At 38.4% G+C, this 144179-nt stretch overlaps 1 protein-coding gene across 1 annotated transcript; it reads right to left on the bottom strand.

Moving 5' to 3' along the window:
- Nucleotides 1-60323: 60323 nt before the first annotated feature.
- On the bottom strand, nt 60324-121008 carry LOC145986906 (uncharacterized). Its single transcript, XM_083121373.1, has 4 exons — nt 120967-121008; nt 104226-104357; nt 95979-96500; nt 60324-60417 (listed from the first exon to the last, which is right to left on the bottom strand). The coding sequence occupies exons 2-4, from the start codon at nt 104267-104269 to the stop codon at nt 60324-60326; spliced, it is 660 nt and encodes a 219-aa protein (XP_082977499.1). The 5' UTR covers nt 104270-104357; nt 120967-121008.
- Nucleotides 121009-144179: the final 23171 nt, after the last annotated feature.

Below are 144179 nucleotides of genomic sequence, written 5' to 3'. Positions count from 1 at the left end.
CAAATTTTAAATTTGTACACTTATTTGACAAAAAAATGTTATAACTCGTAGACTATTTGACCAATCTACTTGAGGTAACTTTTGTTTTGCAGCTAGAATATCAGGGCATGCAACCGTGCAGGAATCAAGACGCCAAAGGCAATAAGAGGGGTTGGGTGGGCCGCAGCCTCCAACTTTCTATGAAAAAATCATAAAAATGGGGAGTTTGCCCCCTCTTCCCACGCTATTTTTGGAAGGGAAGGCAAACTTTAGCCTTAATTTCAAAGAATGGTCCTTTCTCAACCGAATAAAAGTAATTTCATGTTCCTGGGTGCATTACATTATAGAATATGTGAAAAAACTCCCCATTTTTATGATTTTTTCTCATAGATAGTTGGGCCTGCAGCCCACCCAACCCCTCTTATTGGCTTTGGCGTTTTGATTTCTGCACGGTTGCATGCCCTGATGTTCTAGCTGAAAAACAAAAGTTACCCGAAGTAGATTGGTCAAATAGTCTACGAGTTATAACATTTTTTTGTCAAATAAGTGTACTAATTTGAAATTCACGCCAAAAGGCCTAGGTGAAACCAAAAAAATGTTATAACTCGTAGACAATTTGACCAAACTACTTCGGGTAACTTTTGCTTTGCAGCTAAAACATCAGGGCATGCAACCGTGCAGAAATTAAGATGCCAAAGGCAATAAGACGGGTTGGGTGGGCCGTGGCCCCCAACTTTCAATGAAAAAATCATAAAAATGGGGAGTTTGCTCCTCTTTCCCCGCTATTTTGAGAAGGGGGGAGGCAAACTTTATCCTTATTTTCAAATAATGGTCCTTCTCAACCGAATGAAAGTCATTTCATGTTCCTGCATTACATTATCAAATATGTGAAAAACTCCCCATTTTTATGATTTTTTTCATTGAAAGTTGGGGGCCGCGGCCCACCCAACCCCTCTTATTGGCTTTGGCGTTTTGATTCCTCTGTGGTTGCATGCCCTGATGTTTTATCTGCAAAACAAAAGTTACCCAAAGTAGATTGCTCAAATAGTCTCCGAGATATAACGTTTTTCTGAAATAAGTGTAAAATTTAAAAATCGTGCACAAGGGCAGCAGCCAGAGAGGCTACTTTCGAAAACCCGCTCGGCAGTCTAAAGGTTAATATCATCACTTATCTTTATCTTCACAATTAGCCAAAGTGGACTCCCCGATGATGCAGTGGTAGCGTCGTCGCCTCAAGGGATCCTGAGTTCAATACCCAGTGCAGGCACATATTGGTTCGGATCGCACTTTAAACTGTAGGTCCAATGCCGATTAGCCTTACTGTGAACAAAGTTGACCTAAAATGTCAAGCCGATTAGCCTTACTGTGCACAAAGTGGACCTAAAATGTCAAATCAATCAATTAGCCAAAAGTGGCATGTCTTTTGGTGGATGCACTTCATTCGGTGATGCTAACTCCCCACATATAATATACTTCTCTGTTTTTATAGATTTGACTGTCATGAAAGCAGACATTTCGACTGCAGTAACCAATAAACAGTACGTTCTTCCTGGATGTAAGGGGTAACTTTTCCTGAACACATGTAAATGTTAACCTCACTTCCCCATACTACACTCTGGAGACTTCAGACTTGCAGGCTAACGAGGCCTGGTGTCTGGACCTATGGCAAGTAAAATCCTCCGTAGGGCTGTGTTTTGTCCTTATATGTGCCGAGTGTCTCTATAGAGCCTCACTTTTTTTATCTGGTTATGGAGATTTTAGTCCTCATGCGATATGTTGATATTCTATCTATGGTAAGGGATTTGGCTCCCTATAATGTGATGGGTGCAAGTAGCCTAAATGCTGACATGCCCAAAATTTTAGTTTCAATCAATCAATCTCCCATAGACACTGCTAGCAAATAAACAAAATTCATTTTAATTACTACTACTACTACTAATAATAATAATAATAAATAAGTGCTAATTTTATTATTATTATATGTTATTACAGGTATCCAACAACAATATGTTGTTCAATAGTCAGTACCAGCCACAATATGTATGATTAAGTAGGACTAAAGGGGCATCCGGCTAGTAACATTTGCTGTACACTCTACATAATTAATTTATTTTATATGAATTCTAAGGTCAAAACCAACTAGTGGAATATGTCAAATTAAAGATAAGAGTCTATGCTACAATATTTGTTTCTAACACTTTCTTCTCAGATGCCTCGGTTATTAGTAATTTAATGGTAAACATAAAATTATTAGAAAAAAATATATTTTTTAACAATCTGTTATTTACCAATTAAAGGTTGCTAATATCGAAAAAACCTAAGATAACATGAAATAAAGAACACATCTTTGTTTATTTAGAAACAAAGAACAATGAAATCGGACCATTAGTTTTAGAGATATAGTCATTTTTTTGAAAGCCAACATCTGCCATCTTGGATTGGCCGCCATTTCTATTAGCTACAACTTTGAGATGGCAATCATGTTTTTGTGGTATCCTTAAACACCCATATAACTGTAGTATATTGCAAGAGACAGAGATATTAAGTCCAATGATCCAGAGCAAGATAATGTGCTTATGGTGGACGAAAGTGGTGTAGGAGTTGGGAGCTCAATCATGCAATAAAATAAATGGTGAACTGAAAAGAATTGCCTGCACTTCAGTGACACTAGGGCCTTCAGAAAGAAACTACAGTCAGTTTGAATGTGAAGCGTTAGCATTAGTAACTGGCATTAAGAAATTTCATAAATATCTTTATGGAAAGCATTTCAGTTTATAGCGATTCATTGCCTGTGAAATATATTTTCGGTGAGACAGTGGCTATTCCATCTTTAGCATGTTCACGTTTACAAAGATGAGCTTTGCTGTTGTCTCAGTACTCGTACACAATTGTTTACACGAAATGTGTAGAAGTAGCAGATTTCTTATCGAGATTGATTGTGAAGGAAGACACAGAAGATGTTGAAGAATCTTTAAATTATATTTACACCTCTGAAATAGAACCTATATTGTTAGATACAATAATTCAGAAAACAAAAGACGGCAACATTCTACAAAACGTTGTTCAATGGGTGGATGTTGGGTGGTCTAATTCGCTTCCGAAAAGAATATCATAATACTGTTATCTTGCATTATTACCGTAGGAGAAATAACAACAAATAAAGGATGTCTTATGTGGGGAAGACATACAATAATTCCAAAAGATAGCAGTGAAACAGTATTAAAGTTGTTACATGCAGAACATGTATGAATGACAAAAATGAAAATGATGGCTAGAGAGTTCTACTGGTGGCCTTTAATAGATGAAGATATTGACAGACTGGGAAACAAACTGGGTTGAATGTAACAGTTTTCAAAGAATTGCACCCAGAAATTAATATGTTGGATGGAAGCAAACAGATGTTCCATTTGAGTGAGTACACGTTGATTTTTTATACAGGATAGAAATTTTTAATTATTCATTGAAAGTTGCTCCAGATGGATGGAAATGTGGCAGATGCAACAGGAGAGGAAACTATGCAATCTTTGAATAAAAATTTCCAGATCTCTGGTTACTGTTCTGTTATAGTATCGCATAATGGACCAACATTCATTGAGAAGTCTTGCAAAAGTCATGGGATAAGATTGATACATTCACCACCTTGGAATCAAGAAAGCAACGAATTAGCAGAGAGATGGGTTCAAACAGTTAAAGAGTTTAATAAGGAAGAAATGTTTTTGAAATAGATATCATGAACAGAGTATCAACTGGCAGCAGATGATAGATAGTATCTTATACTACTTAAGATTTTCCAAGTGGTAACAATTAGGGATGTCTGCAGCAGAGAGAGTTTCGAGTTACCATCCTACATGCATATTAAACTTACCGACTTGTCAAATGGAAGAAAAGTCAGATAATGATAAATGGGAAGAAGAGACTTGGATGCCTAGACCCTGTGACTGAGAGTAGGTAAATAATTTTTCATCACTACCGCCAAAATGTATAATGGTTCAAGTGATCAAGACTTTTGAAAGTTAAGCTCAAAAGTGGAGTTATAAAAAGGGTACACAGGCATCAAGTGGGCAGAGTTAAAAGAGACTGGAAAGATCAGAATGGAGGCAAAGAGAAAGGAAGAGGAGTTGGATGATTTTTGGGCATTTGAAAGTTCTCGAGGTACTACAACACAAGTACCTAACAAACTAGAGACAGCTGGAACTTCACAGGCAAGGACCACAGAAAACCTGATAGACTGAAAGTTGCACATGCACAAAAAACTAAACTCTGGTAAGAAGACTTATCAATGCTTCTTTTTGTTAGAGGGGGAGAGTTGACAGGTTGAGAAGATGATAAAGAAAATATTAAGATAGATTGTGGATATTGCTATGTGGAGATAGATTATGTTTTGTCCAGTGGCATGGCGTGACTTTTTCAAAAGTGTTACCGCCCATCAATATGACAATTATGCCTGCTAGATGTAATCACCGCAGCACCCTCGAAAAAAAAAGTCTTCGATCTAGATTTTTGTTCATTTCGTTCTTTTTTTTTGCAATCCACACAGTGATTTAGCCACAAACACTCCTAGGAAGAATTACCACTCATGAGACATTCACTGCGAAAATCCAATGAATAGTGGTCGACCCTTGTCAATTCTTCATCTGCCTCTGTTTCTCTGCAATGAGGTGCAAAGAGGAAGAAGAAGAACCACACTTTTCTTGTGTCATTTTGACGTTTGTATGGTGAGCAGATGACAGAACTCCGCTCCTTTGTGGAAGGGAAGCCCAGCTGTACATACTACTGTTGCCAACCTAGTATTTTGGAGCAAGGTTTGTCCAAATCACAAATCACACCAAGGAACTATATTTTCGTCTATTACCTAACTGGTCTCAGTTGTAGTTCAATCCAGCCTTGGCTTTGCAGTCTACCTCTTTTGCTTCACAGAAATGGTATCCTCATTTTAGTCAGGATTTAGCTCTTTCCTGCCAATCCAATGTGACAACACTGGCTGATCCGGTAGGTCTGACCAGTATGAATAACCCCGTAGCACACTTTGCCCCAAAGTCCTTTCCTGCTCTTCCCTTGCATTGGCACCCTCTCCTCTTGTTACCTGTTCAGGCACACAAACCTGTATCCCAAATTGGAAGAGCTCTACCCAATTTCAAGATATACTTCGCTGGGGTCCTGGGTTCAAATCCAAAGAGAGAGAAAGAAAGAAGGCCTCCCCGATGGGGGGATGAAGAAAGGAGAACAGATCCCATACACCCCTAGTTGGTTGTTTCTTCTCTTTCTCCTGGTCTGCCCACCCTTTTCTGCGGAAAGAAGACCCCCCCTGAGTATGAGTGTGAAGGGGTAAAGAGAGAGAGAAGAAACACCTTCCACCTGTTCCTATCCCCCTCCACTGTCCCCTCTTGCCCCCCCCCGTGCACTCCCTACTCCCCTCTCCTCATAGAAGGGTGTGGGGAAAAGGAGGAGAAGTGATTATTAGGAGGGAGTACTAAAGAAAAGAGAGAAGCAGGAGAAGAAAGAAGAGTTCATCTTTCTCTTTCCCTCTATAACAGAGAAAGGAAAAAGGCATCAAAAAGGAAGAAAAGACATCTTTCTCATTCTCTCTCTCTTGTCACCCCCTTCCCACCCCTCACCCCTAGGAGTGCCAGGGGTGTCTTGCCCCCTCCACCGAAATCTCTTTCTTTCCCTTTCGTCTTCTCTTTCAGTGGGATGACCTCCAGTTCCGTGGCCCCTGTGGCACTGAGAGAGAGAGAGAGAGAGAGAGAGAGAGAGAGAGAGAGAGAGAGAGAGAGAGAGAGAGAGAGAGAGAGAGAAGGGTCCAACCTCTTTCTACAACCACTTTCTCCACTCACTCTGAAACAGGACGACGGGGTGATCTTTCTACCTTTCTTTCTCTCTCTCACACAGGAAAAGATGACAAAAGAAAGAAAGAAGAAAAGGGACAAAGCATAGGGGGCGATGGAGCAAGGAGGGGGAAGCGGAAGAAAAGAAGGTAAATTTCCGAGAGAGAACGTCTTTCTTTCTCTCTCATTGTGTGTGTGTGTGTGTGTCTCCTCTTCTTCTTTCCTCTGGCTCCCTACCTCCACCGTCGTCTTCTCTCTCTCTCCAATTGATACCTGCCCAGCTCTCTCTTTCTCTCTCTGTAGAAGAGGGAGACCCGGGAGGGTTGGGGGGAGAGGTTGGGTCCCAGGTGATGTAATGGAGTTCCCAGGTTTGATAACTGAACCCAGGACCCCCACCCTCCTTCCTTGACAATACTACTACCCATACTTGCATCCCCTAGTGTCTACAATGCTACATGGCAATGCCAAAACAGCTACATTGGCAGAATCATCCGCACTGTTCAAGAACGGTTTGATGAACATGTAAAAGATGCCAAAAGTACAACCCAGGGTCAGGTTTTTCTCAACACCTCCACTCTAGGGATGGCCAGATCCGGATCCTGGCAGATCCAAAATCTGGATCCGGTTGGTTCCGGATCCTAGGGATCCAGATCCTAAAATTTTTCGGATCCGGAAATTTCAGATCCGGATCCAGAACTTTCGGATCCGGATCCAGAATTTTCGGATCCGGATCCTAAACTTTCGGATCCGGATCCGGTATTTTAGGATCCGGATCCGTTTTGCCATCCCACATGCGTTTCTTTGGAAAGTAAGAATGTGCTTATAACATATTGTTACCTGCTAATATACATATATATATAATATACATACACACATATATATATATATATAGTGTGTGTGCGCGCGTGTGCGATTTGTAATTAATTAATACACATACAAGGGAGTTCTAAGTCTCCCCCTCTGATTTCCAGGAAACTTGGCAGGTGTATAGAGCCCCCCCCACCCTCAAATGTCAAGATGAGGAGAAACTGAAGTGGTGATCTGACTCCGAAACCACGTAAATATAGCATAGGAAGAAACAGGGGGCATAGGGCCTCTCTATACACCTGTCAAAAATCATGGGAATCGGAGGGGAACACAGGGGTCAGATGATCCCCACGTCAATTTGTCCTCATCTTGACATTTGAGGTGGGTTTTGCCCCTAAAACAGTTTTTTAGCTGAAACAAAAAAAAACAAAAAACACGCATTTCTTTCTTTGGGCCCCTCTATGCACCTGCGAAGTTTCATGAAAATCGGAGGGGGACACAGGGGTCAGATCCTTACTTCAATTTGTCCTCATCTTGACATTTGAGGGGATTTTGCCCCCTAAAACAGTTTTTAGCTTAAACAAAAAAAAACACGTATTTCTTAATTTGGGTCCGTTTATACACACACCTGCCAAGTTTCATGGAAATCGGAAGTAGTAGTCAATATGTACCTTTGACAACAACTTTGATTTCTTGACCCCACGACCGCCAAAACCTCAAAAACTCACTTTCTCTCCACATTCCACGCCTCATTTATTGCGCTGACGATGTTTCACGGCGCAAAAAAAGCCGTGATGAGTGAAAGATGAGCTCTCATCCTCTCATCCTCTCATCCTCTCATCCTCTCATCTTCTCATCCTTGAAGGATGAATGCATTTTATTGTAATTTTCCAAGTCCCGGTTAAATGTTTGTATATCGTGACCTTTGTAAACCTCTCTCTTTCGGGAACGATGTGCCGCCACACACACGCACACACACGCGTGCGTGTGTATCACTTTCTCCCCACGTTCCGCGCCTTATTTATTGCGCTGACGATGTTTCACGGCGCAGAAAAGCAGTGATGAGTGAAAGATGCACTCTCATCCTCTCATCCCCTCATCTTCTCATCCTCTCATCCTCTCATCCTCTCATTCTCTCATTCTCTCATCCTCTCATCCTCTCATCCTCTCATTCTTTGAAGGATGAATGCACCTTATCGTAATTTTCCAACCCCGGGGAACCAAAAATGTTTATATATCGTGACCTTTGTAAACCTCTCTCGGGGAACGATGTGCCACGCGCCTGCCTCTTATTATTTCCGTATTGTGACGCAAACAAACAAATAATAATTGTTGTTTTTTAGGATTCCTGGCCCCTATAACCTCGCCAGGGTGCGTGGTGCCCAACCAAAAAAAGTAAAAGGTTTTCTAACGGCTGCGGTTCTAGATAACCACACCTCTGTAGAGTTTCACGTGTTTTTTTTTCTCAAACTTCCATGAAACTCTACAGAGGACCTCCGTAATGCATGCAACGTGTACTAACGACTCTAGTGTTATTTTGATGTTGTAATATTTTTGGATATAGAGTTTTATTGTGAGATATAGATAAAAATAATTATGTTTATTATAATATTTTCTTGATGAAGATGGAGAATGTATGTGCGTGTGTTACAAAAAAAAGTTGCATGCTTTTTTTTCTAGTGTGTGTGTATGTGTTTTTGATGTTTCGGCAGCATCTGAAACGATAAAAAAAGAAAGAATTTTATTGTTAATTTTTTTGTGTAAAAACAACAACAAATTTTGTGCAAATTCTGATTGTCTTGTGCTATAGTGATGAAAAAAAAGATATTGTAACTGATAACTAATGAAATTGACATTTGTAACTGATCTGAACTAGTGAAATTCGTATTGTGCTAGTACAAAAAATTTCTTATTGTGCAAGAAAAGATGTTAAAAAACTTGTTAAAACTGTTCTGTGACCCTCTCGTTCTTCACGTCGTAGGCGAAGGACTTCTCTGCAATCAGGATGACACTGCATAGGGTATCCTCGGGCAAGGCATCGTGGAACTCGCAGACGATCTTGATGTTGGTTCGATCGTTGACCACCACCTGCTTTCTCTTCGTCGTGTTGATGACGGTCATGGGTCTGTGGGTTTTGAATTCGCTGGGCGTGTAGTACATGTCCACGCTTCCCTCGGTCACGCGTTTGTAAGCCGAGAACGCTTCGTAAAGTTTGAGGTAATCGTCTTTTGTCATGTCGAGGTTGTAATTCTCGCGCGGGAACACTTCGTTGCGTCCATTCTTGAGATAAACGTTCTTGATTTTGCAGTCGTCGAATTTGCTGGAATCTTTTTCCTGATTCTTATCGCGCCCGGTCTGAAAGAGCACTACGACGAAATCTGGCATGTCGAACTGTATGTTGTTGAACTGCGTCGTCACGTCGAATTCCATGTGACTTCCCGACGCCATCTTCTGTACGCACTGGTAACCGTGAAAGTGAATCGCCACCTGCGGACTTTTCAAGATCTCCGCTTTGTACTTGAGGGCGTAGTTCGTTTCGTATTCCACCACCGGCATTCTCAATTCCATGCTCCGGATGACGCATTTCGCCGCTTCGGGTAAAGTGTTGGCTATCGGCGTGCCGTCGGCGTTAAAGTTGGTGTATCGCATCAGTGCGTCGTTGTCGTTGGCCGCTCTTCGAAACGTGACCCTCAGTCCTCCCTTCCACATGATCTCCTTGTAGTCGGAGAAGAAACCGGGCAGCAGACGCATGGGAAAGAGCGCCGTGTGACTTCTCGTCGATATTTTGGTCCCCGCTTCGAACCCCCCCGCTTGATAGTATGCTGCGTCCGTTTTGGATAATTTCAATGTTCCCACTGCCGTCGACGTGATGCCTGGATAGTCTATTCTGTCTATGATGGTGTTGTGTTTCCTCACCTCCACCTGCGAGAACAGGTGAGGCACGAAGTTGTCCACGAGTATCAAATTTGCATTGGGCGGAAACGCGTCTCCGCTTTCTTTCTTCACCACGTCGAATTGAAGGTAGAGGTCCGCTCTGTGAGGATGAACAAACCCATCACCTACGTCCACGTCGTATTCGATCTCCCTGTTCGCCTCGTTGAGATTGGCGAACGTGCGACGGTTGGGAGGGAAAGATTGCAATTCGTAACTTTCGATTTGCTCCATTTTCACTATGCGTGTTATTTATTATACGTTAATCTCCACGATGGCCGTCGTCGTTGCACCTGCGAAATCCACCACCTCTTCTTTCTCGTTCGTCACCACCAACTCTATGTCGTCTATGCGGTTGCGACATACTGGAAAATAGATCGGCGAAGAGGGCGTGTAGATGATCGGTTCCATGAACTCGGAACTTGGTTTGAAAGTGGCTATGATTCCCGTCTGCTTGTGACTTCCTAATCCGTCCGAAGATTTCGTGATCATGCCTTCGGCCACGTTGCAGTGTACGTTCAGAGTCTCGATGGCCAAGAATTTAGGAATGTTGGTTGCTACGTGCTTGATGCCAGCTTCGAGTTTGGTGTCGTTCTCGAAACCTAAAAGTTCTCCCATGGTGCCCAGGTCCACGGTCTCCGTCGCGGATAGGATTTCCACTCTGTGAGTGACCGAATTTTGAGAAAGGTACGTGCCTTTGGGTAACTGAGCTTGCAAAGTGGAAAGATTGTATTGGCCTGGCGTGACGACGATGTGTTCGCTTCCGACGCTAATTTTGTTGTTGTGATGCGTGACGTTAGGTATGAGGTACATGCTGTAGAATGCACGCAGAGCCACGGATTTAGGATAGACGATGTCGTCGTGCAGCGTGAGTTTCAAGATTGAAGATTCGCTCGTGAGATGGAACACGCCCATCCTAGTGATGCTGTTTGAGGTTCCACAATGCTTTCTGGAAATCCTCGATCGTAGGGTTATTTATTTCAGAGAGAAACGCGAGCACGGAGAGGCAGAGATGACCGCAGTTCACGTCTCCGAAATTTTGAATGCGTTCGTCGTTGTAGTATATAGAGGTTTTGTTTGTTTTCAGATAATGAATTAAATTTGTAGCTGGAACACCTCCGAAAGAATCGAAAACAAATGCTTTATCATTATTTTTGTGGTAACATATCCAATGCGTGCCTGGATTTTCTTGACCGTCCAAGTTGACTACTCCGCATTCTCTTCTTTTAACGCTTGAAGGTAACGAGTCGGACATGAAAACTCCTCTGAAGTGTTTGATTTGTAACGGTCCGATCAGAGATTCAATGTCTCGGTTGGTGAGTGCTGTTGTTTCTTTTTTTTAAACTTTTTCATCACGCCCTTGCCCCCTTTCTTCTCCATGGCCAGGTTGTGACGTTTCTGTTCTTCCAATTCCGCTTTGTTCTTCTTCGAGTCGATGACGGTTTTCGCGATGGCGGCACTTCCGCCAGCCAAACTTCCAACGGCCCCCAATGCTGCCAGGATGGCCGGGATGCTGAATATGAAACCTCCGATTTTTTGCTGTTTCCGCGAACGCTGCAAGCGTCTCAATTGAGGTGTGCTGAGAAGTAATTTCATTCCGTGTCCTTTCGACAAGCAAGAACGTTTCTTCTCGCGTTGTTTCTTGGTGAGTAACCCATCGAGGGCACCTAGATTTTTTAGATTCGAATATGGTATCTGGTACACGACACCCTTGGGCTTCATGTTGATGCTCTATGTGTTATTTTTTCACGGTATGTTATTTATATATAAATGTTCTGAGATTTTCTTTCAATGGATGTTATTTTATATATACTCCGCGTAGCCCCGTTACACAAATTCTATTACATGCTTTGTTTTCTTACCAAGAAGTTCCTTTGTCCCCTTGTACACGATTCGAGTTTTGTTCTCGATTAAGATAGCTAGCTTCTCGTCGGATAACATGATAGCGTATCGATCTGGTAAAAATAGACTGTATTGTCCGTTGAGCAACAGACGCACCTTGGGACCATACTGGGTAGAAACGATTGAACCGGAAGTTATCGTGTAAGGTTTGTCGACTTCCAATTCCAGAATTTTTACATACTCGACTGATAAATTTAGCATTTGTTTTAATGCTTGGAGGTCACTCATTTTTTCACTCGTCATATCAAAAAAAAATTTTCAGGGTGTTAGAGAGAAATTTAATTTTTATTCACGATGTGTGTTATTTATATATATATTTTTTCACGAGATTTTTTTTTGTATCGAATATTTTTTTAACAGAGGAAGAAAGTTCGTGCTTCCGAAAACGCGATGATGTGCGTGATGATTTCTTCCGTCTCCTGCTTAGATTTTCTCCAATCATCGGTGTCCCGTCTTCTCCCCTGCCTCGCCTCGTGCAGTTCGTCGACAGAAGAGTGTCGAGATCACCGCACCTCATTCCACTGATCTCCCGAAGACGGTCCTTGAGAACTATTTCGCATCCCATGTGAAATGCCGGCGTCGTTTTAGCTATGATCACAAGTTTATTAACATATCCGTTAACTACCTTTTTGAATATTTTAGATAGTAGTTCGTGCGGCAAATCAGTTATGCAAGCCATGTTGTTTTTTACTGGATGTTATTTATATACCCCACCCCAATTTTTGTTTTGTGTTCATGGCGATGGTGGTACCCAGTGCGGCGACCCGTTCACCCAACGATGCGTCTCTGCTCACGAACCTTTCGAAAGCTGCATGCTCTAACTTTCTGTCTGCTTCGTGACGTGCATCCAGATCCGTCTGCGTGGTGTTGTAGGCGATGTCGTGATCTTTGCATGCGGCGTCCAACGGATTCACACCCTTGTCTCCTCTCTCCAATCTTTTCTCGAGTTTGGTACCCGGTCCGCAGTACTGGTAGCCAGGTAAATGCATCTCGAAAGGTAACTTGTTGATGATGTCGTTCACGAGTCCTTTTCCTTCGGCCACGTTCCAGAATCTCGGAGGCAGCGTGTTGATGATTTTGATCAGGTAACCTATGCCCTTGTCGTCGTTCACGATGAAGTTGGAAAGTTTCGTGCTGATCATGTCCACGATGCCAACCTTCTCGTTGTAGAAATTACGGTTGCCTGCATTCTCTTCGCCGGCTATCACCAACAATCGGTCCACGAGCTTCCTAACGTCGTCCACCCAAACGAATTCTTTGGGTAACGTGTTGTAGCGTTTGACGCCGCTGCCTGTTTTGACCTGGTTCCAAATCGGTTTGATGAGATTCCTGTACTTCTCGCCGCTGCTCGATTTCACCCTATTCTGCGAGGCATCGTTGTTTTGGTACAAGGCATCCGTCATGATCAAAATTTCCTTGTAACTCTGGTAATCTTCGTCGGTGTAATCTTTCGGCTGCTTTTTGGCAACAAGTTCCCACAGTCCCACCGTACCCGGATACCTGGTCCAACTATCCTTCTCGCCTAAATTAACTTTAATGTCGTTGCCTTCGAAGGTCACCTTCGATTTCCCAATCTTCCACAGCACACCACCGCCTTCGTTGGTTTCCATGCTGGGATACAATCCGAACACTTCATCCTTGTCGAATTTCCCCGTACTCAGGTAGTCTCGTGCCAAAGGTCCCAACTCGATTTTATCCGAAGACGACGACGTGCTACCAATGGCTCGACGTCGTGCCGGTGCATCCTTCAGTTCGAACGGTGTCGAAGGAATGCTCGAAATGGGCGTGGGTACAGCGTAACTTTTAGCTGCGAGCGGTACGAGTTCGTTGATCAAATTTTTATTTTGTTCCGTGACACTTTTAATTTCTTTACCTAGACCGCTGATGGCATCGATCACGGGTTGATCCTGACGTTTCTTCTCTTCGTAGAATCCGCGATTCTCGGATTTCCAACCTTTGAAGCGTTTCGCGAGGTAATCGCGAAGCTTGAGATTTTCGTCTTCGATTTTTCGTTTCGTCATAACGTTTATTTATACACGTCGTTTCTCACAACGTTGCAACGTTTAGAAAGTCGTTGATTTTGTTTCTGTATTTTCCGTCGATGGGTTTCCTCGTCATGTCGATCGTAGCGAATCCGAAATCGTCACCCTTCCAGCAAGTAGAGCAGCAGCGTTCAAAAAATTCATTGTAGTTCATGTCTCCGCCTACGTAGTCATCGTACGCATGCTTGAGGTTGGTGTAATCTTGACGAAACAAACATATAAAATTAGCGTTGTCGCGTACTAACTGTTTTGGAATTTTGGAAAACGTTTGAGCTAGGTAGAAGCAATCCATTCCTTTGTGACGGCCTTGCGTGAAAAAGTTGCGAATTTCATTTTGATTTTCCAGGATGACGTCGTCGAACACAACAACTGAATTTTCACGACAATCGTCGAGTGGTTTTATTTCCGAGGCGAACGTTGCAATGTCCAGACCATCGTACAGTTTCATCAGTTGCTGGTATTTGGATTGCTCCAAACTTTTCGAGAACACGTACAGGTGCCTGTTCTTCCAATCTAACCAATTCGGTGCGAGGAGAAAATTGTCCATGAGCAGTGTCGTTTTCCCACACCCCGAAGGACCTACGATCAGACAGCGGATGCTGTCGGGAAGCAACTCACCGTTCTTTTTTTTTCTCGTTTGACTTTCCGGATCCGGTAGACGCTTCACCACGTTCCACGTACTCACAAGATCACTTCGTTCGCGTCGATCCAACTCTTTTCCGGAAGTCCCAGCCATTTGACAAACAGTTTGTCACCTCTCTTGCGCAAAACTTTTTCGATGAGGTACTTGTCGGGGTGTTTCGTTTTAGAGAGTTCCTCTTCGTAAAATCTTCCTTTCAAAATCTCGCCGCTACTATCTTTTATTATATACGTGTGTCGGTTTCCGGCTAAAACTCGAACCACCGTAAAAAGTTCCGTGCTCCAATTTTTTGTGAATCCCTTCTCGAAGGTGCGTTTGAATTTGCTGATCCTCACCTGGTCTCCAATTTTGAATTCAGCTTTTTTTGTCGTGGGTGTGTACTTTGGACAGTAAACTGTAGAAATTAAACGCTGCTCGTCAGATTTCGTAACGTCGGCTGGCTTCATGCCTATCGTTCTGTGTACCGTATCATTATAGGTGTCGACGAGTTCGGGCAGGATGTCGACCCATTTGTAATTTCCCCGAAGCGTGAATCGTTTCCACATGTGAGTTTTCAAGGTTCGATTGAATCTTTCCACGATGCTGGCTTTGATGTGACTGAAGGTCGAATAATGTTGAATCTTGTGTTTTTGAATAAACTTTTGGAATACGGCGTTGTAAAATTCCTTCCCCCTTGTCCGTTTGCAGAAACCGTGGTCGTCTGCCGCCGCTTTCGCGAAAAATTAATTTGAATGCTTCCGTGACGCATGTTCCCGTTTTCGCCTTCAAAGGTAGAGCCCATGCGAATTTCGAAAATGTGTCTATGACGGTGAGGAGGTACTGGTTGCCCTTGTTCAATTTATGTACGTTTTTCAAATTGCCGCTACTCATCTCCACGAGGTCACTTTGCCAGAGGTCGTCGATGCCCTTGGTTACCACAGCCAAACGTTTGTAGTTACGGCGTGCAGGTTTATGCAATTCTTCGACGATGGCTTGCCTAGACATTTTTTTAGAGATTACGTTTCAAGAGAAGCACAAGCGTGATGGGATTCAAAGAGGGTGGTACCTCGCTCGTGTTTTGAATGATCAGCTTTTCGCCGGCACTCACGTCGAAAACGGTAAGATCTTCGTCTTCGTGTATTGCATATATGTTGCGCGTTTCGTTCCAACGTGCCAGAGGAATGTTTCCTGCTTTCTGGACACCACGATTCGATATCAAAGTCATGGTGGGAACGCTAGCTTTTCTACCGTGAGACCAGTACGAAAATTCGTTTATCTGAATCGTGCCATCGAGGAGAAACTTTTAGTACGGATGATAATGATGTAACATGTACAGTTTGTTACCTTCGACGAACGTGGAGATTCTCTGTTGATTGGGTACGCTGTTGATTTCGATGGCTTGCAGAGAATGCAGTTTAGCGAATTTAGTGTCGACGCCGAGCAGATTACTGTGAACGTGTCCGAGTTTATTTTCGATGGGCAGCAAATGCTCGACTATGGTATCCGTTACGGCAGACAACGACGGTTTGATTTTCACTTCCACGTTCAACTGCTTGTAGTTTTCGTTGAGTTCTTGCAACTTGGCACCGAAAGAGGCCAGCGTCGATTCCTGCGTGGATTCCAGCACTCCAACTTGATCTCTGATGTTGACGACAATGTTCTGAAGGTTCTCGACTTGATTCAATTTCGAGCTCTTCTCGGTAAGATCGTTCACGATGCTTCGCATCTCTGTAAACTGCGTGTGAAGGTCGGCGACGCTCTGCGAAGTGGGCAGCGTCGACACCAGCGAACTAATTTCGTCTCGAATCTGTTCCACGTTCGCCGTTTCCGTTTCTAGTCGTTTCAGCATTCGAGATATGTTTCTTTTCAAAGCGTGCAATTCTTTGGAGGTGGGGAGATTGGCCACCCTACTCTCGAGATCGCTCAAAGAAATTTTGATGTCGCTCGATTCGGATAGTGCCGTCACCGCCGTTTTCAATTTTTCCAAATCTTCGCTCGAAGGCACGCTCGTCCGTAACGATTCCAAGTCACCCTGTATGTTGTCCAGTACGTGATGAAAATGAGCAAGATTGGATTCGACGTTTAAATTTTCTAAATATTCGATTTTATGCTGAACCGTGCTCAACGTGTCTTGAATGCTCGTCAACGCTCTCGCTTCAGCGTGAATATTTTTAATTTCTTCGTTGATCAATTCCAAGGACGCCTGAAGCGTAGCGATGGTGGTTTGAATGTGTTCGAAATCTTGATAGGCCTCCAATTGAATTTTTATGTTCGCGACGCTTTTACCGATGACCTGCAGTTCGTCCGACGATGGTAGGTTCGTCATGGTATCTTCCAAAGTCTGTAACTTGGATTTAATTTCTTCCAACGTGCCGGTGAATTCTTCTTGTAATTTGGAAACGACGACGTGCAAGCGTTCTACATCAATATCGTTCACCACGGTTTGAAGTTCGGAGAAATTATTTTCGATTGCGGAAGTTCGTTCTTCGATTTCGAGTTTCAATTTTTCCAAATCTTCATTTTTCGATTGAAATTGCTGTAATTTGGCCAAATCATTTTGAAGCGAATCCACGCTCAACTGTATATTTTGAACGTTGTCGTAAGAAGGTACGTCGACATAATTTTTTATGAGCGTTTTCAGTTCGGAATCGATTTTCAGAATGGGGTCGAGACATTGCGTTTGGAGCGTAGCGATTTCCGACTCTAAACTTTTGTTTAAGGTCTCCTGCAAAGCGATCAAATCGGTCCTCAACTTCTTAACTCGAACGTCCAGCATGAGAATCTCTTCTGCGTGGTCCACACGCTTGGTGTTGCCGAAAATGTCGTTAGGCATTTTTGGTTAACGGTTATTTATAATAGGATAGACGATTCGTAATTCTACGAAGAGAGGAATGAGTTTGTCGTAATCTCCGAGGAGTTCCATGTAAAGATAATCTCCTGCAGACACATCGTACGTAATGTTAGAAAGCATCTTGTCGTGCTTGATTCGAAAAATGTTCTTGCCGGTAGAAATTTTGATTTCGCCTACGTTTTCCGGATTCACGGTGATCCGAAGTTTCCCGTCGATCGGAATTTCGTAAAAATGTAAATTGTTATTGAAGACGTAAAACATCTTGCCCACATCGTCGTCCAATTTCGTCCAAATACTGTTGAGGTGAACGATCAGTAGACCGTTGAGTTTGGATAACATGGAAGGTAAGAGGTTATTGGAATTTGGTGGTGCACTTTCCATGTTGATCTGTTTCCGGAAACCAAAAAGATTCATTGTCCTTGTTAGTTATTTAAATTTTCTATATGCTGTGCCCCTTTGTAGATCGAATAAAAAAAAGAGAAGATTTTATCTACGGCGATGCAATTCAAAAGACTCGAACGTGTAATTATGTCATTAGATCAGGATGAAGAAGAAAAAAGTAAGAGTTGAATTTAATGAGGCCTCGTTTAGAGCGAGCTTAACGACATAATAACAAATTCCAACTTTTCATCCCCCGAGGGCTCCTCTTTTCCTCCATATGTTTTTGAAGAATGGCAAAAGACACAGCGGACTTCATGGCTATGGGGTTACGGTTAACACACGTCACATTTATCGCTTCCATTACAGTGGCCCCACTCTCTCGTGTGGATTTGACAATCGAGAACACGTAACTTGTTGTCTCTGGCATCCAATGCGACCTTGGTTGCGCGCGTCGTGTACAGTTCGTGTAATTTATTCGCAATGCGATGATCTGTGCTGAGTTGTCTTTTACCTTGAAACAGGCATTCTTTGTAGTCTTTCATGCTAAATTTGCTGGTACTTATTTTTCCTACCCCTTTCGCTTTCTTGATCTCTTTTTCTTCTGCAATCTTGACGCAGTACATTTTGGCACGAAGCCCCGCAAATTCGCTGATGTAATTACCAGCCCCTTCATCTTTGAACTTTCCTATGGTCATTTTATTTTCTGTCGAATGCAAGTGATGGCCTGATGGTAAGTTGCTAAAATCAAAAAGATGCTTCATCGAACTCAGATCATGTTCGAGGCTTGGTGTTTGGATTAGAAAAATGAAGCTATCCGTATCAATGTAACATATTTGGATGTTATCTCCATAAAAGGGTTGAAACTGATCGTAGTACGATTGGTACATGTGCAATTTTGATAGTTCAAGGACGGTGGCACCTATGGCAATCGGCTTGTTGAGCATCACTTGCTTCTTGTTCTTCTCCACGAATACTAGATTCTCGTCGAAAATGGTGAAGTTTTTGAAGTAGGGGGACGCGACAATCTTCTCAAATTTCTTTTCGTCCGTGACCAACGTTGCGTCGATGTAATTACGCACGTTCTCCATCGTCTTGCCGTAGATGGCGTTATTGAACAGTTTGTACAGATCCTTGTCTGCAGGTGATGTCGATTGCGCTCTGCGTCGCGTGTTCTCGGCTATGTACGGTTCGAGCCACCTACTCTGTCGGAACTTCAATCCTCTATGTACTTTCTTCAGCTGCAAGCCGAGACTCACGTAAAATTGGAGGAGTCGGTAGTGCAGAACGTAATTCCGCTTGTTCTCCATGCTTAGTATTAGTTTTGGCTCCGATCCTCCAGGTGGCTTCTCTTTGGTGGGGGCCAGGGCCAATCCGTGATGTTTCTCGTGAAGCGTTTCGGGATAATCGAGATCCACTTCCAAGAAACAGCCCCATTCGTTATCTTCGCTCCAGTTGAGAAAATCCTCGCAGGAGAGTTCCTCTTCGGTCATCCACGCGTAGTCGCTGATGGGAAGACACTGGGACATGGAGTGGCCATACAAGTTGTTGACATCCCAGTAGACGATGTAGGTGTTGGTCTTCGATGCATCGTAACCAGGCGTATGAGGATTATTTGCCTCAGCATGGCGTCGAGGACATTGGACGATGCCACCGCGTATCGCACTCTCCATGAAGGCATACTGTTCCTTCTCTGCGATGAGTCCCAGTTCCACGTTGGTGTATTTCATCATCGATTCCCAAGTCAATTCCGGCGTCGTGAAGAAATACGCAGGATCCAACTTGTAGATCGAGATGCATCTCTTGCGAAACGATTCGAAAATGTCCATGAGAAGAGTCACGTCCAATTTGAGATAGAGATCGTGATAATCACGAAAAGTTTGGCAATTGAAGGCCGTCCACACACTACGAGCGTGTTCGTAGTCCTCTTCGGAACAGACGTCCTCCGTGAGATGAGAATAAAATGCCTCCCGGGGTGGAAGTTCCGCCTCGTCAAATTTGTCGAAATCGTTGACGTACTCGTAGGGGTAGACGCCCTTGCGACGCAACAGATTCAAATTCTCATCTCTCCCCGAAAAACATTTTTGCTTGGTGGCCACAAGATCTTCGTCGCCAAGTTGAGCTGCAAGAGTAGCGAGGCTGGAGGACAGGAAATTGTAAGAGTCCAGGATTCTAACTTCCACACTTCCTCCTTCGTCGAAGGGGATCCACACTCTCACTGTAATATACTTCTCGCTCGTTCTCGGAATGATGCTGATTCGAGTCGTTATGTTGTAGAGCTCTTTGACGAACAGATGCGTATCGTATTTTTCCGTGTAATGCAGAAACACGGCAACAAAATGCGACTCCTTAATTTTAAGATTGCACGAATTACAGATGGTGCTCAGGAATAATCCATTCTGGTGGTCATGGTGTACGACCTTGTGATTTTCGGGGGTGAAAGTCTGGTTACACTCCGCGCATCTTGTCGCCGTGTCATGTCTCCGCTGTTGTTCCGTCGTGAGAGCAGGTGGAGAAACGTAAGAGCCTTTCAGGCTGGGTGCAAGTTCTCTCGCGCATTCCGCTATCTTCTTAACAAAATGTTTTGCCGCATCGGGTCCGCAATACAAGATGACATCATTTAATTTTTCTCCGTAGATGGAGAAACTGCAAGGCTCGTGGTGAAAAATTTGGATTGTGCTTGAGGTAGAGGGATCAGGGTTGCAAGACGTCATGGGAACTTGGAAGCTTTCAAAGTCGGCATAAAAAACGACGGGATGGTGGAGAAGAGCCTGGTGTTTCTGAAATTTCATCTTGGTTCCGGGTTCCGGCATGACATCTTCGGGTTCTGCATTCACGGAACCAAAACACTTGTGCTGTTCTCTCATCTTCTTTCCCACGCGAAAAGTTCTCAAGCATCGATCGCAAATTTCGATCTTATCGTGATGCTTGCTGATCTGTCTTCCTACTAATCGTGAGAAATTCCGTATCAAACTGTAATGGCCATCTACAAGCAAGAGTCGAATTACATTATTCTGGCTTCTCGCAGGTCTTAACACACGAATGTTGTCGCAATCGTCAACCCCAAACACAAAAATATCGATATCTTCTTTTTTTTCCTCTCTATAGTTTTTTAAAAATTGATCGATCTCATTCACGGGCACAGGATAGGAAATTCCTCGCATGACATTCTTGTATTTCCTCTCGTATCGTCTGTAATTGGACAGGCGTTGGGGGTTAACATTATTAGCTGGGTGTAATGCGGCGATGACAGACCATAGGAAACTCTTCTCATCATTACTTTGTATGTTTAACACTGCATTTTGCTTTTTTTTGCTTGTTTTTTTGAGCGCTACGTAAGGGTTTGAAATTGCACACTCGAAGCTGTAACGTGTGGCTGCGACCGCAAATGGTCCATCCACTTCCTCTACCTTCAAACTCTTCTTGTTTTTGTGTCAGGTGCTCAAATAGCCGTGTCACTATCTCGTCCAGATCCTTGTGATTGCCCTCATGCAAGTCTTCGCACCCTACGTAAAAGCTGAAAGTGCTTGTCTTGGATGAGACAACTTTCTCATACATGAGGGTCAAGACGAGATGAATTTTAATTGAAACATTGACGAGGCAATCACGTAATTGATCAACTACCAGAGATTTCACATTGTCGAGGAAGGTGCTCGAGTCACATTTTTCGTCACCTCCGGATTTATACGTCATGATGCGTGCACTTTTATTCAAAGCACCGCCTTCATGCGCATCAATGCGAGATTTCTTTGCCGGGGGGGCGACATCATGTTCAGGTAGACGACATTTTTTCAAATGCCTGGCAATATTGGGTTTAGAAATTAATTTTCCACAGTTACGACATGCCACTTTCCCGCAAAAACCGGAGGGACCTGGTTGCGGTTCCATTTTTTTCTCTGTTATTTATATATACAGAGAAATTTTTGGGGGGGAGGGGTTGTGGTGGTGGTGGTAGGGGAAAGCGCACTGAAACAGAAGGAAAAAAAATAGATCAAAAAAGCTGAAAAGTGCTAGATATTTTTTCCTTACACAAAAATGCATATATATACGGTATTAGACGCGAACAGTGTGTGCACTGTTGTAGGAGGTGTGTGTCAATTTTTATGACTCCTCTCAATATGTGTGTGTGTGTGTGTGTCAGACGCAAAACAAAAGAAATATATATCGTGAAAACAAAATAAAACACACTTGAAAAAAAAACTTACCTTTCAAGAGAGATAGAGAGACTTCAAAAAACTTGTAGCTCACTAAAACTTCCACGATGATATATGTATACTGTCAGACAAACAATTAAGAATACTGAACTGCCACGATTGACGTTCACCTTTCAAGAAAGATAGAGAGACTTCAAAATAAAACTTGTAGCTCACTAAAACTTCCACGATGATATATATGTATACTATCAGACAAACAATTAAGAATACTGAACTGCCACGATTGACGTTCACTATGATAATGATGTACAAAAAGAGAAACCGGTGTGTTATATAGGAACGGGGAGTTTGTTGCCGTTTGTGGTTGCCGAGGGTGGAGTCGTCCACTGCGGAAGCGGATGGCAATAAACACCGTTGACAGTTCCACCTCATGCGTGTTTGTCATGGTATTCGATCATTTTTCCTCAACCAGATTCACTTCGGGCGGAAGCAGATGCGAGATGATTAGGTTCGGGGAGTTTGTTGCCGTTTGTGGTTGCCGAGGGTGGAGTCGTCCACTGCGGAAGCGGATGGCAATAAACACCGTTGACAGTTCCACCTCATGCGTGTTTGTCATGGTATTCGATCATTTTTCCTCAACCAGATTCACTTCGGGCGGAAGCAGATGCGAGATGATTAGGTTCGGGGAGTTTGTTGCTGTTTGTGGTTGCCGAGGGTGGAGTCGTCCACTGCGGAAGCGGATGGCAATAAACACCGTTGAGGCTTCGCATAGGATTATCGATTTATGTTTCATGGAATAATCTACGTAAGATTCCAGCATCGAGAACAAACAACGTTGATTGAATTTTTGGTAGTATTTGTAATACAAATCCAAACTCGTGACGATTTTCGCCGCCACGCACCCTGGCGAGGTTATAGGGGCCAGGAATCCTAAAAAAACAACAATTATTATTTGTTTGTTTGCGTCACAATACGGAAATAATAAGAGGCAGGCGCGCGCGTGTGGCACATCGTTCCCCCGAGAGAGGTTTACAAAGGTCACGATATATAAACATTTTTGGTTCCCCGGGGTTGGAAAATTACGATAAGGTGCATTCATCCTTCAAAGAATGAGAGGATGAGAGGATGAGAGAATGAGAGGATGAGAGGATGAGAGGATGAGAAGATGAGAAGATGAGGGGATGAGAGGATGAGAGTGCATCTTTCACTCATCACTGCTTTTCTGCGCCGTGAAACATCGTCAGCGCAATAAATAAGGCGCGGAACGTGGGGAGAAAGTGATACACACGCGCGCGTGTGTGTGCGTGTGTGTGGCACATCGTTCCCGAAAGAGAGAGGTTTACAAATGTCACGATATACAAACATTTAACCGGGACTTGGAAAATTACAATGAAATGCATTCATCCTTCAAGGATGAGAGGATGAGAGGATGAGAGGATGAGAGGATGAGAGCTCATCTTTCACTCATCACGGCTTTTTTTGCGCCGTGAAACATCGTCAGCGCAATAAATGAGGCGTGGAATGTGGAGAGAAAGTGAGTTTTTGAGGTTTTGGCGGTCGTGGGGTCAAGAAATCAAAGTTGTTGTCAAAGGTACATATTGACTACTACTATCGGACGAGGACACAGGGGTCAGATCCCCACTTCCATTTGTCCTCATCTTGACAATTGAGTGGGTTTTGCCCTGTAAAACCGTTTTTAGCTGAAACAAAAAAACACGTATTTCTTCCTTTGGGCCCCGCTATACACCTGCCAAGTTTCATGGATATCGGAGGGGGACACATAGGTCAAATGCCCACTTAAGTTTGTCCTCATATTGACATTTGAGGGGGGGTTGCCCCCCTAAAACAGTTTTTTAGCCGAAACAAAAAAACACGTATTTCTTCATTTGGGCCCATTTATACACACACCTGCCAAGTATCATGGAAATCGGAGGGGGATATAGGGGTCAGATCCTCACTTCAATTTGTCCTCATCTTGACATTTGAGGGGGTTTTGTCCCCTAAAACCGTTTTTTAGCTGAAACATAAAAACACGTATTTCTTCCTTTGGGCCTGTTTATACACAGACCTGCCAAGTATCATGGAAATCGGAGGGGGACACAGGGGTCAGATCCTCACTTCAATTTGTCCTCATCTTCACATTTGAGGGGGTTTTGTCCCCTAAAACAGTTTTTTAGTTGAAACAAAAAAACACGGAATTCTTCCTTTGGGCCCCACTACACGCCTGCCAAGTTTCATGGAAATCGGAGGGGGACACTTAGATAACCTCCCTTGTTAGTCTTACACTTTGTAATTATATAACACTGCATATATTATAACGTTTTATTTTAATTTGTAAAACTGTAACTCTAGAACAATTGTATAATTTTTGTATAACATTTCTATCTTGTTATATGTGTTAAAGGTTTCATCCTGGAATGGAATGTCTCACATTTATGTGTGTTTTCATTTCCAATACATTCGAATGAATACATATTCGTTTCAATGGCATTTACAAAATCACCTCTGACATTTTATGTTAAACAAGTAAGATTATTTTTGTGCACGAGTGTGTTAGCCGATGCGTAGCAAAGTATTTTACCGTAGGAACAACACTTGAAAAAAATTCTTGTAAGACTAACGAAAAATTTCTTTGTAATCGAAGATCATAATACCTTCTTAAGGTGTGGTAATATTATAATGGGATTGAGATACGAAACTTTCGGACCCGGATCCGGATCCGAATTTTTCGGATCCGGAACTCTCGGATCCGGATCCAGATCCGAAACTTTCAGACCCGGATCCGGATCTGCAGATCCGGAACTCTCGGATCCGGATCCATATCCAGAACTTTCGGATCCGGATTCAGATCCGGAACTTTCGGATCCAGATCCAGATCCGAAACTTTCAGACCCGGATCCGGATCCGGAATTTTCGGATCCGGATCCGTTTGGCCATCCCTACTCCACTCCACAAACCATAATATCTCTTCCACATCCATACTTCACCCAACCGGCTATGTCATAGAAAACACCATCAAAGAAACCCATGCCATCATCCAACAGAAACCAGCGCTGAACCTGGACAATGGATAGGCACACTCAACTTGGCACCCTGTCCTCCAAAAAATACCAGGCTACAAAAAGAAAAGAAACGATGCAGTGCAACTGCTCAACCCATCCAACCAAGTGAAGAACAGGAACTATGCCACACCAAGCAACACAATGCATGTGACGTAATTTTCCTACGGCAGTTATAAAATGCCTTTTAAGGGCGATTTTACGCTGCGAAAATATGCCACAGTTTTCGCATCACTTAATCACGCATTCCGCGTCATGAGTGTGTTTTGTTTGGTTAGTTGTGGAATTCTCTGCTAGAGTCGTTTTCACGTTCAGAAGACACAACGGCGCTTATGGAGAAACCGCACAGTGTTGCCAATACAGCGCTAGCTCATGTCGCCGGAAAATGATGACCTTCCTTCACAATGAAGGTGTTACATATTTTGTATATATAATGATAATTATATGTAATTATTAATATTAATATTATACTGTGAACGTTACAGTTATCCTTTTTACTATGATCCATTGCGATCACTACACACGCAAGTGTAATGCACGAATATGACACTTCAGAAATCACTTAAAAAAGTAAAAATCACTGAGCGATCACACAACTGAAAACACTTTTTCGAGAGAGGGAAAAAGTCTAAACATACCAAAGCAGATCTCTCACTCAAGTAAGGGGAACCTGGCACATGGGTTAGATTAAGTTGCAACCCAAACAAACAAATGAGTTATGGCCCACGTGAACTGATAAGACGTGAATGACTCAAGCAAGGCATGTCATATTTCTATCTTGAAGCCCCATATTTTGTCACGTGTTGGAAAGCCTTTCAAAGGTTAATATGGTGTCTACGAATTTATGTGTACGTTGGAAACTGAAAGGTGATCTTCATTTCAGTATTAATGTCGACATTAATGTAAACAAAAACAATGTGTATTTGCGACAGCACTAATGTTGCACAACAGCAGCATTGGAAATAATTGTCAATTATTAAATTTAAGTAATTTCAATTCTATTATAACAAACTGCATGAAGTTCATATTTTTAGTGAATGGAAATAAAATGACAACTCGAAAACTTGGTGGTGATTAGCTGGAATGCTGCGGCGAGCCAGCTCAAGATGGCCAGACAACGTATCCTTGCTTCGCGCGCGGTTCGGGTTAAAAAGAAACTCCAAATGCATGGAAGTAATATTTCTGGGAACCTTTGAGTGGTTATAAAAAATAATTTCATTATTTTCTCCACAACTTTGTCACTGGAAGTTTTTACTTGGAATTACAGAACAAGAAATGGCCAGCGACGACATTTTCTACTGCACGAATATAAAAAATCTCCACACTCTTTATTTGAATATTTTTTAATGCAAATATGCTTTAAAGTATTGAAAAATTCTGAGTACCACCATCACCTATGACAATTAAAAAACAGTGTCAATTTTTTTAATAATGAATGCTTCAATTTTACGGCATGTTTCAACGTTAGGAATGAAAACAATGTAAAAATTGTGTTTTCACAGAAAATTTGCATTTTTAATTTATTTAAAATTATGTAAGCAAGTTACCAGTTTTTTGTGTTCACCATCGTATTCTCTACAAAGTTTCCTGAAAAACTGCAGGAACCAATTTTACTTAAACTAAAATTGTAAATCCAGAAATTTCGCAACAGCGTAATCGTATTTCCCATAAGAAAAGCATTGCCCATAAGAGCCCATTGTGTCTTCTGAACGTGAAAACGACTCTAGAGGCGCCACACGCAGTCTCTCTACTGCAATGCTCGACAAGAAGGAAGTACAGTTCACGCACAGTTCTCACACAGTTCTCTCCCAGTTCATTGACAGACGTTCACGACTTTGCGTGTAGCATGGCTACAGTTCGCGCATAGACATGTACAGCATGTTGTAACCTCTCCCGATATGGTTGCCTGGAAGGACCGAATAAGTCATACATGTGGTCGACTTATATGTTTTCGTGAAATGTGCATAACACAAGGATTGTGAATTGTAGTATTGAGTACTTGATGGATTGCATGTAAGTATTTTCGAGGAAGTTGCGAGTGTCACAAATTCTTAACGAACGAAAAGAGTTTTTGACCATTGTCCCTTTCGACGAGTAAAAGTGGGCCAAAAGGAAATGTGCTCATAAGATAGTTATGGTGAAGATAAATATGCAATAGATTGTTGAATATTGTGAGTTATCATGTGGCACGTCAAGGACTGTTTTCAATAACGAGTATTCTAAAATGTGCGAACACAAACCAATGATAGAGAAATATGGCGTACGTGAAGAAATACCTAATGACGACGTGTTGAGATTTAACGAAGCTAACCGAGACTGGTCACCAGCAGGAACCAGCAGCAAAAGGAATAGTCGCGGTTGCCCTGGAATCACCATTCGATGACCCACTTGGAATTTGCAGTAGTTTGTCAACTCAAAGAGAGTTATGTCCCGTGATTGGACCGAGAGAAGGAAGCAAGCAACGTGATGTCATTCGGGACTATTGAATGAAGCATCCCTTTCTACCTTTTGGTCAGTTCGTGAGAATTTTGAACTAAGTTTCTTCAGGTACGTAAGTTACGAAAATGCAGTGTTAATTTGTGCAGTTGGTTATGTACGAAATGTTTGTTCAAACACGTCAATGAACAACGTGGACGAAAATAAATATTATTTGTCGGTGACGTCATTACTTCATTTTACGCAATCTTGCTTAAAGAGAGAATATAAGTACAAATGTGGTACCATTGAAAATTAACATTTCTGGGTGCACATAAGCGTAGACAAGTAGAGTTAAAGAGCAGGGACGGCGACAGGGGTGCCCACCCAATCAAATTCAATAAGTACATATACTCGGGGATATATATGAATGATTAAATATTTAAGTATAACCTGGTGTTCATAACATGTATATTTTACTTGTGAATATTATTTATGCTGGAAATGTTCACATATTATCAACCCATAAAAAGCCACTTTTGTCATTGTTGAAACAAAAACTGTGATCAAATGAATACTTCCATGTTTAAAAGCAGAGTAGGCTTAGGAGGCTCAAAATTATGCAGGGTATGATCAAGATCAAATCAGAATTGAGGACGAACTTGAGGACTGCAGCTCCGGGCCTCCACTACGTATATACGAGGGTCATCCAGAAAATAAAGACAGTTTGGTTATACAAAATGAAAAACACAATATTTATTGAAAATAGAGAATTCTGTTAGATACCTGAAGCTTCCTTCACTTCTCTACATAATCACCTCCTACATTTAAACATTTGTCGTATCTGGGCACGAGCTTCAGAATTCCCATGTTATACTCTTCTGCCGACAGTTCATTAAGCCAGTTTGTTTTTAAGCCCACTTTTATGTTCAGATAGGCTAATCGGGACTAAACCTACAGTTTAATGTGTAGTCCGAACCAGTGTGCAATGTGCTTCCACCAGAGGAGAGGGGGGTCAAACATAGGACCTCTTCATTATACGTAATGCGACAGCATTATGCCAATGGGGAACAATATACAGAAAGAACTCGCACCAAACGTGGCATTTTATCACCACAGAAGATGCGTCTATTTTAAGAGGGTGATTGCCTGAGACAAATATTTGAGACTTTCGGAAAACAACGTCATTGTTCACGGAATTAGCTGCCTTGATCCACTAATGAAACGCTGTGCGATTGAAATTACCACCTCAACTTTCTAAGAGGTATGAACTAATGAAACTCCATTTTTGGAAGAGAAAGTGTACCAAGAATTAAAAATAGGGAGGGGTCGTTTTAAGGGTTTAAATTTAGGTTATGTTAATTATTAGGCATGGATGTTTTTTTGTGTAAGAGGAATTTAAATGTACCAATTTAAATACGATATGGAATTATTTATTGTGTGAATGGTCCAAGAGATCGGCCGATGGAAAAGGACGATGAAATTTTTTGTATATTGGTTTTTATTTATTAGCCAAGTAGGGATTAGAAATTGGAAATTAGAATATTGGATATATGAAATTTGTTACGATATAATTTTTAATATATTATTGTAGAAATATTTACAATTTTGCTCGTCTACTGAAGCACTATTAAAAACAATATACGTATTTTCGCTGACCCGCGATGCACCGGGTCAAAACAAGTTAGCAGCGCAGACCGCTGATGGTCGGCGGTGTATGTAAATATTATATTTTAGCATTATTTTTTAATTAGTTAAGTTAAAGAAGTTTGAAATTACAAAGCTAGGAATTTAGATTTGGTCCAGAGAAGACAAAACAGTTTTTTTTTATCTACAAAGATGCTGAAATGAGACTTTCGATTTGAAAGTTTTAATTGTAAAAGAATGTTTTAAAACTGTTTTTTTAAAACTGTGAATACCGAACTGCTTTCTGCTAAGTTTTTATTTTGTTTTTTTTTTGTTCCCGGAAGAATTGTTTTTTATTTTATTGGTTGTTGAATTTTTAACTTCGTCTATATGTGGTTATTTTTGCATGTAAGGGCGAAAATTTGTATACACGAGGGGTGATAAGGATGATAATTGTGTAGTATAAAAATATAATGGCATTTTGTTTGAGAGCTAATCTCGAGAACGAAAAGTATTTTGTTTTAATTACTTTTTATTGCTTACAACTGGGACATTTTGTTTAAGTTATGTTTTTTTGGCTGCCAAAATTCCATTGAAGCGAAGAAATACGAAGAGAAATGTTTTGGCAGGGTTGGAATTCAAGATTTTGTGCAATTTATTTTTGTCAATTTTTTGTCATTGAGCCAGACGGGCTGGCGTTGATTGTGGAATTTATGCGTCTCGTCCAGGCCGCTATGTGTAGGGCAATTGTTTTGATTCCGAGCCTGGCCACCTGCAAACTTTTACGAGAACAGAGGGTTTTTGTTTAAAACAAGGGAGAAAGTTTTTTGGGGGGTTTTAAATTTTAAATGTTTGAAGTTCCAAGTGATTAGTTGTTTTTCGGTTTGAATTTATGTTGATGTGAGCCGAATTTGGACGGGACAGATATGGGAGTTTATTGCTAGATACACAGTTTTTTTTCATTTTGGAGTAGGGGCGGTGATATATGCGGGGCTTTATGGGAAAGAACGCTGGTTTTTTGAGAGCAGAAATTTGAGATTTTGGGGGAGAACGTGTAGAAAGATCGATGGGAATTGTAATTGGCATATCGGTTATAAAAGTTCTGGTTGATTTATTTTATTGTACGTCATTTTTCTGCTAATTTTAATAATGACGACGTTATAAGGTTCAATGGGGATTAGATGAAAGTAACGAAGGGGCGAAAACAAACACACGCTGACACTCAAAATACAAACCCTCATAAATTATTACTTTGACAGTGGTTCCAGGCGCCAGGGACTCATTGCCCTGAAAGAATAAAGTTTCCAGGGTATGCTGCACAGGATAGAGGTTGACATTCTAGAAATGTTCGAAATGGTCACGCCATACAACCCAATGAAAACTAGATGAAGTATTACTGGTATGATGATCAACTTCGATGAATTCCTTGTGTCCTAAATCATTTTGTTACTTCAAAAAATATGTTAATGTAACCATACGTGAATTTGCTTCTCCCGCATTAGTAATATGACAGTTCTTCAGAAAACGAATAGCAACTTAGCTAAATTCTGAACAGATTTCTCAATCTTACTTGTTTATTACTTATGACGAGTGATATTTTGTCATAATAGCCTTTCATTAGCCTAGGGATACTTAATGGACAATGAACAAATAATTTGTTTTCAGTGTGTGTTTTAAATCATTCCTAATAAGACGTTCATTTTAATCCAAACATTCAGTGGTGGCGATTAGGAGGAGCGGGAAGTGGGGGATGAAGTTCCCCAGCCACTTTTTGCCCCCGCACTATGGCCTCTTTATGCTAAGCCTTTTGTACCAAGAAAACGTATATTCAGGGGCGCCCACAGGGGGGATTATGGCGCAGGCTACGCCATCAAGATTCTTTGATGGTTTTTTTCCCTTCAAATAATGTAAAATTGAACATTTATATATTTTTCCAAAATACAGGTAAACATTTTACACCTTAAATTCACCATATTTAATCCATTAGATGAAGAAAAAAAAGTGTTTAAGGTCATTATTGAAGGTGCGGGGGGGGGGATAAATATCCAACTCTTATATATTAGGCCTTAATTGACACGTGGGTTCTGGGGGGAATTCTGAATTAAACGTTGGTGGGGACAGTATTCAACTCTAAGTCTTAGATTATGGCAGGTATTTTAGTTAGAGGGGCATTGAGCATTATGGTATCCAATTCTATTGTCTTAGAATGTTGCAGAAAGTCTGGTGTGGAGACTGAGAATTATTTTTTTGGAGGAGGCAATATCCAGTCTTCAATATCAACAGTAAGTCTCATCGTCGCTTTGTAATCAAGGGGTCCCGGGTTCGATACCCGGTGGAGGCACATAGTGGTTCGGATCCCACTTTAAACTGTAGGTCCAGTCCCGATTAGCCTTACTGCACATAAAGTGGACTTAAAACAACAAATCAATCAATCAATCAATCAATCAACAGTAAGTCTAAAATTGGCATGGACAATTTGTGGTAGGATTGAGTATTAAATTTAAAGGGGAGATAGGAAGCTCTTGATAAAGTGTTAAATCTAAGATTGTCAAGGGATTTCTGTAGTGAAGAGAGAGTTTGAACATAAAATTTTGGAGACTGTATTTAGCGATATGGTATCCACACGTTTTCGACCCCGAACGTGCCAAAACAGAAGTTGGAAAATACTAAATATCCCGGGATCCTAAGTTAGTACTGACACCCCGTTAAATTAATATTCTTGAAAGCCTGCAAAGAAATGGATGTAAAAATGTTCTTGCTTGCTTTGCTCGCAATGATGTGTTTGTTGCAACAATGCGTGTTTGGAACTTTACTGAGGTGGATGTGAATTTTTATGTTATAGCTGCATTACAAGGCATGAGCGATATTCTCCATATTCATGAGTAACATCACTTCTTAAAATATAGTGCTTAGTGTTGGTATACTGCTTATTTTAAAGCAGGTGCATCATTTGTAACAAAAAGCTAAGGAAAAAGTTACTTTCGGTGTAGGGATTATGATATAGTTTCAGGGTGCAAATGATATGATTTGGGGGGGGTGACATGGACATGATTTTTGTGGGCATGCGTCATTGGCCTTGGGGGGAGGGATGGGTACCCCTGCGTATATTGTCCTTGCCCCTCAAATGTTGGCACCCAATCGCTGCTACTACAAACATTCAGATAGATTTGTCAGTTGTACAAACCTTGTAAGCTAAGAAAAGTAACCCCAAGGAGTAAGAAAACTCTTTCAGTCAAAAACTTATACGATGAAAATACTATGCTCAGGAACATGCATTTAAATTACGAGAAACTTCACGATTGTCTACCATCGCACTTTCTATCATTGTCGCCGAATACATAAAATCAAGTATGTGCCTTATTTTTGCAACACAAGCTTAAACCTAATTCATATATATTTCACTGTATTAACATGCATGAAAGAATGTGATTAGAATGTATGGCTGCGCATGTGTAAACACTTCCTGGAAATAATTGTGTCCATCAGAGACAAAACGAAAGGAAATGGAACAAGATGCGAGAATAGATTAGAAAAGAATAAAGGGGAAAAGAAGTAAGAGGAAAATCGGGAGTGTAAGAGAGAGGGGGATACATACGTCTTACGTACACATACATGGTCTTACATTCATACTGCCCACCCTAATCTATCACTATGGAGCTTCTGCCCACCCGGTCGAAAATTTCTGGCGCCGCCCCTGTTAAAGAGGCAACTACAATTATTAGAAAACAAAGATACTCCCTTTCTATTCAATTTTGCATGTTAAAAGAGCATCAAGCGATTAAAATGGAGGGTTTAATCTTTGAACTTGATAAATTTAATTAATGTTGGTGTTCATTAATGATGACACAGAAACCTAAGCAGTACCTGAATCAAAAGATAAATGATAGTTGTCAATGATTTGATAGTTTGAAACCAAAGATTGCTTTATACTATATTTAAAGTTTGTTATGAACACCCTTTTTTTGAATCTGAATTGGTGACGCTGGTACGAGACAGTTATTATTATCGTTTGTAACAACCCGCATTTTTTTGACATGCATTAATTATATAATAAATTGTTACCTTAAATGAACAAGATGTTTTTGCTTACGTCATACGACAGATAACAATAGGCTAGGAAACATACTAATTGATTGGTTACTGAACAGTATCTATGTATACATATGCACCACTTAATGGATGAAATGTTTGAACTGAACACTCAGCGACTTAATGAAACGTTCCATACTCAAGATTGCGCATTGTTTGATGAATCTTCGCTTGGCAATTGTTCTTGAGCAATCTATTAGTTTGCCTTGGTTAAATTGGATGCACGTTATTGGACGGATATTTGTGATTGCAATTGGTTCTCTTACAAGACAGAAGCAATTAGTAACAACTAGTCATAGGCTTCTACCCATTGAGACTTGTAACATAGTAGGACAGGGGCATATTTAAAGATTCATGGCCTTATGGACAGCTCTACTTTGGATATTTATGCTTACCCACCTGGTACGTTACAAAGTTCCTGGTACCAGAGCATGCTTGTTTTCTAACCTTGACATTTTTTTCCCAGAACAACTTGGTTATTTTTACAAAATTTTTGAGAATTAGGATCAATTTGAGAATTTTTTTTTCAGCCTGTTGGATTTTGGATTTTTTTCCCCTTCCTCCTTTTGAATTGTTATATCAGTACTGTTGCTACAATATTGTTTCAAAGAGCACCCCCCTTTTTTTTTCTTTGGAGAGCCACAGCCACTTCTACAATTTTTTTCTTCCCTTTTTTTTGAGTAAATTATTGTTACAATTTTTTGTTTCAGCTTTAGAACAATTGAATTTGAAAGTAACTCAATGTTTTTCTTGAACTGTAATTTATTTACCTCGTTCCGGTTTAAGTTTTAAATTACCATTGTTAATATTATGAACTTAAGTTTGGCAATTTGGGTTTTGAATTTTCTAATGAATTTTGGGAATCTAGATGCGAATATGCCTGTCTCTAACCTTCAACAGAGATTGATTGGGTCATCCCCAATTTCCCCTTTACAACCTGTGGCTATTCAATCTACCCCCTTTTTTCATGTACCCCCTATACAAAGGTCAAATTATTATTTTTTTTTACCACGTGATCCCTCATTTACCACTAATCAAATGAGATATTCAGTGGCTCTAGATCCTTTAAAACATCTACCTAAAGCAGATGGATCAGAGCCTAAACAGTTTTTTTTTTATTTTATGTTGATCTTACATCGGACCTTTACCTTAAATCTTTTAGATTTGGAATCTTTATTGTTGATTGCCTTTTCATCAACTACAGGGCCCTTCCGCGACATCTGGTATGAGGCACTTCTTGCAAGATTTCCTTGGCCTATTTTTATTAGAGTCATTTGGCATCGTTTGGTTCCATTCTCAAAACTCCAGTCAATAATTGAGCAACACTTATTAAGACCGCAACATCCTAAAGAATTTTTGTCTGCATATTTACAAGATATGTACGATGCATTTCAAATCCTTCCTTCGGTTTTACAGGGATTGCATGATTCTACACGGTTGCATCTAATGGGTTTTAATAGACCTCTTTCAATGACAGAATTTATGCATCTAGCTAGGGAAATTTGGCCCATGGAATTATGCCATATGGAACAACAGTCCAGGGAACATACTATCTTAATAATGATCCCTCCGGTCATAATCACAATACTCCCTCGAATCCGTCCACTGCAGTTCAATGTAATGTACCTCCATCTGAGTTAGATTCTTCCCTTAATAGTATAATAGAACCTTTTGCATTTACAGGCGAGCATAATCCTTCCTCTAAAGATTCTTCCATGGCTAGCTTTCCTCCTGAACTTATAACATCTAAAGATCTTGATATTAATCCTCATATTGAAGATCCTATTGGTATAACAGAAAAAGCTGTTCCCATTTTTCATGCTTCTTTAAATGCAACTCTCAGTCTAATGTTATTAGATTCCGGAAGTTCTGTATCTTTGATCGCTAGAGGTTTTTTTGGCTACTTTACGTACAAAACCACATATTTTGCAGGATGTTACTCAGAAATTACAAACCGTTAATAGCCAGCCTCTTTGTTTAGATTCTCGCGTATCCTTTACTTTAAAGATACAAGCATTAACATGGAAATGGCATTCCTGGATTTCTGAGGCATTACCCTTCCTTCTAATTTTGGGATCTGATTTCCTTTCTCATTCAAAGGGTACTATTTCTTTTGAGAAGTTTACCCTGTCCTTTCCATTTTCTGATAGCCATATTTCTTTTGTTCCTAGACCTATCCCATTGGTTCAAACAAATAAGAAACTTCTTAGTGAGACTAATACTTCTCCTAATGCATCCTTACCAGCCAATATTCAGGAACTTTTGCATCAATTTGATGATGTAATTACCGAACGAGTAGGCGTTTGCACTCTTGAACCTGTATCGATCCCTATCATAACGGATGTTCCCTTCTGTTCTAAACCGTTCCAATTAAATCCAACCCACACAGCTATACTACGGGAACAAATCAAAGATTTGATGGAGCAGGATATTATAGCGCCTTGTGCTTCACCGTGTTGTGCGATGGAAACACATATGTTACCAAGATTAACTGCATTTATTACACAAACTCACAAACAACGTAATACTTTACATTACAACAAAACTACGTTCACCATTCCAGGTTCTGTTTGCACAGACTCTTGTCTAGCAACAGTAGCTTGTTTCTTCTTCCTCTAGGAGGCAGCACTACATTCCTCCCAGAGTTACAAAAAAATAATTAACAAGGGTACCCGTATCTGTCAGGGGGTACCTTAATCCTGGTCGATCTTCTAGACACATGAGGAGTGTATATTGGTTGCGGAGCAGCGTCAGCATCAGCGTCTTGGGGTTGATGGTCATCAACGTCTGGTTGAGGTGAGGTAATTTTGGAATCTGAATTTCGGTTCTCCGCCGCGCCTTGTGGTCCGGGTGGACTATCATTATCCCAGGATTCTGGATTGTTTTCTTTTCTGTGTGTCCTGCGACGAATCCAACGTGAATGTACCACTCTTTGAGATCCATCTGTAAAGCGCACTTTGTAAAGGTGAGTGCCACCCAACCTTTCTACAATATCTGCCTCGTTGAAGTTAGGTGACAAGTGCTTCGGTGATTGAACCCATACGGTTTCAGTAGGTGAAAATGTCCTGTATGGTTTGTTGTGGTTGATCCTAGGTTTCAAGAAAGGAGGACCTTCTGTCCTCTCGGCATCTCTATTATGATCACCACGTATACAGTTCCACCATGTTCTTGGAATGAAGGTGAGGACTGAGGCTGCAGGAAGACTACGTTCCTCTCCCAACCGGGAATTCCTCAAAAACAGCAGATACTCCGCTAACTTTGCATCGAACTGTAAAGAAGTCAGATGTGGATGTTCATGCAACACCTTCAACATGCCAGTCTTAACCGTGCGTACGTATCTCTCTGCAAGCTCGTTGCTAGGACTGTGGTACGGCGGTATTGTGATGTGTTCGATCCCGAACTGCTGGCAAAAAGAACGGAACGTAATGCTGCTGAAAGTTGAACCATTGTCGGAAACTATTGTCTGTGGAATTCCGAGAGTCGAGCATGACTGAAGAATCCAGCGTATGGTATCTGGTGTATCTAACGACGATACTGGCCACACATCTATCCAGTGACTGTAAGCATCCACAAGCAACAGGAACTTCCTCCCAGCCAAGAAGAAATGGTGTACGTGGAGTCTTTGTCCTACGTATCTAGCTTCCGGCCACCTATTACCTGAACTTTTCTTGACTTTCGGACTTGATGATTGACAAGTTTCCTCTTCAACTAATCCTTTCTTGTTAAAAGATAATCCACTATCCGATGTATGTGCAGCATCTTCACTTAACGGCACGTGTTTGGTGTTCGACATCGGCTTCATTACGTCTACACCAGTGTTAGAAGAAATGACTGGATCTGAATTCGACTGCAAGTGTTGAAGTTGCTCAATCTCTGTAGATATCCCTACCATAGAACTTGCCAACTCTGAGCGTAACAGTAGCGTTCTCCAGTCCGGAGTAACGATATCTAACCAGGTACGACCTATGAGTGGATAATTTAGATGTTCCTTGCACAAAATAACAGGAAGTGAGTAAGTCGATCCTGAGTGTGTAAGTTCCAGTTCAGCCTGTCCTTGCACTGAAAGAGCATGTTTCCCTACGCCATATATTTTTATAGAGGAATGGTTAATATCAGTCATTGGAAACCAGTTCCTGAATGAATCCGCTTGGAACAGAGTTACGGCAGATCCTGTATCGAGCTCACATTGAATAAACTTGCCGTTAATAAGTAAATCCTTTAGCATTGGATTCTTTGATAAAGGGTATCTGGACGTAGGTGACCCGGTGATGTGTGAGTCACAACTGTATGAAACGACACTAGGTAACCATGCTGTTTGCTCGCCACGTGAAGTATGAGAAGTTGACATCTTCAAATTTTCGATTTCAGTAGTTTGTCCTACGTTATTATTACTATTGGGCTTCTGTTTAAGCTTCTCTCTCTTCCTACACCGCTTTTGCCAGTGACCACGTTTCCTACAGAATGAACAAACAGAATCCTTGGCTGGACAGTTGTCTTTAGAATCATGTTTGTACGTACAGTTAGGACAGCTGTAATCAGTATATTTCATTCCGTGAATCGTTGGATTAGGTGAACTATAAGTATGTTGTCTTGTATGTTTGTCCCCTTGCACTGTTCTTCTTGGAAACTGGGTTGAGGTGCGTGAAACTGCTGACTCTTGCTTTACACTTTCTGATCATATTAACAATCGGGTTTCTTTCTCTAACATTTCATTTTGTAATGTCAGTTCCTGACATTGCTGAAAGGTTAATGACTGTACTGAAAGTAACTTTCTTCTAGTAACTTCAGATCGTATGCCCAATACTATTTGTTCAACTAAAGCTTCGTCCAGATAATTGCCGTAGTTACATTTTATGGCTTGTTGTTTCAGCCTTATGAAATAAGCAGAAACAGTTTCACCTTCCTCTTGCACACAACGTCGAAACTTATATCGTTCAACAAACTTATTAGTTACAGGTTTGTAGTGTGACAAAAGACTATCCTTTAGACGAGAATACGACAGATTCTGTACAAGGTCTGGTGCGACTACATTTTTCAAGACTTTAAATGCTCTTGCACCTATAAAGGCGATGAGTATAGGAACTCTCTGATCATCACTGAACTTTTGAATGATACACAACTGTTCGAAACGTAAGAGATAATCTTCAATGTCCTCTGAATCTTCGTCGAAAGCGTTAAATGTCAAGTTTGTGTACATATTTATGACTGTAAATCCAAACGTTTAACCTAACAACTTTGAAAACTGAGTTTTCACTTATAATTATACTTGATCTGCATCGGATCACAATGTATCTATGAACGTGACAAAGCCTTTGTACGTTTCATGATTATAACTTGGTTCTACGTTAGAAGGAATCTTGATATATATATTTACATCACACTATTTTTTTTTGTAAGACTTAAAGAATGTATACGGTAATCCTTATCGTGTTATGACAAATTGCGTCAAACCGACACGTTTATGATTGTTCCAACAGTTTGTTCTACGAATGAGGACAGTCAGTTCGAATAGAATAAACTTACGGAAATGTAAGGTTCTTGCAAGTCCTGCAATCCATGAAGAGTAAAGTTCTTTTATACCGACTGCGCCATAATGTTGTGCGATGGAAACACATATGTTACCAAGATTAACTGCATTTATTACACAAACTCACAAACAACGTAATACTTTACATTACAACAAAACTACGTTCACCATTCCAGGTTCTGTTTGCACAGACTCTTGTCTAGCAACAGTAGCTTGTTTCTTCTTCCTCTAGGAGGCAGCACTACACACCGTACGCAAACCCATGCTTTTTAGTTGATAAAAAAGATGGTGGACATTGTCTTGTGTGCTCTTACAAACAACTTAATTGCCTTATTGCCTACAACAACTTTCCACAGGCTCGCATTGGCCTTATCTTTCAGCATCTACAATCCGCTAAAGTGTTTTCATGTTTGGATCTGTGTAAAAGTTTCACCAGATCTGATTAGATGAACCAAGCAAAAATCTAACTGCCTTCGTTACTTCCTTTGGCCAATACAGGTATATGCAGGTCCCCTTTGGGATAAATCTGGGTATGCAACTTTTGACTCGTGCTTTAGATCAGATCTTAGGACAGTTCAAGTATCAATTTTCGTCAATTATGCAGACGATGTCTTAATTTTTAGCCCAGATGAAGAAACTCACCTAAAACATCTTCACCAGGTTCTTCAGGCATTAAGAGAGGCAGGACTAACTGTAAATCCTACAAAATCTAAGTGGATGCAGCGGGAAATCAAATATCTAGGTTCCATTTTACGTGAGGGCGAACTTATTCTTGACCCTGACCGTATTTCTGCGATTCAGGAAATCCTACCTCCCAAGAACCTTAAAGCAATACAGTACATCTTGGGTTTACTAGGGTATTATGCCAGGTTTATACCATCTTATTCTGAACTTACCACCTTCCTAACTGATAAAAAAATAGAAAGGTTTATCCTTCACATGGCTGGAAGACGATCAGAAACAATTTGATCACTTAAAACAAGTATTTCTTAAAAATACTGTTCTAGCCTTACCAGACTTTTCTAGAGAATTTGTGTTACAGTGTGATGCTTCAGGCTTGGCATTGGGGCTACCCTAATACCCTAAACCAACGTAACACTGATGGTTCCTAATGCCCAATAGCCTTTGCATTGCGTAAACGTATGGATTTAGAACGTCGACAGTCCATCTACGAAGCAGAGTGTTGTGTCATAGTGTTCGGTTTCAAGAAATTTGAGACATATTTAACAGAAAAACATTTCACCTTACAAACGGACAATCAGGTGCTCTCATGGCTTCTCCGTCACCCCGAACAATACGGTAAATTTGAACGTTGGCTCCTTTACTTATCCAGATTCTCTTACTCGGTAGAGCATATCCCTTCCCGACATAACCCAGTCGCTGATTGTTTGTCCCGAATGTATTCACCAGATGAATTTCAGATTTCTTCCTCTCCTATTACCTACCTTGTGTGTGCAGCAATCAAATTCCAAATTATTCCCTTCAGTAAATCTGACATTCTTGATCTCCATCAGAACGATTCTACCTTGTTACCAATTTTTCAACAACTATGTGCGGGTCAAACAAATAAGCATTATGCACTCTATCAAGATTTGCTTGTGTGGCACCTTCCACGTTCTGTGGTTTCATTAGTGGTTGTTCCTCAAACACTACAACATCTGATATGTAGGTACTACCATGACACACCATTGGGAGGATCACATCTTGGTATACAAAAATGTACAAAAAATGTTATGTCGTTATTTTGGTGGCCTCAATGTAGTCAAGATATCAAAACTTATGTCAAATCATGTGATCCTAGCCAAAAAGCAAAATTGGTAATACATAAGCCACCTGGGTTTTTGTCCTCAGAGGTTATCAAACACCCATGGAGACGTTTATAGATCTGGTAGGACCCTTAATTCACTCATCAAAAGATAACTCCTATATCTTGGTGGTAGTGGATGCCTTTTCCAAAGGGGTCTCCCTATATCCTCTCCGTGCTCCTACTTCCAACCAGATTATTGATAAGCTTCGCTCCTTGTTTCTCACCTTTGGAGCTCCTTGTGAACTGGTGTCCGATAATGCCTCTTACTTTTGTTCACGTATATTCAATCTTTAGTCTATGTTAGGAATTACGATTTTTAATGATAAGAAAGTACCTAATCAATTTTGGTAGTAGATTCTGAATTTTAGATTTTTCATTATTATGCACATTATTACACATTTTTTTTCCAAAATGTTAGTGCCTTTAACTATCTATTTTGATAGTTCTTAGTCTCGAAATCCGGATTCTGGACATTCACCATATCTGCTAACCTAATAAGAATTATTTTAAAGTCATGGTTTGTAGAAATATTTATTGAAATGTATTGTATAAGTACATTGACGCCGACTGACTACTGCAAGGTTCGGAAGAGAAATCGTGCCACAAGATTTGCCAAGTGAGCGGAATGTGCAAGGCCAGAATTCACACGAGGATTCATCCTCCTATTTCACGTTTCTTTGAAGCAAATACAGGTTTTTTATAACTACGTGCGGACAGTTTAAAAGAGTTGCAGAAAACACTTGCACAAAGTTCGCATTGAAAGTCTGCAAGTCGAGGTTGAACGTTTAGAAAGCACTATTGAAGTTTCTGTTTTTTCTCAGCAGGTTCCTCGCTATCGCTCTCATCCGTGCTTTCTTCAATCGAGTCTACTGATTCGTCGCTGTCCTCGTCTTCATCGGACTGACTCTCCTCAGCAGGTTCGGTATCGTTGTTCTGATCCATGCTTTCTTCAGTCGAGTCTTTTACCCTTGCATCTTCTTTCTCTGGTTCGCCACCCCCTTCTGCGTCGTCGCTGTCCTCGTCTTTATCTTCTTTTGGCTTTTCCTTCATCTTCTTGTCGTTCAAGCTCTGGTCGGCCTGACTCTCCAACCACATCTGCAGCAACTCGTCCAAGTCCTCTTCAGGCTCGTCTGCAGATCTCTCAGGCTCCTTCCCCTGCTTAGGAAACACGAACAGTTGGCTCAGCTTGTACAGTCCCTTTTCGGTCTTCACGAAGAACCCTTCGTCCATGCCCGTGTCCAAGGCTGCCTTCACGAGTGGTTGGATCTTCTTGTAGTCATCTGAGAAGTTGAGTTTGGTGGCCAAGGTTTTGGCTATCGCATCGTCTGATGCTCCTTCTGGCGCGTTCATGCCTTTCATCACTATCATCAGGACTTGCATCATCCTCTCGATCTCAGGCGACTTCTGACTCATTTTGCTTCTTTGTGTGGCTTTTCGCGGGATTCGGTTACAAACGGAACGGAAAATTTTGTACCGGCGTCGGAGATTCAGTCTAATTTGTTATGTATCTAGGTGACTGTAACTATATTATTTAAAACAGTATTGTTACTTTAACAGTACTGTTGAGTAACGATTGTTGATTGGTGAAATAGGAGGGTCAGTCAATAATTAACCGCGCTTTTGCTTTACTTTTCTTTAGGTTGGCCGTAGCATCAAAAGTGCTTAAGTTTAAGCGAATATTTCAACATCGTCGATCATTGTCGAAGTGAAGGTCACTGTAATTTTTGAATCTCTTTGCATTCAAAGTGCAACACCGAATCGTCTACTTCGTTGATTTGGTGTCAAATAGTGTATTTGTTGTTCTGCACCGTTTGCACTACGTTGCGGTGTACACTCACTTCAATTAGTACTACGGCAGTTTGTTACCTTATACAGCATATTTGCAGAAGATACAATTCAATCTACAGGTGTATCAATATACGCTGTATAAAACAAAACTTATTACTAACTTTGTTGACCCTGGTGTATGATCACATGATATGTGCTCATGGGCGTCGCCAGAAATTTGTGCAGGGTAGGTCGGGCAAATGATAAAAGTTGAATAGTAGATAAATAATATGTATTATTACCATGGTTATACATATTATTATACAATAATAAATATTATAAACTAACAAAAATAAATTTTATTCGAAATAATAATAATTATTATTATATAAATGTGGAGACTCGATCCACCAAACGCCGGACCCTGTGGCCGAGTGGTTAGCTCATCGCGCTGCAACGCTAGGGGTCCCTAATGAGAACCAATGTGAATACAGTGAAACTTGACGTGTGAAAGATTGTGAAAATGTGTGAATGACGGGGATACTGCCGAATAGGGGTATTACTTTTTTTTTAAAAAAAAAAAAAAAGTGGTTAGCACATCTCGCTGCGGCGCCAAGGGTCCCGGGTTCGAATCCCGCTCGGGATTGGCTGTTTGTGAATGTCCATTCATCAATTTCATCATTTCATCACTCATCCCCATCTTCGCAAATTTGCCAAGAGGCACAAAACGCGAAGTAAAATAAACTAAATCAATCAATCCATCCACCAAACAAGTGAATACCAGCACAACTACGTGTATTTTCTATTACCGAAATGCAATTTAATATTAACTTTTGCACGTCTCGTTCAAGAGAAGGCTTTAATTATCAGGGGGACTTTTTTTTTCATAACGTGTGTTGTGTGACCTCTCACCTACAACTGTAATTATTATAATTTTGAAAACTGTGGAATCATTTGTTCTTTGGATGAAATGGTAGTATATTACCTTGTTACTCATCTCGTCGCCTTCTACAGGAGCACCTTTTCTTTTGAGGGTTAGAGAAGTAACTAAATTACTTAAGGTTACAAGTACACAGCAGTGGTAGGAAGTAGCATGCTACTTGTAGCATCGCTACTGTAGCCAGCTACAAAATTTGTAGAAGTAGCTGTAGCTACATTGTGTGTGTGTGTGTGTGTGTGTGTGTGTTTTGTGTTTTTTTATATTGCGTAGTAGTTGTGGTGTGTGTATGTTTATATTGTGTTATAGTTGTGATGTGTTTGTGTGTGTCTTGTGTAGTAGTTATGCTGTCTGATGTGTTTGTGTTCGTCTTGTGTAGTAATTGTGCTGTCTAATGTGTTTGTGTTTGTCTTGTGTAGTAGTTCCTCCATTCATATTGGGGGTTAGGCGTAGAGCTGACAACTCTGCACTGTAGAAAGACATGTCAAGAAACAGAAATATAAGGCCATGGATGTTCCCAAGGTAAAATATTCCGGAGGTAAAATAGTCCCCCGTTCGGATCTCCGGGTGGGGACTACTTTGGGAGGTCCCTGGACTAAGGATAAGATCTTCATTAGGAATACGGATATTAAATTAGGCACCTGGAATGTTCTGAGCCTTTACCGGCCTGGGGCATTTCAGTGTACAGTTAATGAGATAGTGAAGTATAAATTAGATGTAGTAGCTGTCCAGGAAGTTAGGTGGCCAGGAGAAGGGAATTGTAAAACTAAAAATTATACTTTTTTCTATGGTGGTACTGAAAATCATAATTTTGGAACAGGCTTTTTCATAAATAATAGAATTATCTCGGCTCTTAAAACAGTAGAATTTATTAATGATAGGATTTTTTACAGGGTAGGTGGTGTAAAATTATTTTAATAAACATACATGCACCAACGGAAGATAAAGATGATAATAATAAAGATGATTTTTATACAGAGTTAGAACAGGTCTTTGATAAATTTTCTCAGTATGATATGAAAATTCTGTTAGGTGACTGTAATGCACAGATTGGCAAAGAAGAGACATTTAAACCCACGATTGGTAAAGAAAGTCTTCATGAATTAAGTAATGATAATGGTATAAGATTGATTACTTTTGCAACCTCAAAGAATTTAATTGTGAAAAGTACCACTTTTAAACATAAAGATATCCATAAATATACTTGGTCTTCTCCAGATGGTAAAACTCATAATCAGATAGATCATATTCTCATTGATAAGAGAAGGCATACTAGTATAATTGACGTTCGTACACATAGAGGTGCTGACTGTGCCAGTGACCATTATTTATTAATTGCTAAATTAAGATAAAGACTCTCAGTGATAAATCATAAGCAACAAAATCTAAAAGTTATAAAATTTGATACAGGAAAGTTTGTTGATGAAAGAATTAAGAAAGATTAACAAATTAAACTGTCAAATAGAATTGATGTTTTGCAGGATTTAAATGATGATGAAAATATAAATGAAACAGACGTAAATAAGAATTGGGAGCACATACATAATGCAATAGAATCAGCAGCTAAAGAAAGTATAGGATACCATAAACCAAGAAAAAGTAAGCCGTGGTTTGATAATGAATGTCATAATCTAATAGAAATAAGAAATCAGGCTAGATTTAGATGGTTAAATAACTCGGATGATACAAATCTAAGCAATTATAATAGAATAAAGCGAGAAGTTAACCGCATGTTTAGAAGTAAAAAAAGAGATTACTTGAAAAGCAAAATTGACGAAATTGAAACAAACAGCAAAAATAAAAATATCAGAGATTTATATAAAGGTGTAAATGAATTTAGAAAGGGGTGGCAACCTAAAGTAAACTTGATAAAAGATAAACACGGTGATTTTCTAGCTGACCCATGCAATATTCTAAATAGATGGAAGAACTACTTTAATGACCTTTTAAATGTCCATGTAGGAGATAAATCAGAAGTAAATGAAGTCCACACAGCAGAACCTTTAGTTCTAGAACCTAACTTGACGGAAGTTAAAGATGCTATTAAAAGGCTAAAGAATAACAAAGCACCTGGCATTGATTTAATACCAGCTGAGTTAATTAAATATGGTGGAAATTCATTAATATGTTAAATTCATAAATTAATTTGTTTAATATGGAATAAAGAAGAAATCCCTCAACAGTGGAAAGAATCCATAATTGTTCCTGTGTTTAAAAAAGGTGATAAAATGAACTGCAATAATTACCGTGGAATTTCTCTACTCTCAACAACATACAAAATATTGTCTAACATTATTTTAACAAGACTAACCCCATATGCTAATTAAATTATAGGTGATTATCAATGTGGATTTAAACGTAACAGATCAACTACAGATCAAATTTTTCACATCAGACAGACACTTGAAAAAAAGTGGGAATATAATCAAAATGTCCATCAGCTATTCATTGATTTCAAAAAAGCATATGATTCGGTCAAAAGAGATAAATTATATAATATATTAGTAGAGTTTGGAATACCTAAGAAGCTTGTTAGTATGATAAAAATATGCACCAGTGAAACAGAAAGTAAAATTCGTGTGGGTAATAATATGTCTGACAAATTTACAATTCATGATGGGTTAAAACAAGGAGATGCATTATCTCCATTGCTCTTTAATTTTGCCTTAGAATATGCTGTAAGGAAGGTAAAAGAAACTAAAGAAGGACTAAAATTAAATGGTATGACTCAGTTGTTAGCATATGCAGATGATGTAGACTTACTGGGGGATGATGTGAATACAATTAAGAATAATGCTAAAATATTTTTCAAAACTGCTAAAGAGATAGGTTTGGAAGTTAACAAAGAGAAAACTAAATATATGCTTACAGGCCGAAACCAAGTGTTAGGTAATAATCAAAATCTAATTATTGATAACAACTCGTTTGAACCAGTTTCCAAATTCAAATACTTAGGAGTAATATTAACAAATGAAAATTATATTAAAGAGGAAATAAAAAGTAGGCTTAATTCAGGAAATGCATGTTACTTCTCTCTTCATAAACTTTTGTCTTCTCGTTTAATATCTAAGAAACTAAAAGTTAAAATATACAAAACAGTAATTTTGCCTGTAGTATTATATGGGTGTGAATTTAGGTCCCTTACATTGAAAGAGGAACATAAATTGAGAGTATTTGAAAATAAAATCCTTAGGAAAATCTTTGGACCTAAAAGGGATGAGGAGACAGGTGAGTGGAGAAGGTTACATAATTTAGAACTACATAATTTGTACTCATGTCCAGATATTATTAGAATAATTAAATCAAGAAGACTTAGGTGGGCAGGACATGTGGCACGAATGGGAGAGGAAAGAGGAGTTTACAGGATTCTTATTGGGAAACCTGATGGTAAGAGACCTGTAGGAAGGCCAAGACGAAGATGGAGGGACAACGTTGAGATGGACCTAAAGGAAATCGGTAGGGATGGAAAAGAGTATATAGAACTTGCTCAAGATAGGAACAGATGGAAGGCCTGTGTTGCTGCAGCCATGAACCTTCGGGTTTAAGAAGGCTAGAGCGTTAGTTAGTTAGTTATATTCAACACCTTTCTTTTTGAGTCCCAGGTTAAACACACCTATACCAGTTCCTATTATCCAAATTCCTCTTTGGCAGAACGATTCATCCATAATCTACAAGCATCCTTGATCGCCTACTATTCGGAGGACCATACAAAGTGGGATATCCATCTTACTGCTATCCCCTTCGCTTTAACACAGCAGTACACGGCAGCATTCAAACTACGCCATCCCAAATATTATTTGGTAGAGGATATCAACGGCCCCATGAACTTCCATTGGGAACTTCAGTCAGATATGGAGTTGGGCGGTCCTCCTTCCGCTGAAGAGCTAAATGTTGGGCTCAAGCTTACCAACATTTACAATAGGCCTGGAATGCACGTAAGATTAGATATGATCCAAAAAGACAACCATCAAAATTTAAAGTGGGAGACTTGGTTCTTTACCAAACCTTTCCTCACTGTAATGCCCTTCAAAAGATTAGTGCAAAACTTCAGGAACGCTGGTCAGGTCCCGCCGAGATTTTCAAACTTTTGGGTCCAGTAATGGTCCTCTTGGTGGATCCAGAAACGCAGATGTTTCTGCGCAAGGTTCATGTCACACATATAAAACCATATTACATCAGAAAAGATCCTCCTTCCGAAGTAGAATTGTCAGACACTAATATTGCTTCCTTATTGCATCCTACTCAGCAACAATCTTCAGACACCGAGAGGAATAACTTTCAGACCAACAGTAGGTTTTGTAATGAAATGCAAACACATAGTCGTCCTCAACGAAAAGCTTCTTCCTTATTTTGTGATTTTTGCAGGATTAGAGGCCATACTTTACAATATTGCAGACGTAGATCGTCAAGCATGTGCAATGCTCACAATAATTAGGGTGGAGTATACATGTATTATGAATGCTATGTTCTTTAAAGTGTATAAACATGTATAGTTTGTGGTTATTTATTGGAAATGTGTGTATTGCAAACTGTGTAACATTTCAAGAATATTTCATATATTGGTCAAGTTATATGTGAAAAGACTTTCATTAATTGTTCAAATATATTTATTTCATTTTTGATTCACTATTGAAAAGTTTTGAAGTATTGAAAATTTCATATTTGCTTATCATCAACTTTTCATGTTTGCATTGAAATTCATAATAACCTTCATTTAATCAATTTGTAATGATGATCTTTGTCCTCCCTTGCTCCTTTACTACAATGTTTTCTCAACTCTTTCCTATGCTTCTTCTCTTTAATTTCGTGTTTTTCATTTGTTTTGCATGATTACAACGAGGAAACAATCTACTTGTACTTATGAAACAACAAGGAACTTTGGAGTGATGTGCATCACTATTTTCATCAGTGCATCATAATATAAGGAACATGGTTCATCTATATCACATAAGGAATATGGTTCATCTATATAACATAAGAAATATGGTTCATCTATATCACATAAGGAATATGGTTCATTAATCATTAGGGGGACAAATTTATGGTAAATAAAAACTGAGGAGAGCGGTAAATAAAATGTTAGATCAGCCGTATATACCAGCGGTGGAAAAAAAAGAAAATTGGCACACACTTTTTTATTATGAGAGGAAACAACATACAAAAGAGCTATAAATTGATAAACTACTTCATTTTTATATACAAGTACTTAGCTGTCCAACCAAAAAAGAAAACATCAACACTAAATCACTTCATTTCTAAATTGCATATCTCAAGTGATTTATTCATTGTATGTATTTAAAGGATATCCTTCCTGTCCAACAAATAAAATAATCACTACTCAACATACACAAACACATGTTGAAAATCACATGATGATAAACAAAATTCATTCATGACTGAACACAAATGACACCACTGTTTCCCTTGATGTGCGGGAACAGACTAATCTTATCGCTGCTACTGCTAGCAAGTTCAATTAAACTGTTAGTTGAGTAGACATTCGGGGGAAGAAAGGAATGCAGCTTGACAGGGAGCGAAGTTTTTGAACTGAGATTATGTGCATGGGAAATCCCAATTTTGCAGTGTCTTCCTGATGTGATCAAAGATAAAACGTTCTTCAGCTGTAAGTGGTAGGAAGCTTTAGGCAAATGTTTCGTTACAAATCGACAGTTTGCGCGCACAACCTCGATTGCCGGTTTTTGCATGTTTTCTATTTAATTTGATGATATTTCACGGTTATTTCACAAAAAAGCGTTCATTTCGTGGAAAAGCACATATTTCGCATAACTTCGCGAATGAAACTCATGCATATTTCATCATTGGGGGTGTAGTTACGTGCAGAATGTTCAAGATTTTCAAGATTGCATCTTTTTTTCACATTTCGCGATTTCGCACATCGCGAAAATTCAATGTCCCTATTAATCATCATTCATGGAAATTCTACTTTGGGATATTCAGCTTCAATGGAACAAATCATAAAGTTTCCAAAAAAGACAATTAAGTGTTGGTATCAAATACATAAAAAATTGTTGGGTTTTTCTATTTACAGGTGCTTATTTAAGCTGTGTTGTGTACATGATTTTGGTGTAATGTTCTTAGGTTGTTATTAATTATATACAAGGGTGTTCATCTTATATTTAGAAATTTAAAATCTTTTGTATGTTGTCATTTTATCATTAGTCCATTATCGTCAAGATTGCAATCTTTTATCTCATGATCATTTTAATCATTCATTATTTATTTACATATTTAATGATATATTTATTGATCTTAAAAACCAAAACAGAATCAGTTAAGAAATTCACTTTGGCTACTATCTATTTATGATGAATGTGGAGATTTTTCTTTGCTCTCTATATGAGAATTTGGTCTTTATATCTTAAATATATTATTAATCAGGTTTATGTGTCAATTAATCTTGATGCTCTTGGGTTGTTCCTTCATATGTAAGAGAACTTAAATGCCTTTAGTTGATTATAGCGAGTCTTATATCTTTTGTGTAAGGACAGAGAGTTTGTGATGTAATTTTCCTACGACAGTTATAAAATGCCTTTTAAGGGTGATTTTATAACGCGAAAATACGCCACAGTTTTCGCATCCTTTCTCTCGGCATGCATTCCGTGTCATGAGTGTGTTTAGTTTGGTTAGTTGTGGAATTCTCTGCTAGAGGCCCCACACGCAGTCTCCCTACTGCTACGCTCAGCAAGAAGGAAGTACAGTTCACGCACAGTTCTCACACAGTTCTCTCCCGGTTCATCGACAGACGTTCACGAGTTTTCGTGTAGCATGGCAACAGTTCACGCATAGACATGTACAGCATGTTGTAACCTCTCCCGATATGGTTGCCTGGAAGGACCGAACAAGTCATACGTGTGGTCGACTTATATGTTTTCGTGAAATGTGCATAACACAAGGATTGTGAATTGTAGTATTGAGTACTTGATGGATTGCATGTAAGTATTTTCGAGGAAGTTGCGAGTGTCACAAATTCTTAACGAACGAAAAGAGTTTTTGACCATTGTCCCTTTCGACGAGTAAAAGTGGGCCAAAAGGAAATGTGCTCATAAGATAGTTATGGTGAAGATAAATATGCAATAGATTGTTGAATATTGTGAGTTATCATGTGGCACGTCAAGGACTGTTTTCAATAACGAGTATTCTAAAATGTGCGAACACAAACCAATGATAGAGAAATATGGCGTACGTGAAGAAATACCTAATGACGACGTGTTGAGATTTAACGAAGCTAACCGAGACTGGTCACCAGCAGGAACCAGCAGCAAAAGGAATAGTCGCGGTTGCCCTGGAATCACCATTCGATGACCCACTTGGAATTTGCAGTACTTCGTCAACCTGAAGAGAGTTACGTCCCGTGATTGGACCGAGAGAAGGAAGCAAGCAACATGACGTCATTTGAGACTATTGAATGAATTGTCCCTTTCTACCTTTTGGTCAGTTCATGAGGATTTTGAACTAAGTTTCTTCAGGTATGTAAGTTACGAAAATGCAGTGTTAATTTGTGCAGTTGGTTACATACGAAATGTTCATTCAAACACATCAATGAAGAACATGGACGAAAATAAATATTATTTGACGGTGACATCATTATTTCATTTTACGCAATCTTGCTTAAAGAGAGAGGATATAAGTACAAGCACTGTACCATTGAAAATTGACCTTTGTGGGCGCACATAAGCGTAGACAAGTAGATTTAAAGGGGCAACTACGAGGCAATTATTAGAAAACAAAGATACTCCCTTTCTATTCAATCTTGCGTGTTAAAAGAGCATCAAGCGATTAAAATGGAGGGGTTAATCTTAGTGTGTTTGAACTTGATAAATTTAATTAATGTTGGTGTTCATTAATGATGACACAGAAACCTAAGCAGTACCTGAATCAAAAGATAAATGACAGTTGTCAATGATTTGATAGTTTGAATCCAAAGATTGCTTTATACTATATTTAAAGTTCGTTATGAACACCCTTCTTTTGGAATCTGAATTGGTGACGCTGGTACGTTACAGTTATTATTATCCTTTGTAGCAAGTTGCATTTTTTGACATGCATTAATTATATAATAAATTGTTACGTTAAATGAACAAGAAGTTGTTTTTGATTACGTCATACGACAGATAACAATAGGCTAGGAAACATACTAATTGATTGGTTACTGAACGGTATCTATGTATACATGTGCACCATTTTTTATAACACCATTAAGCCTTGTTTCCATGATATGAAAAACTCAATATGCTGACCAAGGCAGTAATTTATTTTATTATAAAACATAAACTAAACATAACATTTCAACCTTCTAGCAAGGTCTTCTTCAGACTCTGCACCAAGTACAAATGTAACAAGGTACAAAACAGGACGATATATATACAGAAAAAATACTCCCTTCCAGACTATTAGAAAGTTGTTCTGGAACATTCTAGCAGGTGGCTTTCCCTTGTCAACTGTACTTTCACCTGAAAGACTAAACATTTTCTTCCATATGGAATGTGGTTATTGCCACCAGAGAACTAACAAAGAAATGACATGCTACCATCTCCGCTCCAGATGCCACACCCTTAGTGAATGAAGGCAGTGAGCCTTCAAAATTAAATCAGAAATAACCATTAAACTATGCAACGTGGAAATACAAAATTTCACATAAGTAAATCTTAAACCATGTTTACCACATCCATCATGAATAAAGTTATAAGTTAATATAAATTATGTTTAAGGTACAGTTTTGCCTAATTAACATTCATTACAATATATTTGTAAATAGTCTGTAATTTAGTGTAACATTCTGCCAATCTGTTGTTATTCTTATATAATTTGAATATCATGTTTTTGTGAAGGAAATGTCTAAATACTATGGATGGCCTGATATGAAATTTTGGCAGATAAAGATAAAGTACCAGTATAAAATTTACTGATACCGATAATCTACCAACCCGATATAAAATTCCAAGTTGTTCATTGATTTCCTTAACAAATGCATGTTAGCAGATGAACCAAGCTTTTGCAATGCAAAAAGAGCTGCATATTTAGCAATTTACTTTTTAAAAAGTACAGAATTGGGATTACATGTTTATATTCATAAAAAAAATTATCAAAATGGCACAATATTGCACTAAATTGTAAGATATTTATAGATATATCAGATCAGTAAAACAATCGGTAATTATGCTAATAAACCGATATGCCTATAGTAGTCAATACAAATTAATCTGCCCCATCACTATGAAAGACATAGTTCTTTATTTAAGACTAAAGCCATTGAATAACTTCGTCACACATACTAATTAGGAATGTGAAATAACCATTTATGTTCTGCAAGAATCATTGTTACTGGACACATTGATTTTTGGTTATCTGAATTAGTACATTTTATATCAGTAATTTATCAGAACTGAAAAAAATCATATCAGTTCACTTTCTGATACTATAAGAATAACAAAACTAACTGAAGAATATAATGGCATCCCTGTGTGAATATAATTTAGGACTAAGGCTGCACATATTTGTTGCAGTTAACAATCTTTTCAAACTGTATTGCGACACACAAGAACACATTTCAAACTTACCTAACATGGAACAAATATTTTCATTCTATTTAGAAATAGAAGTTTACAAATGGACACAATAGTAGTTAATCTGTAATGCAAAATAAACATATACCCAAGAACTATATCTGCAAAGCAGGAAGGGTAAAGCAAATTATTAAAGTTGTAACTATTGGGTATCTATTGTAATTGTTATCATAAATAAGGAGTATATTGTAGTCCTTCAGATGTACTTCATTGGGAGTCATTGACCACTTAGATTATCCCTGAGATTTCCAGGTTCTCCAGGTGTGTGGGAACCCTGTATTGGTTGTGATAATGGATCTGAGCTAAGATACACTAAATGCTGCTGTCTTCAATGTCAGTGGAACAGCCGAGCAAGAACATTGCAAAAACATATCTGGAGGTTGTAGAAACACACTAAATTGTGCTACTGCCCCTACACATAAAACTCGGTCTGATGAAGAACTATGTCGAAGCAACTGACCACTCCGGTCTAGCTTTCAAGTAACTGAAGGACAAACTCTTAGTGAGAGTAGAATAAAAGAGGGTGTTTTTATTGGTCCTCAGATCTGAAACCTCTTTAATGATGAGATGTTTGACAGTGTACTTACTAAAGGGTGATGAGAGGAAAGTTTTGGACTAAACTTCCTCGGAAATGTCGGGGCAGAAAACTACAAACAACTGATTGAAAACGTGTTGCTTCTGTACAGAAACTTGAACATCATATGACCATAAAGATACACATGATCCATTCCAACTTAGATATCCTACCCGATATCTCTGGCATGGTTAGTGATGAGCACAGAGAACGTTTCCATCAGGCAATCACATCGATGGAGAAAAAGAGCCAGGGTAAGTGAATCACTTCCATGCTGGTAGGTTACTGTTGGACGATACCTAAAAGTAATCCTCAGCAGCTATACAAGTGACAGGCAAAGCAACACCAGTAGAAGCAGAAATACATATTGCTAAATTATAACAGCAACTACTGCCTATCCATCATAAATGGTAGCCAATTTTAAATTCTCATTGTCACTTTAGCATTCAGCAGCTTAAAATCTACAAGAATTAGTTGTTTACATTTCAGGGGCAAAAATTTTGTTTAAATTTGTTGCCCAAGAAAATCATTGAGGAACAGAATGTTATTCAATTTTATACTATGTTGAAAGAAAATGACACACAGTGTGTGAATATATGGATGTACCTTGCAAGAAAGGAAAGAAGAAGTGGTGGATTATTATGGTCTGGGTTTATTTAATTGAAATTAAACAAACAATAATATTAATTCTAAAGAAGTGAGTAAATTGATACTAAATTACATTTGACAACTAACAAATAGTTCTGTGCTGATATTAAATTGTATTTTAGACAAACAAAATTAAATATAACAAGAGATATATCTGTGACAACACTTCTTGTGACACTATTTTATGTCATTCTCATGATACAGTTTCCCTGTAGTCTCATATTAAATTTATAATACCAAGAAAATATATAACAGTTCTTAGAAATCTCCATCTTTCATTGAAAAGGAAATTATCTCTAATACAATTAACCTATTTATTTCTGTCTTGCCATAAAAATAGAAAAAAATGTCAATTATTTTTGTAGTGATATCCAGTAAAAACAATGTTCGATGCATTTTTCATTTATTCCACTGAAGATACACCTTCATGGATTCGTAAATGAAAAAACAAATTCTTTCTTGTTTTGAATGCTTTTTTGCAATGAGTACACACAAAATGCCAAATACTATCATGATTTTGTAAATGAGAGGCCAAGTCATGTTTCTGTGTGAAGGTTTTGTTGCAGTGAGCACACACAAATTTCAGATTATCATCATGAATTCGTAAATGAGAATTTAACTTAGTTTTCTGTGTGAAGGTTTTGCTGCAGTAATTACACATGAAAGACCGAACACCAGCATGATTTAGTAAATGAATGGTGAAACTATGTTTCTGTTGGAATTCTCTATTGCAGTGAGTACAGTAGACTCGTGATTAACCGAGGCTCCAGGTTAACCGAGGGAGTGGTTGGAAAACATCGCACTTCATAATGCACCCCCTGTTTACTAGTAAATTGGAGTCAAGTCACTGTCCACGCTGCACGTGTTCGTTACATTGTCGGTGTATCTGATTGTTAAGGTGGTGTTTAAATCTGTGTATAGGCCTATTCCAAGCCAGTAATGTAGTATGAGTGGCAAACGTAAAAGGTGTGTCCAAAAAACTATGAAAGACTTTTTGAAAAAGTAATCTTCTCATTTATGTTGCACTAGTAATAAGTAATTACTATACAGTTTTTAAGTATTGTTTCCTCATTTACGACCTATTAGCATATTATCTCCGTATTATCAGAGTTTTTCCGTATCCGAGGTAGTCTTGGTTTCAATTAGCTCGGATAATCGCGAGTCTACTGTACAAAAAAAGGTTGAATACCATCATGAGTTCTTAAATGAGAGGTCAAATGCCATTTGCATGTGAAGGTCTAGTTGCAGTGAGCACATTCTAAGGGTCGATTACCATCATGAATTCGTAAATGAGTGTTCAAGTGAGATTTCTGTTTGAAGGCTTTGTTACAGTGAGTACACACAAAAGGCCGAATACCATCATGAAATCGTAAATGAGAGGTCAAGTGAGTTTTCTGTGTGAAGGCTTTGTTACAGTGAGTACACACAAAAGGCCGAATACCATCATGAATTTGTAAATGAGTGTTCAAGTGAGCTTTCTGTGTGAAGGCTTTGTTACAGTGAGTACACACAAAAGGCCGAATACCATCATGAATTTGTAAATGAGTGTTCAAGTGAGCTTTCTGTGTGAAGGCTTTGTTACAGTGAGTACACACAAAAGGCTGAATACCATCATGAAATTGTAAATGAGAGGTCAAGTGAGTTTTCTGTGTGAAGGCTTTGTTACAATGAGTACACACAAAAGGCCAAATACTGTCATGAATTCGTAAATGAGATATCAAATGCCCTTTGCATGTGAATGCTTTGTTGCAGTGAGTACACACAAAAGGCCGAATACCATCATGAATTTGTAAATGAGAGGTCAAGTGAGCCTTCTGTGTGAAGGCTTTGTTGCAGTGAGTACACACAAAAGGCCGAACACTGTCATGAATTCGTACATGAGATGTCAAATGTTCTTTGCGTGTGAATGCTTTGTTGCAGTGAGTACACACAAAAGGCCGAATACCATCATGAATTCGTAAATGAGAGGTCAAGGAAGATTTCTGTGTGAAGGCTTTGCTACAGTGAGTACACACAAAAGGCCGAATACCATCATGAATTCGTAAATGAGATGTAAAATCCCATTTGCGTGTGAATGCTTTGTTGCAGTGAGTACATACAAAAGGCTGAATATCATTATGAATTTGTAAATGAGAGGTCAAGTGAGCTTTCTGTGTGAAGGCTTTGTTACAGTGAGTACACACAAAAGGGCAAATACCATTATGAATTCGTAAATGAGAGGTCAAATGAGATCTGTGTTGGAATGCTCTGGTGCAGTGAGTACACACAAAAGTTTGGATACCATTGGGAAATGGTAAGTAAGATGTTAACTGACTTTTGTTTGTAGATGCCTTACTGCAATGAGTACAAAGGGGAGATTTCTGATTGTTACTCTTCAAATCTCCTTTCATCTTGAATGCTCTGCCACATTGATTACATTCAAATAAATATTTACCTTCATGGATTTGTGCATTAGAGGTTAAATAACTTTTATGGGCGAACAATTTATTGGGCTGAGTAGTAACGAAAGGCCAAATATTATCATGAATTTTAACATTTGCATTCAAATTTACTTTCTGATTGACTGCCTCATTTGATGATTTAGATTTGAAATGACTAAGATCCTCATGAAGTCTAAAATGGTTGATCAAGAGATTTTTTTTAGTGAAGGTTCTGTTGTAATGATTACATTCAAATAAGCGAATACCATCATGAATTTTAGAATTGATATTAGAGTCTTTTGTCCATCTGAATGCCTTATTGAATTGGCAATCTTCGGATATTGAATCATCTATACATTTTCTCAAATGGGTAAAATTTATGATACTTTCCCTTGCATCCTTTGATTTATGTTGAATAACTTCCTCAGGTCCAGGGAAGATATCTACATCTCCCTCTCGAGTCCTCACGTCAAGAGGATCTACTGTAAAGTCCATTTCATCCAACTTGCTGGAATGAGAAAAATAAATATCTCTGGGAGTATTCACAGCATTAATGGCTATATAATGTAGTCAGCGGCAATAAATATGGGGCACCTAGATTTTGAAATACTCACTTCCGTTCTAGGCATTGTGTGTGTTGCCTAACTCTATGGTGGTTGTAGAAGTTTCCATTGAAAATTTGCTATTAAAATCCACTTGTCACTGCAGAGGTAGGCAACACACATAATGCCAAGAAGGCAAGAGAGCATTTCAGGATCAAGGTGTCCCATTTTTATTGCTAGTACTCTTTGTAACTTCTTAATTGACCACCCTACAACTATTCTAAGTCCCGGATTCATAAACATAACAACATTGCACTTCAGCTCAAGCTGCCAGTAGTCAATTTCGAGTTGGTCAAAGTTGATGAAAAATGCTGCAATGGAAGCTTTTCAATTTTGCACATTACATGAACTTAGAAACTATAAGCCATTAATATAATACACACACACACACACTCAAACAGAAATGATAAATTGGATTAAGAAGCTTGAAGAATCTTTACAATTCTGCTTGCTCGACTTGAAGTCAGAGACATTTGAAACCCTGAATAGGGTTTTTCTCCACCTGGAGGAAATCGCCATCAAGTTTGAGCAGAAAGAAGCAAATATATGAGGAATTTATGTGACATTTTAATTACAATACTCTGTATAATAATGAACATTTCTCGAAATATAATATTTTTCATGACTAGTGGAGAAAATGTGATTGGAAAACAGGAAGGTAGAAGTCTCCATGAACATTAATGTGTTTTTAAAGGCATACCGTTAGTAAGGTATTATAGAGCAGTTGGTTACATGCTGGTATCCTTAGTTTCCTTCAGGCATGAAAAGTACGGGTTCAAATACCTTTTTTCTTTATTTTTTTGTTGGCTGAACATAGGCCATTGATAGAACATTTCAAAAATAAATCTGATGCACACTCTGAGGAACACACTTTTGCACCTTGCACCCCCCCCCCCCCCAACCTTCCCAGAAGCTGTTGATTGTCAGGAATTAAGGTTAAAACTTTTTTCTTTTAACTATTCTCAGTTGTGTTAACACACACAATATGATGACTAATTTACTCCTGGAATCCGGAGCGAGTGTGGGACACCATATATAGGCCAAACAGGACACACCATTGAACGACGACGCAGCAAACATCAACGCAACATCAGATTATTCCAACCAGAAAAGTCAGGACTTGCAGAACACTAGTTACTGGGACTGACGAGTAAAAGAAGCCATAGCCATATCACGGGAAAGCACCAATCTTAACAGGGATGTGGGACTCCAGCTCAGTCACGCCTGGAACTCGCTCCTCCGTAAAAACAAAGCTCCAGCCAATAAGAACACCAGGATCCAGAGTGAGCCAATAAGAAGAAAGAGTCCAAACTCTGCCCCATAATAGTCATATATTTAACCCTACACTGGTCTTCATTTCTATATTCCCTGATGATGAGAGCAATGTATGCGCTCTGAACGTTGGAAGCCAACATAGACTCAACCTGGCTGGTAACCCCCAGAACACTTGTTCAAATCACGTTGCCAGGAAAGCTACAATTTCTATTTTCTAATTACTGTTTTCAATCCTATCACCTCCATCTTCCGATACTTCTAAAACTAATAGTAAATCGCCAATTAGCATAAGTAAATAGTTATTCCAATGGAATCCAATGTGATAAAAATAAACTACTGATAACTATTTACCTACGTATATAGTAAGTGACAACTAAAATATGGAAAACCTGAGAATGTCTGTAAATTCCCCACTGCTTTGCATCCAAAATACTTGTCTTATTTCAACAGAAAGTATTACATCTAACAAACTTTCCACTAATTCACAATATTCAAAACAACTGCCGCAGATGTAACTTGATTCTGCACATTCCACATGTCTGTTGTGCATTGCTGCACATCGAAATAACTTCCGGAAATGCTGGATCTCTTACATCTTCCTTTCACCTCATGAAATACAGAGACAAATGTTAATTTCCTAGAATGGTCGATAAAGTTTATGCCCAACGTGATACTCCTGGGAAAAAAAAAATCCTATGGCTGTGGAGAATCAAACCTACCACCACCCTTGTCAGGAACAAACACCCTACCTCTTCTCCAAGTAGCTCACATTAAAATTAGCTACCAGTTTGAAGAATCCAATGCACAACATGATGTTATGTCTATAATTTCCTCAAGGCGATTTTTAAGTGGAAATGTAATCAGCAAGAATTGAGAAACACTGAAAGGGTGATGAACAATTCTACTCGTGCCTCGTAACATTTTGTAAATGGCATGTAAATGCCGTATTTTGAACAAGTAATTGTTTAGTTACAAAGTTTTTTTCTTGTTTGTTGAAGAAGGAAGTTGAACCAAACCCTGGTTGCCAAGGAATTTCAAGCCTTTTCTGCAGACTAGAATTCAGGACTTTCAACTATTTTCCAAATTAAATATACTAATCACGCTGAAAGAAAATGGACAAAAATATGATCTGCTTTCCCAGAAGTAAGTAAAAAGGTTCTGGGCTTTAAGGATAGGAGGAAAAAAGATTGGATGACTGAGCAGACCTGGAAAAGGATTAAAGAGTGAAAAATAATTAAGGAGGCAATGAACTCCAAAGTATACAGAGAAGGATCGAGAAATAAAGAGTAGTGTTCATAGGGATCAAAGAAATTACGTAGACAATCTGTCCCAACAGGCGGAGGAAGCAGGAAAAAAGAGAAATATTAAAGAACTGTACAAGATCACAAAAGTTCTGTCAAGGAAACAGATGCAGAGAAATTGACCAGTGAGAAGTAAAGATGGTACCCTCCTTACGAACATTGAGGACTAACTGAAACATTGGAAGGAGCACTTCTCTGCAACCCTTAATCGCCCTGTGGATGCTCAGATAGACCAGGGGGAAGAGGAAAATGATAATGATGGTTATGTTGACCCCAGTGTAAGAATTAGGATGGCTGTTCCAACAGTAGGAGAAATTAAGCAAGTTCTGAAAGAGATACATAATGGTAAAGCAGCGGGTGTTGACAACATGCCACCGGAAGTGATGAAAAGTGACATAAACACCATGGCAAATGTTGCAGCCCTTATTTGAGAAGATATGGATAGAGGGAGAGATGCTTAAGGACTGGAGGAGTGGCCTGTTGGTGAAGCTACCAAAAAGAGGGATATATCAAAGCATGACAACTGGATAGGTATAGAACTTCTCTTCATTCCAAGTAAGGTCTTCACTAAAGTTAACCTAAACAGAATTAAGGAACATGTTAACTTGATACTTAGAAGAGAGCACGTAGGATTTTGACCAAATCGCTCTTGTATCAACGATAAAATTGTAACACCTTGCAGATAATTTTGGAACAATGTATCTCGTAGAATGGCCATCTCGTCTCTATACAGTTTTCGTTGACTTTGATATAGCATTTGACTCGGTCAACAGAAAGGCAATGTGGAAGGAAGTGAAACTGGAAAAAGGAATATGAAAGCAGCTTGGACCGACCCAAAAAGGCAGAATATGTGTTATTTATGCATAAACATATGATAGGCCATTAGAGCTACCCTGCCCATTGCACTTGATACATTAATCCTTAGGTTCAGGAAAATGTTATTTTCAGAAACGTGTGACTTGCTACATAATCTTAAAAAGGTTTATTGAACACATTTTTATTACAGATTATTCACATTATTTAATAATAGACTATATACTCCTCACTTTTCATGTGCATAGTTTGAGTCTGTTACTTCCTATTTTGCATTTATTCAGTTTTGAAATTCTGAAGTGATGAATTACCAATTACATATGGTAGCTATTACTGCAAGTCGCTGATCTTGGAGAATAAAGTTGACCCTTTTTTCATTCTCACGTTATTATCAGTTTCCGATTTGTGGGTTAACTGTGAGTTTACTCTTACTTGAGAGTAAATCAATGTTGGTGCACACGGGAATCAAGCCATCAACAGAGGATCTGGAAAGTTAATCATGCCAGATGACTCAACACTGCAAAGCTCATAATGCATTTGTACATACAGTACATTAAGCATCTCTCCGATAACTACAGGAAGCATGTTGAAAATGTGATTCGATGCAATGCACTTTATCTCCATCTCGAAAAGCTGTTTCTGTTCATGATCACTGATGAAAGAGCATATTAACTCCACGCGAACCTTACTCATAATCCTTTAAGCTAAAAGTATCAAATACAAATTTAAATGCAGAAGTATGAAAATTTCATCTCTAGCATATAATTATATAGACAATAGTAAAGTTTCGCCTGTTGATCGCTCCTTGATATATTCTGCACTTGGAGGAATAAGGGCTGTTCATGCTCAAGTTAACTTAATATAAGGTAGCGCCATCCGAAAATTGCCGATCATGCACAAGCGCGTGACGTCTTATGGGAGGATCGGTTATGCTCGGTGCCCCTTCGGTTATGTTCGTTCGGGGCTTGGCCGAAGCAAACGGCCGCTATAATTTCTATGCGAGGTTCAAAGAGGAAAAGTGTTTTATTACTTTGAGGACGCGGAATTATTAATTATCAAAACTTCGGGATGGTATTGAGGCATTCCTTTAATGATTAGTAACATGACTGATTGATTGAGTTGGTGTTTCAACAAGTCCACTTTATGCACAGAAAGGCTAATCGGGACTGGATCTATAGTTTGGGATCCGAACTACTATGTCCCTCCACCGGGTATGGAACCCAGGATTCCTTGATTACAAGGCAACGACGCTACCATTGCGCCATCGGGGAGGCACTAGTAGTAACATAATTGAAAACTCGCAAACGTATTGTTAAAATCCATACTTTTCAAACTTTCTGATCGATGTGTTACAAAGATAGTTGCGCATGTTCTCATTTATCATGTCTTCATTCTATAATCATAGTATACTATAATTTTAACATGCTAAAGAAGAATTGCATGAATGAAAGAGTTAAAGAAGAAATGATCGTTTCATAGATTTATTTTGTTTATTTGTTTCACTCCGCTTTTCTGCCACTTTGGGCTAATCGCGAAGACAAGATAGTAAAATGTCACGTAATTGCCTTCTAACGACAGTAAAGGAAATTACACTTCTTGAATAAAATGTATATTCCGGTTTTATAACATTATGTACACGATATTGAGCATTGTATGAAATAAATGTAATGCCCATTAATGAAGTTTTACTGCTTCATTCAATTTAATATTTCACAAATATAATGTGGATGATTTTGTACCTTTCTACTCAGCGTAAACAATGGATGTCATACTCTCCTTTAATGGAAAAATTTTCTTTAAAACAGTAAGCTCTTTGGGGTGTAGTTGACGAACTATATACTTGTGCCACGAGCTCGGCATATAGAATAGTTTTTCCTGGTTATAGACGCCTAAAATGTATTTGGAAATGTAATAGGAAAATCCAAGTCAAAGTCCAAAAATGAAATTTTACTATTTAACAACTCATACCCTTGTACAGTCCTTCATTGTGATTTCTTGTAACTTATTTGCTACATTTTCATTTATGCTTCATATATATTATCTTAACCTGTTCTAAATGTCACATGTACAAGGGAGAAATATAATTATCAACATTATTAACCTAATGTCAGTGAACATCAAGTTAAATCTAATTAATGATTATCAATTAAATGGACAGAGTTAATAGAAAAACTATTCTCTGAAGAATTAATTATGTCCTTTGAATTCATAATTTGGCCCAAGTTTAGATTGCAGGGTGATAATCTCTTCATTACACACAAAATTGCATGACAAGATTTCGGTACATGTGTACTATATGACTGTATGTATGCCAGAAGTAGATTGCCGTTGTCATGTTAGGGACCTTGTCCACCACAAAGGAATATAAATTATATGGAATTGAAAACAAAAAAATGCAGTAATAGTGGCAACATTCTCCTGACTATACGTGAGCTTACCGTGTTGTCCTTTGCATCTCGCTTTGGCTTCGCTTAATATTATCAATGAGCTAAATTTTCTGTGTGTTCGTAAATCCCTTCCTGTACGCTTGAATTAGTAGGTTAGGTGAATTAGGTTTGATGTTCTTAGCATCCAGTTTCGAGTAGGTTCGGCTAGTTAAGGGTGTTGCATTCGTATTTGTACACTTTCGCTCTTCGCTTGCACGTACACGTATTATAGCTTTTAATATGCAAAACGATTTCACACAACTGTAACTTATCAGCACGGTAACTTGTACAACCTCACTTTGATATCGAAAATTAACATTTTATGGAAATTATAAACTGGACTTGCGTTTTCAAGGTTTGGGGTTTTATTTACAACACAAAGTTTGTAGCACGAAATTCCAATCTTACACTCTACTTCCTCATCCTGCTGTACGTAAAATTTCCGAAAATATGGAACTCAGAGACCCGAGCATAATTAATACAAAATTAAATAAAACAAACTTTTAAACAAATTATTAGTGTAATGTGATTTACAATTAGAGAGAGTTCACACATATTTCATCAATTGCAAAACATCACCTAATATACCTGGCCGGTAACGAAATGAATTCGACACCCATCTTCTTAACGTAGAAAGTCCAGGTAAAGGTATACCAACTGTATTCCTCAAATAAACGTAACATTTTTTTGAAACGGCTCGAAGAGTCAACGCTTTGCTTATATCATCTTTAGTCCATAGGGATTTCGTTTTACCGTGTACTAAGTATTGTATTTGAGTGTCACTGAACACTTTCCCCAAGATATTCGTGAGTTTTCTTATTATATTGTCGGTTAGGTTATGTTGAAGATTTTGAACTTGTTTAGTTTTTTTAGTTAAAGCAAGTTTAACTTATTAATTTCTTTATGTAAACGTGTGTTGTTCTTCTGTAAGTGATGAATAGTGTTTTCCAACAACGAAACATTGCTAGCAGTTTCTGTACCTACGTCTATTTTTATTTTTTTCGGCGACATAGTATTTAGCTTATTTAAGGAACGTTTCCTTATTTCCCACCTTTCGTAGCGTACATCTCCACAGTCTTTATCAGCATATCCTAAAAATGATTCATGTTTTGAAGAGGAAGGTTCAGGAGAATTTGCTACACCACATTCTCTATTATTTTGCACTGAAGTAATATGGTGTCATTTTAGTGATGGCACTGCAGTTGGCTCCAGTACTTTCTTTGTTGGCAAACACAGAAGTTCTGCTCTTAGATCTCGCACATAGTCTTCTTTACAAAAATGGGCACTGCACACTCTCGCATTTTTAATATTAATATTATGTTCTCGATCACAAGCACGAATCCACTGTTTACTTACAAGATTATCACCTGGAAATCTATGATATTTTATATCACTTCCTTTAGTTTTTTGGTTATAATTCTCACAGCTTGTCACTGCACAATTAGGCATGATTATAGGTGGAATGAACAAAACAATCTCATTTCAAGAGAAATAATACAATAAAAATATATCTAATGCAACAAAATCAATAACCTGCTTGTTCCGATTTTTGCGACGTGTTAGTAGCTAAATGTACCCCGCACCAAACTTACTGCACATAGCAACAAGCACCATCAAACCCGATCCTCCCAGATGACGTAATGCATACGTACTTCACATAGCAACGAGCATCCCCTGGTTCATGCTATTAAGCATGAACTTTACGGCATAAAATAGAGCACAAATTTCCCAAGATAACAATTAGATTATTATAGAGATTACATATCATCAGTGGTGTGGGGTGCTAAATCAGGCAGGGGAACAGGTGACCTGCACTTGCCCCCCCCACCACCTCCCATGCCTGTCGTAATATAATGCAGTAGACAAAGTAAAATTCAACCCTTACTGAAATGAACTAAATAAATATGCGATACATGTTACAAATTGTCAGAAGTGACATACATGAAGCACGTTAAAATTATGACAATAGCATTGTTAAAGCAAATATGATATAATGTAAAGAAAACATTAAAAACAAAATTGTTGATGCACAACAAAGAAAAAAAATAATGAAAGCAATTTATGAGTGATCAGAGGAAATAAATGTTTGGTCGAATCCTGTTCATCTCTCTATTTGTATATTACGTTGACATTTTTTTTGTAGAGTTGAGTATACTTGTAATTCAAACGTCCTCAATGAAATAATTACATTCAGATGACCAAATTTTTTCATGACGTCCGCTAGATTTGTAGAAATTGTGACAAAACCCGAACTGTTCCAAACTCCCTTCTCAGGAACAAACAAGGACAACAATAATTTGCCGCTGGAAGAGTATCCAGTTAATCATTTTACAGAGTTGTAGTAACTTCAGGCACGTATCAAGCGGGGGGGGGGGGGGGGGGTCTGGAGCTCGAGACCCCTAGAATGTTTTCGGTTTACACTAGATAAAATGAGATTTTTGTTTCTTGTGGTGTGGAATAAAATAATTTGACGTTAATTTAAGGAGAAATAATTATCGAGGCAAGACGGAGAATGTTCTACGTATAACCCTATTATTGTAAATAGCAGGTATTCAAGGTGGGCATCAGGGGCTCGAGCCTTCCCCCCCTTTTCAGGATATTTTTCTGTTTACACTAGATAAAATTACGTAGGTTTTTGGCTTCTTGAATAATGTGATGATAATTCGAGATAAATAATTATCGAGACAAGACGGAGAATGTTCTATAACCCTGTTATTATTAATAGCGCGTATCCAAGGTGGGGATTGGGCGGCTCGAGGGGACCCCCCCACCAGGATTTTTTTCAGTTTACACTACATAAAATTAGGTTTTTGTCTTCTTGAATGATGTGACGATAATTTAAGGACAGAAATACTTATCAAGGCAAGACAGAGAATGTTCTATAATCCTGTTTTTGATAATATTGCACGTAAACTTTTCTTGCTCTTTCGGTGTTGTCGCAGCGAACTTAACACTATGTAGAGACTTGTCAGCATTTGGAAGCTGCACAACAAAAGTAGCGCCACACGTAGGGCGATTCGTTGTAATTTTTAATCTGTGGAAGGCGCGAGAAGAAACGTTATTGAATAAGAGAAGGAGTCGAACTACTGGCAATATTAACGAATAGTTTTTATATATCCTCATTATATAGAATATAATGAAGGTATAAATACGCGGCTTCAATTTCGCGGTTGATCTATACAACAGAATCTTTTAATAAGACTTCAGAGGTAAGTGTGGCAATTCATGCAGTCGATTAGTGATCAGTCAGTGTCCATTGGTTGGTTTATAAGATCTAGTGATTCGAAAATGAAAAGGACTAAATACCATAAAGTAACAAAGTCTACTACTAGTTCTAGTTCGGGTCCAAAGCTGAAGACATTGACGACAGCGGAACTTCCGGAGCATAAGAGCTGCAAACATAACATGGGAGGACAAGACACATTAGTGGTGTTCAGGCTCAAATCAGAGTGAAATATTCGAGAACTGTCAGCGTCCAGTTTGCAGCCCATAGTTTGAATTTCGTGTTGTCGAGTGGATTGTGCATCCCGTGCATGTGTAACAGCTTCGTAAAAACACTTCTGATACATAGATGTTTTGATGCCTGATGAGAAGAAATGGACAAACACACATACTGAGATGGTTCCGTTACAGCATGGAAACAGAGGAGTTGATAGGTAGAAAGTGTTCCAATTTCACGTTCTGATGAAAATGACAGCCTTAAACAGTGGCAACGATTTAGGGGATAGTTGATCCCCATTTTTTGCCTGCACTATCACACTATGGCCTCTTAATGCTAAGCCTTGTCTACCCCCGTTTTGGCACCCAATTGTCACGACTGGCCTTAAACATACAATTCCGCAGTTCTATCTATAGCCCTTTAAAAAATTGTGTTCAGCCCCCCCCCCCCCCACCCCCTGAAAGGAATTCCTGGATACGTGCCTGAGTAACTTGTTTGAAAATGCCTTGTGTATGATTTCGTTTTAGCCTTTAATCCAGTTAGGATATTATTGGTTTGCTGTCTTTTCTGTAAAGTTCAATTAACTAATAGCTTTCGTCTTCGTCTTCAGCCGGTCGATCATACAACATTCGCAACCCTACGCTCGCAACATTCGCTTTCTTGTCCTGCCGCTGCGTGCATCTTGGGCCTTGGCTTGGGGCTGGTGGAACAGATGGATGCGAGCTGTTCCCTTGGCAGCTATTTTGCAGCGTTTAGCCAAAGCATTTAGCAGACGCTTAGACTATAGAACATTTTTCCAGTTCGTTATGAATGACAGACGAAATTTTGCAATGAACTTAGGAAAATATGGACTTACTACACTCAAAACTATCACTACGACGCAATTAAACTTTAGCACATAGCAAGAATTCGAAGGAAAAGGAATTCGCTATGTCTCTCGCAGGGAACAGCTAGAGAGTTCAACTTCCGTGGTGAGGATCGTTTATCTTCGCGCGTGGTCGGAAATACTCAGCATCAGGCCTGTTCCCTCTGTTCCATGGAGGGACCGCCACTGCATATCATTAGAAGTTACTCAAAACAACGAACATTAATATCGAATTTACTTAATTTAGCTAATATCAGACTAATTATCAAGATTATGAAACCAAACAAAAAGCTCAAGTGGTGGTGATGTTTTAGGCGATTAGCGATATGGTTGGTAAAGCGAGGTGTTTGTCCCAAGTATTGGTCTTTCATTAGATATTAATTTCGGCTTTTTATAGCTAAAATTAATCGAACCCCCTTTCACTTTGCTGAGGGGGAATCTGAACTTGTTTCTGGATTTAATGTTGAATATAGTGCTGGTGGGTTTGCCCTAAATTGATCGGGACCACTGCTATCTCAACACGATAATCTGCATCTATACCTTTAGTAATTTCTTCTATCAGCTTGTCGACAGTTTCATTTCTTAAAACTTTACTCATTAGAAGTTTGTGCAATACATTTTATGCAGCTAGGGTAGCTGAATCGATAACTGAGCCATAAATGATGTGCGATATTCCAATACAAGAACTGCATTGCATGCTAAGTGATGAAAATAATCCAGACTTTCTTAAAATACTACTCCTGCTCTCTCATACTCACTGTACTTGGAGTGTTTTAAAGTCTACTTTTTGCATAGAAGGTTAATTGGGGCTGGACCAACAATTTAAAGTTGGATCTGAACCACTTTATTGCATCCAATGGATATGGAAGACTGGACCTTTTCATTGCATGGTAAGGATGTTACTACTATGCCACGAAGTTGGCCCCAAAATGCAAAGAGGATGGTAAACTTACAACAGAAGCATCTTCATGATTACATGGTCCTGACAACAGAGACGTTTCATTCAATGGAACCTAAAGAGAAAATACTTAATGACCAAATTTTAAATTTAAGAGATCTATGCAGCTTGATCCGAATAAATGCGTATCCTTGTATTTGAAGATGGATGGAATTCATGTACATTTCAAGAAATGTCAAAAGTCAAATTTAGCAAAAATCCATACAAACTAGTTCATAGTGATTATTTTAGGTTGTGTGGCACATTATTCTCAACATATTTCTTGGGGGGAAAAAATATACACGTGATGTATGAAGCTATTATGGCTCATTACATTGTATATTTATAGCTTACAATTGCACACACACCATCAGACTATGTGTTAAACTCTCAGAAAAACATCAAAAGTCATTATGTTGTGCATGGTTGCATAACAAATTGTTCTTGAAAATTTCAAATGAAAGGGAGTGAAAAGGCATTGCATTTTGTTACAAATACTTAATTGAAACATGCTAACTTTGGTGTATTCTTAATCATATGCCTACAGAGAATTTAAATATATATTGTCTAAAGACAGAGATTATTCTGAAAAGAATCAATGTGACATTCTTCTTTACAGATTTCAATATGGAAACATCTCGGGACAAAGTAATCATAACAAGAACAGTTTTATTTGGTTTTCCTGGATACACACTGAAATTCCGTCCTTCTTGAATGACTGTCACATGGCTCTGCAATGACACAATATATTTGTCGCTTGATTTCTTCTTTCTTTTCTGTTTTACAATAAATTTCTTGTTTCAAAATTTCTCTGAGAGGCAGAATAGAAGTGATAGAACTGTTGATAGTTAAATTATACAGAAATAATGCATCATCAATTTTTTTACCTGAGCATTGTTACAAGTTTGCTTTTTAATATGCTTCACTGTGTACACAGCAGTTTGCAGGTGAACTAGCTACCATTTCTTACAATGCAGCTATTTAAAAAAATACATGATGTCAATAATTGCAACCAAGGTCATCCTGGAATATCTTTAAGTAGTACAAATAATAAAGCTTGAAAATTAGCTTTTTTAACCAGTTGCTTTGGTATAGCAATATTTAACCCTAGACCACTAGTGTACATAAAATGTACGTGTGGTTTGCCTTTAATTCCCTTCCTTACCTCCTACCTCTCACCTACTCACACCTCCACTAAGCAGTGCATCGAGCAGTTTTCAGTTGTAAGGCAGCATTGTGGTACATCTTGATTTTGTTTGTTATGTTGTGCACTGTACGCTAATTTTATGTAGCTCTAGTAAAACGAAAAAATCTTTCACATAATTTTGACATTGGGAAATTTGACTTGGGTAGTTAATTTTCAAAAAAGAAAAAAATAGAAGCATGAACTATTTTGTTGATATTTAAACTACCTTCGTTCCTTTTTATGTTATGTTATGAATATTATTATTTTTTTATTTTTTATTTTGTTGAAACTTTTTGTCTTCATTCTTAATGTATGCACAGGCTTGTCAATCAAGACATTCTCTTAAAAAAATCTACATTTAAAATAAAAAAACAACATGTTTATACATTTTAAAATGAAGAAGATAGCCCCAATATAAGGAAAACAAACAAAATAATGTTCAAAAACAATTGTCATTTTGTTTTCATGATGTACAGGTTGTGTTGAAAATCGATTGCATCATATACGTAAAATTTACTTAACGCTAGTTACACTAATAAGGGAACATGCTAGTGTTTGAGGGTTAAATTGCAAATCTTCCAGTCTTTGCCTTCAGGTGGAGTCTTGACTGGTCGACACCCTGGAATACAGATTAAAATTCACCATGTGTCATGCAAAGTAAACTAATTTCACTAAATATAAAAACTAATTATGTTCATGGGCAGTGACCAGAATGGTACATATTAAAAGTAGCTTCGCTACAGATACAGCTACATTTACCAAACATTATGCTACTCCTGTTCACTACTTGCTACTTTTATGCTACATCTGAATAAAAAACATAAAACAACCATATAGACATTCAAAAGAAGCATACCCAAATAAATGATTACAACTACACACGAACTAATTTTGGTAGGATTATTTATGTTTACATATCAACATATTTTTCTTGACAATAAATATTTCATTTTCTAATAAACAGATACGTCTTACCATTTGTGCAGATTTTAATAATGAAATAATGGAAGAAGGAGCAATAATTAGAGGGTAAAATATGTTTTATAATGATCATTTTTTAATTAAATGTTCATGCTGCCCACATGGAAGATTAATGAAACGAGGTTTTACACACGTGTGTGTTCTCATTAAGTCAGATATTTCTGTTAATTAAAAATTAATTATATGTATTAAACTTAACTATACATAATGTGTTGTGCAAAAGGGAAATAACATAAAATGTGATATTTATCAATTTTATCTTCTTTGCTCCTAAATGGAATATTACTTGCATGCTTGATGCTTGCTCGAACCTCGAGGATAGCTGGGGGATGCTTGTATGGCAGTGGTACCCAAAGTGTGCGCTAAGGTATCGTGACTCGCTTACAGGGACAACATGAAATGTTCCAATATTTTCACTGAAATGACACTTAGTTGTTAGTCTACATGGCTTTAGGACTTTTTACATGTAAAATATTTCTGAATTTGAAATATGTGTTTATTTTTTAACTTAAGGCAAGCAACCTAATCACACTAACTGAGCATTGCCTATTGTAGATAGCAGGGTTGGCATTTTGCCAGGTTTTTTTTTCTTCAAAAAACCCAGGCATGATTAAAAATATATATTCTAAAAGTAAAATACATTTTTCACCTAGTAGTAATGTATCGTAACATTCAATTTGTATTGCTTTATACCCTCTCTCAGTTATCTCTGGAGCAGGGAAACAAACAAGTCTCTGCGCAAGTAGTGGTGCAAGACCCCTGCACCAATGAACACATGCGAGGGAGGGGAAAGGGACTGCAGTTACCAACCTGCACAGAAGTATGTACTGCTTCGCTCTGCGCATTCAATTTCCTCCCCTACTCTGATGCTATGTGCAGCCTTGCTCCAGAGTAACTGGGTCACGGAATAGTTGACTGAATCCAAAGATATTTAACATTTCTGTTAACATATTCTTTCTAAAACATTTGTCCAACAGTTTGATTCTACTCTTCCTGGAGGGTGTAATAGTCTTCCTGGAGACAAGATGCTTTGTGATCAGTTTTCAGGATTGCATTTCCTGAGGAAGCAAATACTTTGGTGTGTCCGACAATGAGACTACTGGGCGAGGGGGAGGGGTACAAAGTATGTTATAACCAGTGATTTTTTTCCCAGTCAAATGGTACTCCATACTGGCACCTAATTATAGATGAGGACTACAACCAGGTCGTGGTGGTATTAAGCGGTATGCAACCACAGCGGAGAATTGTTATTTTGACAAAATCCTGTTTCCCTAGCTGGCTGCTTTTGGGAGGGCTATTTGACCGTGCGTTCCTTTGCAGGTAGGTCACTGCCGTAAAGGCGGTCTCCGTGCCGATTCCTGGCCCGGTGCACTTATTCAAACATTTTATTCCAACAAGAGAAATGCCTACAATGCTAGGTCCTGGGGGTTTGAATCCTGGCCTGGGCATGAGCATTCTCTGTATGTCCCTTCATCAACTTCAGCATATCATCACTCATTCTCATCTTTGCGATTAGCCAAATGTGGCAGAAAAGAGAAGTAAAATACACCAAATCAATCATGTGGCAGAAAAGAGAAGTAAAATAAACCAAATCAATCAATGAAACAAACCAGAGAAATGCATATGTGTGTGTGTGTGTGTGTGTGTGTGTGTGTGTGTAGGTATACTTGGATTGTTTATGAACATAACACTATTCTGAGTAGTTGTTATGACGAACACATGAACAAGCAACACAGTAACATAACAAATCTACTTGAATAGTGCCAAAACCATTCTTCCCAGAAAAAAACAACAACAATAAATGTAACTTTTTTACAGTAAGACTTTTAATTCTAAGAATCAGGTTTGTAACTTTCTTCCCCCTGCCATGGATACTCACATTTAAGAATGTTAACGTATATGATTTTTCAAGATGCAGCACATTTTAGTAAATACTCTTAGTGAATATTCCATTCTGAACTTCAGTCTACGAAACAAATTATTTCGTGAATGCAGTGTTGTGCATATGGTGGAATGAATTATGCTACAAAAGCTACAAACAACACATTTTTTATCTAGTTTATTTCATATGCCATAGACCATTAAATAATCCAAAAATACTATGGAATACAATGTTTTAAATCTGCTTCAATACAATTTGTTCACAGTTGTGTTTCCCATTATTTTCCTGCATGTTTCAAGCATAAATATCTCCTCCACATATTAACCATGACAAATTATAAGTTTGCCATATTTAATTGTCTGATTGATTTTGTCCAAATGGAATACCTTATACATCCTCCAAAATGTCTTGCTGCTATGAAAATGGCAATTCCCATGGTGAAAACATTGGTGACCTCCAATTTGGTTCCCAGCCCTCCCCAAGCATGCACTACATTTCAAAACATTTATTGACAAACTATAGCTTAAGTGATACCATAAAATTCTTAAAACAGTTTCTTTTCTGAAAATGTGGTATAGGAATTTGAAAGTGTCATCACAATTTGGATTCTACTTCAGCATATGAAAAATAATTTTATATCTAAAATTTTGAAATGCTTTGAACAAATGCAAATGCAAAATCATTCCCGATTAATTTCAGCTAAAAACCTCTAAATTTGCTGCAGTTATCATGGTCTCAAAGTTGGTGACTTACCTCCACCCTTCCTAAAATACACACTATATTACAGAGTTTTTATTAAAAACATAAAACTCGAGTGATGTCGTAACATTGCTGAGACTTGTGTTTCTTAATCTACGAAAATATAACCTAGTCAAACATGAGCATAATTTAAAGTTCTTGCAAGACATGGGGCACATTGAGTAGACAGATCATTCACTTGACGCTGTGTGCTCATTCATCAAATATCAGTGCCTTTGAATAATCTATGATCAATGTGGCTGCATCGAGTGGACAAGATTTCGGTGTTTGAAAAGCTGTTGATTATGGAAATAGCAGATGTGGACAAAACTGTCGAAATTTTCATTTTCATACCCTTGACCAACTTTCAAAAGTACGGTGTATATTTGGAATAAACAACACTTTCATTTTAACACAATTGAAAAACTGGAATATTATATTACCTTCTGTTACTTGAACTTCCTCTGTAATTACGCTGTATTCCAAGCCATTAATCATAAATACTTCCTCATTGGCCACCATCCTCCACACAGTTATCCTCTTCTTACTCTTTGCCTCACGAGATCGAAACACAGAAATGCTATATTCTGTCTGTGGCGAGCCGAGCAAGGTTAAGTTCACTCGACAATCAAGTAAGCAATGCTCGACGTGCAACACTTATTTGGCTGTCATGTAGGTGAACGATCACGTTCCTCGCTGAGCGCTCAGATACTTGACACACCCATGTTAAACCGGTCTGTCGTCTACTATCAATAAATATGATGACCAATTTTTCTCAAATACAATGTGAGACCAATCCTTAAAGTTATCTTACAACTATAAAAAATGAAACTCAAAAGCTTTGCATTTATCAAAAATTCAACACTTGTGATTTTACCACCTCTCCTCTCCTAATCTATGAAATATTATTTTCAACATTTTACTGCAAAATTTTGAACCAATGAAATCTCTAGAATGACTCAGTTTAATATTGTAGATCATAGCATAGAGCCTCCAACATGGGAAAAACCAGTTTTTCATCCACCATCTTCAAACAAATTGTCCAATTTTGCTCACGTTTTCTAGATGCAGAAATAATTTTACCTAAATCATTCTAAATTTACAGCAGTTATCATGGTCATTATATTGATGACTTTTCCCTCTCTGCCCATCCACCCTAACTCATGCTCCCCCTAAATCATGCATCGTATTTTAATAATTTTATTGTCAAATTATAGTGCATTACTGTAAGTTTCATGCACAAAGCTGAAATTGTGGTAGATTATGTAGGTTCACAACTTGCAAGGATATATAGGCTCCAAATCAAACATAAATAACATTTTACTGCATAGGCAAGCAACCCATTACGATAAGAAATGAGAAAAATCAGTTAAAGAGTGTTCCGATTTAATTATGCCACAATTAATGACATTTCAATAAAATGCACTAAATTCTCCCTTGTAATGCTTTCACCTGCTCATCACATGTAATGCTTTCACCTGCTCATCACAGGTGAAACTATGATGTGCCACTATGGTTTTCCCCACATAAGGGACTGATAACAAAGTTCTCCCACATTTCAATATTATAAGCTTTGTTCATCTATGCTGCATGAATCAATGCAAACGTTTTATCTAAAAAATTCTGATACTACTTCTTTTTTGTTTCTTGGATATATAGGGTGAGGCAGTCAAACGGGAAGATTTAAAAAATTCACAAAAAATAGAGAGAGCAAATATTATTCATTTTTTGAACAAGAATGTACTGTACACGAGTTGAAATTACTAGTGTACCTGAAAAATGTTCATTTTTTGAATATGGTTCAGTAAGATGGCATCCTTGGTGTTGCACACATTGTTGGATTCTCAGAGTAAATCTGCCCATGATGCTTCGTAGCATCTCACGGAATGTTGTGGATCCCTTGCCGAATTCGAAATGTGAGTCTAAGCACATCCATAGACACTCTGGCAGTATAGCTAGTTGCAGCATCTTGCTGGAAGAGTGTTTCTTCATCTGAGTCATAATCATCGAGGGCAGGCAGGAAAAAGGTTACCAATATGTCAGCATAACGTCCAGCGTTTACAGTCACCGTGTTACCGCTCAAGGTCATGCCCCCACTCTCTTAACCCCCAACCACGCCTGCCAGCCATTCCTGAAATCTTTCAGTTTGATTGCCTCTCGCAACATCATGGGCGGATTTACTCTGAGACTCCGAGGTCTCCCCAATGGCGCAGTGGTAGCGTCGTTGCCTTGTAATCAAGGGGTCCCGGGTTTGATACCCGGTGGAGCCACATAGTGGTTCGGATACCACTTTAAACTGTAGGTCCAGTCCCGATTAGCCTTACTGTGCAAAAAGAGGACTTAAAACACCAATTCAATCAATCAATCTGAGACTCCGACAATGTGTGCAACACCAAGGATGCCATCTTACTGACACATATCCAAGAAATGAATATTTTTCAGGTACACTAGTAATTTCAACTCATGTACAGTACATTCATGTTCAAAAAAATAAATAATATTTGCTCTCTTTGCTTTTGTGAATTTTTTAAATCTTCCCGTTTGACTGCCTACCCCTTTATAATCTTGTGTTAAAAGTACATTTTTGCCATGATCTGAGGAAAATAGCCTGAAAAAAAAAAACACTATGACTTGAACTACATTCATTATTTTTAGCATTATAAGCTCTGCTAGGCCTTTTCTTTACAAGTTTTCCAAATTTTTTTAGCAATCTTAGAACCTCACAAGTATTTAAAGCAATAACTTACAACATTTTCTGATAAAAAAACAACAACACTTTTTGACTGGGTTTTGTGGTGGGTTTTTCTGGAGAAAAAAAAAACACATAGAGAAAACTGGGCTGGGCCCACCCTGGTAGATAGGCCTACATTTTGACTTAGGCGCCACAGAAAAATTTTGAAACCCTAAGGGTGCTGTGAAACAAAAAAAGTTTGAGAAACCCTGTTCTATGGTATAAATGAGAAACAGGTGGAGTGATGCTTTACGTAAATTTTCCTCTCAGGGATGCTTCCCTGAAGACATAGTGGAAATTTTGTCATATTGTAATCAAAGGTTCAATACCCGGCGGAGGGACATAGTGGTTTGGATCCAGTCTCGATTAACTTATATTTGCATAAAGTGGACTCTAAACAAAAACTAGGATAGACCTACTGCTCCTCCATTCCCTACACTGCTCATGATTCATCATTCTTCCTCATTCTCACAATTAGCCAAAAGTGACAGAAAATGACTCTAGATAAGAGAATTACTAAATAAACCATTCATCCTCATTGTCATGATTAGCGAGTCACAAAGAAACAATGTAAAAGTAGGATAAATACATAAATTTGGAAACTATATTATATTAGAAAGAAAATTGTCATTTCTGCAGAAAAGTCAATAACTTGTACATTCTTTTCACAATATCATGAAATATATTGAGGAAACTGTTGTGTAAACCAGAGTTCTAAACTTACTGCAATTTTACAATTTTGAACAAATATTATGATGAAAATAATTGTAATTTCACAAAATGTATGTCTATCATTCTTGTAACAATCATTTCTTGCTGGTGAGATCCTATGTACTGACAATGATCAATGCTGTTAACATACTGATCCATTGATTGCTAGCACTATTGCTTTGTCATTGTAGCGGAAAATGGATTGCTCGTTTTTGCACTGTAAGTTGTGTTTTACACAGTAATTAATGACATTCTTACACCATGGATATGTTCTGGGGGTCTCGCAAATGAGGCATGTCACCCCCAAAATAGCGATGAAGATAAAAAAAAGTAGCGTTAGACGGAATATATTCATGTATGTCAGTTAGTTAGTTGTCTGGATGAAAGAATTATTCAGATACTAATGAAATAAATTATGTGGATAACTATAATCTGTGATATGAAGATATTTATAATCTAGAGTATCTGCATTTCCATGTAATAGACTTTGTCTTTACAAACCTCGTGCAAAAGTAAGCATTATTGCAGATTTTTTTTTTTTTTACGCTGTTGCCATATTCAAAATTTACTTCAAAATATTGAGAAGAAATGTAGCTGTAGTGAAATTTTTGCTACAACTACAGTAATTTGGTAGCTTTGCTACAGCTACAATTTTCAAAATGTAGTGCTGCTACAGCTAAGAACTTTGTAGCTAGCTACAGTAGCACAGATACAAGTATGGCGCTACTTCCGACCACTGTCCATGGGGAAATTATAAGTTATGCTGTGCAATATGACATCAAACTTGATGCAATCAGCATAACATGTTGATTTTCATTTTCCCCAAGGCATAGGTCTCTGTTTGTAAGTTCCATTCATCAGTTTCATTTAATGACAATTCATTCTTGCGGTTAACCTAAAGAGCTGGAAAGCAATGAAAAAAAAAAAAAAAAAAGGAAATACACAAATTGAATGATTTTTTAAACTCTATTCTCTGCCACTTTGGCTAATCACAAAAATTAGGTTCAGTAATGGTGCACTGATGAAGGGACACTCACAAAGAAAACCGATGGCCAGCCAGAATTTCAACTCAGGACCTCTGGAATCGCAGCATGCAGGTACATAATAATTACTTGAAAAGACTGCACTCAATACTGCCAGTATCTGTATTGGTATTTTTGTTATTTAGCATAGTTTTTCTCCCCACTTTTGACTATTACAAGAATGAGGATGAGTGAATAGATGAAATTGGACAATGGACATTTACAAGGAACACCCATATCTGACATGGAATTTCAACCTGAAACCTTTGGTGAGTCCAAAACTCAAGTGTGTCTGGCCAACAACCCAGGCCTCATGTCTTACACTATCACCACATGTATTGTACAGTAGTTTGTATCTTACTTAGAACTGTACATTCAACCACATTCAGCTGACTTAAGCATAAAGGAGACTTCAAGCATTTAAAAATTATAAAAGTATGTAGTTCGACTTACATTAGTCTGAAAACAAGTCAAAGATTTGACTAATAATGAACATTTTCATAAATCTTTCTCCTCACCCCTTTCACCCTTTCAAATAATGTTTTTGGCAAAGTAACATTTTGTCGTCATTTCAGTACATTCTACACATTAAACTCCACTAAAAAAAGAGAGATAAAATCAACTGCAATAATTATCGTGGAATTTCTCTACTCTCAACATCATATAAAATATTATCTAACATTCTTTTAAGAAGACTAACCCCATATGCTAGTGAAATTATAGGTGATTATTAATGTGGATTTAAACCTAACAGATCAACTACAGATCAAATTTTTTGCATCAGACAGACACTTGAGAAAAAGTGTGAATATAATCAAAATGTCTATCAGCTACTCATTGACTTTAAAAAGCAAATGATTCGGTTAAATTATATAATATATTAGTTAATGTGATAAAAGCAGTGGTCGGAAGTAGCGCGCTACTGTAGCTAGCTACAAAATTTGTAGCGGTAGCTGTAGCAGCGCTACATTTTGAAAATTGTAGCTGTAGCGAAGCTACAAAATTCTTTCGCTAAAGCTACATTTCTTCTCTGCATTATGAGGAAACTTTTAAAAGTGACCACAGTGTTAAAAAAAAATGACAATAATGCTTACTTTTGGAGGAGGTTCATAAAGACAGTCAATTACATGGAAATACTTATAATCTAGATTATAAATATCGTGATATCGCAGATTATAGGTATTTGCGTAATATATTTCATTAGTATAGAATAAATCTAATATTCAGATAACTAAACTGAACTGGCATACATATGAATATATTCTGGCTAACGGCTACGTTTTGTTTTAGCTGCATCGCTATTTTGGTGAGAAACATGCCTAGTTTGCTGCAACCCTAAAAAAAAAAGGCCTCATTTGCGCCACCCCAGGAACAAATTCTGTTGATATCCATGGTGTAAGAGGCAGGTAAATGTCATTAATCTCTGTGTAAAACACAACTTGCAGTGCAAAAACGAGCGATCCAGTCTCCACTACAATGACAAAGCAATAGTGCCAGCAATCAATGGTTCAGCATTAATCATTGTTAGCATATAGGATCTCACCAGCAAGACATTATTGTTACAAGAATGATAGAAATACACTTTCTGGAATTACAATTATTTTCGATATAATATTTTTTCAGAAATTTTAAAATTGCAATACGTTTACAACACTCGAGTTTACACACCACTTTCCTCAATATATTTTATGATATTGTAAATAGTATGTACGAGATATTGACTTTTCTGCAGAAACTATAATTTTCTTTAGTTAATATAGTTTCCAAATGTATGTAATTCTTCTACTTTTACGTCTCTTTTCTGTACCTTTTGCTAATCATGGCAATGAGGATGAATGGTTTATTTTGTTATTATCTTATCTAGAGTCGCTTTCTGCCACTTTTGGCTAATTGTGAGAATGAGGAAGAATGGTGAATGATGATGATGAGCAGTGTGGGGAATGGAGGAGCAGGAGGATCCATCCTCCCAACTAGGTGTGCTTCCTAGTTTTAGTTTTGAGTCCACTTTATGCACAGAGACAAGCTAATCCAGACTGGATCTGAACCACTAGTGCCTCCGCCAGGTATCTAACCTGGAGTCCCTTTGATTACAAGGTGACAAAGTTTCCACTGTGCCTTCAGGAAAGCATTCCCAACAGGAAACTTACATAAAGCATATCTCCACCTGCCGCTCATTTAGCTATACCAAAGAAGCACCCCCCAGCTATCCGCAAAGTTAGAGCAAACATCTAACGAATTACGCTCGTATAACGATCTACGATCATATTTTCCAGTAAGTACAACTATCATACTAGGGGCTTCTTTTGAATATCCATGTGCTTGTTTCAAGTTTTTTCTTATGCAGAAGTAGCGCAAAAGTAGCGAAGTAGCTAGTAGCTCACATGAGTAGCGTAGCGAGCTACCTTTTAGTAAATGTAGTTGTAGCTGTAGCGAAGCTACACTTTTGGGCAAGTAGCGGTAGCTGTAGCGAAGCTACTTTTAAAATGTAGCATTCAGATCACTGGATAAAAGTATGCAACAGTGAAACAGAAAGTAAAATTTGTGTGGGTATTAATGTGTATCACAAATTTACAATTCATGAAGGTTAAAACAAGGTGATGCATTATATCAATTGTTCTTTAATTTTGCCTTAGAATATGCTGTTAGGAAGGTAAAAGAAACGAATGAAGGACTAAAATTAAACGGTAAGACTCAGTTGTTAGCATACGAAGATGATGTAGACTTACTAGGAGATGATGTAAATACAATTAAGAATAATGCTAAAATATTTTTCAAAGCAGCTAAACAGATAGGTTTGGAAGTTAGCAAAGAGAAAACTAAATATATGCTTACAGGCCGAAACCAAGTGTTAGGTAATAATCAAAATCTAATTATTGATAACAACTCATTTGATTTGATTTGATTGATTGATTTAGTTTATTTTACTTCGTGTTTTGTGCCTCTTGGCTAATTTGCGAAGATGGGGATGAGTGATGAAATTGAGGAATGGACATTCACAAACAACCAAGCCCGAGCGGGATTCGAACCCGAGACCCTTGGCATCACAGTGCAATGTGCTAAAACAACTCATTTGAACCAGTTTCCAAAGTTAATATAAAATACACAAATATCATACAAATACTACTGTTTTTTTTTTTCTATATGTTCAAGTGTTAATTGACTGCTACCGACATTATCCCTTACTGCACACTCCATCCTACTTTTGATGATACAGATATTTATATCATACAAGAAAAAAATGCACAATATGCAATCACATTATACATTCTACCCCCAGCCAAAGCAATAAAACTACCATTCATTGCCCAAAATTTGGGATCAGAAGGAATGTGGATAATGATGCTAAAGCCACAGATTTCTGTCTAAATGGGAGGTGACAACAGATATTAGAAGGTACAGATAAAGAAGCTCCCGTATCAAAAAAGTTTCTAAACTCTAGAGAATCTTCTAAATACTTGCTTACTTAAACTTTGGCTCATAAACAAGATGAATGAAAGTAATAACTGCTGTTCCTGTGAATTTATCCTTCACCAAGTTGTGAGCAAAATAATATCTGCTGTGTACAATTTTACCCTTCATTGCAAACAAATTACATAAAATAGTTTTACCAAATGTCAAGGGGGCTGAAGGCAGTGCCAAAGGGAACTCAGCTCCCCAGCCCAACATAAAGTTCAGGGAAAAGTGGATCCAATGTGGAGGAGTCTTGATCAGCTTTTGAGAAATTGCAAAGGTTACAGCGTTTTCTGCTTTACCATAATGATAGCAAGTAGGACAGTTCTAATTATTTTAGAAAAGGCAATAAATAAAGCCATGTCTATAAATTAACGAACATATTAAAAAATGACCACAAGATGCACTTATCGTGAATATTTTGAAAATGTTATGTATTAGCAGTTATCTTGTAATTTCATAACTATTATGTAAGATTTGAGTCTAGGCTGGTGAAGTTATAACAATAAGAAGTACAATTCAAGGTTGGAATCATAGTAAAATTATACTGAATATATCGGTATCAGTTCAAAGTGAAATTGGCTCAGTCATAAAATAAATGAGCAAAAAAAAAAAAAAGAACAACAAGAAAAAATTGAACTGAAATATAATCAGGAAACTGCCTGGTGAAACCAGCTTACCCAAAGTACATGATTTGTATGGTTTCATTAGAAACCAGGATTCTGCTCAAATTTAATATATAAATATTATTACCAGTCACTTTGCTGGAAACTGATGTGAATGCGACATTGTAAACAAACTAGTAACTAGCAGGAAAACGCATTATGATGTGTAGTGTTAAGTAGTAGCAGGGACTTCATCAACAAGGGGGGCAATATGTTATTCCCCCCCCCCCAGTCGCACCCTAAAAAATAAGGCTATATTTTTCTAAATTATTTTTGATTCTGAAGAAATTTTGAGAAAATATTTTTGCACTCGTTAAATGAACCTGGACTCAAGTTTCTGCTAACAGCAAGAACATGAAGTATGTGACTGACAGATCCCTAAGCAGATTAGGAATTGCTACTTCTGTTTCGAATTTCACCAGGTTTTGTACAGGTGCGCTTGCTTGTAACAATACTCCAGACAGGGGGCAGAGGTCCGTGCACTCTCAGCTCAGATAACAGCCTGCAGTTCCTAAATAGATACTACGTGACACATTTCTGCGAAACAGGTGTCGTGGAAGAACCACCTTTGACGAATTCCTGGCCTCCCTCTCTCTGCATGCCTCATGCCCTCAACCTCTCTGACGGGAGAATATGAAGGTTCTCGTGCCCGCAACCTCTCTGGCAGGAGAATATGAAGGTTAAGTAAAAGCAGATGTGCATTTCCCATGCTTTGTCTGGAACTTTTCAGTTGATGTTTGGTGTTGGGTTGGCCAGTTAGGGTCAGTTATCTATTGTGAATCGCCCCGGTGCATCGAAACAGTGCATCCATCCGCCACCACGTCGTATCATTATTAATATGTCAAATTTTGATTATGAAAAGGTGGTTGATTACAGGGGAAGAGTGGAAGAACCAGCACGAAATATGTATTTTTTGAGGTAAGCAGTAGAATAAAAATGTCCTTGATCATTTACACGAGAGGAAGTGACTGTAGTAAAATCACCAAAATTAAAAACTTAACAAGGTGTTTGATTTCCGGGGAAGCACACACATGATTCCTTCATTCATGATGATCATCGTATCCTTTACCCATTGTGCAAATTTCAGTAACAAGTTCTACAGTAATCACCTCTGCGTGAACGTAAGACATTTAAAATGGAATGTAAAATGTGATCGCACGATGTGTAAAACATCGCATCGCATTTTGTGTCGCATCGGTTGGAGGAAGGAGGGGGTGGGGGTGCAATTCGGGATCTCACCAGAGGTCCAGTGCTTCAGAGTGTTCCGCGCCAGATAAAAATAATTGTTTGTGCCCAGTTTATTGCAGGTTTATATGTCCTTGCTTGGTGGTTCCAATAAAGCAACTAATATGATTATTTCATAACCTCATGGGTTGTTTTGACATACTTAAAGTATCCAAAATTATTCAAATCATATTGTAAACAAGTGCTAAATTAAAATCTTGTATTTCAATCAAATATTGTTCATATGCAATGTTCGTTTAATTATAGAGTGAAGTCAGGAAGTGAAATTTTTATTTTATTATGAAACATTATAAATTTGCAACATTCAATGAAAAGTAAACCAAAAGGAATTATGATTGAGAATGTTATTGTATATGGTTAAAATTTGACACATTCATAGGTATAACAATAGTTTGATATTGAAGACACAGAGTTTTGTAATTAAATATAATGAATAACTCAATATGCTGACCAAGGCAGAAATTTATTTTATTATAAAACATAAACTAAACGTAACGTTTCAACCTTCTAGCAAGGTCTTCTTCAGACTATGTACCATGTACAAATGTACATCATGGAAACAAGGCTTAATGGTGTTAAAATATAATGAACGTCGAACCACGAAAAGAAACTCCAATTTACAAGCTCACATAATTCTTGGATTTAACCTTCAACATGTTTAGCTTATTGCTCTTAGGTAGTAACATGAAATTGTGATTTTATAGAACACCTGTAGTTCAGACTAAGGAACAAAAATCTTCGATTTTTCAGACTTCTGAAATATTTTGGTTCTAGGTTTTGGTTGTACATTGTATGTCCCCACCTAGGGCTGGCCCTGGAAGGAGTTAAGATTTGCTTTACCAGCCTTTCCAAGAACCATGTGGCTATTAGAAATTTTGAAAAAAAAAAAAAAAAAAAAAAAAAGAACAATTTTTAAAGAGAATTAAGACTATATTTAATGGATTGTATCATCCTATAACTGTTTATTTGGAAAAAAATTAGTGACGGTTCCGAGAACAACTCAATACTACAAGAACTGGCTGTCTACCGTCGATAGCGTAGTGGTTAATGCAGCTGTCTTATCATTAAAGGGACACGGTTCGATTCCTATGGAGAGGGGAGAATTTCACCACTTCGGAACTATATATACCCAGCTCCAAATATTTGTAATGTTGATTACAATTGACAATATCTGTAAGTGACATTCTTGAAAATCCATGACAGTTCGAAAAGTTTCTTCTAACGTCACTTATTTATAAAATCAGATTAACTGCAACGGCGACTGAAAAGTATTAACTCTCCAAAAAAGGAGCGAGCAGGTAGGTGACGAGCAAGACAATTTTGTGGGTGGAGATTCCAATTTTATATAGCCTCCTATATATTCCTAAATAATATTATATATATATATATATATATATATATACCAGGTGGTTATAATTAAAGTGACGGTGTTCAGAGTGGTACAGCACGGGCTGTAATGAGAGTAGCAGTCTGAAACTTCGTAGATATGATAATGAAGCAATGCGCTCGCGAATTATGCAAAAAAAAAATAGTTCCAATTCTCGCCACCAGGGTAAAAAATGGCGCTGTAAGCAGTCAAAACGTGGAATTTTCCGTAACTCTGACGTCAAAGTCGGTGAAATTGCCTAACCATTGTGTGAGCTCCCTGGTTGTTGTTGGTGGCGCTTGTTTTTTTTTTTTTTCCTTTAGTGATGTGAATGTTCGCCGAACATTAAAAGTTTGATTTTTCCCGTGTAAAAAGCAATGGCTATTGCGAAGAAAGACCGTGCACTGCTAGTGAAGTTGTTTTACAGAAAGGGCTGAGAAGAGGGCCCATGTCAATTAATGGGCTGAAGAAAATGAAGAAATTCGAGGAAACAGGTGAATTGGGTGTTGCACCAGGGAGAGAAAGGCGGCCCATCCCCGTGGAAGTTGTGGACGAAGTTGCTGTAGCTGTAGCTGACCGTGCAGCACATGCCTCAACTTCTGCAACCAGTGCTAGAGCTGTGGCACGTGAATTGTCACTCCCCTGGTCAACAGTTCGCAAGGTATTGCGGTGCATTTTACACTGGTATCCCTACAAGATTCAAATTGTGCACCAATTGAAACCCCAAGATATTCCACAACGCCGTGAGTTTGCCCATCGGTTTTTGGCACGCATGGAAGTGGATGACATGTGGCCGGGGAATATTCTGTGGACTGACGAGGCGCATTTTACTCTGGTCGGTACAGTGAATACTCAGAACTGTTGCATATGGGGTTCCACTCGTCCACATGTTGTGCAGGAAAAACCATTGCACTCAGTTTACGTGACTGCATGGTGTGGGTTCACTAGCTCCTTCATTCTTGGTCCGTTTTTCTTTGAGGAGATGACACCTCGAGGGCCTGTTAGGTGTACAGTGACATCTGCACGTTATAGGGACCTCCTTGTGCAACACGTGATTCCAGCTTTGCAAGAACGGAACTGTGAACACACCACCATTTTCATGCAAGATGGGGCAACACCACATGTCGCTCGCCACGTGAAAGATTTGCTGCGAGAAACCTTCACTAATGACCGCATCATCTCTAGGCAGTTTCCAGATGATTGGCCTTCCAGATCCCCCGACCTTAATCCATGTGACTTCTGGCTGTGGGGATATTTAAAAGATTGTGTCTATCAGGGACATGTCCGGTCTCTGCCTGATCTGAAGGCTAGCATACAACGACATGTCGCTCAGATTTCACCAGACATGCTGCGAGCAACCGTCGACCATGCCGTGTTACGAATGCAGCATGTTGCTGAATTGGGAGGCCATATTGAACAGTTCTTGTAACCATAGTTCCTAATAAACATGCCAGAGCCATTGTTCTCATGTGTTTGATCTTTCCTGCCTTTTTCCTGTAACTATACCACGTTTTGACTGCTTACAGCGCCATTTTTTACCCTGGTGGCGAGAATTGGAACTATTTTTTTTTTTTTGCATAATTCGCGAGCGCATTGCTTCATTAGCATATCTACGAAGTTTCAGACTGCTACTCTCATTACAGCCCGTGCTGTACCACTCTGAACACCGTCACTTTAATTATAACCACCTTGTATATATATATATATATATATATATATATATATATATATATATATATATATATATATATATATATATATATATATATATATATATGTATATATATATATATATATATATATATATAATCAAATAAGGTAAAAGGAAACACTCACCGGACAGTAGGAAAATTCAAAATTTTCGCTAATTTATAGCATCATCGGTGTGAGAAGAAACAGAAGACTGAACCGGAAGTTGGGGTCCTGCAGAGTTGCCAGGTCCCCAATGAAGAAGAAGCGGTGCGTAGAACGAAAAAACACTGTTTCGTCACCAGGCTCGTCGTAAACTCTGAGTGTGTAGGATGAGTTGGGAGGGAGGGCGGGAGGGTGGGTGAGGGTTGGGCATTACTGGGTGGCCTTGTTCAGGCCAGGTGGAGTGGTTGCTCTCATGGCCGATATATAGGCCCTCTCCCATCTTTTGCGAACAGAGGTGTTGGCTGGTTGGGGTAGGAGGTGGATGATCGCTACCCGGAAGCAGTCGTTGAAACTGATGTTGTGGTGGTTGGTGTGGACGGCGACAGTGAAGTCCAGGTTGTGGGTGGAGGAGCGGTGGTTATTGATGCGGAGGTTGAGGGCCGTTGATGTTTCCCCCAGGTAAAAATCACCACAGATGTTGCAGGTGAGGATGTAGATAAGGTTTGAGGCATGGCAGGTCCCTTTGGGATGGAGGGTAAATTTGCCAGTGGCCGTGTGCACCTGGAGGGTGTGAGAAGTGATGAGGATGGGACAGGTCTTGCACCTGGGTCGGTTGCATTTATGGGCAGGGGGGTGTTGGATGTGTGGTGAAGGAGTGTTGTGGACCAGGATGTTTTGGAGGTTAGGGGGGCGTTTGAAAACCACCCTGGGTTTGTCGGGAAATATGTTTTTGGTTTCGGGATCACTGTGGAGGATTGGGAGAAGAGAGTGCAGTGTGTGCCTGATTTTGTTGAGGTGGGGATGATATTGGGTGATGAGTGCAGGTGGGTTGGTGGCAGCAGGTTTCTTGGTGGTAGTGGTATGTGCGGCAGCTCGTGATATTTGCTTGGTGACCAGGATGGAGGGATATCCACGGTTAACCAGGGCCTGGTGTAGGCGGAGGTTATAATTCTGGCGGGAGGTGGGTGAAGTGTTCAGGCGCTGTCCCCTGAGGGCCAGAGAGAATGGAATTGCTTTTTTGGTGTGGAACGGGTGGGAGCTGGAGAAGTGTAGGTATTGCATGTGGTTGGTGGGTTTTATGTGGATGGAGGTAGTCAGGTGTCCTCCCTCGATGTGCACGTCCACATCCAGGAAGGTGATCTGGTTGGGGGAGTGTGTCCAGGTGAATTTTAGGGAACGGAAGTGGTTAAGTTGGTCCAGGAAGGCTGACAAGGATGGTTCTCCATGTGTCCAGAGCATGAAGATGTCGTCGATGAAGCGGAGCCAGAGGAGGGGTTGGAGGGGTTGGGTAGCCAAAAACTCTTGCTCAAGTTGGCCCATGAAGAGGTTTGCATAGGATGGGGCCATTCTGGTACCCATGGCTGTACCTCGGATCTGTAGGAAATTTTGGTTTTCGAAGGTGAAGTTGTTACAAGTGAGGACAAGGTGGGCTAGGTGGGTCAGGAAGTTGGTGCTGGGGTTGTGAGGTTTGGGTCTGCTATTGAGATAGAATTCTATGGAGCGGAGGCCATGGGAGTGAGGTATGTTGGTGTAGAGGGAAGTGACATCAATGGTGGCAAGGATGGTATTTGGGGGCAATGGCGGGAGGGTGCTGATTTTCTGGAGGAAGTGGTTGGTGTCACGGAGGTAGGAGGGCAGAGCTTTCACAAGAGGCTGGAGATGGGAGTCAACAAAGGCCGAGATTCGTTCTGTAGGTGAGTTATAGCTGGACACAATGGGTCTGCCAGGGTTGCCAGGTTTGTGGATTTTGGGCAATAGATAGAAGGTGGAGGTGCGGGGATTGTCGGGTATTAACATGGCGGTGGTACGAGCTGTTAGGCCTTCAGGTGGGCCGCGGGTGTGGATGAAGTCCCAGATTTTGGTGAGGTGTTCGGCAGATAGGTCAACTGTGGTGGGTTTGTAGGTGGAGGGGTCAGCCAGCTGGCGGTTGGCTTCCGCCAGGTAGTCTTGAGAGTTCAAGACCACCGTGGTGGACCCCTTGTCAGCTGGGAGGATTTTGATGATGTGGTTGTTGCGGAGGTCTCTGAGAGCTTTCTGTTGGGGGGGATTGAGATTAGGTTGGTTGTGAAAGTTATTTAAGAATGAGCTGTCAGAGGTGGTGGAAATGACGGCAGTGATGTATCTTTCCAAGGGGTGGTTGGTGGGCAGGGGGGGTGGATCTTGGGAGGAGGGGGGCTAAATTGAAGGAGGCTCTGGTGGGTTTCACTGGTAGTAGTTTGGAGTGAGGGATTTTTGGCCCAGAAATGTTGCCATCGGAGGCTGCGAGCAAATGTGTGTATGTCAAAAAGTAGGCGGAATTGGTTGGGGGGAGTTGTGGGGGAGAAGGTGAGGCCTTTGGATAAAACAGCTATTTCATCAGTGCTCAGTTTATGGCTGGATAAATTGAGTACAGTCTGGTTGTTTTTGAGTGGGTTAGGGTCATTGGTGGTCATGGATCTGGTAGGGGTGGGTTTGTCCGTGGACTGGTTGTTTCCCAAGGTGCGATGTATGGGAGTGCAGTCTTGGTTTTCAGGGGGGGTCTGTGGTGGTGTGGGAGGGGTGGGCAATGGTAGAGGGGAGTCAGGTAATAGCGGGCATGTTGGTGTGGGACTGAAATTGAGCGGCAGTGGAAGGGGAAGGGTGCAGCCAGTCTGAAAAGCTTGACGGCAGAGATTGGAGAGTTTTTGGAGGTGTTTAGTGTTAAGATCACTGGCAATGGAATGGGCGGTGTGCCAGAAGGAGTCTATTTTGTGACGGTGGTTACCTGGGGTCAGCAACAGGATTTTGGTAAGGGATTGAATAGAAATGGACAGTTCTCGGGCGCGATTTAGCGATTTAGCTCCACCTACAAACCCACCACAGTTGACCTATCCGCCGAACACCTCACCAAAATCCGGGACTTCATCCACACCCGCGGCCCACCTGAAGGCCTAACAGCTCGTACCACCGCCATGTTAATACCCGACAATCCCCGCACCCCCACCTTCTATCTATTGCCCAAAATCCACAAACCTGGCAACCCTGGCAGACCCATTGTGTCCAGCTATAACTCACCTACAGAACGAATCTCAGCCTTTGTTGACTCCCATCTCCAGCCTCTTGTGAAAGCTCTGCCCTCCTACCTCCGTGACACCAACCACTTCCTCCAGAAAATCAGCACCCTCCCGCCATTGCCCCCAAATACCATCCTTGCCACCATTGATGTCACTTCCCTCTACACCAACATACCTCACTCCCATGGCCTCCGCTCCATAGAATTCTATCTCAATAGCAGACCCAAACCTCACAACCCCAGCACCAACTTCCTGACCCACCTAGCCCACCTTGTCCTCACTTGTAACAACTTCACCTTCGAAAACCAAAATTTCCTACAGATCCGAGGTACAGCCATGGGTACCAGAATGGCCCCATCCTATGCAAACCTCTTCATGGGCCAACTTGAGCAAGAGTTTTTGGCTACCCAACCACTCCAACCCCTCCTCTGGCTCCGCTTCATCGACGACATCTTCATGCTCTGGACACATGGAGAACCATCTTTGTCAGCCTTCCTGGACCAACTTAACCACTTCCGTTCCCTAAAATTCACCTGGACACACTCCCCCAACCAGATCACCTTCCTGGATGTGGACGTGCACATCGAGGGAGGACACCTGACTACCTCCATCCACATAAAACCCACCAACCACATGCAATACCTACACTTCTCCAGCTCCCACCCGTTCCACACCAAAAAAGCAATTCCATTCTCTCTGGCCCTCAGGGGACAGCGCCTGAACACTTCACCCACCTCCCGCCAGAATTATAACCTCCGCCTACACCAGGCCCTGGTTAACCGTGGATATCCCTCCATCCTGGTCACCAAGCAAATATCACGAGCTGCCGCACATACCACTACCACCAAGAAACCTGCTGCCACCAACCCACCTGCACTCATCACCCAATATCATCCCCACCTCAACAAAATCAGGCACACACTGCACTCTCTTCTCCCAATCCTCCACAGTGATCCCGAAACCAAAAACATATTTCCCGACAAACCCAGGGTGGTTTTCAAACGCCCCCCTAACCTCCAAAACATCCTGGTCCACAACACTCCTTCACCACACATCCAACACCCCCCTGCCCATAAATGCAACCGACCCAGGTGCAAGACCTGTCCCATCCTCATCACTTCTCACACCCTCCAGGTGCACACGGCCACTGGCAAATTTACCCTCCATCCCAAAGGGACCTGCCATGCCTCAAACCTTATCTACATCCTCACCTGCAACATCTGTGGTGATTTTTACCTGGGGGAAACATCAACGGCCCTCAACCTCCGCATCAATAACCACCGCTCCTCCACCCACAACCTGGACTTCACTGTCGCCGTCCACACCAACCACCACAACATCAGTTTCAACGACTGCTTCCGGGTAGCGATCATCCACCTCCTACCCCAACCAGCCAACACCTCTGTTCGCAAAAGATGGGAGAGGGCCTATATATCGGCCATGAGAGCAACCACTCCACCTGGCCTGAACAAGGCCACCCAGTAATGCCCAACCCTCACCCACCCTCCCGCCCTCCCAACTCATCCTACACACTCAGAGTTTACGACGAGCCTGGTGACGAAACAGTGTTTTTTTCGTTCTACGCACCGCTTCTTCTTCATTGGGGACCTGGCAACTCTGCAGGACCCCAACTTCCGGTTCAGTCTTCTGTTTCTTCTCACACCGATGATGCTATAAATTAGCGAAAATTTTGAATTTTCCTACTGTCCGGTGAGTGTTTCCTTTTACCTTATTTGATTTTTACTTAGCCCTTTTGGCCCTCCTTGCTTTTATCCATTATATATATATATATATATATATATATATATATATATATATATATATATATAATATTACATGCAAATTTCTCTTTTGCAGATGAAAGTTCATTAAACTACCAGTTTATTTACTACTGGAATCTTCACTGTTGAAAGACCGGCAACGAAACAGGAGAGAAATCTCCCTGTCTATTAAATATTAAAGGTGCAACATCAACGTAAAATATAACTGAACAGTCTGACATCTTTAATCACCCGAAAGCCATCGGCAGCAATTTAGAACGATTGTACTCATATGGAATCTTACAACCTGCTACTCATGGTACCATACCTGCAAGGTAAAATGCTATTCAAATGTCTGCCAGTTACATTAACCCCTCTTCTACATGGAATATCAATGCAAAATTGAAACCAGACAATTTTTTTAAAAGAGTTTAGTTCTTGCGTTTATGATTCGCTAAATTTACATAACAGTAATTCCACTTCACATTTCTTGTTTTAAGCCGGCCCCCATGGGGGAGTGGTTAGCATATTGCGCTATGGTGCCAGGGGTCCCGGGTTCGAATCCTGGCATGGGCATGGATGTTTGTGAGTGTTCTTTCATCAATTTCATCATATGATCACTTATCCCCATCATCGCATATTAGCCAAAAGTGGTACAAAAAGCGAAGTAAAACAATGCAAATCAATCAATCTTGATTTTAAGTAGCGTCAATAAGAAAGTACCTTAAGTTCAAACAGTATAGCCTTAATGAATTTCGAACTCTGAAAATGCATTCTTTTTTATAAATGATTGGAACATTTAAATGCCTGTACTGTACACATAGCAAACTACTTGTAAGGAACATGCTTTCAATGCCTGCAAGCAAGAATTTGACTTCCATTGCCCTTGCATCTGATATTTTGAAATCGGGAGGGGACATTTTAGGTTCGAATCCTGGGCCATGCATGAGTGTGTGTGTGTTATTGTTGTTGTAGCATTATCTACTTAATCTAGTCAGTAGGGCTAAGATTTTCGTGACTTAGAATATTTATTTTGGTAAGGGTGATGTGTTCCCTAAATATGTAGAAATTCATATTATGAAGAAACTAATTAAATTAGGGTGCTTCTTAAGGGTATATTTTGGCATATTTAGCCATTTCTATGTGATAGAGCATATTTTGATGGATTTTCGGTCATATTTAGCATATTTTCGCTTTTTCAAGAAACATGCAGTCATCTTAGAAGTGGATTCGTTCTTACTCCCAGATTCACTTGACTTTTTTTTTGACTGCAGCAAAATCTTTTTCATTTTCATTTGAAATTTTACAGAAAGTATTTATTGCGGATTGCAACTCAGAGCCCATAAAGTGAACTAAAAATAGTACGAATGTGAAAATATATATCAGCATTTAGATATTGATGTTTGAAACAGTCCAGTTATAAGGACATATTTTTCAAATTATAGCGCATATTGTGTACAATTTTAGGTCATAAGAGCATATTTTGGTGATTTTTAGGTTATAATGTGTAGAAGATAGATAGATCGGCATCACATAGATGATCTATCTATCTTCTATGTTGAAAATGCGACATATACCATGAAATATAGAACTATTTCTCTTCATGTGGTAAGTGTTTACTGTCTCCTTCATCATTTGTATTTATCCGCCCTACTGGCACCTTTTCTGATCCTATTCCCCCCCCCCTCACACACAGAGGGGCTCGAAAAATCCTGGTCACCAGGTCGCCATGGCGACTAAAAATTCTTTGTACCCCAACACCCCATATCCTGTTTTCTAGAGTGATTTAGCGATGTTTTGAATACAGTGATGCTCAGCTTCTTATACAGTGTTTTTCAAACTTTGAAAATGTATATCATGAAAACCGTAAGAGATATTTACATCGGGTTTTCTGCATTTTAAAACCTCATCCATTGAGATATTTTTCAATGCTTAAATTATCAGTTTCCTCCATACAGAAAATTTAGATAAATTAATAACTGGTGGAAGGCAGCATCAAAATTTTTCCAGAAATGCACTTTTTGAATGAGAAAAATATGTAAGAAATTATCGAAGGGTCATAATTAGATGTCTGTTGACTGATGCCACGTCAATCTGTCATTTGCGACCAATATTGGTCATGTCGTCAATCTGTCATTTGCGACCAAAATAGATCATGTCGTCAATCTGTCATTTGCGATTAATATTGGTCATGTCGTCAGTCTGTCATTTGCGAGCAATATTGGTCACATGCAACAATTGATGAATTTATTATTGGCGATCTTATGGGTTGAGTGAAAAAGTGCCATTTTTGGGACATATGTGGCAATGCTAGCAGGTCAAAATATTGGCAACAGATGTACGCCACATGTGCCTAAGTATTGGCTATACATTTACGTGAAAAATCATAAACCAAGATTTTGTGCCGAAATTGGACTCTTGAGAGAATCCTAGTGTGCCTCTGGTTACACTGAATTCTCTTCGCTCACTTTCGACGCTACTATGCCTGTTCTTTCAATTGATTCAGAATGGCATATTCTTTGGAGCAGCGCGTGTGCATTGCTGAAGAGTATTTTACTACTCATTCTTACACTCATGTGCAAGAGGTTTTCCAAGAAAAATCCCCTGCTTCTGCTGTACCTCACAAAGCAACTGTTTTACGACTAGTCAGACACCAACAAATACCACAAATTGTTAAGAGTTGGTATTATTATTGAAGATTAGGCACACACAGGAGATGTAATACGTAGAAATTTTCAGCGAAAAATGCAGGCTCGACCAGGACTCGAACCTGGCTCTCTGGCATACCATGTGATTTCTCTAACCACTGAGCCGGACTGGCCTCACCTGATTCCTTGCTGTTACTGTTTTACCTGTGTGGAACCGTCTCTGCCAGTGCTACTGCAACGGGATCTGTTGCCTTTGAAACACACTAGAGTTCGACATTGCCTGGTTCCTCCCAGTGCAGAGATCTTAATGTATTTTTTGCTGAAAATTTCTACGTAGTAGCTACATTTCCTGCGTGTGCCTAATCTTCAATAATTGAGGATTAAAAGTGATAAACGTTGTAAGTGCCAAAAGCAAAAGTGTTGGGAAATCGCATCGTTCCGTACATCAGCCCGTAAGAACATGCACACTAAGCTGCTCGTCAAGTCAACCTTGCAGCAGGTTTTCGCATATGTAGTTCCAAACGTGCGCGCAAGAACATAGTTCCACTGAGACGGGTTCTATTCCGACACAACTGCATACTTGCAAGAAAACAGTTATTTAATTTGTAATATACAGACAAAATAGTACATCCATTAGCAGGTATGGACTTAATTGGTTGCAATCACTGTGCAGACGAACTTGGAACCGTAGATTCGCCAACTGCAATGTGTAGTGCGTTGAAGAGACACTGAAACTTTAGAGCGAGTCGAGCGAGACTGAATGCGTTGCAGAACGCGTGAAATCGGCGATACCAGTGTTGCACATCCCACTATTTTAACCCTATGTTTATTGTAGAGCGGCGAGAATGGCTGAATCTACTGTTCAGCGCGCGGTTTTACCCGAATGTTATTTTGGACTTCGTCCGAAGGGAAATTTTCTTCAAAGACAAGCAAGTTGTTTTGAATGCATAATCCTCCTTGCGGCAACAAGATCAAAGTAAAACAGGGCGTGAGGTGATTTGCCGTCAATGTGCGCACGAATTGTATCACGGGTGTTGAATGATTTGCTGTTTGAGTTTAGCAAGAGGAAACGATTGTTTGTTTTTTGACGACAAAAGAATCTCCGCGGTATTAAAAGATATCGCAGTGAGAAGAAACATGTTTATTATTTGGACGAGACGTCCTTCAACTCGGTGGGTGGGGGAAGGGGGAATAAAACATGGAAGGATACCAGCATGCAAAACCACGCCAGGGCTGAAGAAACCAACGATGAGGGGAAGGGGGAGGCTTATTGTTTCACCCACTGGCGGCAATGAAAGCTTTGTTGAAGGTGCATATTTACTGTTCCGCGCAAAGAAAGGGAAGGGTGATTATCCGCAAGAAATGAATCCTGGTTTAGTGAAGTGATTCATAAATTGAAACCAGAGTAATAGCGACAGACAATGCACCTGATTGTATATATCACCAATAACAAATGATGCTTTTTTGGTGGTATAACTTGAATTGCGTGTGTCTTACAGGAACGGATGTATTGCGGACGAAGCAACCACGTTTTTCATAAATGTATTTCTTTCTAAACCAAAAAAAAAAAAAAATTGTCATTAAATTCAAGAGGGCCTATCGTTGTTTACTTTTATCTTTGTTCATTTTTATTTTTGCGTGCTCGAAATATACACACACGCTCTCATGTTTCGAAGATATTTCGCATTTATATTAAGTAATGACACATTTATTAAATAATCTATGCGCAGAAAGTACTTTTAAAATTTTATGTTTCAGGAGACAAAGAGAAGCAAAAATACATTCCACTTGACATGCATGCGGGTTTTGATGTGTTGTGCGGTTGGCAATACTGTGGATTTTCTCAGTGTCTGCGATGTAAGCAGTTCGGCGGTTGAGGAAAGACTGGCACGGAAGATTCTGAGCTCAGTTCTCGCGCGGATTGATACATAAAACCTGCTGCAAGGTTGACTTGACGAGCAGCTTAGTGACCTCTTTAAACGCCCCTTTAACTACTTAGAGGGCTACCAGCCTCATTTCACATTTACCACATTATAAAGCATGGCACATTTCACAGTTTAACATGGAAAACGGTGTTTGAATTATTGTGGCACTTACAGCGTTTACCAATTTTTAGTCTTCAATTAACATCTCTACAATGTGAGGAACCAGGCAACTTCAAAGTCTACTGTATTTCAAAGGCATCAGATCCCGTTGCGGTAGCACTGGCAGAGAAGATTCCACACAGGTAAAACAGCGACAGCAAAAAATCAGACGAGGCCAGGCCGGCTCAGTACCTCAGTGGTTAGAGTAATGGCACGGTATATCACAGACCCGTGTTCGAGTCCTGGTCGAGCTTGCATTCCTCGCTGAAATTTTCTAAGTTGGTATATATTGTTGAAAATCAATTCTCAGATGTTTTCAGCATATTAACAATATTTTTTTAAAATAATGTAATTGCTTTTATTTGGATACATGCTAACATAAATGTATTAACCCAGTGATAGCCTACATGAAAAGTTTAGTGCAGAAAACCTGGTTGAAAAATTGATTTTCAACAATATATACCAACTTAGAAATTTTCAGTGAAAAATGCAGGCTCGACCAGGACTCGAACACGGGTCTGTGATATACCGTGCCATTGCTCTAACCACTGAGTTACTGAGCCAGCCTGGCCTCGCCTGATATTTCGCTGTCGCTGTTTTACCTGCATGGAATCTTCTCTGCCAGTGCTACCGCAACAGGATCTGTTGCCTTTGAAGAAGGAGCAAAGGAGGAGAAAAGAAACACACACCAGACTTAGAAAAAAAATAGAATTTTCGCAGACTTTCATCGCTGCATATTCAGTGTAAGAAGAAAGACGGTATATGTATGTATGTATGTATGTATGTATGTGGGAAAATAGATTGTAAAAATTGGTTGGTGGATTTAAGAACTTGCCCCCCCCCCCTCCCCTCCGAAATAAATTCCAATGTCCCTGAGTAGTAACCATTGATATTAATATAACGTGATTTCAATCCTCACAGATTTTGTTTCCTGTAAATTTTATAGCAGTTGCACAAGTATAGTGTAATTTAACCTCCATTATTATGCTAAGTTCCAATATGTGTTGTACATAAAAAGACATACCTCAGACACGGAGCTTCAAATTCATCCTTGATTTTACAATCAAAAAGTTGGGTAGTGTTATCTGTGATGAAAACTTCTTCACTCTTAATAGCATGAGCCTTTTCTTCATATTCTCCATTAGGGCCTCCCTCAATCACATCTAACTCAGATTTAATAGTTTCTGCTAAGGTAGTTTGAGAAGTCAGTTCGTGTTCTGCATTCCAGTTTGTTGAAAACTGTGTTTCAAATTTGAATTTTGGTTCAAAATCAGGCTCTTTCAAAAGTTTCACGGAAAAACATTTTTCTCTATCACACAAGAAGTTGTCTTCCACAGAATTTTTCACAACCAAATCAAATTTCTTTGACTCGGTACTCAGCAATGATTCAAGCTTCATACTTTCACATCCTGCACTCGCAGCCGAAATTTCTTTAGCTACAGTTGACAGTTCGTTGATTGTTTCAAAATTTCTGTCGTCTGGCAGAATAAAATGTTCACTAGATGTCTCATGTTCTGATTTGAAACTGGAATCTGGTAATTCAACACTAAAAATGAAAAGATATATATTTATAAATGAGGGGAAAAAACATATTATGGAAGATATCTTTGGTGATTAGAAAAAAATTCATACAAACAAGTAAATTTTCCTGTTTTAAAAACAAAAGGAAACCTTTAATACATTCAATCCTGTCCATGTACATCAAAATTATAACACCATTAAGCCTTGTTTCCATGATTATGAAAAACTAAATATGCTGACCAAGGCAGTAATTTATTTTATTAAAAACATAAACTAAAACGTAACGTTTCAACCTTCTAGCAAGGTCTTCATCAGACTCTGTATCTGTACTTGATACATTTTAGTTGATGTTTTTAATAAAATAAATTACTGCCTTGGTCAGCATATTTAGTTTTTCATACATCAAAATTGTAGGTAAGAATTCTTACTTGTTACATGACTTGTTGAGTCTTTCATGAAACAACACATACCTTAGCATGAAAAGAGGAAAATGGAATTCAATATATTTTTGACTTTTAAAATCATGTGGTATTAAATGGTTTAAGAATCAACTTGACTTAGAATTAGTTCCTTCCTAGAATATAATAAAATTGTGAAACTGTTTAACATTTTCTAGCTTTCAAAAAATATTTCAGGCTCCTACAGCCTAAAAGTTGTATTTCCTTACAACTAGAAAAAAATTCAATATCTCTTGAAGAATTTGCTGTACGTAACCTGATACAAAGTAAGATAAAACATTTGACAGTGTTTTAAAAAAAAATGGTTAGCTTTTTAAGAAGAGCGGGCTTCTTGCACTATTTTGGAACAAGTTTTTAATCTATTCTTACCTTTTGATGAGTTGTGCAAGTCCTGTGCAGGACCATTTACAACCTTGCCTTTAACTTTTATGAAGGGGCTCATTACATTATATATATATAATCTTGTGTAGTAGTAGTTGTGCGTTTGTGCTTTTTCTTGTGTAGTGGTTGTTATGTGTTTGTGTGTCTTGTGCAGTAGTTGTGCTGTGTAGTGTGTTTGGGTTTGTCTTGTGTAGTAGTTGTGGTGCCTAGTAGTCTAATGTGTTTCTGTTTGTCTTGTGTAGTATCGGTGGTGTGTATGTATGTGTCTTGTGTTGTAGTTGTGCTGTCTAGTATGTTTGTGTAGTAGTTGTGTTGCCTAGTATGTTGGTTTTGTCTTGCGTAATAGTTGTGCTGTCTAATTCGTTTGTGTTTGTCTTGTGTAGTATAGTTGTGGTGTGTTTGTGTTTATATTTTGTTATAGTTGTGATGTGTTTGTGTGTGTCTTGTGTAGTAGTTGTGCTGTCTAATGTATTTGTGTTCGTCTTGTGTAGTAATTGTGCTGTCTAATGTGTTTGTGTTTGTCTTGTGTAGTAGTTCCTCCATTCATATTGGGGGTTAGGCATAGAGCTGACAACTCTGCACTGTAAAAACACATGTCAAGAAACAACAATATAAGGCCATGGATGTTCCCAAGGTAAAATATTCCGGAGGTAAAATAGTCCCCCGTTCGGATCTCCGGGTGGGGACTACTTTGGGAGGTCCCTGGACTAATGATAAGATGTACATTAGGAATAAATATATTAAATTAGGCACCTGGAATGTTCTGAGCCTTTACCGGCCTGGGGCATTTCAGTGTACAGTTAATGAGACAGTTAAGTATAAATTAGATGTAGTAGCTGTCCAGGAACTTAGGTGGCCAGGAGAAGGGAATTGTAAAACTAAAAATTATACTTTTTTCTATGGTGGTACTGAAAATCATAATTTTGGAACAGGCTTTTTTATAAATAATAGAATTATCTCGGCTCTTAAAACAGTAGAATTTATTAATGATAGGATATCATATGCAGTTTTACAGGGTAGGTGGTGTAAAATTATTTTAATAAACATACATGCACCAACGGAAGATAAAGATGATAATACTAAAGATGATTTTTATACAGAGTTAGAACAGGTCTTTGATAAATTTTCCCAGTATGATATGAAAATTCTGTTAGGTGACTGTAATGCACAAATTGGCAAAGAAGAGACATTTAAACCCACGATTGGTAAAGAAAGTCTTCATGAATTAAGTAATGATAATGGTATAAGATTGATTACTTTTGCAACCTCAAAGAATTTAATTGTGAAAAGTACCACTTTTAAACATAAAGATATCCATAAATATACCTGGTCTTCTCCAGATGGTAAAACTCATAATCAGATAGATCATATTCTCATTGATAAGAGAAGGCATACTAGTATAATTGACGTTCGTACACATAGAGGTGCTGACTGTGCCAGTGACCATTATTTAGTAATTGCTAAATTAAGAGAAAGACTCTCAGTGATAAATCATAAGCAACAAAATCTAAAAGTTATAAAATTTGATACAGGAAAGTTTACTGATGAAAGAATTAAGAAAGATTAACAAATTAAACTGTCAAATAGATTTGATGTTTTGCAGGATTTAAATGATGATGAAAATATAAATGAAACAGACGTAAATAAGAATTGGGAGCACATACGTAATGCAATAGAATCAGCAGCTAAAGAAAGTATAGGATACCATAAACCGAGAAAAAGTAAGCCATGGTTTGATAATGAATGTCATAATCTAATAGAAATAAGAAATCAGGCTAGACTTAGGTGGTTAAATAACTCTGATGATACAAATCTAAACAATTATAATAGAATAAAGCGAGAAGTTAACCGCACGTTTAGAAGTAAAAAAAGAGATTACTTGAAAAGCAAAATTAACGAAATTGAAACAAACAGCAAAAATAAAAATATCAGAGATTTATATAAAGGTGTAAATGAGTTTAGAAAGGGGTGGCAACCTAAAGTAAACTTGATAAAAGATAAAGACTGTGATTTTCTAGCTGACCCAAGTGATATTCTAAATAGATGGAAGAACTACTTTAATGACCTTCTAAATGTCCATGTAGGAGATAAATCAGAAGTGAATAAAGTACACACAGCAGAACCTTTAGTTCCAGAACCTAACTTGACTATTAAAAGGCTAAAGAATAACAAAGCACCTGGCATTGATTTAATACCAGCTGAGTTAATTAAATATGGTGGAAATTCCTTAATATGTCAAATTCATAAATTAATTTGTTTAATATGGAATAAAGAAGAAATACCTCAACAGTGGAAAGAATCCATAATTGTTCCTGTGTTTAAAAAAGGTGATAAAATGAACTGCAATAATTACTGTGGAATTTCTCTACTCTCAACAACATATAAAATATTATCTAACATTCTTTTAACAAGACTAACCCCATATGCTAATGAAATTATAGGTGATTATCAATGTGGATTTAAACGTAACAGATCAACTACTGATCAAATTTTTCACATCAGACAGACACTTGAGAAAAAGTGGGAATATAATCAAAATGTCCATCAGCTATTCATTGATTTTAAAAAAGCATATGATTCAGTCAAAAAAGATAAACTATATAATATATTAGTAGAGTTTGGAATACCTAAGAAGCTTGTTAGCATGATAAAAGTATGCACCAGTGAAACAGAAAGTAAAATTCGTGTGGGTATTAATATGTCTGACAAATTTACAATTCATGATGGGTTAAAACAAGGAGATGCATTATCTCCATTGCTCTTTAATTTTGCCTTAGAATATGCTGTTAGGAAGGTAAAAGAAACTAAAGAAGGACTAAAATTAAATGGTATGACTCAGTTGTTAGCATATGCAGATGATGTAGACTTACTGGGGGATGATGTGAATACAATTAAGAATAATGCTAAAATATTTTTCAAAACTGCTAAAGAGATAGGTTTGGAAGTTAACAAAGAGAAAACTAAATATATGCTTACAGGCCGAAACCAAGTGTTAGGTAATAATCAAAATCTAATTATTGATAACAACTTGTTTGAACCAGTTTCCAAATTCAAATACTTAGGAGTAATATTAACAAATGAAAATTATATTAAAGAGGAAATAAAAAGTAGGCTTAATTCAGGAAATGCATGTTACTTCTCTCTTCATAAACTTTTGTCTTCTCGTTTAATATCTAAGAAGCTAAAAGTTAAAATATACAAAACCGTAATTTTGCCTGTAGTATTATATGGATGTGAAACTTGGTCCCTTACATTGAAAGAGGAACATAAATTGAGAGTATTTGAAAATAAGATCCTTAGGAAAATCTTTGGACCTAAAAGGGATGAGGAGACAGGTGAGTGGAGAAGGTTACATAATTTAGAACTACATAATTTGTATTCATGTCCAGATATTATTAGAATAATTAAATCAAGAAGACTTAGGTGGGCAGGCCATGTGGCACGAATGGGAGAGGAAAGAAGAGTTTACAGGATTCTTGTTGGGAAACATGATGGTAAGAGACCTGTAGGAAGGCCAAGACGAAGATGGAGGGACAACGTTGAGATGGACCTAAGGGAAATCGGTAGGGATGGAAAAGAGTATATAGATCTTGCTCAAGATAGGGAAACATGGAAGGCCTGTGTTGCTGCAGCCATGAACCTTCGGGTTTAAGAAGGCTAGAGAGTTAGTTAGTGGTAGTTAGTTAGTTAGTCTCATTACATCCTTTTATTAACTTCAAGGTAAGGGTTTTATATAAGAGGATATTTTGTCTTATACTCAGAAGTGTGTAAAATGGCATACACAGTCTAACAAGAAATGAGACTTATTTTATGTTGTCTCAGGTGTACATTCTATCTGTAAAGTAACATGTACATGGTGCGTTGAATCATCCTCTCTACTCCTCAGATCTAAACTCTTGTTACTATTTTCTGTTTCTGAAAGTGAAGCTGATGCCAAAATTACGTACTTTTGATGAAGACTGGAACATCCAACAGGCTGTGCAATCGAATCTTCAAGTAATACGACATGAAAACTTGCAGATGTTGTTTCAATCATTGTTTCCTTTTAACTTAATAACAAAAGTCTCATTACTTAATTGTCAGACTGTTTATGTGCACACACACCCAAAAATTTAAATTAATTCATTAATTTGTTCATGTTGAGAAATTGATGATTTATTTTGCATTCAACATGTTCAACATAAAATGTGCTTCCAGCATTCACCACCCACCTTGTCCAGAAGAAAACTCCTGCTGGGCATTCTGACAAATGATCACTAAACACATGCTCTCAGATACAAACTTCATCAACTCTTAAATGGCCTTCATTGTGAAGATTTTCAGCAACCCACATGCATGCCCCTTCATGCACTAACTGATCGAGTTCACTTTTGTTCCATTGAGCTAATATTTGCCACATGTGAGTTTGTGGCAGTTTACAATGAGCTGAACATAGTGCAGTGTTACTTTCTGAATTTAAATCTACAGGATAAAATTTGCTGCTTTCAAATTCTTCCATTAATTTATAACATGGATGTTAGAAAGAAAAGAAACAATTTACATGTTCAAAATATTTCAATAATTACACATGGGTTTGCATGTCTCACAAATAACTGTTGTATGTCTATAATTTCAGCATGCTGATTCCAAAAATGAAATTCATTCCATGCACAAAAATTTCTATCACAAAATACCCAAAACTCAATGTTATAATATGGTAGTTTGATTGAACATTGTGAAGTGGGGGAAAATCCTTAACTAGGGAAAGATTCTGATGTGATGGCTAGAAATGGATGTCATTTCTGTGATCAGCATTCAAAATACTTCCAGAATCACACATTGGTTTGGAAACAACCGAAATTTTCCTTGTGTATTTTTATTTTTGTATTGTGTAATAAATGTAATGTTATAGCAAATGTGAATAATTTGATTGTAAAATACACTGGTGTACAAAATTAAGAGAATAAACACCTGTTTGTGAAAATCTCCCAAAACTGGAAAGTTTGAGTTCACCAAAGCACATACCAGCACTGTTGTCGACTATGGCATTGTATGCGAACGTGGAGGTGGCACTGCGACAGCGGTAGGGAGAACAAGCGGTCGGTTGGTGTTCCGTGCATACGTCGTTCAGACTTTGTTCATACACATCGGCGAGAAGCAGTATGGTAGAATGAGTACCCACGAACGTTTAGAGTAGGCCTACAGCATGAGATGGAGAATCGTTGGGCGATTTATCCCCACTCTCCTGTGGGCAGGGCAATCTCAAATTCAGGTTGCATGCGAGTTCAATGTACGCTAGTGTCGTCTGCAATATGTGGAAACAGTTTCAGGAGACCTGATCCATATCCTGATGGCCTGGGCAAGGGCATCCAAAAGCCACGACGGGCAATGAGGATCGGTATTAGGCACTCTCCGCCAGAGGACAGCAACAGCTGCACAACTCGCTTGTTAGCTCTGTGCTGCGACTGGGACCTCCATTTCCAATGTTACTGTTTCCCTAAGGCTCCATGAGTGAGGGCTGTATGCCAGACGACCCATTGTTTGTATCCCGCTCACCCCTGCCCACAGGAGAGTGCATCTGGCATCTTGCAGAGAACATCAGCCGCGGAACCAACGTCAGTGGGCTCACGTCCTCTTCACTGATGAGTTACGATTCAGCCTCAACACCGATTCACGATGGACTTTGATCTGGAGAGAACCTGGGACCTGATACCATGCCACGCCACACCCCCAACATCAGGGAAAGGGATCACTATGGCAGCGGAGGTGTCATGGTATGGGCTGGCTACATGTTGGATGTCCGCACACCACTCCATATGTTTGACAGGCACGCTGACTGTGCAGAGGTATTGAGAGGAGATCTTTGAGTCCTATGTGTGACTTTTCAGGGGTGCAGTTGTCTCTCAGTTCATTTTCATGGCCGACAATGCTCTCCTGGTTGTGAATATATTCAGCTGATGACTTGGCCAGCCCAATCTCCAGACCTGAATCTGATTGAACATATCAGGGATGCACTTAGGAGGAAAATTTGCAGGTCGCAGACTTGCTTCGAGCACCATCCATGAGATTCAAAATGCTTTGGAGCAGGAGTAGATGCGGCTGCCACAAGCACTTCTCACCAGTCTCGTGAACAGTATACATACTCGCTGTGCCACCTGTGTGTCTGTTTGAGGTGACCATTCCCTATTAGCCTCACTTTCGGCACCATCTTGCGATGGCAGTGTTTGACATTCCTGCTCTCAACAGCATTACTCACGGTCATGTTTGGATACGTTCACTGTTATATGGTGTGTATTGCTGCAGGCTATTACTCTGTATCCATACCAAATTGCATTACGTTCTGTCCATTAGTTTTGAAGAAATTCGAAAACATGTTTTTATTCTCATAATTTTGTACACCAGCATATACTGCGACAAATCCTGACATAATAGGAATATATAGATGCCAATTGCATGATCAGCATTCAAAATACTTCCAGAATCACCTATTGGTTTGGAAACAAAATAAATTTCCATTGTGTAAATATATTTTGTTGCGTTGTGTAATATATATGTGATGTAATGGTGAACATGAGAATTTTGATTGTGAAATTGTCACAAATCCTGATGTAATGGGGAAAAAATAGGATGTCATTTCTGTGATCAGCATTTTTTTCTCTCCAAAATCCAGCAGTGTTATCATTTTATTTTTCTTTGTACAAAATATGTGTTTCGGACCAAATGAGTTTGCTTTTAAGTCCAATTTGTGCACAAAAAGGCTAATCAGGACTGGACCTACAGTAAAAAGCAGGACCTGAACCACTATATGCCTCTACTGGGTATCGAACCCAGGATGCCTTGATTACAAGGTGACAACATTAACACTGCGCCCTTCAGACCAAATGAAAAGCATCACATAGCAAAATATAGGAAGCCATCACAAAATAACTTACCATTTATCTGAATCAGCAGTCTTGGCACAAGTGATGTTTGACATCTTGGTAAATAATTAATTTGTTTAAATCTTTGAAATTTTCTATTTCAACATTTGGCATCTCTGCTTCTTCACGATTTATTTTAGTCAACTGAAATTAAAAAAGAAGAAATTGGGCATGGGGACACAATGTAAGCAAGAGCAACCAAATATCACAGAGAACAGGACAATACTCACAAATATTTTAATTTCTTTTATTGTTAGTACAAATGGATGTCCTAGGTAGAGATAAGAATGATGAAAATATGTACTCCAACAAATTGAGAATTACTGCAAATATCTTCCATCTACCACACAATGATAATGCACAGTGCAATAATTAAAATAATTGTTTATTTAAACAGATATGTGCAATCAATTTGGGCCACACTAGAACCAACACTATCCAATAATAAAGTACAAGAGGAACAAATGTATTACACGAGAAATTGTAATATTGAAAGTAAAACCATGTAACTTATTTTTTAAGACAAAGAGAATTGCTGAACTTTACCACTGTAGTGATCTCTGCCTTGCACTTATACTGGTGTATTACAATTACACTAAATTCTACTGAGCATAAAAACTTCCCAGAGCAAGACTAGCAAAGCAGTATGTTAGTGGTAAGAGGTTGTTCAGAGCATGGAATGAAGGTCCTGATTGGTAACCCCACTGTACTCTCGTGAGAAAGTTGAGAGTTTTGAGTGGGTTGGAAAGATTGTGTTCCGTCATTTTAATTGCTTTCTCTCATACTATAACAACATTTGCTTCAAAACAAGTAGTGATTTTCCTTTCTTGTTAGGTTTCATGGTAATAGTAATTGTGCTATTTCTTTATATCCTGCATGTTTTTGTTTTGTGCAACCAAAAATTGCTAATAATAAAATGTTGAAAAGTGGTCCGAGATGCGAGTAATTGGACATGCTATGGTCACATCTTGGGACTAAATATCTCCATTATTTGCGGTTTCTTTCTAGAACTAGTAATAAGTTTCACACTTCGAAATACATCAAAATGTATACATTTAAAAAAAATTGAAATTTTTGAGGGTGTACAGTCGGTTACCGGCCCCGAAATGACATTGCTGCTTCCATCGTTGTAAAAAGTAAACAATCCACACTGCGATTTTAGCACAAAAAATGGTCTTAGAATTATTAAATACTGTAGTACTGTACTTGTGATTTGATTTGGTTTATAGTGCTTTCCCTTTCTGCCACTTTTGGCTAATCACAAATATAAGGATGACTCATGATATGATGAAATTGATGAAAAGACACTCATAAAGAACAGTCATGCCCAGGCTGGGATTATAGCATGCTGTGCTAACCACTTTATCAAGGAAGTTCTTGTTATTTGTAACATCAAATGATTACTAACAAATCTTAAAATACAATCTGTTAAGTAAACAAAAATGTACATGGAAATATCAGTGAACCTTTCTAAGAACTATTAAAATATCTTGATTACATACAGCAAGACGATTTAAAAAATGCAAGTCTTCGCTCTGTGTGGCATGAAGAAGAAAAGAGTGACAGACAAAAAAGGAACACCTTCTTTCCTTGTCCTCTCTCCTTTCACTTTGTTACAGGACATATGGTATAGTTAATAGCTATAGTATTAATACTGTTAAAAACACTAAAAATATTTTGAAAAACTAGGAAAAAATACTTTGGGCAAAAAAGTGTTCTGAAGATGTTTCTACCACACTTGTCGCGAATGTTTTGCATGTGCTCTGAATTAGTGTCATTTGCAGAACAGTGGTTTTCCAGTCATATTTCTATCTGACGTTAAAACTGATGGTTCTTATCAACATTATGTTTCTGATCATATGAAACCAGAAGTAAGTATAAGCTCACTGGAGTAATGACCAAATTACATAACTAAGTATAAATGAATATAAGTAGAACGTACACGCATCGTAGAAGAAGATATATACTAATGAGTAATGCTAGGAAGTTGATGAAAATTTTTTTTTTTCCTTTCTGGGCCTTGAAGACCATGCTAAGCCTGATAGTAGTCCATTACTCTTTGGTTAGAATCAGAAAATATTGGTTTTTATTTATTCATTTATTTTGCATTTTCTGTTGTTTTTTTCTATTAGTTCATTTTTCAATATTTTCCTTCATTTTTGTTGCATACTTATCATTTTTCAGGTTTCACCTTGCTTCTTCCACATTGTTTTGTGAATTTAAGTACATTTGCTAGCATATTTACATTTGCTAACTATGCCATTGATTGAACATATGGTCAATTTGAAAGCACAATATAATTTTTAACTGAAATCTTTATTAATGAATGAAATAATTAATTGTGGTAAATTTATTTTTCCTCCAGCAAACTAAAACTACTTTGAGGTTCCATTGTTGGCCACTATTGTCGCTTTTTCAGATGCTAACCTCTTACTGTATCATGCAATGTGCACCCAAAAGAGGTGAATGACTTATACAAAAAAAAACCTTCAGGTGTATTTTATGTATACTTGAAGTAAAAATAAAGAAAACTACATTAGCACTTAACCCCGCAGTGCATGCACTTTATTCATAAACATAATTACAAGCATGGACAGTGTTGCGTTTACTGACATATATGTAATCACAAATATTGTATTAAATTTTTAGCAACAAAATTTTCTTTTCTCATTCTACACACCACTGAATATTAGGATAAACATCTGAAATGATTGGTTTATATTTTAATAATATATAAGGTTGTTGTGTTCAGAAAATGAATGTTGTGTGGTCTGCATTACTGTGCCTGCAATTTTTCCATAACACTATTACACATACAGGAAGCATGGTACTCATTGAAATAATTTACTTAAAAATTATTAATTTTCAGCAATACATGTATGATTATTTGGGTAATTCCATGTCAAATCAACCAGTACATAAACCTTTGATGTCATGGATTTGTCTAAATTTTGGTATATGTTTTTCTTATCATCTGAAATATAGAATATTTTTTTTATTATTTTTTATGTTGCCAGTTTTTGAGTTATTGAAATTTGAAAATTGCTCAAAAACCACTCACCACTGAAACTTTAAATACAATTTGCAAGAGACCTGTTTCAACTACATGGCTGGGCATGGTCTCATTTTAAAGCTTATGAAATGGGCTTTTATTTGACATACAACATGCTTAGCTTTCTGTGAAAAACACATTTGGAAAGTGTTCCCAAAATTTTATTTTACAATTTTTAAGAAACGAAATTTTCAAAAATTGTATACATCACATTGTACATATCTACTGAAGGTTCAGTTAAAATTTCAAGGTGGTATCTCTTTGTTATCATGAGTGAGACATAGTTAAAGCTCAAATCTGATAGAAATATTCAGACTTTTTAAATTTAAATACCTGCTACTTAATTATTTTCCTGTAGTTTATGGTTATTACAAGCATAAGAAAAGTTTTTCTTTGTGACGTTTCAGGAGAACACACGCTCCCTTCATCAGACATTTATTTTCATTTTGACTAAAGATACAGTTATAACAATGGTTGGTAATTTTTTAAACAAAAAGAATCCCTTATATAATGGATGTTGTCAATGTTACATTGTTGTAATATAGCAACTTAACTGTGAAAAGAAGCAGTCTGTTTATTTTTATTTAAAATTATGAATCCCAAATATCATCCTTTAAAATTTAATGGAACAGAAAACATCATTACCTGATGATATTTGGGATTCATAATTTTAAATAAAAATAAAACAGACTGCTTCTTTTCACAGTTAAGTTGCTATATTACAACAATGTAACATTGACAACATCCATTATATAACGGATTCTTTTTGTTTAAAAGTATCTTTAGACAAAATGAAAATAAACGTCTGATGAAGGGAGCGTGTGTTCTCCTGAAACGTCACAAAGAAAAACTATTTTCTTATGCTTGTAATAACCTTAAACTACAGGAAAATAATTCTAAAATGCAAGCAATGTGTACATACAAGAAAAACTGCTACTTAAGATTGGGTTTTCAAAATTTGTAGAATTAAGACCAAAGGGTTGCATAATAGCAGGAGCCAGTGGTACCCACACTGGATGTGCTTGTACTACTCATCAAAATGTTAAACTAACGATAGCTGGTGCTCACTTAAATAAAATAGCTCTCCCAGGACATGAAAATTCATTAAAAACAAGATTGTCTTTCAAAAAATAATGTGTAGGGTTCCACAAAATACGTGTTTTCTAGATGAGTGTGATTCCTGTCCCAGCATAATTGATTTCAAAGAAGCCTTCCTAACAAGCCTTGAGGAAGAGATGATTGAAAATATACCTACAAGCAGTGGATCGCTGTTCTTTTGAGACAATTACGAGGGTGGTTTGAAAAGTTCTCGGAATGGAGTAGAAAGAAACGACTTACAACAGTGATTTTTTTTTATTTTTCAATGTAGTCTCCCTGTACACTAATGCACTTGGTCCAGCGATGTTCCAATGCCTTGATCCAATCTCGAAAATTAGATTCCTCCAGGCCTGTGAAATACGTGTCAACTTCGGCTATTAGTTCTTCCTTTGAATAGAATCTCCGTCCACCGAGGAAACTTTTGAGTTTGGGGAAAAGATGGAAGTCTGAGGGAGCCAAATCAGGTGAATAAGGCAGATGCGGCAACAATTCGTAACCAAGTTCATGAATTTTTGCCATGGCAACGACACTTGTGTGAGGGCCCGCATTGTCCTGATGCAAGATGATTTTCTTTCTTGCCAAACCTGGCCTCTTTTCCCGTATCTGATGCTTTAGTTGGTCGAGGAGATTAGCGTAGTATTGTCCCGTAATTGTTTGACCAGTAGGAAGATAATCGATCAACAGAATCCCTTTCGCATCCCAAAACACTGACGCCATTACCTTTCCGGCCGACCGTAATGCCTTTGCTTTCTTTGGTGGTGGTGAATCAACATGTTTCCACTGCTTTGACTGTTGTTTTGTCTCTGGGGTATAGTAGTGGACCCACGTTTCATCTGTCGTCACAAACCGGCGCAAAAAATCTGTTTGGTTTCTCTTAAAATGAGTCAAACATTGTTCGGAAATGTTCACTCTGATGCGTTTATGGTCCTGTGTTAAAAGTCACGGCACCGATCTTGCAGATAACTTTCTCATATCCAATTCAACTGTTAAAATGTGAGACGCCCGTTCGGATGACATTCCTATAGCTTCAGCAATTTCACGCACTTTCAGTCGGCGATCTCCATGACCAATTTATGCACTTTTTCAATAATTTCTGGGGTAGTAGCACATTTTGGGCGACCACTACGTGGATCATCTTCTAAGCTGTCCTGACCAAATTTAAACTCGTTTGTCCACTTTGCAACAGTTGAATATGAAGGAGCAGAGTCCCCCAGTGTGTTCAGAAAATCGGCATGAATTTCCTTTGCTTTCTTTACGAAGTACTTAATCACCGCTCGAATCTCGATTTTTTCCATCTTCACAAAGCACTGCACGGGAACAACTACAAAGTGACGTGTCCGCACCACAGATCTCTACCCAGAACACTGACGCGCCACGTGTTTATTAATAAAGGATGGCCTATTACTATGTGGGAACCTCGTTGTCCTAGCACTGACATCTGGTGGTGATTCCGAGAACTTTTCAAACCACCCTCGTACTAAATCCACAGAGGAATTTGTTCAAGATTTTTCAAATCAGTTGATCAACCTCAAGAGAGACGATTTTATAGCCAAACAGCAATCAGTATATTTTTCTGAAAAGAAAAGTTCTCTAGTGCATGATGAAGCTGTGGTGATGTGATTTTGCTGGGAATTACTCATTTACTTTCCAGGATGAAGTACAAGGGTTCCACTGGAACAACTCAATGGCAACCATTCATCCATTTGTAGTATAATTTAAGGACAATGAAGATATTCTAAAACATAAGAGTTATGTCTTCATTTCAGACTGCTTGATTCACAACACAGTTCTTGTCCATGTTTTCCAAAGACAGCTTTTAGATTTCTTGAAAATTGATTGTTTGCCAAACTTACAGAAAGTACATTACTTCTCTGATGGTTCAGCAGTGCAATAGAAGAACAGCAAAAACTTTGCAAATTTGTGCAACCATCATAGAGATTTCGATGGCATTGCAGCTGGTGGCAATTTTATGCAACAGCACATGGTAAGGGAGTGTGTGATGGTGTTGGAAGGACAGTAAAAAGGCTGGCAGCCAAAGCTAGTCTCCAGAATCCTATTTCAAACCAAATCATGATACCACTCCAGCTATTTCAGTGGGGAAAGAAGAACATTCCATCAATAACTTTCTTCTATGTGACAAATGACAAAATATTTGGAAGAAGAGAGACTTTTACAGACAAGTTTTGGTGAAGCTGTAGCTACAGAGTGTCCGAAAAGTCACGCAACCCGGTGTTTACGACCGTATAACGGAATAGCGAAACGGAATGAGAAGAAACGCTTTGTGCCAAGAGAATGCCCTGTATATTGGGAAAATTTGAGAGACAAATATATGTAAGAACATGTATGTTTTAATAACAAATAAGCAAAGTGTTGCCAAAGGCGGAAAAAAATTTTTTGCAAATAGTGTGTATTGATGCACAGAACTCACTGAGGTAAATTATTGCAACATTTCACAATACCAACGAACAATTTGGATGGCCATCTATTAAATTTGAAAGAAAAAGAACTTTGACGAAGTTTCAAAAACATTGCACAAGGGAATAAATGGGCTGTTCCAAAAATCGACGTTTTCACAATATTACGAGGAACACTGGCAACACTGTTGCAGTCACGTGTCACTAACAGACGTGTTTTACCTCTGGCTATCACACTAAGGCACTTTTAACGACAAAGGAGAAAGTTGGTTATTCTCGAACATATGCAATAAATTACATACACCTTGCAACCCTGAAATTTGGGTATCCGAGGAACGCGTATCAATTGTTATGTTTTCTGTGCCTTACGTGGTTGCTGTTTGCCGCGAACGGCATTCCAGATTGTGTCTACTTATGCTGACGTCCTGTGTGTGTTTCCAAAATGTCATATTCTCCATAGGAAAGAGTGTTTATTGTTGAAGAATATATCCAAACATCATCATATTCTGGCGTAAGAGAAGCATTTAGTGCCAACTTTCCGACTACTCCCTCTCCAGATAATTCGTCAATTTTTCGTATTGTGCAAAGGTTTCGCCAAACTGGGTCAGTACATGACAGGCAACGTTCAGGGTGCCCTTCTGTGTTAGGAACTGATGTTCTGCAGCGTGTTGAACAAAGAATGGTGACGTCGCCACAAAAGTCTGTTCGGAAGCTCGCCTCAGAATTGGACTTATGAGAGTCAACTGCTCACAAGGCTATATGGAAATTGAAATTTTACCCGTATAGAGTTCGTGTTGTTCACGAATTGAAAGCAGTGGATGTCCCGGCACGGTTGCATTACTGTTATTGGTTTCAATCATTCGTTCGACAAAATGGTGTCAATGTACTGAATAAAGTTTTTTTAGCGACGAAGCCTGGTTTCAATTGGATGGGTATGTCAACAGCCAAAATTCCAGGCATTGGACGACAGAAAACCCACATCAGTTGCATGAACTATCCTTGCACTCTCCAAAAATCGGTTTATGGTGTGGAATATCGCGACGTCGTATTGTGGGACCGTTATTCTTTGAGACAACAGTGGATACCGCTGAGTACGGGGATCTCATAATGCAATTCGTTGCTCTCCTGGAAGAAGACAAACGTGATGCTTGGCTACAACAAAATGGAGCAACTTGCGATACATCTAATGAATCTCTTCCTATGCTGAGAGAATTTTTTGGTGATCGTCTAATATCCAAGGATTTATGGCCCAGTCGCTTGCCCGATTTAACATCTGCAGATTTTTTCCGTGGGGTTACTTGAAGGGGAAAGTATACCAAACAAGACCCAGAACATTGGAGGAGCTGAAACGAAACATCACACAGGAAATTCATAATATCGGTGCTGCAACCCTCAGGAAGGTATCTGAGAACATGATCAAGCGAACCAACTTATGTATCCAAGAAAATGGTGTACACTTCGAACATTTGTTTTAATTTGTAGGATATCCACATTTCAGGGTTGCAAGGTTTATGTAATTTATTGCATATGTTCGAGAATAACCAACTTTCTCCTTTGTCATTAAAAGTGCCTTAGTGTGATAGCCTGAGGTGAAACACGTCTGTTAGTGACACGTGACAGCAACAGTGTGGCCAGTGTCCCTCGTAATATTGTGAAAGTATCGATTTTTGGAACAGCTCAATTATTCCCTTGTGCAATGTTTTTGAAACTTCGTCAAAGTTACTTTTCTTTCAAATTCAATAGATGGCCATCCAGATTGTTTGTTGGGATTGTGAAATGTTGCAATAATTTACCTCAGTGAGTTCTGTGCATCAATACACACTATTTGCAAAAAAATTTTTTCCGCCTTTGGCAACAGTTTGCTTATTTGTTATTAAAACATACATGTTCTTACATATGTTTGTCTCTCTAAATTTTCCCAATATACAGGGCATTCTCTTGGCAGAAAGCATATCTTCTCATTCCATATCGCTATTCCGTTATACGGTCGTAAACACCGGGTTGCATGACTTTTCGGACACTCTGTATAACATGGACTCAAGAGGTTTCATGCATTCATCCAGTAAGCATAGAAAAAGTGGAGACTAAAGTGTTTTCTGCATCTGAAGAAACTTTGGTATATTGTGTTAAAAGATGTTGAAAATGTACCCTTTGAACACATCACAGGTTTTGTAGCATGTGCGTATGATGCCAATTGGTGGGTGGGATGTGTACTTTCGAAAGATGATGTAGAACATGAAGTGCAGGTGTCTTTCTTGCATCCTTGTGGTCCAGCACAGTCATTTAGTTATTCAAGGCGACCAGGTGTTCTTAAAATCCAAAGACATACAGTCCTTTGCAAAGTGGACCCTGTAACAGCTACCAGCTGAAGCAAGAGATGATGACACAAGCATCACACATTTTAGCACATTGTATCACTAAGCAGTTTCTTGGTATGTATGTGGGTCGTTCAATATATAAGTTTCCGTATGCTGTAAAAAAAATATTTTTAAGATACAATAGAAAACTATACATACATGTGTAGGAGGATCCTTCCTCACTTCTCCACATAATCCCCATAGAGATTCAGGCATTTGTCCCACCGTTGCACCAATTTGTCCATACCCTTTGCAAGAAAATCAGGGATCTGGCTATTTAGCACTATTGACTTTAAAACCGGAAAAAGATGGAAATCACTCAGTGCTAAATCGGGGCTATATGGAGGGTGGGGCAGCCGTTCCCACCCCAATTCTTCAATTTTGTGTTGTGTTTGCACTGCTGAGTGGGGGCGAGCGTTATCGTCAAGAAGAATGACACCAGCTGCCAGGAGACCTGGTCGCTTATGTCGAATTGCATTTTTCAGTTTATCCAATGTTTGACAATAACGGTCAGCATTAATTGTTCTTCCTCGTTCCAAAAAGTCCATAAGCAGAACACCCTTAGCGCCCTTAACTCCAGCTTTCCAACATGCATGCACCATCCATGCTTCTGAACTCCTTATGACACAAGCCCGAGTTTTCTGAACAAGCATTTACTTTTCGCCCTTGAGCACATGCGCCTTCACGTCTGATAACGAATGAATTGTTGTTCCTTGTAGACAAAGCATGGCGCTTGTCAAGCATGTGCTTCTTTTTAATGGCATTGCTTCATACAATATTTTATAGCACAGGGAAACTTATATATTGAACGTCCCTAGTATGCTTCTGTATTTCTAATGTGGTAAGGTATATAAAATACGTTAACTTAAATCATCGCATGGTCTTGAAATGAATTCACTTTTCATATGATACCAGAGACATACCACCTTGAAATCTTGACTGAACCTTCAGTAGATGTGTACCAATATGCGTAAGATATTTGAAAATTTCATTTTTTGGAAATTGTGAAGTAAAATTTTGAAAAAGCTTTCAAAATTTGTTTTTCGCAAAATACCAAACATGTTGTATATCAAATGAAAGCCCTCTTCATAAGCTTTAAAATGAGATCACGCCCAGCCCTGTAGTTGCTGTTGCAAATTGTATTTAAAGTTTCAGCAGTGAGCGATTTTTGGCCAATTTTGTCAATTATCAAAATTCAATAACTCAAAAACCAGCAACATGAAAAGTAAAAAAAAACTATTTTCTATATTTCAGATGATAATAATAATAATAATAATAAAATTTTATTGTAATTAGGCCAAGTACAGCAATAGACAAAGTCAATAGTTAAGATATGCACATAATAGTGTGAAACCTATAGGCTATGCAAAGCCAATTAAATTATGTACCAAAACTAAATCATATATCTACTAGACATTCAAAAAAACTCATTAATATCATAAAATGGGTGTAAAACTAACCAGTTGTTCAATTTGTTTTTAAAACCCTGTAACGATTCATTATGCAAGTAGAATGGAATTTTGTTGAAAAGTTTTTGGCCAATTACTTCATAACTATTTAATGACTTAGACAATCTATGATGAGATAAGTAAAATTCTCTGTTATACCTTGTATTGTAATTATGTACATTTTGTTTATATTTCAATTCAGGCAACCTATTTTAAGTATAAATCAAAACAGAGTAAATATATAAATTTATTAGTCATTATTTTGTAATGAATAAACAAAGGTCTACAATGTTCTTTATAAGAAGAACCTGAAATCTCCCTGATGGCTTTCTTTTGCAATAGCAAAACGTCATTGACCTGACAGGAATTCCCCCAAAGGATTATTCCATAAAGTATAATGCTTTGAAAAAATGAAAAATATGAAGTTCAATATAGTCAACAGGTACACAATTTTTTAGACGCCGTAGCAAGTATATAACTCTAAGCCCCGCGACAGGTTAACCTTGCAGCAACTTTTCGCATATATAGACCCAAATGTGCGTGCAGAAAATAGTTCCGATGTAATACTGCGGATTTTCTCACTGCCTGTGATATAAACAGCTCAGCGGTTAAGGTAAGAATGGCAAGGGGATGCTGAGTGCCTCTCTAGAATGGATTGATACATAAAACCTGCTGCAAACTTAACCTGTCGCGGGGCTTAGACAACTTACTACTAATATATTTAATATGCGGTTCCCACGTTAATTTGTTATCAATTTGTATTCCTAAGAACTTAACACTAATGTTGTCATGTAAAGGTGGCTTATCTCTTAAACTAAAGATTAATTGCTGTGTTTTATTTTGTTTTAATAAAAAACCATTTGCTCTAAACCAATATGATGCTACTGATATTGTGTCTTCTACCATAGTTCCAAGATCGGTAAGATCCTTGCTAGTGTTGAAAAAAGTGGTATCATCTGCATATAATGTTGTGTGTGTTTTAACATATTATGGCAGATCCTTTATCATTATAAGGAACGAAAAGGGGCCAAGAACAGATCCTTGTGAGACTCCAATCTTAACCTGTTTAAAATTAGATTTCTCCTTACCAACACAAACTACATATCTGCCTACAGTTCTCTAAATAAGACTTCATAAGATTGAGACCAATACTACCTATACCATATTTAGCCAGTATATCTAGTAATAATGTATGATCTACACAATCAAAAGCCTTACTCAGATCACAGAAAGTGGCCTGAGCAAAGCCCTTGTTCTCAAAAACCTCAAAAATAATTTTAACCAGAGAAACTATAGCATCAATTATTGATTTCTTCTTCCTAAAAACAAACTGTGATTCGTTTAAAAAAGAGTTAGTCTCAAAATATCTAGACATCTGGGAATATATAATAGTTTCAAAAATTTTGCCAAATACGACAAGAGAGATTGGCCTATAGCTTGAAGAACAGATTTTATCACCCATTTTATAAACTGGCATAACTCGAGACAGTTTAAGTTCATCAGGAAAGTACCCTTCAGATAAACATAAATTTAGGCAGTATGTTAATGGGTAGACAATGGAGTCAATTATTTTTTTAACAAGGTTACAAGAAATATTATATATATCTACACTATCTGATGGTTTAAAGTTCTTAACTACATCCATAACAGCCCCAGGAGAGATTTCAGAGAAGGTAAATATATCTGGCAATGGTAGCAGTATAATACTATTTTGTACGAGCATGTCTGAGGGATCTGTATTACGTCTAACTATTGAACAACTTATTTAATTTACAGATTCAATGAAATAATCATTAAAGTCATCTGGAGAAATAGTGGAATTGTGATGTCTATTCTTTGAGACTTTAGTTATTGAGTTTATCATGTTCCATGCTGATTTACATTTGTTATCGGAACCCTCAATAGACTGTATGTTGTAAGATTTCTTTGCTTCTGAAATTGCATTTTTATATTAATTTCTATGTCTAACATAAGCTAACCTTGCCCCATTAGTTTTAAGCCTGTTATATACATCTAGTAATAACATTACATGATTTTTCATATTTACAAGTTGAGGAGTATACCAGGAATTGTTTTTTCTTGTGGTTTTGCATTTGCTACATTTATTAGTTACTTTACATTTTCTTACTGGAATACAATTTTCAAAATTATTTAAAAATACTGTAAAAAATCCTTTGAAAACCAGCTTAGCTGGTATTTTCTTATCATAAATATTAAGCAGACGTGTATACCAAAAATTAGTTAAATCCATGCCATCAAATTCCAAAATTTATTTTTTCTCGTTTGATTTGACATGGAATTACCCATTTGTGGAAATTTAAGTGCAGATTGTTCTCTTTGGCATAGTTAAGCACATAACTCCTTCATATGTAAATACTATGGCATCAGAGAGAAGATATTATCATAAGTAGTTTAATAATACATTATGCATATTATATATTTGTGTATTATGTACTTATAATATATTATTATTAGTAGTACATCTGCTAACAGAAACTTTACTTCAACACTATTAATAGTAAAACATTATACAGAGTAGAACTAAACAACATTGCAAATCCCTTTGTAGCAGCACCGACACACATTTTGCATGCAAACTCGGTGTCTCACTCAGCTTGTTCATCAGGTCCAAAATTCGCATCTGCTCTGCCTAGCAATCCATTTTCACAGCAACAATTCGGACAGGGAACCTCGGCAATGATTCCAAAACAGAAATAACAATGCATGCGTGGGCAGTATGGAGCTAAATGCACAGAAACTCTTGACATCTTGACAGCAGCGCAGCTAAAGCAAATGGGCATTGCATTGATTTGGAGATGGCACTTGTGCAAGAGAATTTCTGAAAGAACAGATCCATCCAACAAAAACGTGCAATACTATGATAATTAGTTCTGTCCAAACAATGTTACTCCACCCACGCATGTATTGTGGTGTTAATTCAGGGTCCCCACATGAACTCCAAATACATTTTCCCTGAGATTTCCATGAGTTTTCCAGAATTATCATTTTTTCCCCAGAGTACCCAATAGACAGTACATTACTGTTTTCAATATACACAGTGTGTCCCATAATTTTCCAGACTGATGTCATAGTGCATTTACATATTGCAAGATTTGGAAAAACACCCATTCTCCATTTACCCTCATGTTTTCTCTCTCTGGCCGGTAAATTTGAACATTGGGGAAGGATCCTTTTAAAAGTTACAGTAACACAAGCAGCACCACCCTAGGTCAACATGCTGGAAACAATGAAACCAAACAAAGTGCCAGAGTTTGGTGTAGAAGAGCCAAGGGTCCCCAAATACCAAGAAAGTTCACTTGCAGAAGTCCTGTATCAAGACGATGTTCATCACGTTCTTCGACTCCATGGGTATCATTCATAGAGAATTTGATCCTAATGGATAGACGGTCACAGGGGAGTTCCACCTTGAAGATTTGAAGTGTCTGTGGGAATGGATTCGATGGGTACGCCCACAATACCAACAACAGGATACATGGTGTATTTTGATTGACAATGCACCAAGTCACCAGTTTGTGCTTGTTCATCAGGTTTTGTCCTTCAAAGGGGATTGTTTTGCTTGATCACCCCCCCCCCCATTCTCCTCATCAGTCACCTTTACGGAACCAGAAATTGCATCACACATGTAAAATAGGTGGCAGGAGCAGTCAGTAACCAAGAAAACAGTAAATGAAAGGCTGGATGCAAGAAGATTATATAGGATTATACAGAAGTGAAAAACCATTCTTGAGCAAGAACGCAGTAAGTTAATAGCTAAAACTCCGAAGTATGTGTTAAAAGACATAAATAAAAATCGTACCATGAAAAAATGCATGTGTTTTAGCGATTACTTAAGATCTTTTTCAATATATGCTTTCATAGTTAGGTTAGGCATGCCAGGTTCAGTTCTCTTAGCATTAAATTAAAGTCCCTAAATGCATTCTACTTAAGTACAGATTTACTTCTACCAACTAGTCTACAATACTTACAGCCGCTTGTCAATGGCAAATACATTGGGTAACTGTTCGATCTCCGCCAAATGGATTTCTTCATATTTACACAAGAAACTACTTATGGAAATGAGTTTCTGTAGCATTTCAAAATTCATGGAGGTATTTTCTTCCGTCGTGGAATGTATTTGACAGGGAATTGATGTATTTTTGAAGAAAAATATCTCTCGATGCACAATTGCCATTGCTTTTATTTGCTTTCTCTAAGTGAAGCGGATGTTGCGTACGTTTCATGACGTAACACCCTGTCAGTGTTTCCAACCACACAGTTTTTTTGCAAGAAGATGAAAAAACGAAATATACATTCCAGATATCACTACGACCACAAATTTTAACGGTACCAGTATGGTATATTGAAAACACATTTCACTCGTTTATTTCCTAATTATTTACATTTGTACTTACCTGTTATGCATAGCGGAACATTTTTGAACGTGGGATTGGCCTTTTTACACTGAAAAAAGCGTAATGTTTAACATTACAAGTATTTATTGTTCGTTGCTAATTCACTTTCGTTACACACAATATGGTGGGCAAATCTTGACTCACGTTGTCTATCGTCAGCTGATATGCAGTGTTTCCAAACTTATTAACGAAAAAATGCCACACAAACTATTCACAGAAGGTTTTTAAGCGAAAATTGATCCACAAACCATTCACGGAAGGTTAGGTTCATTCACGGAAGGTTAGGTTAGGCAATGGTTTGTGGGGCATTTTTTAACTATGTTTGCCTAACTTAACCTAACATAACCTTACCGTGAATGGTTTGTGGGGCTATGTGTGAATGGTTTTTGGGGCTATGCGTGAATGGTTTGTGGGGCATTTTTCGGTTAGGCTCATTTCATGCCAAACCATCCAATGGTGGTTGCATGATCATTTTAGAAAAAATCATTTTTAGTACATAGGTTTGTACATGTTTGTAGATAACAAAACCAATGTTCAAATAAAATTATTGTCTTTAGTTCTCCTGGGGCAGCCATTTTTCCAACATGGCGCATGGCTCTTTTTGCTCATGTAGCAGTATACAGAAACCTTAATATCTCAAAAACCATTAAAGCTAGAGACCTGAAACAAAATTCATTTTGTAGCTAATGAAGTATACTTCCTGTGATATTCAGGTATGTTTTGCTTGAAATTGCATCGTAAGTACAAAAATTGGTAACACTTTACTATACCGGAGACGGATTTCTTCAAATTTACAGGAGAAAGTACTTACGCAAATCATTTTCTGTAGCGTTGTTGATGTTCGGGAATGTAGTTTTGATCCATTTTAATGTGAATGCATGTGGTTTTCTACGAAAATCTATTTCCGACGTGCTATTGTTGCTGCCGCCATTTGCTTTCTGCACGAGAGCACAATACGCTCTCATATTGTCCGTATATGCTAAATTGAACGAAAGGAGTGCTAATGGAACCTAACCTAACCTAGTAGGCATACCTCGTCCCCGTGATGGTTCGTGGGGCTATCGTGAATTTTTGGGCTAATGTCAATGGTTTGTGGGAAATAAGGAACAACAGTAAGTACTCGTTAATGTAAGAAATAGACATTATTTTCGTTAGAAATTCATCATTTCACCTAAATAAATGTTCCGCAATGCAGAATAGTACATTAGCAATGTAAAAAATTGCGAAATAAATCATTGATAGGTGTCTCCGGTATAGTAAAGTAGTACCCACAATTGGTAAGTACAAACCATGTGAAACACAAAATATGTGATTTTAATGTGTTTCCGATATATCGAACTGGTACCCCTATCTGCTTCGCAGAACATTCTTTAAGGTGTATTGACGTTTTTTTGATGAAAGTAATTTAAATTTTTCACATTACGAGTACTTCTTTCTTTCCGTTTTACGCTTGCGTAAGACACAATATGGCGCGTACACCTTCGTAAATCATCGCTCGTCGTGCTTGTGTTTTGCCGATTATCACTGGGTATGCAGTGTTTCAAACCTTCTAACCCAAAAAATACAAACATAGTAAAAATGCGTTGAACCATTGACGATAGCCCCAAGACAGGTAAGTTAGGATAGGCAAACATAGTTAAAATTCGTTTAACTATGTTTGCCTAACCTAACTAAACCTAACGTAACCTTACATAATGGGTAATTTTTAAGTTGTTTTTCTCAACATAAATAACTTCTTTTCTTTTCAAAATCCAAGCAGTGCTTATTACTTTAAGGAAGGTTCAAGTTTCATGTGACAGTGATTGACACAATTTTACGATAATTAGTCTTCCTGTTAACTACGTAAAATTGTAGGTTTAAATGCAGTTATTTGTTTGTTTTACTTTGTATTTCTGCCACTTCTGTCTAACTTCAGATATTACGTAACAACTATTTGAGAGGAAAACAGACTAGGGAAGGAACCAAAACAAACCTTCCGCCTTCAATCCGTGGCGGCACCAGCCAAAGTAGAGATAGGTAAAGCCATCCGAAGATTGCCGATCTTGCACGAACGCGTGATGTCACAGGAGAAGCAGTGAGCTCGGCTGAAGCAGACGGCCGCTAGCATTTATATGGGAGATTCAGAGAGCGATTTATTACTTTTAGGAGGGGGAAAATAATAATTGTCATCCTCCAAGATGATATTGAGGCATCCTTTTAATGATTAGTAACATAATTGAAAACGCGCTACTTTTAAAAGGGGGCAAAGTACATGTGAAAAAATGTATATGGAAAATCCATATTCCTGAAACTTTCTGACTGATGCGCTACAAAGAAAGTTACGTGTTTTCCTTTAGAATTTCGTCATTTTACAAATCGTAATATAATTTTAACAAAAACGTGGCATGCTAAAGAAGAATTAAAGAGTTTAAAAAAATAATTGATTAATAGACTTAGTTTATTTTACTTCGCTTATCTGTCACATATGGCTAATCGCAAAGATGAGGATGCGTGATGATATGATGAAATTGAAGAAAGGAGAGTAGACCCATGCCCGGGCGGGTATTCGAGCCTGGGGACCCTTGGCATAATCGTAAAGCGTTGTGCTAACTACTTCGCCACGGAGGTCAGCATGACAAGGACATAAACAGAAAATGGCATCTATGTTTTAATATGCGAGAAACATTTGCGAGGAGATTATTGAAGTAACAAATAATTATTACTAGACGTTGTGATGAAAATTATTCATATATCTGAAATATCGAGAGTTGACCTTGCAGTCTCTAAATGTACTTTTAGAGTTACGCAAAACCTTTACTCAAAATTGCTAGTGTAAATTTATAAGCTATTAAAATTTAAAACTTATTCCTGTTCGAAAAAAGAAACTGCCAAGTCAAATCAATATTTCGTAGAAATACATATATTTTTCTTTCATGAGGCCAAGAGAGTATTTGGAGGGGACGGTGGCTTGGGAAGGCTATAGCCCCGGATCTCGATCTGCAAAGGGGCTTCCAGTGGGAATACATTGCTATGAAATAGTCCAGATGAAGGGACGAAATGATTTTTTTTAAATGGCTCAAGAAAACAAAGATATAAGTGGACATTTGACAAGCTTAGTCTAAAACTTACAACTGAAATCGCACGTGTGGGGGGGGGGGGGGGGTTGGCTACGTAAGGTAACACAGTGGAATATGATTCACAATACTAAAATTAAAATAAATATGTGGGAACAATAGAAATCAAAATATGTTGTAGCTAGTGACGGCGCAAGTAGTGGTATTGATACTACGGACAGGACGAGAAAGGAAGAGTTCCCCTCAAGCAGCTTTGCTACACTTAAAACTTGCTCAACATGAGCATATGAGTTTTTTGCTCAAGTGTGGAGCTCTTCCTAATCCAAGATTTTTGTAAAAATGCCCTCGGGAATTTTTCAGAAAGGAAGAGCTCCCTCAGATTGATGAGGTTACACTTATAAAAGGCACTTCTGTGAGATTGTTGTCCATAAATTTGTTAAAAATATGCCCCTCTTGATATTTTTTTTGGTCACACTTAAAACTAGGCCACCCACACCTATACACACCCACCCACACCCACCCACACATATTTACTTCCGGTCTACTTCCGGTCTACTTCCGGTTCACTTCCGGTCTACTTCCGGTCTACTTCCGGTCTACTTCCGGTTCACTTCCGGTCCACTTCCGGTTTAAGTTCAATTGGGCACCAGGCTCAACTTGTATATTTAATATTAAAATAATGTAATTCTTCTAGAATTGCTCTGTGACCCTCTCATTTCTTACATCATAAACATATGATTTTTCCCCTATGAGAATAACACTACAAATGGTGTCATCGGGTAATGCCTCGTGGAATTCACAGATAATTTTAATGTTTGTTCTGTCATTTACCACAACTTGTTTTCTTTTTGAAGTGTTAATTACAAACATGGGTCTCTGTGTCTTGAATTCATCTGGAGTGTAATACATATCAGTACTGCCTGTAGTGACCCTCTTGAAGGAAGAAAATGCCTCATATAATTTAAGAAAATCATCCTTGGACATGTCTAAATTATAATTTTCTCTAGGGAATACCTCATTTCTGCCATTTTTAAGATATATGTTCTTGATGTTGCAGTTATCAAATTTACTTGATTTTTTTTCCTGATTATTGTGTCTTCCAGTCTGAAACAATACCACCACAAAATCAGGCATGTCAAATTGAATACTGGAGAATGAATTTGTAGCATCAAATTCATAATAAGTACCAGATGCAGGCTTCTGTACGCATTGATATGTATAAAATTGCAGAGGAATCTGTGGATTTTTTACTATATCTGCTTTGTATTTAAGAGCGTAACTGGCCTCATACTCAACAACAGGGATTCTTAACTCCATAGTCTGAATAATGCATTTGCCCTCATCAGGTAAGGTATTAGGCAGAGCTTCTCCTGTAGGGTTTAATGTGCTGTACCTCATCAAAGCATTATTATCATTTGCAGCTCTTCTAAATGTAATTCTTAACCCGCCCTTCCACATAATTTCTTTGTAATCCGAGAAGAATCCTGGCAACAGGCGCATGGGGAACAGCACTGTGTGGCTCTTGGATAATATTTTATCACCAGCCTCAAATCCACCTATTTGGTAGTATGAAGCCTCGGTTTTGGATAATTTTAGAGTGGCCAAAGCTGTGGAGGTAATGCCGGGATAATCCACTCTGTTTATAACAACGCCATGCTTTCTGATCTCAATTTCAGAGAACAGATGCGGCACAAAATTATCAACCAATCTTATATTTGAATTTGCCGGATAATCTGTTCCATCCAGCTTTACAACATCAAATTTGATGTATAGATCTGCTCTGTGGGGGTGTATAAAGCCATCCCCTACATCAAGATCAACCTCAATCTCTGTGTTGGGTTGATTTAAATTTGCAAATGTCCTCCTGTTTGGGGGGAATGATTGTAGCTCATAACTCTCAATATTTTCCATTGTATGTATTTTTATTTAAATGTTAATCTCTATGATAGCAGTTGTTGTGGCTCCAGCAAAATCAACTAATTCTTCTTTTTCATTAGTGACCATCAATTCAATATAATCTATTCTATTATGGCACACAGGAAAATATAATGTTGGGGATGGATTGTAGATGATGGGCTCCATGAATTCAGAATTAGGTTTGAATGTTGCAATGATGCCAGTTTGTTTGTGAGTGCCTATGCCATTTGATTTGGTGATCATACCCTCAGCCACATTACAGTGAATATTCAGAGTCTCTATGGCTAAGAATTTAGGTATATTCATAGCAGTGTGTTTGATGGCCGCTTCAAGTTTTGTGTTGTTCTCAAAGCCTAACAGCTCTCCTATAGTACCCAGATCCACTGTTTCTGTAGCAGATACAATCTCTACTCTGTGAGTGACAGAATTTTGACTTAACACCACACCTCTGGGTAATTGAGCATTTAGAGTGGACAGATTATACTGCCCTGGAGTGATGACAATTTTTTGATCCCCTACTGCAATTGTGTTGTTGTGGTGCGTAATATTAGGGATCAGGTACATGCCGTAAAATGCTCTGAGAGCTATTGTTTTGGGATACACTATGTCATCATGTAATTTGAGTTTCAATATTGAATTTTGGCTGGTGAGATGGAATACCCCCATGATGTTTCAGATACCACAAGGCTTTTTGAAAATTTTCAATTGATGGTTTATTTATTTGAGACATATATCTAAGAACAGATAAACACAAATGTCCGCAATTAACATCTTTGAAGTTTTGAATACGGGCATTATTGTAATAAAGATTAGCTGATTTTAGATATTGTACTAAATTTTCAGGAGGAACACCTCCAAATGAATCAAACACAAATGCCTCATTTTTTAAATATTTAAGATAACAGATCCAGTGAGTGCCCTGATTTTTGTACTCATCCAAATTAACAATGCCACACTCTTTGTTGAGTGGTTGTTCTGGTAAAGAATCAGACATGTACACACCTCTAAAATGTTTGATGACCAGTGGCTTGATTAAAGCTTCAATATCTTGGTTTGTAAGCGGCTCTTGTTTTTTTTAAACTTACTCATGGCTCTCTTAACACCTTTGCCTTTTTTCTCCATGGCCAGGTTATGGCGCCTCTGCTCATCTAATTCTGCCCTATTTTTCTTGGCATCTATTACTGTTTTTGCTATGGCAGCTGATCCCCCAGCCAAGCTCCCCACAGCCCCGAGAGCTGCTAAGATGGCCGGGATGGTAAATATGAAACCCCCTGTATGCAATTTTTTTCTTGATTGCTGTAATTTTTTTAATTGGGGGGTACTAAGCAACAATTTCATACCATGTCCCTTTGCAAGACAAGAGCTTTTTTTCTTGCGCTGCTTTTTGGTCAAAAGACTGTCAATAGTTTTAAGAGATTTGAGACCTGCATAAGGTATTTGATACATAACACCCTTGGCCTTCATTGTAGGTTTATTATATACACGTTCACAACCCCCACCCCAGTTTTTGTTTGGTGCTCATAGCTATGGTGGTTCCCAATGCTGATATTCTCTCACTTAAAGAAGCATCTTTGCTTACAAATCTGCCAAATGCAGCCTCTTCTAATTTCTTGTCTGCAACATGTCTCTTGTCAAGATCAGAATGTGTGTTGTATGCTATGTCATGGTCTCTACAAGCAGCATCTAGGGGATTTACACCAGGATCACCTCTGTTTAATCTATGATCCAGTTTTGTGCCTGGACCACAATACTGATAGCCTGGAATGTGTAGTTCAAATGGCAGCTTGTTTATAATGTCATTAACCAGGCCCCGACCCTCAGAAATATTCCAAAATTTGGGGGGTAGAGTATTAATAATTTTTATGAGATATCCAATCCCCTTAGGGTCATTCACTATAAAATTAGACAATTTTGTGCTTATCATGTCCATAATTCCAACCTTTTCATTGTAAAAATTGTGGTTCCCAGCATTTTCCTCCCCAGCTATGACCAGCAACCTATCTACAAGTTTCCTGACATCATCAACCCACACAAATTCTTTAGGCAGGGTGTTGTATTGTTTGATTCCACTGCCTGTCTTGATTTGTGACCATATGGGCTTGATTAAATTATTGTATTTTGCCCCACTGCTCGACTTAACCCTTTTTTGTGTGGGATCATTGTTCTGGTATAGAGCATCTGATTTTATTAATATTTCTTTGTAATATTCATAGTCTTGATCTGTATAGGTGCCAGGCCTTTTCCTAGTCATCAATTCCCACAATCCAGGTGTTCCGGGGTACTTAACAAAAGCACCTTTTTCTCCGAGACGAGATTCTGAATAAACAATCAGATCATCTCCCATAAATGTTACTCTGAAATTGCCAATTCTATGAATGATGCTGCCATCAAGCTCTGTGTCAGCATATAAGCCAAACACCTCATCTTTGTTGTCTTTAGGTGTGCTTAAATATTTTTGAGCAAGAAGACCCAATTCAATAGGATCCTGTGTTGCTTCAATTCTTCTAGGAGCAACAGGACTAGGTGTATGAATACTGGAAAGTGGGGTGAATGGATAATCTAATATGTTTCTTGCAGCTACAGGTACAAGCTCTGTGATCAAATCTTGATTTTGCTCTGTAACAGTTTTGATATTCTTACCTAAATTATTAATAGCATCAATTACAGGCTGTTCTGTTTGTTTGTGTTTTTCATAAATTCCTCGGTTCTCTGATTTCCATCCCTTAAATCTTTTTACAAGATAATCTCTTAACTTAAGATCATCAATGATTGGCCTTTTCATGGTTATTTATATACGTTTCAACGTCTAGAAAATCGTTGATTTTATTTCTGTATTTTCCAGTATTAGGTGTTCTTGTCATATCAATTGTGACAAACCCATAACTGTCCTGGTTCCAGCACCTGCTGCAAAATTTAGAAAAATCATTGTAGCTCAAGTCCCCACCTACATATTCATCATGTATGTGTTTGAGGTTGGTATGATCTTGATGAAACACACATATAAAATTGCTGTTGTCCCGGATCAGCTGCTTCGGTATTTTAGAAAAAGTCTGTGCCAGGTAGAAGCAATCTATGTTTTTGTGTCGGCCCTGTGTAAAGAAATTTCTAACCTTGTTTTGATTATCCAGTATAACATCATCAAACACAACAACAGAATTATCGAGACATTCATTGAGTGGCTTAACATCTGATTCAAAAGTGGCAATATCCAATCCATCATATAGCTTCATCAGCTGCTGATATTTTAATTGTTCCAAGCTCTTAGAGAAGACATACAAGTGCCTGTTTTTCCAGTCTAACCAGTTGGGTGCCAATAAAAAATTATCAATCATTAGCGTAGTTTTACCACAAGCTGATGGCCCAACAATAAGACATCTAATATTATCAGGCAGCAACTTGCCATTTCTCTTATTCTGTTGTTCAGGTTCTGGCAGCCTTTTTATAACATCCCAGGTGCTCATATTATCACTTTGTCTGCATCGATCCAGCTGTTTTCCGGATGACCTAGCCATTTGACAAATAACTTGTTGCCTTTTCTGCGGATGATTTTTTCTATGAGATATGTGTCAGGCTGTTTAGTTTTGCTGAGCTCTTGTTCATAGAACCTGCCTTTGAGAATTTCTCCTCGGTGATCTTTTATTATATATGTGTTAAGGGTCCCGGGTTTAACTTGAACCACTGTAAATAATTCAGTACTCCAGTTTCTAGTAAAGCCTCTTTTGAATAAGTGCTTATATTTACTGATTCTTACTTGATCACCCACCCTGTATTTGGCCTTTCTTGTTCTTGGCTGGTATCTAGGATAATAAACAGTGCTGATCAATTTTTGCTCATCAGATGAAGTTACTTCAGAGGGTTTCATGTTGATTGTGGAATGGACAGAATTGTTATATTTATGTAGAAGTTCTGGAAGAATATTAAGCCATTTATAATTACCTTGAAGTGTAAATTGTTTATACATAAGATTTTTTAAGGTTCTGTTGAATCTCTCTACAATTGAGGCTTTGAGATCACTGTAACTCGAATAATGTTTTATTGCCTGGCTTTTAATAAATTGTTGAAACACTGAATTATAAAATTCTTTGCCATTATCTGTTTGCAAATAGCGCGGTGATCTTCCACTCTGATTGATGATTGTTCTGATGGCTTCTGTAACACATTTTCCAGTCTTGGATTTGAGTGGCAGAGCCCAGGCAAATTTTGAAAATGTATCTATTACAGTGAGTAGATACTTGTAGCCCTTGTTGATTTTGTCTAAGTTTTTCAACTGTCCAGTTGCCATTTCAATCAAGTCGCTCTGCCATAAATCATCTATGCCCTTTGTGACTACTGGGAGTCTCTTAAAATTATGTCTGGCCTGTCTGTGTAATTCATCAACAACTAGACATAATATGTAAACAAGAATATTGCAACTATAGGGTGTTCAGCAGCTGAGACTGCAGGATTTTCTAAATATAATTTGTCTCCTATTTGTATTTTAAATTCCAAAGTGCCATCATCTTCAGTATAGGCTGTTTCTAATGTATTGGGGTCTGTAAAATCCTCTAACTCTACACTGGTGATTTTTGGTTTGTTGTCAGCATTTGTTATTGATAAGGTAGGGTAGTGGTGTGCCTGTGGCTGATGCCAATATTTGATCTTGATTGGTCTCAGTGTGCCCCCAACAAAAAACTGGTAATAAAATTGTGCAGGGACAGCATATATATTTTGCCACCTGGTGTAAATGGTGAATCATATTCTTTGTTGGGGATGCTGTACAATTCAAGAATTACTGTATGTTTTGGATTTTCGATTATGCCTGTTATTTCCTTTTCTGCTGTGAGCAATCTGCTTGTTACAGATTCAAGATGCTCATTGATGGTCCTAACAACATCATCATGGCCTGGCTTGATTTTTATGTCCACAATAAATTTTTTGTATTGTTGCACAATCTCTTGAAGCTGGGTGGCAAAAACAGACAAAGCATTTGCTTGATTGGATTCCATGGTCCCTAGCTGTTGCTTGATATTAGCTACAATTTGTTGCAAATTTTCAACAACTGCCAATTTTGAATTTTGGGCTGTAAGATCATGGACCTGTCTTCTGATATCCTCAAACAGGGCATGCAGTTCATTAATATGTTGATTGGTTGGTAGAGTGGCCACTGTCTGAGTGAGATGTTTGATCTCTGCTTGGATATTCTTGATATCTTCTGATTTCAATATCCTATTCACTGCTCTCTTAATATTTTTAAGTTCCTGTGATGTAGGGAGATTTGATACTGTATTTTGCAAAGATTCAAGTGCCAATTTCACATTATTTAATTCAGAAGCATCAGCCACATTTTGCATAGCATTTTGGAGCAGGGCTATATCTGCCTGAGAGGGTGTTGATTGTTGTAAAATTTCAAGTTTTGTTTGGATATCATCGATCAAGTGATGAAAATGAGATAGCTCAGATTCAGTGTTGAGGTTTTCAAGCTTTGTGATCTGTTGCTGGACACTGTGAAGAGTATCTACAATCCCAGGCAGGCGAGTTTCTAGAGATTCTTGTACATTTGCCAAATCACTTTGCACTGCTGCTATTGTACCTTCAAGATGGGTTATGGTACTTTGAATTTTTCCAAAATCTTCATATGTTTCAAGTTGCAGCTTAATATTTGCTACACTCCGAGTTATTGCATTCAAAGCATCAGAAGATGGCAAGTTGTTCATAAAATTTTCAAGTGTCTCAATTTTTTCTTTAACCTCGGCTATGGCATTGTGCAGAGGATCCAGATTAGGTATTTGGAGTGACTGAATCTGTTCCTTTAGAGTGGAAATCACTAGATCAAAATCTTCTTGTGATTTTATGCTTTTGACAATTGTTTGGAGCTGTGTCTGGACATTATTTATTTGCTCTTCCAATTGTTGTTTCAATTGCTCAGAATTGGTGGCCTGGGTCTTAAATTTGGCTTGAAGAGCTGCTACAGCTTCTTCTAAACTTTGAAAATTATCCAATGTTGCCAGATCAGTATATTTCTGAAGCAGCACTTTGAGTTCAGAATCAATTTTAAGAAGAGGGTCCATGCATTGTGATTGTAAATTTGTAATTTCTAATTGAAGACTGGCATTGAGTGTGGTTTGTAAAGCTTGTAAATCACTTCTTAATTTCTTGACTCTGACATCAAGCATCAGAATCTCATCACTGTGATCTTCATGTCTTGTATGGCCAAATATATCATTAGGCATTTTGTTTTAGCGGTTATTTATTATAGAGTATCTGATTCTTAATTCTATAAAAAAGGGTATAAGCTTGTCATAAGATCCCGGGACCTCAATATATAAGCAGTCACCAGCAGAAACAGTATATACAGTGCCAGAAATCATGTTTGAGTGCTTAATTCTATAAATATTTCTCCCTATTGAAATCTTGACATCACCCTCAGGGGTTGTAATAAATTGCAATTGCCCACCCACAGGTAATTGGTAATGATTTAAATTATTGTTAAATATGTACAATATTTTGCCTGTTTCATCATCATTATCTGTAAGTATGCTGTTCAGATGAATAATTAACAAGCCACTCAGTTTAGACAGCATATCAGAAGAGGGTTGTGGTGTTGGCAGCTCCATAATAGCCTGTTTTTTGAACCCAAATAAGTTCATAGGCATGTTTATTTATTTCAAATCATGCTCTGTGTTTGGGCATTGTTTGCCACTTTTCAAATCACAATGACCCCAAGGTAAAGTATGTATGCCACATGATAAAATGCATCTCTTATCATCATGTGGGTCCAGAGCCACTTTCCTTACAATATTTGAAGTCAACAAGTGATCCTCACTCTGAATTCTATTTTCTGATGTTCTGATTGAATTCTGGGATTTGATGCAATTTTTATAATCTTCAAATTGGAGATCTTTTTCAACAGTAACTCTGCCAACGCCCTTGGCCTTTTTGGCAGCAACACCACTACATGTTTTAAAACTGTACACCTTGGCACTTAACCCAGCAAATTCCACAATAACATCACCAAGTGTCTCATCTTTTAACTTGCCAGGCACCTTTTTGTTGTGGTGGTGTTGAATCTTTGTATGTTCACTGGTATCAAAGTATTGAAACAATTCAGGCTGTAACATATCTTGATAAACATCTTCTGTTTGAATATCAAGAATAAAACTATCCGTGTCCATGTACAATAATTTTACACGATTACCATAAAAAGGTTTCAGCACATCATAATACAATATTAACATATGTAATTTGGACAATTCCAATATCACAGCCCCTACATAAATAGGTTTATCAAACTTAATCTTTGTTTTCTTCATGTTGAAAAGTGCCATGTGCTCATCATAAATTCTTCTGTAATTGAAATTGGGCTTTGCAACCAATTTTTTGCTCAGGCTGGGGTCAGTAATTATTTTAACATCAGTATGTTTTCTGACATTTTCAATAGTTTTGCCATACACTGAATTCACCATCAATTTAAACAAGGCCTTATCAAATTGGCTCTTTGCAGATGTTCGAAGCTCTGTGTTTGTATCAATGTATGGTTTCAACCATTCTGAGTGCCTGAACCTCAAAACTTTTCCAACATTGGTCACTTGAACACCATGTTTCATCAGGAACTGGAGGTTTTTGTAATATATAACACAACCCTGTTTCGGCTCCAGAGTCATCATGAGCTTCTTCTGTTTAGAGCCAGGTGAGCACTGAACCTCGGGAATTGGGGGCAGATCAGAAAATTTATTGTGCAAATGATCAGGAATTATCAGATCAACCTCTAATAAGAGGCCACTGTCACTGTCATCAAAATTCTTAAGATCTTCAATATTGAAATCTTCGACCCATTCAAGCCCTGCATATGGCAGTTTTTGCATCATGGCATGACCATAGAGGCTGTTTGCATCTACATACACTATATAATTTGATGGCCGTGCTGGATCATAATCAGGCAGCATAATATGCTTGTTATTTGCTCTGGCATATCTCTGGGAACATTGCACCATCCCTCCTCTTATACATTTCTCCATAAACAGATACATATCTTGATCTTGGATCAGATCCAATTGCTTTTTGGTATTCAAAAACGTTGCGGCCCATGCTAGGCCCGGGGCACTGAAAAAATACACTGGGTCCAGTCCATAATTTTGCATGGAAGATTTTCTGAATGCCTGTATTGTATCAGCTAAGAGGGTCGTATCAAGTTTCAAATATGCCTTGTGATAATCACCAAATGTCTTGCATTTTAAATTGTTCCACATCAACTGAGCATGGTGATAATCATCATCAGTGATTCCAGATCCTCTGATTTTGCTGTAAAACTCTTGTTGTGGTGGCAGGGAACATTCATCAAATTTAGAAAAATCTGTAACATAGTCATATGGATATACACCCTTCCGCCTAATTAATTTCAGGTCCTGATTTGGAAACGAAGCACGTGTGATTTTGAATTGATCATCAGGTAATTGAGTGGTCAGTGTAGGCAGGCCAGCAGATAAAAATCTGTAAGAATCAAGAAATCTTATGTGAATAGGAACACCATTAACTTTAATTATCTTGCTAATAGATATATATTTCTCATCATTTTCTGCTAAAATATTTAAATTCTGCTTGTCAAACCCCTCGTACCTGATCAGATGATGGAAATCATAATTGGATGCTCCATGGCAAAATATGGGGATAAATCTTGGTCTCTTGATCTTAATATTACAGCTATTACACAGGGCCATTTTGAATTTACCATCTGTATGAGAATGGTGATGTACCTTGATATTTGTATCTGAAAATTCAGAATCACATACCGGGCATTTTTCTGCATTGTTGAAATCTTCAATCTGTTCCTCTGTTAAAGGCAACATAGGCTTTGATTTTAATAAGATGTTAGATGCTATGTCACGGCACTCATTTTCTATTCTTTGTGCAAATATTTTGATGGCATTTGGTCCCATGTATAAGTATGGCTCACTAACAACACCATCCCGTACAACTACATAACAAAAACTGGAAGGTTCATGTAGCTGGTATGGTGTAATTGAGGATTCTTCAGGATCTGGATTGCAGAATGCAAGAGATTTGAGATTCGATTCAAAATCATAGACAATAAATGCTGGGTGTTCCAACAAGGCTTCAAACTTTTTGAATTTGCAATTTTCACTTGGCATTGGCATCACCATATGAACAGGTTTATGATTCCCACAGTATTTCAGATGCTCAATTAACTTGTTTTTGGCAATTTCAGCATTTTTTTCACGAACCCCATTTACCATTTTTTGACCATCAAATACAGTTAAACATCTTCTGCACAACTTGAATATTGTATGAGTTTTGTCTAGTTGTGTTCTCACTATAGCTTCAAGATTATGTATCAGAGTATAATGATATGTGCTATTCCCTTCAATTAAGAGCAGATCAATCGGAATAGCAGAATCATCATCAAATGTACTGATTCTGAGAGGTGCTATCGGGCAATTGCCAGTGGAACAAATAAATACATTAATAGATAATTGTTTGCCATTGATATGCCTGGCCCTTTTTTCAAATTTATCAATATTCTGAACAAGCATTGGATATTCTAAACCCTCCATTGCATCGTCAAAATCGTGCTCATGTTGTTTGTAATAATTTATTCTCTCAGGATGCCTTGAAACTGGATACAAAGCAGCTAAAATACACCACAAAAAGCATTTCGCGTCATTATTTTTTATATTGACCACGGCTCTTTTATTTTTGATATTAGCAGGTAATGGCACATATGTAGATCCTTGTAATGGGCTAAATTCAGAAATATTAACATATAACTTGTGTGATGAACCGCATAGGCTCCATCCTGACTCTTTTGCCGCAAATTCAGAGTGTTTAATATTCAATTGTTCCATCAACCTGCTTATTATTCTGTCCGAATTTGCATTTGAATATACAGGTACAGTTTCTGTTATGTGGGGCTGTGTAAATTTTGTACCGTTTGGTTTCTTATATTGTACAAACAATTTAAGAGAGAGCTTATAAGAACCATTTTGTGCATTGAGAATTGCCTGGAGATCAGAATTTATACTGTTCAAGAAATTCTCAATGCCACATCTTGGCTCTGATACAAACCGGTGATCCCTAAGTTGGGCATTAAAACTGCTACGGATGGGTTCATAGCGTGGCTGCTTTGCTGCTCTGGCATTAAGAGGTGCTTCATGCTTCCTTTTCAGACCAGATGTTGATGGTTGTATTGATGATTGTGCAGAGCAAGTATCTTTATGTGTATATGTGAAATATTCCATGTTATATTTTCTATTGCATTTGGGGCAAATTTTTGTGGGAGTTCTGTATTTATCTGGGTTACAAATCTTTTGGTGTCTGGCCCAATTAGAGCTGGATATATTTTTATTGCACTGATTACAATATTTTTGATTTGGCATTTTTGCTGTTGTTTATTATATACAATTTCCTGGGATTCAATTCAAAACTTTATACTGGATAAAAATATCAGTTGGGTTCAGCTGTGTAATTTGTATGTGTGTGTATGTGTGTATGTGTGTATACACTTAATATTTTTGGCTTTGGTATTTATATAAAATTTCCTGGGTTTTAAATCTAATCTCTATGCTTATCTTATGACAGGTTGTAAAGCCAATAGCCCACAAGTGGAAAAAGAGAATAAATATTCATTCACACTGACCCAGCGCAAATGCCTGCACGAACATGCATATCTTGAATGGCAATAACCTTGTTATGTATAACAGGCTGGGACAAATATAAGCTTGACTCTAAATATGAGTGGATTACAACAAATATCAGATTTTATATTGTTCAATATGAATTTAAACCAGTAAGTATGAGAAGCACTGTATCAACACGTCTGTTCTCCTCAGTCAGTCTCACAATACTGGCTGATGCAATAATCGGGAATTTCTGTAAATACTGGCGCTGAGGAGAAACAAGCAAAGCAAAAATCAATACTACCGTCTCGGGAATTCCACACACTGACACCGAGGGGAAACATGCAAACACGGAGCAATTCTAGAGGAGGTCTCTGCATATTGCATTGTTTAAGCAAATTGAATCGTATCCAATTGAACTTAAACCTGAAGTAAATATGTATAGGTGGGTATGGATACAAGTTTATAGATGGCTGATGTAAATATGGGCAAAGCTGCTTGAGGGGGGGGGGGGTTGATACTTTCCGAATTACAAAACTCTTGGGTTAGGCAGGTACTACACTTGAACAAAAAACTTATATGGACATGTTGAGCAAGTTTTAAGTATAGCAAATCTGCTTGAGAAGAGCTCTTCCTTTCTGAAAAATTCCCGAGGGCATTTTTACAAAAATCTTAGATTAGGAAGAGCTCCACACTTGAGCAAAAAACTCATATGCTCATGTTGAGCAAGTTTTAAGTGTAGCAAAGCTGCATGAGGGGAACTCTTCCTTTCTCGTCCTGTCCGTAGTATCAATACCACTACTGGCGCAATAGTAAAGATGGAGGGGTAAGTCATATTTTTCCCGGGGCAATCATGTTTATTATTCCGTTACATACGACACAAAAATGCATATTTTGGCTAAAAGAGCATTCATTCATTTATTTATTTTTGTCGTTTTACTGGAGGCAGATAAGATAGAGAGAGATAAATTGTCGAACGAGAATAGGGGGGCGTTCCTGCCCCCCCTAGTATGGGTAAAATAAGATTGGAGACGGAAATAATTATTAGAAAGCTGATTCCTTCTGAAATACATTCTTTAGGTCCCCCTGTACTTCCCCAGAAAAATCCCAAAAAATCCTGCGTGGGGAACACCCTTAAATTTTGAATAAATGGCCGCCATCTTGGATTTTTCAAAAAATGCGATAACTCAGTAATGGACAAACATAGGGAGATGGTGTTGGTGCCAATCGTTTCAGTTTTGGCAGAAGGAACTTATTACTGCAAGCAAAAGTGTAAAATATAGAGTTTATATAAATTTATTAACATATTATTGCATAAAACAGGTTTGAAAACATACAAAAACATCATTTTTTCAGAAAAGAATCGTAGAATTTGTTTGGAAACATTTCAAAATGAAAAATGAACACGTATACATAAACAGGTAGTGTTTGATATGTCTGACAAATTTCCGTCTTTTCTCGTCGTTTCAACAACCAAAAGATCCCCGTCACTAGGGGCCTGGAAAACTGGGAACTTTGCTTTCTGGAATTCTGTGCTAAGGAGTTCCAAAAAAACTTATTTTATTCTCAACGTTTGACAAGAAATTCTCTTTTGCAATTGTCACGGGGTTGGATGGAGTTACATCAACCCTCGCAGCTGATTTCCCTACAGCTCGTCGCATATGCACTGCATCTTTCGTACTTTTTTCATATCCGTCAAATACTACGATGACATTTGTTCCGTAATTTCGGTTCACGTAATCTAAGTAGGCATTGCACACATGACCATACGTTGCTGGACGGGGCCAATATACTCTGTGCAAAAGATCCCCACCGTCGAGAGGTTGGGTTTTCCGGCAATTCATTGTTAATCGTGCACATCATGCAACTTTCTGGATGACAACGATGACTGCCAGTACCTGCTGTCTGACCTTATAGAGATGCTCTTACAGTTCAGTACCGACAGTGACAAGTTAACAGTGAAAGGCGTCTGCGGGAGCTTTTATCAGCAAGCTACGGCAATACTGTTCTTATGACATCCAGCAAGAAATGTTTCAGGACTGTTGTTTCTTTTAGGCCCGTTGCATCGAGGATTTTAACGGACAAGTGGTACAGCGATAGAAAGAAAGACGCTGTGGAAGAAAAGAAGAGGATTATAGACGCGACTATTACCATTCTCCAAGAAGAGATAAGATCTAAAGTTTATGATTGCTCGACATATCCAACCTACAAAGAAATATCGAAACATGGAGAAAATCAAGTAGGTGAGATGCTCACTCATCTGCTTTCTGGTCTAATGAAACCAGTAAAAGGTCCACCTTGCAATCAGAAGGTGTTGAGTGTTGCGCACTCTATCATTTCTTCGGTGCGTCCACGTTCATTTGTGTCAGCTGTGCAGGTTGAAATTGGAGTGTTTCTTCATAGGCGTTTCCGATCAAAACATCTAATTAACCTTCTGCATAATTTAGGCTGCTCTGTTTCCTACAGTGAAATCTGTAAGTATGAAACTTCCGTGACAACGAACACTTCAAGTTCAGAAACATGGATTTGTGCAGTTTGTCTTCGATAATGCTGATCATAACACTCGAACTGTGGATGGACATGGAACCTTTCATGTGATTGGAGGAGTGCAGTGTGTGACGCCTTCTTCAGCTGTTCAGACGAGTTCTCGTGTTCCACGACCGAAGATTATACCAACGTCAACTGTTGTTGGAAAGTTTGGCTTCATCTCAATCGTCACTCACGACCGGCCCAAGAACCATGGATTGAATCGCCTGGTAATGGAAGACGTCCTCTCCCTGGATTTGCGGCCGATGGATGCAGAAATCGGAACCTGATACCAATGGATTTGAATGGCGGGTCCCAAGTCAGCTGAAGAACCTCATACGGGATGGAGTGGTTTCATGGAGATTGCCGCAGGAAAAAGATCCTGCGAAAAGTCAGCAGTGATACCCTTGCCCTTCGTCAATCTTCAACCTTCTAACCAAACCCAATTAACACCTGTCTTCCTTTCGCGGTAGAAGAATAGAAGAATGCAGGAAGCAGCAACAAAGGTGTATTGTGACATTTGATCAGCCACTTTTCATTAAAGTCGTGGATATAATCTATCAGGCAGACGAAACTGATGATCCGTCCAAGGTAATCTTGAGATTAGGTGGATCTCGTCTGCTTATGAGTTACATGGGTGCGGAGGGCAAAACCATGGGTGGAAGTGGTATGGAAGAAATGTGGGGTGAGGTATTTGCCAAGAACGCTGTTGTCCAGATGGCTAATGGACATGCTTATGCAAGAGCATTATGAGCTCATTCGCTGTCTCAGGCAGCTATCGCTCATTTGATTTTGGAGTGTTGTGAGGAAGGCGGACTTTTGATCAGCTCTGACGTCCAAACTCTCAGGGGAATTCACAGTGAGGTGTTAAAATTGTCCTCCTCCGCAGAATCTTTCTTTCCTATTCAAAGTGAAACCTTTACTGAGTGCTGTATCCAGTGTGATGAAGACACTTGAAGAAAGAAGTCGTACTGCTAAATTATGGCTGCAGTATTTCAAGCAAGTTTTTATAATGCATGACTTCGTGAGAGCGGAAAGAACAGGCGACTGGAACCTTCATCTCTTCTCCGTTCAACGCATGTTAGTTCACCTCCATGCAGCTGGCCATATTCATTACGCTAAAACAGCCCACCTCTACCTCCAGAATATGTCTAAACTTATGACTACTTTGTCGGATCAAGAGTTTGAACGTTTTGTCAGTCAGGGTTATTTTACAGTTCGGGAATCGGATAAGTTTTGGTGCGGCGTTTGGACGGACATGACCATAGAGCAGGTCTTAATGCAATCTATGAAGGTTAGCGGTGGTTTGACACAAGGCCGAAATATGTTTGGTAGCGTTATAGCGCATTGGATTTGCACCATGCCAGGAAGTCTCTAGGTGATGGAAGCAGTGGAAGCTTTCGCAGGAGTGACAGGTGAATCCTCCGACCAGAACATTTCTTTATCAAGACTGTGGCAGACTCGAGATACCAGTGATTTGAGAAAATTTTTGAAATCCTCTAACTTGGACTCGTTAACAGGTCTTCCGACCACATTTTCAGATGGCTCGCCAGGCATACTTGAACCAACGTTTGAAAATCGTACATCACAGTTTTTATGATATTACGATTCGGCCGCAATCAGGTCACATTCGCTATTAATGCGATTTAGAACTATCCCCCCCCCCTTGTGGCACCTATTTGCGCACATACTTAGAATACTTGACATTTTTTGTAAAGTTTCCACTTGGCATATTTTTGGGTGGCGATGTGTGTGCTTGTTGCAAGCTTCCTTATCAACCGTCTCCCCGCAATAAAGACAGCACGTTTTAAAGTCGAAGGGATGTAGGTCACTTCTGAGGAGGGGTTTTCTTGCATTTGTTCCTACAGGAACGTAATTTCCATGTCTGGTATAACGTTTTCTGCACTGTACATGCACTCGCACATGACTAACGCCCTCAATTTTTTCCACAATCCCATCTTTTCTCTACTGAGATTCCTCAAAGTCTGTAACCCTCTTGTGACTTTGACACTGTCAATGTCCATCATCCCGCCTTCACCGTAGATTGATTGATTGATTGATTGATTTAGTTTATTTTACTTCGCGTTTTGTGCCTCTTGGCTAATTTGCGAAGATGGGGATGAGTGATGAAATGATGAAATTGATGAATGGACATTCACAAACAACCAAGCCCGACCGGGATTCGAACCCGGGACCCTTGGCGTCGCAGCGCGATGTGCTAACCACTCGGCCACAGGGTCGGGCTCCTTCACCGTAGATAATGCACTTCTCCTCCATCTCCTATTCAGCTTTCCAACAACCGAATACGATCACTAACACCTGACTAGAAGAAAAACTATTAATAATAATGGTAATGCCGTTTTTTCTGAACATTCAATTTCTTTTATCAAAATTCTTATTAATTTCATTAAATTTTTACCGTAAACTGACTTTCTTTAGAAAATACATGTTATAATCGATTATACTACACAAACCATGCATTTTAGCGCAAAACAGCACCTCCCTATGATTGTCCATTACTGAGTTATCGCATTTTAAAAAAAATCAAAGATGGCGGCCGTTTATTCAAAATTTAAGGGTGTTCCCCATGTAGGATTTTTTGGGATTTTTCTGGGGAAGTAGAGGGGGACCTAAAGAACGCATTTCAAAAGGAATTAGCTTTCTAATAATTATTTCCGTTTCGAGCCAAATTTAGGTCTAAATGTACTATACTACCCCTGAAGTGTGGTCACTGCCTATAGCTATGCTGGAGAAGAATGCACCAATTAATACGCTATTAAATAAAACAGATACTTTTAAAACTTTTAATCAAATTATTTGTGAACTATGATTTAAATTTAGAGAGAGCACATACTTGTTTAATTTAATTTGGATGAGTTTACTTCTGAATCCTGCCATATCCGAGCCTTCTTCCGGTGTAACTGCACTGCACTTTGAGCCCTAGCTACTGCGTTCAGGTGGCGGAACGAGCAGAATACTAATTAAAACAAATATGTCACAAATATATATATATAAAACTTGTTGAAGCTATTGACGGCGCCAAAGAAAATACAGAAGAGAAACGTGGAGAGTGCAGTGATATTTTACGGGAAGCAGTCACGTTTATTACACCCTTACATTTGCATACAATATTAAAAAGTTCTGCTTTTAGATCTCGCACAATGCCTTTTTTACAAAAATGGGCAATCCCGCATTTTTTATATCAATCAAGCTGTGATATTTTAGATTTCTTCCGTTAGTTTTCTGATAATAGTTTTCATAGCTTTCTATAGCATTTAGGCATGATTTCAGTTGACAACAACAAAATAATCTTATTTCAAAACATACAGCAAAATGAAATCCAACGCGTTTAAGTTAAAACTCCCTTACATTGGAAGCCTGGAGAGAACAAAACAGGGGTTCCTTGGTAACACGATTTCTTGAAAACCATTTTACACATTTGAATCAACTTTGTGATAAATTGATTAGAAAGGATGAATCTTAACAGTGAAAGTTGTAACTTTTCCCCTGCTACTATATTTTAGAAGATATTCGTTGTCAAATATCTCAATATTTGTATAAGGAACCAGCCTTTTCCGTGCCGAGTGTTTCGACGATGACGTCATGCATCCACGGACAACTGCGCATACGATCTGCGCCGCCGAACGAGCACCCCCTGGCACCAGCGTTGTCAATCTCTATTAAATTACAATGAAATTTCTCTGTGATAAGACCGTATGCTTACGCACCAAGCAAAAAAAAAAAATCGGTAATCCTATTCTCTTTGGCACAGATTATAAAGTCCGCGCGTTCATTATATCCCCAGCGGTTAACAAAGGGAGCGGTACTCTTTGTTAAAAGAAACACCCAAGTAGGAAAGCGATGTTGCCAAATTGAAGAAGAGATAAAAAGGAAAAGTAGAAGGAAATGTTAAGAAAAAAGAAAGAGAAACAAAATTAAAGAATATGGAAAGAGAAAAGAAATACAGATAAAGATTAAAAAGAAAGTGTTTTGCTAGCTTTACGTTTTTTTCGAAAATCGAACAATCAAAAAATATGGACAATGTAACTTGGTATTTCATTCAAATAGACATAAACTAATACACATTTATCCAAACTATTTTCGGGGGATTATGATGAACGATTTTAGGGCACCCCTGTTTAGGGAGGAGGGGCAGATCAAGTATAGTGTTCTGTAAAGCTAAGGAAAAAGTTACTTTCGGTAGACACGCTGTCGTAATTAAATACTTTGTGGGGATTACGATATGGTTTGAGGGCGTGAATGATGTTTTTTGGGGGGAGGACACATGATATGAGTTGGGGTGACGCATGACATGATTGTTGGGGGGGATGGGCACCTCTGCTCGCCATGAAGGAAATAATATCCCGCAGTTTTGTCTTCATACTTGGGATTTTCACTATCAGCCGTGAGTGATAACTTGCATTATGCAAAGTCTAAGGAAAAAATAAAAGCACAACACTATAACAAAGCAACAAAACAACACCATAACACAACAAAGAAATAACACAACACAACTAGTTAAAAAAATCAACCCCACACGTGGTTATGGCGCAAAAATAACGAGAGGCACCTTGCAACTACAAGAAATGTAAAGAAAATGTGTCAACAACGTCCGAGTGCACGCGCTTATCGGGAGCGGTTTGGTTATTCGCGATTAAAATTAACCGATATGCCATCTGGTGGGATTTTCAGGAAGTACTCTAAGTAGGATACGTTGTGTTGAAGTCGTTTAAAGCATGGGGAATATGCGAGAGAGCAAGGTCTACTGTTCGGTTGTTTTTTTGTTTTTTTTTGCTCTAAATCGTTTTATGGGTCAGAACAAATTAAAAATTTTCATGTGTTTCCACCCCGTGGAATCAACAAAATGAAATTTGTTAATAAATCAGGGAAAACGTAATTGACAGAAGACTGGTATGGGGATATAACACTGTAATTCGGCAAGGAAATTACCGAGAATGCACGAATCAGCTTACTTTATTTTTCGAGAGGTAAATATATATTACCATGAAAGTAAAGTTTGAAATTATACTTTATAAATAAAGCTTTCTTTTTTTTTCGAAAAATCCTGAAGCGTCTTACCCAATTCGTCCATGTATTACCGGTATTACGTATGTGTGAAATTTGGAACAGGTGCAAGTCGATTAAGAGAAGATGAAAATAGTTTGAGAATGAATTAATGTCAAATGTGACCAGAAAAATAGTGGACATACTAATGTTACTGTTTCATTCAGTACGATGCCCTTTTTCAGTGAGTATAGCCTGGTCATGAAATCGTGAATATTATTATTAAACCAGCCTTTCTCTTTCGAGAAAGAACTGCAACGATATGTTCGCAATTTTCTCCTGTCCCAGCTTTTCAAGTACAGGTCAATTTCAATTCGTTTATTTTCAAATAATTTCCGAGAACTCCAGTTACAACATGACGTGCAGATGATACAGCACTGCTTTGGACAACCAGTGCGTATACATAGTTTCGTCTACATTTTCCGTGTTATTTTTGCCTATCATAATTAAATGCTTCGTTCTTAGTACAGCTTCACGTTTGTTAGAGTACCTGGAATTCACATCGCATTCGCAAAATTTAAAAATAATGCGTAATTTAAACGTTTTCTACCATACCAGTCATTATAACACGCTGCTATTTTGTACTACTGCTGAATGTAAACAAAGATTTATCCTACTTAGAGCGGCCATATTGGAAGCGACACTAGCGCTCAGGTGGTAATTTTAATCGCGAATTGTTAGCTATTGTTGCCAGTGTTAAGTTTCATAAAAGGGTTGCCGATGGGAACATAATAAACGCGCGGACGGTCAGTTTCGTCAGTTAAATGGACATTTCCACTTTGACATGAAAAACGTTTTAAATCCATTCATTTTACAGATAATGACACAAACATGAGATGAGCAAAATATCTCGGCGATATTTGTTTTGGTTCTCGAGAAACACGCCTTCAAACACCGCTGAAATTCACCTCCTACGTCACGGATTTGAAAACGTCCTCTCCACAGACAGGAGGTCCTCTGACGTCATCACTTAGAAATGGTAGTGGCCGCTTTTCTGATGCACGAGAAGCTACAATCTTTCGCCGCTCCCTACTGTTGTAATTTGAACAGTTTAGAGTTATGGCACACTGAGGCAGAAAGGAACTACAACCCTTCAGCAGCTGCTTGCAATGATTGAAACATTCAAAATTTCCTTTTACGAATATTATAAGCTTTGTGTTATTGAAATGTGCACACCCCCATCAATGGCTGCTTACGGTAAATCAAATGTTGCCTTCATAATCGAAATGGTAATGAGAAGTTGAATTCTACATCTATTCTGTCCTTTGAGAAAGAGCTTGCAAAATCTTTGGGTTTTAAACAAGGTTGTAGCTGCTCATAAAAACAGACGTACTTTATCGTAGTTTCTTGCTGTGGTTATTTTTTTATTTGAACAAAAAAGTACTCACATTCTTTACATAGAAAGAGTGCTACGTGTAGTATTTATGCATATATCCAGCGAGTTGATAATGAGTGTATTTTTTAAGGTGTATTTTGTTTACTGTTCATGTGAATAGTAAGTATGTGATACTATTCCTCGCGATAATGGCTTAGGAAAAAAGAACAATACAATTGAAGACTAAAATTGGTAAACGCTGTAAGTACCACAATAATTCAAACACCGTTTTCCACGTTGAACTGTGCAATGTGCCATGCTTTATAATGTGGTAAACGTGAAAAGTGGCTGGTAGCCCTCTAAATAGTTCAAAGGGCGTGTAAAGAGGTCACTAGTGTGAACGTTCTTACCGGCTGATGCGCGGAACGATGCGATTTCCCAACATTTTCGCTTTTGGCACTTACAACGTTTACCACTTTTAGTCCTCAATTATTGCATTTTAATTGACATAAAAGATTCGTGCCTGTGGAACAAAATGCAACATAATATCTCAGTGATTTATCTTTGGATCTGACTGTAAAGTATGTCACTGGTAAAATTATACCGTAGTAAAGTATTACGTAATTACCTTTTAGCCGATATTTATTAGCCCCCGAGAATTTGACTCCGAAATCCGTAGCCCCCCCCCACACTTATTTTA

This window comes from Lepisma saccharinum, chromosome 4 (genome assembly GCF_977018435.1).
Source record: "Lepisma saccharinum chromosome 4, izLepSacc3.1, whole genome shotgun sequence".
Taxonomy (NCBI): Eukaryota; Metazoa; Arthropoda; class Insecta; order Zygentoma; family Lepismatidae; genus Lepisma; species Lepisma saccharinum.
Note: the sequence above shows the minus strand (reverse complement) of the source record. Positions and strands in the feature narration are given on the sequence as shown.

Bases quoted from the DNA above. Each gene is read 5' to 3' on its own strand.
- LOC145986906 (XM_083121373.1), bottom strand. From the start codon at position 104,269: ATGTCAAACATCACTTGTGCCAAGACTGCTGATTCAGATAAATG. The intron at 96,501-104,225 runs GTAAGTTATTTT...TTTCATTTTTAG, and splicing joins ACTGCTGATTCAGATAAATG to TGTTGAATTACCAGATTCCA. The intron at 60,418-95,978 runs GTATGTCTTTTT...TTAACTTTCCAG, and splicing joins TTTGAAGCTCCGTGTCTGAG to ATCCTCTGTTGATGGCTTGA.